The 144179-nt window shown below is 40.2% G+C and overlaps 3 protein-coding genes across 11 annotated transcripts in view; all 3 read right to left on the reverse strand.

Annotated features, from left to right (window-relative positions):
• Positions 1 to 37435: 37435 nt before the first annotated feature.
• Positions 37436 to 54652, reverse strand: GAS2L3 (growth arrest specific 2 like 3). Of its 5 annotated transcripts, none has more exons than XM_014963262.1 (12): positions 54607 to 54652; positions 51978 to 52014; positions 51721 to 51884; positions 50838 to 50966; positions 49470 to 49517; positions 48334 to 48502; positions 47822 to 47934; positions 46759 to 46900; positions 43179 to 43242; positions 42356 to 42494; positions 40983 to 41090; positions 37436 to 40373 (listed from the first exon to the last, which is right to left on the reverse strand). In XM_014963262.1, exons 5-12 carry the CDS (start codon positions 49497 to 49499, stop codon positions 38982 to 38984), a joined length of 2157 nt encoding a protein of 718 aa, XP_014818748.1. In that variant the 5' UTR covers positions 49500 to 49517; positions 50838 to 50966; positions 51721 to 51884; positions 51978 to 52014; positions 54607 to 54652; the 3' UTR covers positions 37436 to 38981. The 5 variants fall into 5 exon arrangements, with proteins under 5 accessions (XP_014818748.1, XP_014818744.1, XP_014818745.1 ...); XM_014963258.1 differs by having other exon boundaries at positions 47822 to 47940; XM_014963259.1 differs by lacking the exon at positions 54607 to 54652 and adding an exon at positions 52480 to 52577 and having other exon boundaries at positions 47822 to 47940.
• A 5856-nt stretch (positions 54653 to 60508) lies between these two features.
• NR1H4 (nuclear receptor subfamily 1 group H member 4) lies at positions 60509 to 103071 on the reverse strand. 4 transcript variants are annotated; one of them, XM_014963193.1, is made up of 11 exons: positions 102935 to 103070; positions 99369 to 99463; positions 95914 to 96053; positions 85005 to 85367; positions 79454 to 79594; positions 75203 to 75336; positions 74593 to 74691; positions 73437 to 73536; positions 71795 to 71941; positions 62541 to 62654; positions 60509 to 61180 (listed from the first exon to the last, which is right to left on the reverse strand). In XM_014963193.1, the coding sequence occupies exons 3-11, from the start codon at positions 95996 to 95998 to the stop codon at positions 60942 to 60944; spliced, it is 1422 nt and encodes a 473-aa protein (XP_014818679.1). In that variant the 5' UTR covers positions 95999 to 96053; positions 99369 to 99463; positions 102935 to 103070; the 3' UTR covers positions 60509 to 60941. The 4 variants fall into 4 exon arrangements, with proteins under 4 accessions (XP_014818679.1, XP_014818677.1, XP_014818680.1 ...); XM_014963191.1 differs by having other exon boundaries at positions 79442 to 79594; XM_014963194.1 differs by lacking the exon at positions 99369 to 99463 and having other exon boundaries at positions 102935 to 103071.
• A 19108-nt stretch (positions 103072 to 122179) lies between these two features.
• The window catches only part of SLC17A8 (solute carrier family 17 (vesicular glutamate transporter), member 8), a 28001-nt gene continuing 6001 nt past the window's right edge, over positions 122180 to 144179 (reverse strand). Inside the window, exons 2-12 of one of the 2 annotated variants that reach the window (XM_014963488.1) lie at positions 142650 to 142902; positions 140335 to 140453; positions 134993 to 135107; positions 134425 to 134512; positions 131559 to 131645; positions 130553 to 130692; positions 129007 to 129156; positions 126421 to 126553; positions 125000 to 125110; positions 123399 to 123526; positions 122180 to 122782 (exon numbers count right to left, since the gene is read on the reverse strand). In XM_014963488.1, coding sequence (XP_014818974.1) covers positions 122444 to 122782; positions 123399 to 123526; positions 125000 to 125110; positions 126421 to 126553; positions 129007 to 129156; positions 130553 to 130692; positions 131559 to 131645; positions 134425 to 134512; positions 134993 to 135107; positions 140335 to 140453; positions 142650 to 142902 — 1663 coding nt within the window. In that variant the 3' untranslated portion in view covers positions 122180 to 122443. The remainder of the gene's footprint in view (positions 122783 to 123398; positions 123527 to 124999; positions 125111 to 126420; positions 126554 to 129006; positions 129157 to 130552; positions 130693 to 131558; positions 131646 to 134424; positions 134513 to 134992; positions 135108 to 140334; positions 140454 to 142649; positions 142903 to 144179) is intronic. The other variant, XM_014963489.1, reaches the window with a different exon arrangement.

The following is a 144179-nucleotide window of genomic DNA, read 5'->3' on the forward strand; positions in this document are numbered from 1 at the left end:
CTGTGATGCTGCGCTCCTGAGAGGAGTCAGGACAAGGATGCCACCTAGAAAGCATAGGGCCAGATGCCAGGAACAGACAGGCCCCCAGACACTCATGAGGGTTTTCCAGTCCACTGTTAAAGCAGGTGGCTTAGAGCCGTGCCAGACCATTAGTCAAATCAGAGGTGATTATACTCTAATCATTCATCTTCATGAAAGCAGAAAAATGAACTAATGTTAATGCTGAAGCAGAAAGGAAGGACCCAGCATGGGTAGATACATCAGAATGGCCCCAACAGAGCATCAGCCAGTAAATTGTTCCCCATATCCAGTGCACTGCCGTTTCCATGATACAGTTTCATAGCTACATCCAGCCCTACTCCTACTGCAATTTGCAAAATAGATGGTGAGAGGGGGTGCAAACAAAACATTAAGAACATAGCACAGGGATATAGGAGTTAAAGCATTAGGTGTCACACACAGGCCACTGAGATTTGGAGAGCAAGTCCACTGGGGTCAGACACCCCAACATGATGAAGCAAATGCAAAAACGTTACCAATTAGGAGATGTACGTACACAAGTGTGACAAACATCTGAGAGTTTACATAGAGAGTGTTCCTGAGCAAGTAAACAATTGGTACCTTCACTGCTAACTTTTAAGAGGTTTAGGTAAAGAACAATTTAAAACAAAACAATCACTAAGAATGCATGATCTCTGTGCAGAGACAAAGTGTTAACTCTTGATTTCAGGTTTACTATTCCTTTATTAAAGGATACAAGTCTAATTTGAACTAACCAAAGTCTAAACTGATCTAAGCTGTCCCTCTTTTCAGTGGGGGGCTGGACAAGATTTGCAGTGCCTTTTAGCCTAAATCACTCGACAACTCAAAGAAACCCCAAGCAAACAAAACAAACCCCACAATGAAAAAACAACCAACCAAAGAAACTCTGAAATAGGAACAAAACAACAGCAAAATTGGTAATGGTAACCACTAATGATAACCATAATCATAACCTGATGAACAAATACACACATCATAATCAAAGCACCTGAATATCTCTAACTGGTATTTCAGGCAGAAACAAGAAAAGAAGGTAATTTTGTCCTGGGTTCTTCCTCCCAACAAGGACATTCAAAGAAGGGCTCATACCAAGAAGTTCCAAAACCTGGCTATCGGGCTCTAGAAAGCGACCTCATCTAATGATAACCTTTTAAATACCACCATGCCTACTCAGGCCACGATCAGTTGCCCATGTCCTAATCCTTTATCAAAGTTTAAAGGAGTTTTTCTTTTCTAGAAATATTTCAAGTGCATATTAGAAAAAGTAATAGAATTATTTTTAAGTGTTCTCCCAGAAGGGGAAGCTATTTTTAGAATTAACTTACTACCTATTTAGCTGGTCCATTATTTCAGCTCATTCAGAAGCACAGACCATTTAAACTGGCTCAATTTTTTGACATTCAACCTTTGAAATGTTAGAAATGGAACAGACATAAGTTAACCACAAAGACCCATGATTTACTCCAGTTTTCTGACTTTTAATGAATCTTTAATGTGAGAAAAAGAAATTGTAGAAATGCCACCGTTAATGATCCTGTTCGATCTCTGTGATACCAAAAGCAAGAGAAAATGAGAAAAGAAATCCTGAAGCAGTTGATATGGTTGGAACTATACTTATAAATGCATCACTCCAGGCCACATTTATAAATACTGCCAGCGACTGACAACAGTATTTCAAAACAACCTTTTAATAGCAGCTCACATCCCCTTGTAAAAGATCTTTTGAAAAGGGCTCAAAAGAGCTGGCTCCCCACCAAGAAATAAATGGTATAACATGGTACTTAAGACCTAATATAATAGAGAAAATGTAATAAAATGAGTATCTGTTTGTGACAAACTCAGTATTTTGTGTGTATTTACTGAGGACTATCCCTGCCTGTACTACAGTGACACCAAAAAAAAAAATAATGTGTGAACTAAAATACATAATTTAATTTTTTTAGACCATTGTTGATTCTCCAGTGTAGAAAGTCACAAAAAGGCAAAAGCCTAAAGATGTCAACACAAATCTTACTTCAGCTTGGCAGCTGAAGAGTTATAGTGAGAAAAAAAGAAAAAGAAAGAAAGGTTTTCTACAATACTTTTACAGGTTCTTCTGGCTTAGTTAAGTAAAAAAATCTTTATGGAACAGTGTAAGCAGACAGAAGGGCTCTATTTAGTTCTTGGTTTATGAAACCCTTTTATCGATTACCTCCCCTCTCCCACCTTAATTGAGATGTTGGGTTTTCTTAAATGTGGAAGAAAATAATTATGGAAAAAAGCAATTGGCAACTGTTTTTCAAATTTTCAAAATATATTTTTGGAGAAGAGACTTTGAAAAAGAATGTTTGTAGTGTTGCCTATCTAACTTTAGTACTTATCCTGGGAGCCTGGTGGGAAATGAATAACCTCAGGGCACTAGGAAGCCAAATGCGCAACGCAATAGGTCCTGCACCTAATCATAGAGCTGCTGCTCAGACACACAGGACCAGTCGAGTAAGCCTGGGGAGATCTGGCACACGCCTAAAGTTTTAATCTAAGGAAAAATGGCAGCCAAAATATAAAAAATTTGGGAAATACTCAATATTTCACAAGTGCTGTCTGAAAACAACATCAAAAGCAAAAAGGCACTGATGTTGCAACAGTCCTGCTTGAGTAAGATGATTCATTAAGTCTCACCTGTATTCACTGGATTAGTTCCCATTCCCCCCTTCCCCACAAATCCCTTCTGGTGGTGAACCTATAATTTATTATTTTCTTATTATTTTCATTGTAACTGCTGTTATATTTAATTTTAAAATATTTCACCCAGCCTAGAGCACCTTTCTCAGGAAAGCAAAGCAGTTCAGTCTCAGACTCTTGCTGGCAACATGGAAGACAGCTACACATTGTGATGGAAGATGGTAAAAATACCAAGACCTAAACAGTTCAACAGAAAGAGCCAGGAAGGAAATCCAGATGTAGAGCAACTGACCTTCTCCTGTAGCTAGCTACAAAGAATTGACATTGACATCTGGAATTAATGTTGTTTTATGTCTTGAGCAAGTTGCCTGAGAGACCAATAAATCATATGCAAGGAAAGAAGATTCAAGGGGCACGAATATCCCTAGTGGAAAAAGCTGTTGTGTTACTTAAAGATTTGATAGCTGCTGCTGTTACATGAAACCAAGACTGGGTGGAAAGATTGCTGACTTAGGTGCTGATTACTCTGCAGCTAAAGCATCATGCAGCAGCAGTGTCCAGCTGGCACTAATGATACACCTCAGTGCTCCATCTGCGGCTCCCCATGCACACACAGTGGGGGAAATGTCCTCTGCAAAACACAGGAGATAATTGGGCAAAAGAGGCTAGAACTACAAAACAAACTTAAACACTTTTTGCTTATCATGATGCACCCTCAGCTTCCCCAGTACCACCAAAGACTCAATTCATGACCAGTGCATACTAGGAAGTATTAGCTGCCGTTTGCACATATATTTTTTCAACTTAAATACTATTATCATCTGAAGTAAAAATACTATTTGAAGACAGTCCTGAAAGCAGGGAGAGGTTTTGTATCCAGACATGCTCTGGTTCTCTTTTTTTATCTTAGCCTGAGAAAGGGTCCTTAAAACTAACAGATTCCCCAGGCCAACTTTTCAACACACTCCATGCTTCCTAAAGCCACAGATTCATGTTCTAATGTTGCTGTTTTGCCTCATTTTTATACTTAGCAGTTGTGGATTCAAAGCGCTTGTGTGGTATTGGAAGAAGTAATTGTTTTGTTATTCAGATTAATGGCCATCTCCACACTTAATAAAGACCGTCAAGAAGTAAGTGACAAAAAAAAAAATATTACCACCATAAGTAGCTGTAGAGCAAGAAGTAATGATAAACCAGAAAAAAGATAATTTTTCACCCACACATATGGAAAACCAAACAAGACTCTGAACTATTGGCTAAATATGACATGCAGAAAATAAATGAAACAAATGATTAATATCAACTCTTACTATAAAACCTTTTTTTTCCTTTCACCTTCTTCCCTCACATTTCAGTCGTTTCATTTCCTGGGGCTCGGAAAGGAAGATTTTGTTAGATTTCCATAAAGCAGCAGAACAGCTAGACTCATAGCCCATAAACTCAGAAAAACACATTGCTAATTTTAAAGGTAGTCAGGCTCGGCGTACAGTTAAAGTCAGGAGAGCAGCTTACATTCACACTTCTATGTGTCCCCAAGACAACGCAGGGTCATGCTGTCCTGATCGCTGCCGCTGCAGAAAAGCGAGATGGGTTTTGCTCTCCTGTATGGTATCTTCCAATTTATCACTGGTTTCCCTTTCAGAGATTCTAGTTCAGGTGATAAATTCCTGACTAGATGAAACACATCTGTTTTCTGATCCCAGCCTGAATTTGACCAAAACAATTACAAAACCACCCTTGGGCATCAATTCAGGTCAGCGAGGAGGGTGACTGGGAGACCACCACCATGAGTCTTACAGGGAGGCCAAGGGTGGGCCAGGCCATCAGGCTGTGGATGGCCCTCAGAGGGCCTGATCCTGTCCTCACCCACAGTACAACATCCCCTTCCTTGCCCCCAGAGGTCCTCCCTGTCCCTGCTTTATGACCAGGGCTATCCTGGCACCCCTCAGCTGCACTGTTTCAGAATATTTATTCAATAACCTGCATGCAGACCTTAAGCACAGAAGGACGTACTGAGCAGCACAACCCTATGCCCATAGGCATGGCCACCCACCTGGGATGGTCAGGCTGAACCCAGCGTCCACCTTCTCTCCTTTGGTTGAGCTGAGCTGTTCTGCCCCTTCCACTTGCTCATGTGGAACGGTGTGTTTTTGCTATCTCTGTCTAGGCAGATGTGGGAGTCAGCTAAAGTAGGTTGCCATGGATCTACCTGCAGCTTCATCGCTGCAGGGCCAGGGTGCAGGTCTTCTGCCCCCACGGCTGCCCTGCCTCTGCTGAGGCAGCAGCACTTTCTCTGGGAGAAAGGGGCTGCAGGGCACGAATCCCGCTGAAGAGACCACAATGCCAGTGCCAGGACAGCACAAGTGTCTCCTCAGTGCAAAAATCAAAGCCTCTCGACAGACCAGCATGGAAGTGAAGCCATTTCAGCAGCTGCAACACCTTTTTCCAAACACAACATGAGGTAGCCAACGAAGGATTGAGCTGTTTTTCCATCACCTCTGCTTGTGAGGACACACTAATCCATGCCAGACAGGAAAGTTTCTCCCTGTAACTTGGCCTCTCGTGATACCAGACCTCAAACTGCCCTTGCAGCTTGGCAGAAGGTATCCATCCCCTCCTCTTTACACCTTCCAAGTGGCTGCCTATACATACTCACTGTAATTGGAGGAGTAATGTACGTTAAGTTTGCCAGCTTCATTGGGATTCATTTTTAATAACAAGATTGAGAAGGTGAAAGCAGTACAAATTTAGTCTGTCAGAGCCAAGAGCTTCTTCCTGATGACAAAGTTGCAGAGAAGAACAAAAGAATCAAAGCCTGTTTTATAAGATGACAGATCCTTCCCTGAGCTGTCACTTGAAACTCCTGAAGCACCTCTTTTTCTGTGTGTGGGGAGGTGGGGGGAGTTGGGGAAGGTGGTTACAGTGCCCTCAGGACCATCCTGCTTTTTCATAAATAACAAACCATTAGGAATATTTGTCATACGCTTACCTTATAAAGCTTTCAATTTTCAGTTTGCTTTCAGCCCTCCACAGGGACCAACCACACTGCAGAATAAAAATGTAGGGAACAGTTCTGGCATGCAAAAGGAGCCTTCCAGGTGTCCCACTGAATCACAATTCAGAGAATTTTGTTTTTCTTGTATAGAATAACTTCCTCACCCCACCTTGCTCCACACACAGTCAAGTACAGAGTTTCTCTGCTGCAACTTGTTATTGAACAACATTAAGAGGGAAAAGCCTTCTGAAGTTTGAAAGTATAAGTCAAGCATCAGAAGACACCAAGATTTTTTAATACCTGCATGTATTCCTGCTGGTACTCAACATTACAGAATGTCAAAGTTTCCCAAGAATAAGTGCATTTTGAGACCGTTGACTCCAAACTTCTGGCAAAAAGTTGTAGCATCAGTAAAGGACTTTGTTTCTATTTCAATGCAGACCAAATTCTTTTATTACTTAAGCTGCCAAAACAGTTTTCATAAGTAAAACCTCCCAAAAGTCTCCTACTGACAATTTTCCCCAAGACTAACAACGAAGCAATCGCAGGTCATGTGCGCAGAGAATCAAATGCGCTCACTGGAGAGGCACCAACCAAGATACTGAGCATTCAAGGCCAAAAGCCCACAAAAGCACCTCTGAAGTGAAAAGGTTACTCACATGCTTAGAACTACACATTAGCTAAAGTATTTTGCTAGAACATCCATGATGGTCTCAGCAGTATGTATGATTAATTGGTTTATTTAGCTAAGAAAATTAAGGCCCTCTTCAGAGGGCTAAATAAAGTCTAGACCTCAAATGTGTTTATGTTTTCATTTGGTTAGAAAAGAAAAAACAACTGTTCTAATAACTTTAAATAACTTAAACAGGAATAATCCGATATTAGTATTTTCAGAGTCTTTTACTAATACATTTACACTGATTAACTATTTACTTTTCCCAAAAGTGCTCTGCATAAAGATATATTGATTTAGAAAAATCAGCCCAGCTAACTAAATTAATACATTTGTCATCATCGCAGAAAATTCTACATTTATTAAGCAATTGCACTGTAAAAAGCCAGAATATCTTTACTTTACATAAGGAAGGAACAGATTGAAAGAAAGGGAGGAATTCAACACAAAAAAATAAGTGTCTTAAATGCAATAAAACAAATAGATTTGTAAAGGTGACTATTGCTTACAGACCTGGAGGGGTTTTGTTATTGTGTTTTTTTTATTTTGGGGTTTGCTTTTTTTTTTTTTTGACAGCCACGCACAGGATCTGCAGAGTCAAATGAATGTTTATCACAGAGTTGTTGAAACAAGTATAAACAGATTTTTAAATGAAATATCAAAATTTGCAAGTAATCCTGCATGCAAGCAATTTCTAGACAACTGGTGTGCTGGAAGTGTAATGCATCTTTAAATGCTTCAGAATGAAACCTAAATCAGTGTAAAACAACGTTAAGAATAAAATACATCTATTAAGTCTTGCAGTATTCTGTGTCAGATCTCCTCAGTTGCCAAAGAGAATTTTAAACAGCACGCCAGAAAACAAACAAACAAAAAAATTAAGATTTTTCCTGTGAGCTAAACCCTCTTCTGTATATGCCCGAGACAAATAGATGTTTTGAAGAACTACAAAACCAGGCTATATATTCTTCTCCTAATAAAGGATTCTATCAGTAAGAATGAAAACCATGTTTGATTACTTTGAATACACACAGGAAGTAGTGAAATAGGATGGTATCTTTGTCAGATACTGTATTATCATCATCTGATCAGGAAATACCATACTAAAAAATATTGTATTAAAATTATACTAAGATATAAATTTGATAAACATCAATAAAGAATTTATTGGTAATAACTGATAGTAAACATTCCTTATTTAAAGAAAAACATGTATATCACCAGTCAAGTTTATGCGCATCAAAATTTGCATTTACATTTTTTCAGACTTGGATTTACTATTAGTTTAATGTTCCACTAGTAAGTTGCTCTAAGTAAGAGTGAACAGTGTGCTCGTGATCCAAGAACAATATCACTGAGCTCATGAAACGGCAGACAGTGGAAAGATTGCATCCTAAAACACGCACTGAAACTACCTCAGTCCTATATTAGTTCTCCTATATACACAAGCCCATTAAATGAGAATTTCAAGGCCCTATTTTTGTGAAGATAACCTTATCTGATGTTATTCTGAAGTGCCGCAGAAGCTGTTTCACTGAAGCTTACAACAGTCAATCCCCAGATTTTTATGTAAAGCCATCTTTATTCAGCCATTGATGGTTCTTCTGGCTCAGCTTTCAAATATTTACTGCCCGGTTCATATACCTGAGCTCAGCAAAGCCTTGACAGACAGAGTTTCCATAATATTTTTAATAAAAACTTCTAACATGCCCGAAACTTCTAAAATGCTTGCAGTGTGTGGACATGCATGAATAACTTCCCCAAGATCATGAGACTCTGTGCTGTATGTCTGGAGGTTTACAAATGCAGAGGCATTATTTCTACAAGTTGTCAATTTTAGTCACTGCTTTATTGACACAATTTTCCACATATTCTTTGAGTTAATTGGCCTTTAAACTCGATACACATCCAAAGAGTTGTTAAACACTGAATTCCTTTGCTATAGCTTCCATTTGCATGTTCTAGCCTAATATAAAGACCTTGTTTCAGCAAAATGGGTTACTATTTTGCTGAAATAAGTATTTTTCTGAAATGTAAAGACAAATCTCCATATTTTGCATTTTCCTCCTTTCTATCATCTAAAAAGTAAACTATAGAGCAGAAGAGAAAAGGATTTGAAAAAAATAACATGGATCATTATTGTAATCAGAACTCTGTATAAAGTATTACCAGATATACAACCACTTCATCAAAAGCCTGGTTTCCATGGTGACCAGCACATCCTCTGGTTTTTTTGTGTTGTTGTTGTTTCATTTTTTAAAAACCTTGCTGTTTAGTGTCACCCATCCCCACAACTGGGATGCAAAATAAGCTCAGAGAAATGTGATTTTTTTTTTCCTCCAAAATTTAATTAAAGTGGAGGACCTGGATGCCCACACTAAGGCAATGTGATCTGATTATGACACCTCACCCATCCAACAGAGTTACTAGTGGCTACTGTACTTTGATGAACATGTTCATCAAAAAATTCTTTAAAGCCATCTGGATGACAGTGACAAGCAAGTGAACCACTGCTCAAGCTCATCATGGTCCAGCTTTAAATTGTGTAGGAACATAACCTAAAATTTGATGTGCTAGGTCAGACTAAGAGCCTTCTAGTCCACTCACTAAAGCATTCTGTCCCCAGTAATAGCCAGAGGACATCATTTCCTGCCAACATTATCATTATTAAAATAATGATACTTCATTAAAATAATGAAACTTCTTCCTTTACCCTATAAGCTGAACCATTGCAGTCTCCTAGCCATAGAGAAACCTCTATAGCTTCCAAGCAGCTATAGCTTTAAAGTCAAGTTGAGCTCATGATATAAGCTCTTGACTTTTGCTATTTCCACTTGGCTCATATAGTCATCTCCCCACTCGCCACTCATGACATACAATATAAAGAAAGGTTAAGAAGTTTTGTACCTCATCTCCTTGCATAGGAGGAAACACCTGTCACTGGACTGGTCAGATGCTTTTCTTGCTTCTTCAGTACTAGTTATAACAATACACACAATTACCAGATTATTTCAGTTTTCAAGCAGTTTTTACAACAACTAACTAAAATTACCAGTAATCTCTAATCACTGAGTTTAGTAGCATTCAAAATTTATATAGTATGGACACAGCCTATTCCTCACAGCAAATTGCATCCTCTATTCAGTTGCCCAGCACACTCAACATATAATTCAGAACCACATCCTATTTTTAACAATGACTCATTTAATTTCATCCTCACCCTCTTGTGGTCTCAGTTCAAGACTATTACATAACTCAACCCAGCAAAAGATATAGCTAAAATTTTTTACTGTTACAGCTTCAATGCTTGCTCATAATTTATGGCAAAGATGCCTTTTACTCCAGTGTAACAGAGGATGTTTACTAATACATGTTCTAAACTATCAACTCTACCAATAACAGATAATATTTTGTTTACTCTGCTACAGTGAAGATCACCTAGAGGGGTCTGATTTCTCCTCTGACTATCAAACACTACCCTTGTGACCTTGCAGAATAGTTGGATAATGGCTCCACTTCTCCATTTCTTCCTACCTCACCTATCATCCACAGAATGGCATAGTGTAATATCAGCCTAAGGAAAAAAAACAAAACAACCATAATAAACACTTGTTTTCAACAATCTTTAGATGCAGCATGTTCTTACCTTTAGGTATGGAGCTGCACTGATGCTCTCCCTTCCCCCACAAACTTAGTCTCCAGTAATTTATTTCCACTCTGCAGTATTTTCACCTTAAAGACTGAAGTTTTTCAAGGATGTGAATGACTATTTTTGACAAAGGGGAAAGAAGCGCCCAGGGGAATTTTTTAAAAGAAATAGTAAAGAAGCATGTAGGTATCTGTGCATGAGGTATGTTTGCAGTTTTTAGTCCTGATGTGCAAAAGATGACTGGGCTTTGATAACTTGTCACTTGCAAAGCAGCAATTACTTCTGTAACTCCAGACTGGTTTCTAATATGTGTGTTTATTTATTTTTTTATTCCTATGCAGACAACAGGCAGTAAGTGCTCATTTCAGGACAGTTCTGCATCTTTATTTCCAGGATAGAAGGGAAACAAGGGGGTAGGAGACAACAGACAAAAGGAAGCATAGACATCACAGAGAGCGCGCAGTTGTGTGACAGCAAAACAGGGCTTGTTTTATGTTTATGGTAATGCCAAAGCCAAATACATGAACTGACAGGAGGCAACAGGAGGTGGTTCCAAAATGTGTGTAAACAAATTATGCTATATTTGAATAACAATGTTGTTCATCCTGAGTTAGATTACCTTGTACTGCAGCGCAAGCGGGTCTTTCCATTGATTCCAACGGAGTTTAAACGAAGTCCTGAATTTCAAACTAAAACTTAAAGTAAGGGGGCTGCTGCACTCTAGTACTTAGGATTCAACTACAAGCATGTCAGTAGACTTAGGAATTCTGTCTGAGGTTTTTTTTGCCCCCCATGAGTAAATGCTTCTCAGTTTTCTCCACCAAAATATTTCCATGGCATTTATGTCTAAGCAGGGTCTTAAAACGGATGAGGCACAAGCACAAAGCAGCAGATAATCTACTAGACACTAGATCAGCAAGACTGCCAAATAAGCCCCCTGCTTACCTATTATAGAAACAGGGGCTTACAGTTGGAAGCTGGTGACAGGCCAGCTCTCTGAAGCGTGGTGACCCACTCTCCCCTTGGCCCTCATCAGCCAGTTCAGCAGCCTGCCACCTCCACAGGCCCACGGGCAACCATCCCGTGGTTTGTTCTCCTTATGGTTCCCAGTTTTCACCTTTTAGTTTCCTGAAGTCACAAGGTGAGTAAAGCAACATGCCTGTGAGCCAGAGGGTGGGAAACCACTGCTCTTGCAGCAGCCAGCATGAGAGGAAAAGCTACCTGGAGCTTCTTCCAGCTATCTCCTCCTCAGAGCTGAGCAGAAGCAGGCTGAGGGCAATCAGAGATACATAGCTGGACGTGCCACTGTCCTGGAAACTTTATCAATGAGGAAAGCAAAACAATAGGTAGAAAAGGGAAGACAAATTCATAATATGTGAACAGAAGAAAGAGTCAGACAGGAAAGAATGACAATAGGAAGAATTTTTCAGACGTATGCAGTGAATTTTACAGGAATGACTAAAGAGGAAGAAATATAAAAACGCAAGAAAGGAATGAGCAAAGAGAAGGAAATACAGGAGGTGGAATAGTGGACAGCATTGTATTTTCCAAATTGGCATCTCCAGGGTTTTTTCTGGAAATTGATAATCCTTATTTAACAGGAGGAGTGACGGGAAACAAACCGAGTTACCTCAAACCAAACTTTAAAGATGGAGGAAGAAAATAAATAAGGTCTTTATTGCAGCTATTGTGCATAGTTCATTCAATTTTAATTATACGGCTCTCGCTCTCTGTCTCAGTCTTGTACTGCAGTGCTACACATGAACACGTTCTATTTGACACCTGAAACTCTGACACAGGTCCTTTCTCATTCAAAGAACCAAGAAAAGCTCATTAAAAAATTGTGTTTTCATTATGGTTTTCCAACATTAGCCTTTTTTTTTTAATCCTGGTTCACTCTCTTTAACATGGATATCAGAAGGAGATTTATTATAAGGTTCTTTTTGTTAAATAGGTTTTTTCAGCACAAAGATATACCACTTACTTACAGATACAACACTTCAAGATTTAACTGTGTAATATTCTCTAATGAGCAACAAAATAAAAAGCACTTCATTTGCAGACACTTAATTTGTCTAGAGATGAAGTTGGAAAATGTCCTATTTTGCTTCTGTAAAGTTAAGAAGATATTAAATAATAATTTTACCCTTGTCTTTTACTATACACTAGTATTTTGGTTATAAAATATGCAAGATAGGTAGACTGTTCACAGAGAAAGGCATGTCATTGACAGAAGAGTGAAACAGATTGCTGTTTTAAACAGCACCAGTAAACCCCTATTAGATTTAAAGAGCTAATTAAACATTTTTCTTCTTTCAGTAAGCCTTAAATATTCTCTAGCACTAGAAGCCTGAAGTTGGAAGAGCGAAACAGAGACACATCCTTATATAAAAAACAGTTCATCTGTTACTGATCAGAACTCCATCCTAACCCTTTTCTGCATTAACTGACTAGCATAGAAAACCAGAATATTTCCCAGAGAAAAGGAGTCTCCATGAAATCTGACATTCAAATCAATTCTTGTCGAACCATCTGTGGTCAGCGGACATTGCAGAAATGCATTCAAGAAGGAATGAGGCAACCAGAAAGAATGAAAACCTATAAATCCAAGTCAGTGTTAGCTAAGTATCAATTTGAGAAGGAGACTATTATAGACCTGTACGAGTTTAAATTCACATGAAGCACCAGCAAATGGCGACAGCATCAGATTCTAGTTTAAATTTGTGCAATAATGTGCCAACTTCAGATCAGCAAAAAGAGCAAATATCTGTATTCTAGATAAAAGAAAGGCCAGGCCTTGTAGTTAATTTCAAAAGAAATGTTAGCAGAAAGAGAGGGCGGGAGAGTAAATGAACTCCTAGCTCTAAAGATGCTCTCTAAAGATAAGATTGAAGCACACTGACACGGAACTTCAGGAGGCACATGTTAGCATTGCCAGTGTTAAATGCCTTCAACCAATAACAGGAACTACCAACTCATAGTGCTTAGGCAAATTTGGTTTCTCATTGGTAAGAACCATTAGGCAATCAGATAAATTGATTTTAATGGCACAATTCTCAAGTCCAAAATTAAACATACACTTAATTGCTTTGCTGGATCAGAACCAGGCAGCTCAGCAGCTTCTAGGCTTGATCCTACAATAAGGTCATAAGGCTACAGAAGTTTCACAATTTTTATTTCCTTCCTTTTAAACATAAGTTTTTTAGAATGACCTGTGCAATTAATGTAAGCCAGACTTTTGAGTAAACAATATTACACATCCTTGAATCATAAAAGCAATCATATTGGTAGCCAGAGCCTATGAAATTGGTTAAGTGCACATATTTAGATCTTTGGAAGTATAGATTTAATGGCACTCTCTGTCCCAAGAGTCAACAAGGACAATAATGTTACCGAAACACTTAATGTTCTTTTTAAGACCCTAATTCATCATACTTATTGAATGCAGTATGCTTTTTAGCCATTTTGGGTTTAGACTTAAACACATTTAGTCTCATTTTATTCAGGAGAAAAATGCATACACTGCATTTCAGGAGCAAAAGATGACAACACAGCACTGCAGGATAGGCATTCCATAACAAATTGCACTCCCCCCTAATTTTGACAAAAATAGTTAGCAGTTGCTGGGAGGTTCTGCTAGTGGCTAAATGAGAGAACAGAGAAAGATAAACCTCTCTTCTTCATGGCCACACTGATTAATGAATAGAGACACGATGCCTGTGTTAGACAGGACAGGGCAGGGCAGGACAGTGGCAAAGACAGGCTGTCGGCAGTCGGGGCACCGAGATCAGCCTGTGCAGTTATCCACTGGGCTGCATCATTTCTCAGCTTCAGCTGACTTCAGAGTTCCCAAGTAACATTTTTGCAAATAAAATTTTTCCTCTTTATAAGCCTCACTAGGAGCTCTCTATTAGGCAGTCATAAGCTATAGAAACCTATCCCTAGTCCACTCCCTTTTAAGACACTGTACAGAGAATGTCAAACAAACTTTCCAAAAAGGTCCATACCTCAATACAAGCATAAAAAGAAAGTAGGCAGGGCAGAGAAGCACAAGCAGTCAGCACTGCTCTAAGTACAGCAGATTTTGCCCTTGGCAGTTAAAAGGCATGGAAATTCAAGCGAGGATTCTAATCGGAGATAATGCAGAGGTGTTTTCTTTCTACTTCTCAATTTTGCAATTTCATCTATCCCTTTGTAGCTGAAAGCCAAGCAGAAAGAGGGTCCAACCTCAGAAACAGCCATCACGTTTCCAATTCCCTTCTTTCTTTTTTCTCATCCCTCTTTCCCTCCAATATACAGAGCAGCTATTAGGACCCCTTAACAAAAAAAATCATTGCATAACTACAGACTCTTGACTGAACCAAGCCATTGAATTTATTCTTGTTTACAGGTTAATACGCACCTCGCTCCATGGAAATTTTGTCTAGTGACACCCAGGCTACTGTACGTTGCTCTGCATCTTTAATAATGCTTTCAACCATGGTAAGGAGTGTCAGCACCATCTTGTGGCTTTCACTTTTGCATGCAGCCCCCGGTTAGGCAGTTTATGACCCTTCAAATTAAGATTTGCAACTGGAACTCATTAACTCTAAGTGCTAGCACCCACAATTGCATCTCTGGGCTTGCTTAGCAGTTTCTTCAGACTCTGAAGGCTGCTGGTCAGGATAAGTGAACAGATCAGACGCCTGCTCTTCAGAAATGGCTATTTCTGAACCTTTATGAACATTAAAGTATTAAATAATCAGAAACTGAAACCTACTGTCTTGATTTTTCTTTTTTTTTTTTTTAAATAGCTTTTGTTTTGCTAGTGTAAACAGACCAGCCTTTTTTACTGTCTTCTTAGGAGTTCTCCTCTCCCCCATTGTTCTGGTAGTTCTTCTCTGCTTAAGCTCCAGCACATCTCTATCCTTTTTGAAAATAGGCAGTCAATTTGGGTAAACAACTTTAATCTCTCCCCCTGAGGCAATTATTTCACCTAAGACATCCCAGGCTTCCATTTACTTTTTCACAGCTGCAGCAAGCACACTTCTTTATTGTCTTCTACCATTTCCAGCTGAGAACTTCCAGCTCACAGGAGGAAAAAAAAAAAAAAAAAAAGTAAAATCCTGTTATGCACAGTCTTGAAAGATGCGCTATTTTCCCTTCTTCTGTTCCCAAAAGCCATCCGTTTCTTCCTACCTGACACTCAGATTCTCCTCTGTAGCAATGATGTCTCCCAGCTTGGACTCATCAGCGCATCTCATCAATGCGCTCCTCCTTTCCAGGCAGAAGTCATCCATAAAAATATTAACCTTGTTTCCAAACCAGTACTGGAAAAACTCCACTATTAATCTTCCTCTCATTTTGTACTCTCCCTCCCAAGACTGTTATGTCCCCCTCAATCATCTCCTTATTCACATTATAATTCTTCTAAGTCTCATTTTTCTCCAGCTGAATTTTCTAGGCAGGCCAATGCTATTCCTTTTACAAAATTCAACTAACATTAGATCTATGGCACTCACTTCCATTGCATCTAGCTTATCAAAGAAATTTAACTGGAGTCCTACACCATATTAAAAAGTAGTCAGTGTCACAAATTCTTTCTTTATATAACTTTCTACTGTTACTGTGTGATTTAAAACAGGCCTTAAAAGCTGCATGAGACGACACCTCTGTCTATATAAATATATATATGAGCTGCAGCATCAAAGAATACATTTAAGTATGCACTTACATACAAATAAAGAAATACATAACAAATTAATTTGATTTTTATCTATGTCAAATATAGCATTCACAGCAGTGGAAATATCCTGCAGTGTAGAAACAAAGGGAAAATGTTTGATGCTATGGTTGCACCACCAAAATAAAATGGAGAAGTTACAGGAATTTATGTAAACAAAACAGGGGACTCAAGCTGCAGCCAGATTTCCAACAGATTTGAGCAATGGACCTGGAACACTCAGATTTTCTTATGTTTGCAGAAAGTTGTGTACCACAATCATAAGAATACCATTTTTTCCAGAAGTGCGTGTTTCTGATCAACTACAAGACAGGAACCAGGTGAATCCCTGAAGAGGGTCCAGCTGACTCAAGTCCTCTGCATTTTTCCATGTCTCTGCTGAGAGTACAAGGTCTCCTGAAATAGCTTTGTTCCATACATTCACACACCAGGGATCAGGCACAGACCCAGAAAAGACACGTAGGTGACCACTTCACATTTCAGTTGCCTTGCTGGGATTTAGGAACCTAAATGCATTTTAAGGAAGACTCCATCCAAGTAAGGATGGAGTAAGGTCCCATCACAGCAAAGAAGGGCAAATGAAGTACTTCAGGTAATTACAGCCCAGTCAGCCTAACATCGATATTTGAAAAGAGATGGTGACAAATTAGTAAGCAAGCAATAAATCAAGCGGTCTGTAAACACCTTGAAGAAAACAAAAGGATAGCAAAAAGCCAACAGATTTGTCAGGAACAATCCGTGGCAAATCAATATAATTGCTTTCAAAACAGCTGATCTAACATACAAGGGGAGAGGCCTCTGTAATGAACAAACAATGGAAATATAGTCTAGATGAAGGTGCACTAATTTCAGGTCAGAAGAAGTTGAAAGAAAAGATTCAGATTATTATTGGTAAAAATGGGAATTCATTTCAAGAAGACAGAGGTCTTTTTATATTCAAAAATTTCATGAATTATGATATTTTGTGTTTCTTTAAAAGTTGCAGATGACACAAACTTTACAGGTGTTATTCAGCTCCTGATTAATTTCTGTGCAGTCCAAATCTATTACTCTCAATCCAGCTGGTGTTGTCTAGCAAAGTCTTCTGGATACTCTGGAATACATTGTTCAGTGGAATGAAGCATTGGCTAATGATCATAAGAAGAGACGAAGTTAATCAACAGGAACTTCTCCGGAATCAGTTCAAAAACTGATATGTAGCTATGAAACGGTTATCAAAACTACGTTCCTCTCTGGTACTCCCTCACAAGATGTCCAGGATAGGAAATCAGTACAGAATAATTCCTCATGTTTTGTCCCTTTCTCAACTAGTTTTTATTAACCAGTGCAATTCTCTCAAAAAACATTATTTCAAGTCACAAGTAATATTAAAAGTCCAAGCATTCTCTTCTGGAATACATGAAATTGATTGATTCTGATGTTAGTTATACTTCTATATCCAAGGACAAAATTTGACACTACTCTCTAAATTACCTAGCATTGCAGAATGCTGCGACGCAACAAAAGCACTAAATTGAGACTAATGTTTCAAGTAGGATGCAAAACACCCACTAAGACCTGCTCTCCAGATACTATTAGCCGCAGTTCTATCTCTTTCATACTGTATATTCTAATACACGGAGTTGTATTGTGTCGATACCTTATTTTCCACATCACTGTCTTGTTGCTCTGAACATTGAAATTCAGCTCAGACATTCCCAAGCACAGCCTACATGCTCTGCTCAGGAGGAAGCAGCCAGAATTTTCCCACCATCAGTAGTTAAAAAAAGAATTCTTTTGAAACCGCAATGTGTGTATTGTTTGCATTATATACTGGTGGTTTACCATAGTTTGTTTTTTAAAATATTGTTATTAAAATGCTATAGAGATTTTGATGCAAATTCACAAGAGAGAAGCAGCATGGCAAGCCTGTGGCACGGTATTCTTTTGCATATCAAGTTCCTGTAAATGAGCTGATCAAGTCGTCTTAGACATAAATGAGCCTGGATATAATTTTAAGATATAGCCTACCTCATTAATCAATCTCCGAGTTACCCTCTGTCTTTTCAAAAATTCCCCCAGTTTCAGCTGATGCAGTACTCTTGCCTGAGCTGCCACAGATGCGCTGTGCGCTGCTGAACAGCTGTTATCTTTGCTGCAAACAGGCTTTTCAATCATGGCAAGTTGGTCCCTGAAAACTGATAAAGTTTAAAAAACTTGAGGAATCTTTGCATTAGAAGCATTATAATAAAACCCAGTGATATGGATTGTCATCGGTGTTGCAGACACAACCAGTCATACAGAGAAGCTGCTGACACAACACCCTTCTACCTCTATGCAATAGGGTAAAGCACTTCTAATAAGTATATATGAAAGACTTTCCCCTGCTTACACACAGTACCCTCTTTTCTGCTGCAGGAGACATTTAGATTTAAAATAATCCCATGGATTATTTATTGGATATAGAAATTAGGACATTAACTCCTCAGGATGGAGATTTTATCTTCTTGTGCTTTGAGTCACACTTTACTCCAGGACTTCCCAGTGCTGCTGGAAATGGACATCACTTCTGTCCTGACCTGTCACCACGCTGCTCTTCACTGCAATACTTTCATAAAATCTCACTGTGAACTCTATTTAAAGACCCTGTAGCTTCTTAAATGAAGATCAAAATTAGGGTGTTTATATTTTATTTGCTAATATAACATCATATTGGCACCTTTGGCTATATGTATCCATACTTTAGAACTGGGAAATTGTTCTGCAGTGCCAGCAGCTCCTTATCAAGTTTTATTTACTTTTATTACTAGTACTTTATTTTAACTAACATTTCTCCCCTTTTGCACAACATGGCCTCTAGGTGGCAGGTGGCTATGAACCTTAGAGTGAGGCTCACTTGCCAACCTACTGTCCCAAAACAACTTCACAATTAAAACCAGAGTTGTTACTCCTCATATGGGGAAAATATTAAGTATCTCACAGCAGATACAGTATTTCTATCACTGAAATAGGTGGTAAAATAAACCATGATACAAACTAAGCTTCCAGAATATAGTCACAGAGCTCTTACAAAGAACACTGGATTGTGAGCAGGAGGCGCAGATTCACACTGCTCTTAACTGGAAGCAGAAAAAAAAAAAAAATAAATGGAAGTCACAACATTAAACACTGCATGAATTGCTTAGCATTTACCCTAACACTCCCTCTTTGTAAGTGTCACCGTCAGAGCAGGCATTAGGAATGGTACTTGAAGTGCTGGAGCCTGGGATTTTCGGCTGCCACAAGCATCCAGCCAGCTCCACAGGATGAGCCACTACATTGGGAAGGGAGTAATCTATTTTGTTTTGATTTCATTATCACCACAGAGTTTCAGGCCCATTATTTTTTGGCAATATCAGTTACGCAAAATTACATTAATGTACTACAATACTTGCAATGAAAAAAGCAGTAATACAAACAACAGTAATACACATATTTGATAATAATTTTTACTACAGATTACATTCAGCCAGTATTGTCAGCAAGTATTACAGACATTTTAAGAACTAGGTCAGCCCTAGGTATTAAACAAGTCTTTTCCAGCATTACCGCTTTCAATACAGGATCCACTAAGACCTAATTCTCCAGATATACCTTTGTGCTACCTGGCATCTAGGCAGAAACTTCCTGATTTCTCCCACTTAGCAACACAAGAGAGGCAGCATGAGTTAAAATTCTTTTACAGGGGTTCAGTTAGGAAGCTTGTAGATCAGGACCTTATTTGCCAGCCAGAAAAATTCGCCGAGCCCATGACCTACATCCTATCATCACTGCGGCGAAAAACTCTCAAATACAAGTGGGAGCAGACTATGGGTCAAGTGATTTCTCCTAACACCACAATCCTTTATCAGCCGTCATCTTTCCTGTAGACCTCAAGAGACCTCCAAATCCCAGTCTAGAAGCACCTCATCACCAACCAGCATGCTGGTGTCTCTGATATAAGGTGTATGTCTATCAGAAGCTAACAGGGGGAGCACAAATGCGCTCCCATGGATGTAATTGGGTGTTCCTTGTACATCCAATTTTGTGATTGACGGGATGCTCGTAGCATTGTGGATAGATGATGGACATATCAGGTTATCCTCTGTCATGCAAAGTTTTAAGACAGGCACAGAAGAGAGGATACTGTCCTCAAATGCCTCCATATGCTACCATGGATCCACCCTCATCAAACAGTTGGTGTACCAGTTTTAAAGCAAATGTACTAATTATATTATTGTGGCTGAGAACATGACGATCTTTGTTTTCTTAAACCATGAGGCAAATTGTTTGGATAAAGATTTCTTTGGCATAAGCGTAAATTCCTTTGTGAAGTTTCTGTGGTCTGATCTTTTCTTAGGAGCAGTCAAAGCAGTCTGGCAGCAGAAACAGCTTTTTAACCTGAGCACTAAAAATGCTGATTAAACTAAGCTCTGGCATGTAAAAAGGAAATAGTCACTTACCTGTAGAGTCTTGACTCAAAGTTTCTTGGCTACTACTGCTGTAAGAAGGCACTGGGGTGATAGAGAGTGAAGCTGGGCAGGATAATGGATATGACAAGTCATTTTGTGTAGCAAAACATTGAAATACAGGAACGTAGCCATCTTCAGAGAAGGTCACAGGGAGGTGAGAGTTCCCATACACGTATGGATTTTTCCAATGAAGCACTCCTATCACAAGAGGGCCAACAGCATCAGAACCTGACAACAAACATCAGGAGTTAAAACCTGTGCCTTTTTACTGTAGCAGGTTACCATTTTCAAGAATGAAGCTACAATAAAGTAATATAAATTCCAGTTTTGGTCATTGTTAGCCTGCGCTTTGAAAAGGAATGCCATATTTTATTCTGGTCCACCATCCGTAATGCTATTAAATGCTGGTGTAACTCTGAAGGTATACTTTCAGTAAATGTTCTCCTTGTTCTCCCAGCAGCATATAACATGAAATACCATGAAACATCACAATTCCAACGTGAATCTACAGTTTGTTGTGGTCTTGCTTATACTTGGATGTCTGTGGGGCCTCACTCTCACATTACAACCTGGAGGTTTCTCAGGGAGACTGGAAAGCCAATGTTGGCGATTTTTTTTTAAATGAACATGTTGCTGCCACCAGCCTAATCCCTGCAACATTCAGAGCTCAGTGTAAACCAGGAACTGGTAGGCAGAGCCAATCCACCGTCTCCTTAGATCCAGCTCTGCTGTTAGATGTGCAGGCTCTGGTTGGATGAAACCCTCTGCTGTTGTGCTGTAGCCCTCAACAATTTTCTTATCCAACAACCACCAGCTTGGATTTTTTTCAATAATCTACTGCAGTTTTTCTTAAGATTACTCTTGATTTTGTATTCTTTAAATATTTTTGCACTTTCTGAAGGCTTGTGTTCCATCTTACTAACAGCTCAACTGTATATGACATGTGACAAAAAACCAATAGGGCTTATAACTGTATGACACCAGACTCTGGAGGAGAGCTGCCCTGTTGAGGTCATTCTGCTGCAAGTGATATCACTTATCTTACCTTTGATGGATTCTTTTAAAGGAAAACACATACCATGTTATTGTCTTTTTGACTCTCAGCTTTGTGATATCTGCAAGACTGGCAGTGTCTGATTACATGATGTCCCATCCACAAAACTGGACTCTCAAATGCAGACAAATGCTTCAGATCTGTGGTGGGTCTACAAGCATCCTCAGGCAATTATGGTAACACTCACCTGAGACTACAAGTGCTGCTGTGTGAAGCACTGAAATATGATGCAACAACTCAGACTTCAGACATGATCATTTAATGAATTCTTCTAGAGAAAACAAAGTATTTAACAGCGGAGCATGCCTGAACAGAACTGGTCAGCCCAGTTCATACTGAATCATAACTTCTGCAAGAGCAATATGAGAGTAACTAATGTAATATTGCATTTTAGTCTCTCTAAACACAATTCGGTCAGGTGTGAAGCATCAAAAAAAAATAAAAATCACAGAATTATATGGGGTTAGAAGGGACCTCTGGAGATCATCTAGTCCAAACCCCCTGCCAAAGCAGGTCCACCTAGAGCAGGTTGCATAGGAATGTGTCTAGGTGGGTTTTGAATGTCTCCAGAGATGGAGACCCCACCACCTCTCTGGGAAGCCTGTTCCAGTACTCTGCCACCCTTAAGTGAAGAAGTTCCTCCTCACGTTTAGATGGAACTGCTTATGTTCAAGTTTGTGCCCGTTACTTCTTGTCCTGTCACTGGGCATCACTGAAAAAAGACTGGCCCCTTCCTCTTGACACCCACAATGACACACAAATACACATGAAGAAATGACACACAAATGCACATGAAGATTGGCAGTTGTCTAAATGTACATCCCTTAAAAGAAAATAGAAATTGTTCACCAGATCTTTCAGAAGAGGAGCCTCTAGGACTTAGGAAATAAACCTCTTTAAATAACTGTGTGTTCACCAAGAGTTAGTTGAGCTACCCACTAGACAGATAGATACATACATCAAGGACTGTCAAATGTTTCCACTCCAGAGAAAAAGAGCTGGGTGGCACTGCAGAAAGTTCAGTGAACTGTAGTGAAATATGGTTCATGACTAGCCTGTATTGCAGGAAATACCATGTTTAACAACAAGCCCCATCCTCCCTGCATTCACCCTTTTCTTTATACAAAACCAGTTCATGCATTTTGGAAACATAAAACTGATGGATTTTCTAGGGAGTTAGCTGACAATATATTATTATATTTCTGTTGCAAATGCCCGACACATTTGAGCCTATTGATAATACTGACTGCTGAGCTAGCTACATGTGGCTTTGCCTGGCTATACCTAAAGGGTCACAGCTTTTTACTCTGCTTTCCTAGTTGTAATTTGGATTTCTTTGTATTCAGATACCCACTAACTAAAGACTACGCTTATCTCACACTGCCTGACTGCTTTTTCCTGAATGCTCAGGAAAATGAGAGCATCAATATGTACCCATGTATATAGGGTATGATACTTATATCTGGTTTTAACTGTTGATATAATAATGAAAAATCCATAAGCACTTCTATCCTCCTATTTTATGTTCAGATTTTTTAAATACGTGTGCAGTCATTCCTTTCTCCAGTATCATTTCCAGTAGACATTGATTTTCACGTTTATCAATAAAGAGTCATTCCATAAACTCATCTGAACGTACATAGAATTGATCATTTCTGAGAAAAAAACCCAACAGTACAGATACATCACATCAAAAAGTTATTTATCTGTTCACCAGTGCAAGGCCATTTTGCCTATACGAAAACCTCCAGCTTCACTTGTAGTTTTATCTGCAAGGGAGCATGGGATGCAACTGTAAGCATATAACATACAAACTATGAGACTGTAAAACTAAGCTAGACTATTAAAAGTTTATAAATAAAACTACTCAGGATTCTTGAGTGAAGGCAAGCTCTCCAAGTTTTTTACTTTGTTTAACCTCATTAGTCCCAGTGGTAAACAACAGCTTGCACCATAACCACTCCTTGTAGCCACATTAAAATGATTGCCTAATAAAAGTAATAGATACTTATATGTATCATCAATATATATTCATTTCTGTATGTCTAGGTATGAATATATATACACACACATATCCATGAAAGCACAAGAATGTGTGCGTATAAGAAGCTGGGACGCTCAAAGTGAATGTAATAGTTTTAAATTATTAAATTGCTTAACAGTAGTTTCTATTGCACTTGGTAAAGTTGCAGAAAGCTTTTTTTTTTTAAAATAGGGAAAAAAGAGGCCCTGAAGATGTTTAGCTTAAAAAAGAATCAAAAGCCACTTAAAAAAGTTGTCAGAATTAAAAAAATCTGTGTTTCAAGGTAAATGCAACACCACAGATCATTGCAAAAGGCAAAGAATACTGGCTAACCCTGCAGCAATACAGACAGGTGTGCTTGGCTGCACAAACGATGCACGGGCTGTTGCTGCCCGCTTTGCTTTACCAGCTGACAGCAAACCAACAGCTGAAACGGGAGAAAGTATCTGAAGAAGAAACTTCTGCACCGATAACAAATTTTTTAAGTTGCGCCAAGAGTTTCACAATCACAACAGTGAAGGAAAGCAATATCTAGCTCTCAACATGGCTTCTCAACAACAAGGCAGGGAAAGGATTGCTGAGAAGTGCTGGAGGAGACTGATTAACAGAGGAATAGAATTTGTGGATAGAAACACAGGGACACTTATGAATCTGCAGACAATGTTCCTGCTGCAAGCATAGTGCTGTTCCCAGGTGTTTAGATACAACTATGCTTTGTGGAAAAACAAGCACATATACTCTTTATTAGCAATATAGAAATAAAATTTAATTGCATAGCCTGAAACTGTTTCTTCTGTTGAAGAGAACTGTAAGGGGCTTTATAGTCCCTCAGAGCTTTGTAGATGCAATTCCCCAAGGAGTAAATCTGAAAGCTTGAAAATGGATACAAGCCTGGCTACCCCAGTTCCTCTGGTTTTCCTATCAGACAACCACTTTTTATGCGCTCCCTTCACTGTTACAGATGTTTCCCTTTCTCTCTGCAGCTTTCTGTGAAGTATTTGATTTGCATCTCCAAGTTTTCTCTCTGCTATGCCTATATTGTCCCCAGGCTTGTTCTCTCACAGACGCCACCATGCCCAAAACTCTCCCTGAAAACCTAAGATTTTGTGTATCCTCCTGAAGCAGTAATCCTCAAAAACTATCTCTGATATCCCTCCTCCCCCATGAATGCAGTAATGCCATACAACAACTATGTAACTCAGTAAACTCCTGCTTCTGCCCCATAATATCATTTTCCAAAATTTGAGAGATTAAAAAATAATATATACATTGTCCATGCCTTTTCCTTACCTGGGCTCCCAGCTGAGTTTGCTGCAGGGTGGTGGGGGACTGTCAGTTGTGCCCTGTGCACCTGCAGTCCCCTCGTGTCTGCTGGTGTCTGGGAATCCTCCATCCTGCAATGTCTCTTCTCCTCTCTGCTGCTGCTGCCGCCCAGCCAGAGCCTCTTGTGTGTGCTCCTGCTGCCTCCTGAAGCCCGAATGGCACATGCTGGCCACATGCTAGAAGCTCAGTCTTGCCATTTAAAGCTTTTTTTTTCCTTCTTCTTTTTTTCCCCCTCCCTCCTCCCCTCTCTCACTTCTCCAGGCCCAACTGATCCTAGCAATCCGGCACACCTTTGCTCTTCTGCAGCCAAAGATAGAGCGGGAACTGCTGTTTCTTCACGTGGTGCATGTGGTTCAGCCACGCTGCTCCGCAGGGAACCAAATTCCCTCGGCACAGGCAGAAAAAGGCACCAACACAGGTGGGAGGATTTGCAGACACAGGTGTTTTTATTCACCTAATACCTTCTCAATGCAAAACCCTCCCTTGAGCCATGGTGGTACAGGATAAGCAGATACAGCTGTCTTGCATGGGGACATGAGGGTTCTGCAGAAGGGGCCAAATGCATCTGCACAAAAGATTGTACATTAAAAAGAAGTGCATATATTGGGAGAAAGCCTCCACAGAGTATAAACTTAAACAAGACAAAGCTGAGTCCAAGAGACTTGGGTGACAAGCTTCACTGCTACTTTACCACCTGAGATGCTCTCCCACCTCACCTGCCCCCTGTGCAGAGCAGGAGGCAGAAGCCCAACAGATCAGCTGAGCCTGATGTTTAGTCAGGGTCAGGACCCAGCAAGCTCCTCTCCTCCACCAAGGCCACAGGAGGGAGACTGTGGCCACTTGAGTTGCACACCTTGCCTCTTTCCTCCCAAAGCTTAATACTGGCTGTGGGTGCCCAGCTTGCTGGAAGCTCCTAAAGCCCCTTCCCAGACCATTCCACTGAACCCCTCTAGCAGAGTAACCTTCTGAAAGGCCTCAACGTGCTGGGGAGGACCTGCCACTGTTGGTGACAGCTGGATCAAGCAAGGCGGGACACTCCTTGCCTCCTGGGATAAAACTCCCCCAGTAGCAGCGCTGGGTCTGTTCCAGGGGCTAATTAAAAGCTCTGCAATGTAGGGAGGGAGGGCAGAACCAGAGGATGACCATGCCTGGGATCGGAGCTTGCCTTGCTGCCTGCTCAGCCTGCTTACAAAGTTGACCTGAAACACTTTCTAGGGGTACCTATTCCAGAAAATGTTCTCTGACCCTTGTAGTTTTAGATGCCTCATTTCCAAATTTAATTTCCTTCTTCAAAATATTTTTTTCTGAATAAACCTTTGCATTTATTTTCACTGGAAAGATACATTTTGGGTATAGGTGACATATAGGTAACATGGTAACAAAAATCACAATAACAGACCAACAGTACCAGGCTTTAAATAAAATAAAAAAACCACCTCATATCAGCATTTTTTAGTCTTGCATATTTCTGGTATATATAGATATATTTAGCCAAATGGGATGACAATAATTGCCTTCAAGAAATTCTCTTCCAGCTAAGCATATTTGATATTTGCACACAGCATAAAACTGAAAGTGCATACGTGGGACTTTTTTCCAAGTTTGGGTTTGGCAGAAAAGCAGCTTTTAGCCTTAAACTATCCTTATATACCCCAGTTCAAGCTTTTAAGCATAACATCTCCTTGCTCAGCTTTCAAATACTGGTGTTAACTGGTAGACTGTCTAACCAGACACAAAGAGCAAATGGACCATGTTATGTTAACAAGGGTATGAAGTGGCTAATTTCTTTTCCATGTTGGCAATCACTCTCTCTTTTCCCCTTTAAGGAAAGGGAATTATTGTTTAGGTGCCTCTCATTTGAAAACATACTCAACGGAAAGACAGATTTCCCATGGTTGTTATTAATTTCTTCACATCTAGACTGGACAAAACCTGAAATTTATGCAAACTTTTGGTAAAAAATAAACACAGCAATTTGCATTTTATCTATTAAAGATCTAAGTGCCATTTATGCATACATTTAAGAAACAAATAGAAAAGTATATCCTGGCCACACTGTACCTGCTGACATGTGAGTAAGTTCCTATGGTTCATGTCAAGACTACACATTCACATCCAAGGACAGAGTTTTGGGTTCAGTCACAGAAGAGGCACACACCAGACTGTATGGCCTACAGCAGAAGGGCATATTCTCACTGCCTAACTTCAGTTGGCTGGTCTCCATAAGTTTTTCCAATAAATGGAGAGAGCAAGGATCAACTCAAGAGTAATTCATAGTAAGATCATAACTGTGGTCTGTGAATCATTCTCGATAAGAGCTTTTCTCTGTCTCCATTAAGTACAGATACAGCACAAAGGAACTAGCTGCCTAATTTAGCTAGATAAATTAGTTTCCTAAAGATGGGAGAAGTAAACAATGACCTGTGGGAGGATAGAGCGTAAACAGCAGTTTTGGAAACATCTAGGAAAAAAACCACAACAACCAGCCAACCAACAACAACAACAAAACCAAGAAAAACTTTTGCTCTGCTTACAGACAGGAGGATCAGTGTCAGTAACAAATACCTTGGTCTTCAGCTGGTCAGCTCAGATTGTTTATCTGTCAGATGACTTTAACTGGATTGAGAGCCCTCGGTGAGTCTTTTCAAGTTAGTGCAATAATGGATGTCCACTTTATCAGTGGTGGGGTTGACAGGATGGAATTTTTTTGATAGTCTGTTTAGCTACACAAGATGCAGTAGGAGCACAGAAATCACTGCTGTAGACATGCCATGGAAGAGTGACAGGGGAGAGTTTGAGCATACTGCATGGGGAAAAGATTTAATTTACAACAATAATTTATATCTACCCTAGGGACTTCATCTTCATTAAAAATCCCTGCTGCAGAAAAGCCCAGGAGAACAATCATTACAAACGTCTTCCCTGAAAATGCTTAATGTACAGCCTAATGGAGTTCTTACTCACATCCTTCATATCTCACTGAGATAGCAAATTCACTGCCTAAGAGAGTCTCTAAAAGCCATTTACCCCTTCCCGATGCCAGAGCTAAAATCCACTTAAGTCTCCAGCCCTGCAGGCAGTATGAAATATTCTCTGACTCCTGCTTTCTCCCAAGTAGTTTTCCCCTTACTGACCTATAGTCCCAAGCACAAACCCAGCCATTTCACTACAGCCCAGGCAGGAACAGAGCTCTTTAATTCTTTGTCTGGTCATCATTCCAGCTATGGTTCAATGGCTTTTTCAAGCATTTAACAGGAAAAACCATTCTGCTAATTCTACTATAATTCTCTCTTGTTCATGTTTTTACATGTGGCATGTGTTTTCTAGGCACATTCAAGTAAGGCCAAGGCATTAGCTCTAAGACAGGCTCTAGCAGGAAGTATTTAGAGTGTCTGGAACATAGATGACTCAAGATGAGGAGTTACTGGTTGTCCTCTTTCCCAGTAGCAGGTTATAAAGGTTTAAGTAATTTGTATTAATGTTAAAAAATATTTTATTGGTAATACATGTTAGCATTTTAATGAAAAGACAAGTTGTTGAAGAAGAGAGTGACCTACTCTGTTCTGTAGCCTAGACAGGAAGAAACTTTTAAATGCTTTGACCTCTAACAGTACCAAAACACAGAAGCCTAACAGCTTTCTTCCCATCAATAACTGTGATATTCTATCTGAATAGAAGTCAAATAAATCCTAGAAGCTTAACTTTTTACTATGGAAGTGGAGAATAAAAGATTAGACTTCACAGCAGCATTAAATTTATGCAGGCCTCTCTATTTAACTGTTTTCATAACTAGAAAAAGGAGAAATGTGTTCAGAAAACAGCCTTGTTGCAAGTGCTGACAAATGGATAACACGGGCTTTGCTCTAGACCTTGACAAAAAATAAATGAGAACATCAATCACAATCTATTTGGGAAATCTCACTCTGGATTAGATGCAAGTTATGAATGCACCTCCTTATTTCAAGCAGTCAGTCAACAGGAATGAAGAGTTAAATCCAGAGTGCCAGCTGCCTGAAATATATAACCTAACATCATTGTACATTATTTAAATATAAATTTAAAGTTAACTTTTTACTTAAAGAGAAGAAAAACAAATTCTACCTTGGCATAAGCGGTAGCACCTTTGCGATAACATATTGAAGAATGGCAAAAAAACTGCTCTGGAACAGCAGCTGGAGAGAGGAGTGAAAAATATATGAGGGAAACAACTCTGCAGACACCAAGGTCAGTGAAGAAGGAGGGGGAGGAGGTGCTCCAGGTGCCGGAGCAAAGATTCCTCTGCAGCCCATGGTGAGGCAGGCTGTCCCCTTGCAGCCCGTGGAGGATCCCACACCAAAGCAAGTGTATGTGCCTGAAGGAGGCTGTGACCTGTGAGAAACTCATGCAGCAGCAGGCTCTTAGCAGGACCTGTGGACCCCTAAAGAGAGGAGCCCATGCTGAAGCAGGTTTTCTGGCAGGACTTGTGACCCTGGGGACCCATGCTGCAGCAGTCTGTTCCTGAAGGATTGCACGCTGCAGAAGGGACCCACACCAGAGCAGTTAATGAAAAATTGCAGCCTGTGGGAAAGATCCACGTGGGAGAAGTTAATGGAAAACTGTCTCCATGGGAGGGACCCCATGCTGGAGCAGGGAAAGAGTGTGAGGAGTCCTCTCCTGTGGAGGAGGGAATGGCAGAGACAAAGCGTGATGAACTGACCACAATCCCCATTCCCTATCCCTCTGCACTGCTTGGCAAAAAGAGGTAGAGAAACCAGGAGTGAAGAGAGATCCCTGTAAGAAGGGAGGGGTGGAGTAATGTATTTTGAGTGAGGTATTTTAAAGTTTAGTTTTTATTTCTCATTAGCTTCCTCTGATTTGATTGGTAATAAATTAAATTAGTTTTCCCCAAGTCAAGTCTATTTTGCCCATAATGGTAAATGCTGAATGATCTCTCTCTCTCCTTGTCTCAACCTATGAGCTTTTCATTATATTTTCTCTCCGAGGTCCAGCTGAGGAGGGGGAGTGATAGAGCAGCTTTGGGCACCTGGCATCCAGCCACGGTCAGCCCCCCACAAGAAGTTTGTTGACTAAACTGGTGATCTACTAAGAAGATAAGTAATAAAAGTAATAAAAGATAAGTAATAAAACATGCAGTTACTTCTTAATTATTTTCTTTCTTTCACCTTTGGCACAGGGACTGTATTGTCCTCTTTTAGCCCAAACCCATCACAGTAGCTCGAACCCTGCCTGAATCTAGCTTAATCTTTCACAAACACAAGTGCCTACTTTTGCTTGATTTGAACAGGAACACTTGTGGTAGTGACATAAGGAGCAGAAAAGCTCAGGTGGAAGGGACCTAGAGCAATCACCTAGTCCAGCAGTATTTACACTATGATCCAGAGCTTGTGGAACAGAGATACTTCAGATTTCATTCTACAGAGCAGCATCCAAAACCATATTAAAAAATATGAATAATGTTGAGGAGTCAGACACCATAAGTTTGGGAGATAACTAAATTGGTCAGAATTGCTTGCAGCTCCTGAACTCAGATCTCTTACATATATTTAAGATGAGATGAGCTGTAACTTCCTGAAGTCCGGTTCTCCTTCCATGGGATTGATGACAGAGATGAACACACTTAGGTAGTACAGAAAAGCTGGACAATTCTCTCATCTCTTGCTTCAGGCAACTAATTTCAACCTCTAGGAACAAAATTTAAATGTTCTTTCCTTTCTGTCTGCCTCCCTCCATGATAGCAGACAAATAAATTAAGCTTACCCTTTCACAGGGAGCCACTACTCTTTCTCATTATAGGTGTGTCTGACTTAAGCCCATTAGTGAAATTTCCAACACTGCTAAACACTCACAGTTGTAAGTAAAGTCACCTGAAGTTTTTCAGTTATTCAGTGCTGTCTCACACTAACTACTTTGAATGGTGAAGTGCAAGACAACTCAAGTTAATTAACTCAGCTGAGTGGCTTTAATCTCAATGACTTTCAGCCTTGATTTTCCTTCTATTTAAGGAGATAAGCCTGTTCGACTTTATGGCTCAAGAAACACTCAGGTGCTGGTGCTGAGATCCTGGAAGGACTCATGTGACAATGAATCACTATCTTCAGCACAGGGTAGAGAATTTAGCAAGGGACCACACACTGAAATACAGAGAGACCCCCCCATTACTGAACAACTGCTTATGCAGTCAGAGCTGTCTCTTCTATGGGCTGAGTGAAACAGCACCCCAATGAAATTATAGCTTATAATGAAAGTGTGTGTCAAAATGCGTGCTTGCATGCATGCAAATGAAACAGTTGCACTTACCGTCTAAATTTTACCATTTTCTGAACTCTGAATGTTTGACTTTACAGTCCCAATATGTTACTTTTACATTGCAATGTAAATGGTCCCTGATTTAAAGACCCAAATGTTGGAGGAAACTAGTCAGTTTTTAAGCAGGAAATCACAAAAAAATGTTCCAACATTTTTCTTTACACAATCAAAACCACCCATAATCTAGCATAGATGTTCCTATGACCATTTTCATATCGATCACGGCATACCAAAAATGCTTCTTCATGTATATATTTGTAAAGAATTTCACATAGCTGAATATCCTATTACAGCTCAGGATGTATTTAAAACCCAGACCATACAGCTGTCTATTCACAAAAATCTCCCAAATCTAATGTATTATACAGGAGCCTAATTCCAGGACTATATATCCAAAGCATGTATATTTAGTCTGATTTTGAAATTAAACTCATTCTTCTGCTCTTTTCTTTGGATGCAGCAATAAATAAGGTCAAGGCACCGCAAGGGTCAATGCTGCAGTGTGTATGCAATAAATGTAATTTATTATGTTCTTGCTTCACAGGTGTCCATAGAATAGTATATTCAGCAAAAAAAAAAAAAAAAGAAAAAAAAAGGCTGTGAAGAAGCATACCGTTCATCAGAATGACACACCGTGGTAATTATTTATGTTCTTTTGGGAATATAGGTTCCAGTACAAGGAACTCTCTGTTACAGCAGCCTTGCTTCAGGAAAGTAGAAAAACAATAATTCTTATATGAAAGATCAGCAAATTACAAGATTCTAAACCTGAATTTCAGCAACTGCTTTTCTTTTCAAATGCAAGAGAGGTAAAGCATATACTTTCACACTGTAAATATGCATGTAACTGATCTTAATATGGTTTTTTGAGATGCCATGTTTGAGTACTTTGACAAGCACTAATACATGCTCATCATTTTCCTGTGTGAATATCCAAACATGGCCTTTTTTTGAGGAAACATGCAAGTTTGCCTTTGTTTTGTAGGACTTTGCACAGTGCTTTCTGACTCAGCATTAAAGGCCAATATGATATCTAAATTCCGTGCTGCAATCCTACCTCCTAAAAACTCTTAGCACAACTAATCTGTCAATATTTTCTGCCTAGCTACATTCCTCAGAGATACGGCCAGCTGCTCCCGTCCTGTAAGGTTTTTCTTCCATCTGGAATGCAATACTTTGCACAAAGTGCCGTAACAGTGCTGATTTAAACATCAGTTCCCCTCCCCAACGAGAAAGCCATCCCCTGCTGGCATTCCCACCGGGTGACACATCTGAAAGTTCATTTCTGAGTTAATGGGTATTTCTGGCTAGCTAGATCTGTGCTGTGAGTAGATCTCACCTCTCAAATATTTTAATGTTTTACTTTTTCTTAAGATGTCTGAAACGTATACAAGTCTTGAGCTTATTTACATTTCACATAATTTCTTTTTCAAAACTTTCAGCAAGGAAGTGATCTTCAATCTTGGCTCTTAAAAAAAAGAAAATAATGAAAAGGAGGTTTTCAAAAATGTATTTGCATGAAATGAAAGGGTCTTACAAAATGAAATGTCTCTTGCATTATTTATTGCATGCCACGTCTGGATTTTGCTAGCTAAAAGGTTTAATTTGAATCAAAGAGAAAGGTTTTGCCTGTGGATTTTAAGAGAAGTTAAAGGTCTGACATTGCCGGAGTAGCCTCTATTAAATTTATAGACGCCAGATGGCCCCATAGCACTCACTCATCTAACAAAAAGATTTCAGTTTCCCTGTAGGGAAATAGAGAAGGAGCTGTATATGTGTGTGTATATATATCTATATATGAAATTGCTAAGCCATAACTGAAGTTCTGTAATCCATGTACATATTTTACTGTGCATTCATGTATATGTACTTCACAAATCCACACTCAGGAGTTTTCTATATATTACCAAGTATACAGTACTCACGTTTTGGGGTTTGTTTTATGTCAGATACTGGCATGGAAAAGATAATGAAGTTTTGAGGTGTCACAGAGCAGCCCAGTTCTGCAAGGCCCTTGCAGCAGCAGCAGCAGCAGCAACAAAGTCTTAGAAGGCTACTGGTACCAGTGACTTTCCTATTTCTTGAGCTTTTTGCTGTCAGTCCTAAGTGAGGTGCATTTTAGCCGTCTCAAGGCATCTTCCTATGGGGCCCAAAATCCATTTGGATGGTCTTTGTCTTTTGCTCATTTCGTTTTGAACAGGATTTGCCTACAGGATGGTCCAGCTGGCTTTGTCTATTATAAGTAAAACACCTGTTAGTAGCACAGCCAGATTTCACTATGTGAAACATGTAGGGCTTTATGGAAGAAAAAAAAAAAACAACAGAAAGATTGATGGGTAGCTTCACATGAATGCTTTTGCACACTCCAGTAAGGCTTTGGAATATGGCCTCAGGGTGCTTGATCCATTTCAGGTATTTGTAATGGGTCATAGACCATGGGCTACCAAAGGACTTTGATAGCAAAGGCATCAACAAAAGCAATTCTTCTGGTTCAAATGAGGGTCTAAACTGAGGTAACTAGATGGAAACCTTTAGCATGAGTATGCTCAGACTCCCTCAAGTTTTAGTGCAGTAAAAATTACTGCTAGCTACACTTTGATCAACATGAAGAACAGAATCTAAATCAGCTTGTCATTCCAGAAGCAAATATTAACAGAGTATCGCAAGGATTTCTCCTTGTACCAAAGGGAATCTGGTCTAACTAAAGCGTATCATAAAGTTTATTTACCTAATTTACACTATCATGTAGTACTGACAAGCAGGATCACTCTGGGCATCATTTCCCCAGCTTAAATGCTAGCCCTTCCTTCTCTTCAGAATAGCAGATCCAAAAAGATTTAAGGTCTGCAGTTAGATGTACAAAACCCATAGGGCATAAGGGATCCAGACTTATTTTGGACACAGAAGGATCATGGTGAGAACAAGGACAAAAAGGCATTCTGTTGATGAAGAGCTGAACTTTTGTTGAGTACATGCGGCAGATTGTCACAATACAAAAAATTGTGGTTTTCTGACAGCCAGACTTACAGTATCTTAACAAGGAATACAGCATTTTTGGTGACTAATGTAGGGAACCAGTTAAGTACAAGATAATGTAACAGCCACACAATTACTAGAAAAGCATGGATAACTTTGTGAAGAGCACAACAGTTGCACTGAGCAAAGAAAAGGGAAATGTGGTTTCAGGACATTTTGTTGGGGAGCTCCACACTGTCAGCACAAGGTAGAGTGCCTGGCTTCCCCAGATTAGGAACTCCATGCAGGACAAGTAGCTGGAGTCCTAAATTAAGCACTGAGAACATGCCAGCAAGGTTATTCTGATTGTGATGCACTTACAGGTTTAGTGAGGAAGTAACCTTTCCCATTGCCTTATTCTGAGCAGGGCCACAACTTGAAGTTACACTCTTCAATGGAGTTTGAGAAGGAAGAGCTTAAGACTTCAGGAATGCCTCTCCACTGAGATAGAATGGCTTTGGACTGTGGATACTAGAAGCAAGTCCTTTTTTTTAATGTAAAAAAGAATAAAAATAAGTACCAGTCCTATATACCTACCTGTAAAAAAGTGTGAATGATCCCATCTTTTCTATTAAGATCAAAGGCTAGAAAAGCTAAGTCAGGAAGGAGGAGACCTCACTTTATCCTCATTCAGAATCAACCATGCAATTTCGCCATAATGTGTAATACCTACCAGCAATGAAGGCTGTTTTGCAGCTGGAGGGAAAACCATCTTCCCTATCTCCTTTTTAAAGCTTTACTGGTAGACAGTAAGTGATTTAAGATTCATTGGGACAAGGAGACATGACAGTTTAGTTGGGTAGTTAGGATACTTATCCGAGAGTCTTGGGCTGTCTGTGTTTCATTGGCCAGCTGTAATGCCACTATTCTTAAAAGAAAGCTGTAACCAACATCTCTGCAGAGCTGGGTCCTATAGGAACAGGTGCGGTAGATGCCAAAAGAATGCACCTACTAGAGAAAGCTGGAGGGGAAGGATAAGCATATCTATATGATTAGGCACGAGCATCAGACTGGCAGGAACTGAAACCACATTGGAACAGACAGAGAACTGCAGGTATTAAAACATTGTTTAAAAATCAAATTGGGAGGAAAATAAAAATTCAATTATGTGACTCCAGTGAGAATACCTAATTTTCCTCTCAGTAGAAGCAATTAAGTTTCTGTTATTGTTGGCAACAGACACAGAGATGGGTCTAAAGTTTCTTGACAAGATGTAAGCACAGAAAATATTGGCATATGAGTGCTTTATACTCCAAGTAGAGCTGCAAAAATAAAACTCTGAGGTATATCTGAAACTACTCAGGTACATTGTCAGCGAGGAAAGAGGAGAAAGCTCCTTCTACTCAATTAGCCATACTGAAACCAGGATCAGAGTAAAGAGGTCTTGAACTCCAAACAAAGCATTGGATTAGAAGTAGCTATTTATGTCTTCCTAATAGCCTGAGACGGAAGCTACTATTTATGTGGTGGTAGAGGGAAAACATAGCCTTCTGAAACACATTCTCTTTCCCTCTCTTCAAAAAGATGACAGTAGAAAAAAAATGTGTGCATGTGAAAAAAGTGCAGTATATGTTTATTTAAAATAAGTACTCATACAGAAGGACATTCCTAACACATGAAGAATTCAGTCAGATTCTTGCTACAAGTTATGTTTCCCTCACAAAAAGTAATACAAGCTGAAGATTAGACTTGCTATTTGGCAATGTAAAGGTTGCGAAACCACTATGCGTCTCCATTAGGAGGTACTTTGTTACATCTTATTCTTGGCTTACCTCATGTTACATGGCACCTGTAGTTAGAATATCACTATAAAGTTGGAGACTGCCATATTCACAGAAGTTGCACCATGCTCATATATACTATTTTCGTAATAAAACCAACCCAAGCCTACCCACACATAACAGGTGAATCATCTTTAGATTAGCTGATTAAGGTTTCATCTGTAAAAGCTTACACTTTTTAGTCTATTACATGAGATAATGGATCACAAAGATGAAGCCAACTGCTTCATTTTCCTCTCAAGTTATAGTTTAAAAAGGTTGTTCAACCCGGAGAAGAGAAGGCTCCAGGGAGATCTTATAGTGGCCTTCCAGTACCTGAGGGGGGCCTACAGGAGAGTTGGGGAGGGAATTTATCAGGGAATGTAGTGATAGGACGATGGGTAACAGTTTTAAACTGAAAGAAGGGAGATTTAGATTAGATATTAGGAAGAAATTCTTTCCTGTGAGGGTGGTGAGACACTGGAACAGGTTGCCCAGAGAAGCTGTGGATGCCCCATCCCTGGAAGTGTTCAAGGCCAGGCTGGAGGGGGCTTTGAGCAACCTGGTCTGGTGGGAGGTGTCCCTGCCCATGGCAGGGGGGTTGGAACTAGATGACCTTTAAGGTCCCTTCCAACCCAAACCATTCTAAGATTATGTATTTGGATAGCTTTACACTGAGATCCAAGAGTCTCAGCATTTAAATTACTACTAAAAACCTTGTAAACAGTTCAAAAGGTGGTGTGGGTTGACCCCAGCTAGCAGCCAAACACCTACACAGCTGCTCGCTCGTTCTCTCTGCCCTCCATCCCCAGCAAGATGAAGGAGAGAAAAAGAACAGCAAAAGGAAGTAAACTTGCAGATTGAGATAAAAACAGTTTAATAAGTTAAGCGGAAAATACCAAACCCCCAAATGATGCAAAGGCAATCACTCACTACCTCCCGCAGGCAGACTGATGCCCAGCCAGTCTGCAAACAGCCACCTTGGAAGCCCCTCACCCCCCTCCTTCTTCCTCTGCCCCATTTTTATTGCTGAGGGTGACAATACATGATATAGAAGAGCCCTTTGGCCAGTTCAGGTTGGCTGTCCCAGCTGTGTTCCTTCTCATCTCATGCTTACTTGCCATGGGGGCAGACCAGGAACAAGAGAAAGACTTGTCCCTGTGCAAGGACTGTTCAGCAACACTCAAAACGCTGGTGTGTTATCAACATTGGTTGAGGCACAAATCTGAAACACGGCACCATATGGGATACTATGAAGAAAGTTAATTCCATCTCAGCCCGACCCAGTACTGAAAGAAACCCCAAATATTCAGCTACTAATCTGCATGAGATACATCACATCGTAGCTCACTATTTGGAAGCCCAAAATCAAAAGCAAGTCATCTACTGTAAAATGCTTTCAGCATATTAAACTGTGTGTCAAATTTCTAAAACACGAAAGCAGCCCACCACAGTCAATACTATTTTTAACATTTGCAGTAGTGGCTTTGATCACTGTATTTATAAAACAAGTAAGCCTAATACCTTCCCTAAACATACAACTTTGTATGTGGGCTTGTGGGACTTGTGTCCATGGCACTAAAACTGATCTGTTTTCCTCCTACAGTTTGGATATTGGTATTTACTGTTTACTCCCAGCAGGTTGTAAGCAGTATTGTACAGTAGATATGCATAGATAGAATCATAAATAAAAAAGCTAACAAGGTGCTCAGAAAGGCAGCTCAATGACTTTGCCACTGTGCATGAGAACTCATCATTAGTTTATGATGCTTGCTTACTCTAGTTCCAGGGGAAAAAAAATAATAAATTAAATACACAAATCGGAAGCTGCAGTTTCCATGCATCTCTTCTCCTGCCCATAAGTAAATATTCCAGGAGTGGAGAGCAGAAGCGATGGTCTGTGGAAGTCAGCACTGTCTCTTCACAGAGTTCCTTGGTGTTTGTAGGAATGACTGTTCATTAGAACCAAAATAACTCAAACAAATCCACCCCCAAAGACAGTAGTTTTTATTCATCTACCATGAAATCACTCCTGTTAAGGGTAAAGGTCTTGAGCACCACAGGTGTTTAACCCACTGAAAGCCTTCAGGAGTTAAGAGTGTAAACAGTGCATAGCTTTCTGGCACTTCCAGATGTTTAAAGGCAAATATAGTCCCTCATTACCCCTCGGGGAAACTATTCCACACCTCCAGAAAGTAATAGCAGGAGAGCCAGTAGGAAGGTCTCCATAAACAAAATGAAAAAAAGGCCACTGCAGACTAAGACTGCCCACAAAAATCAACCTGTAGTATTTAGCAATTCAGTTTTACCTGTAAAGGCCACTCCTGCAGAGCAGACCACTGTGCAGGTCAGTACTTGCAGCTCTGCATCCCAGGAGCAGGAGCCACTCTGGGGCTCCATCCCAGGGGAAAGTGCCACACCAGCAATTCAAGAGCTTCTCTCCATGCAGCAAGAGCTTTCTAGGAAAGATTGGGTTCACTTATAGTCAGATTTGAACACAAGCTAAACAAGATTATCTGTCCAGGGTTTTAAAAGCAGCATTGCTCACTGAAGAGATCTGTCATGAATTTGAGAGGCTAAGGCACAAGTGAGAGTGATCAAGGCCATGATCTTCCAATGTCCAACTTAACACAAATCAGGAAGGCTCCACTTCCAAGTGAGCTGAAGCCACTTTAAGGCATATGAAGGGCACAGTGAACACTGATAACGGCAGCTGTCAGAGCTGTCAAAGAGACTTCTTTCTTGTTAATACATGCAGGAGACCCAAATTTGTGTTCTGAGACACTGGTGAACTGAAAAAAACAAACCACCAACATAGCTTTGTTTGAGGCATCAGAACTTTTACAGCTTGTGCACAGCTCTATCGCTTGCCACGGGCCTCGATGCAGATGTGCCAGAACCACCAGAATCGCTCAGGCTCTGCCCTGGGTAGATGTTTCTCAGGCAGGCTTCACTCCCTTGGAAACGAGCAGCAGCAAAAGCAGCAGCCCCAGCTCCCCTTCCCTCTCTCTGCCTTCCCTGCAGCAGGTCAGGCTAGCAGCAAACAGGAAAACTCTCTGTTCCACGGTGCTACACAGCAAGCAAGCTCTCTTCTAAATATAGCCCCATGGAAATTTCTAAACTGCAAAATAAATACAGTTCTTCCTGGAAGTTATGCAGGAAAATGTAGGTTATACCTAATATTTCATGGTAAATGTAGTGTTATTTGACTTCCTTTGTCCTCAGTGTAGCAGATACTAGAGGCCCATTTGAATGAAATTAAAACTTCCACAGAAAGTAACAAGTTAATTTACTTTCTGGGTTTTTTACTCCCTGTCATAACAAAATAGTGATCATCTTGCCTGCCCTTCATCAGAGGACCTTTTGACACACCAGGCGTTCCTTTGTTACACGCTGTTGCTGATTTTCCCTTAGGGAGAGGCTTCTTGGCTGCTGGGGCCAAGCTTTCATTTGCTTGCAAGGTTTTGGTTGAAGGCTGACTTCTTGTGGAAGGCTGCGCTGGCTTTTTGGTCACTGCTGCTTTGGCTGAAGTTTGAGGAAGCCGTACAACAGATAAGGGAGTGCGTTCGAGAGGTTTGGATGAAGTGGGTCCAGTCTGAGGGGGTTTACTGACATTTGGCTGCTTATTGACAGCTGAAGATACGTTTTTGCTTGTAGATACCAGAGTAGGTGGTGACCTTGATGCTTTGCTAACTGCAAGGGAAGGTGCAGAAGCCGAGTGTTTCAGGACTGAAGCCGCTTTCAGGTTCCTTGCCAGGTCAGAAGCTGTCTGTGGAGCTTTCTGAGGATGCTGAGACCCAGTTCCTAAGGTCTGGATAGCATTTTCAGAAGGAGCTTTTGCAAGGAGCTGCTGAGAATGTGCAAACTTGGCAACAGCACGCAGATTTGTAACAGGCGGCCGGGCAGCCCTCGGAGCAACTGAATTTGCTTTGGTTTTAGTGGCAGAGACGGGTTTGCATTTAGTGGCAACACGCTTCTGCTTTGAAGCCGTGGTTTCAGCTGTCCCAGACGAGCGAGATGGCTGTTCTTTAGAGGACGAGAGGGCAGGATGTGGTGCTGCTGCTGCTGAGGAGCTCTGAGCCAGGGAAAACTTCACCTTGGGAGCATCAGGGGACCGAATACGTTTGCGCAATGTTTCAGCGTGAACAAGACCCATCCTCGTTCCTGCAGATGAAGAGCTTTTGCTTACAGGCTGCGAAGGAGCAGAAGCTGCTGAGTTGTGTGCAGGAGACTCCAGTTTCTTTGAGGTGCCAGCTAATGGTCTGAAAGGAGACCGCACACCTGTCCCTGAGGACGCTTGTAATTTGGACCTGACTGTCAATGGCTTGGCTGTGGAGGATGGGGGCACTGGCACTTTTGGTGATGCCAGGGCAGGGGACTGAGGACGTTTAGATAAAGCCTTCTTGGCACTGACCCCAAGAGCTGAAACAGGAGTAGAGGGTTTCGATGACTGCTTTTGGAACATATTGACGGCTGACATTGGATTCATGACAGGAGGCTCCTGAATTCTAGCTGATGAGTTGGGGACATTGTCACCTGTGACCCCTTTCTGAAACGCCAGGATTTTTTGTTCCAGAGTTGCAAATTGAAGCACTCGGCACGGGTCATATTTAAGCAGAAAACCTTGAAGAGTGTCCCAGCCTCCACCAACACGTACCATCACATGTTTGCCATGTAGCATCTGAGGGTGAGGGAAGAGGGGATGGGAACAAGAGAAAAACAAGAGAAACTTCTATCTTGTTTTATGCATTATGTCTTCATCTTACATTAAAATCTGTTGAAATCGACTAAAAACAGGACCTCCTTTCTTACAGAGAAACATTTTGACCATTCTGTCAGCATCTTTATTTAGTATACAGAGTTTTGGATACAGGTTTGATTCAAATTATGGATGGCCTTGTAAGAGTTTTTGGGATTAAAATGTTATGACTGCTGAAGATGAGCAGTACTCAACTATCCTAAAAATTATAAACAGCAAGCATCCAGATTTTGAACGAGCAGTGTTCTCAGGATATTCTATTGCATTACCTTAATTTATATTGCAAGTTGCTATTGCAAATTTAGAAACACCACAGAAAAACATTAACATGCTTAGTTTAGTGTGGCTGTAAAATCAATAGTTGTAAGATCTAATTAGCTACACCTACTTTGAATAGGAGATTGGATGATGCTGTGTCCCAACCTAAATAATTCTGAAATTCTAAAACAATACCATAAAATTAGGTATTCCACTTAAAAGCATTTCTCTCTCCATTATAAATATACATTGGAATTCTGAGCAACTACTTACTCGTATGAAGAGTATTTTATCTCCCAATCTATAACGTCCCTCCGATAAGTATTCAATTGAAAAACGATGGGAACAACTGCAGGGAGGATCTTCTGCTATATGTTTAACCTAGTTATTAAAATTCAAAACATTTGTTAGTATTTTGACAGAATCGTGTTTAACAGTTTATTGAGATATTTAATACAAGAAAAGATACTGATATCTTCCTCTCACACTCTTAGACACTAGATTTTTATTCCCTCACAAGAAAATCCCCGCTACATAGAGCTTCAAAACGTAGAAGACTCGAAGAAAGAACAAACTGTATGTACAGACAAATATTTCAAGTCGTTCTAATCCAATTTTATGTATTTCTGCTTTTTTAAGATTTGTATGTACCACTGTCTGTAACACTGCATAGTAGCGTGGAATTCCAACCATGACCTTGTAAGAAACTGTTACAGTCTCTAGAAATTGAAACAAGTGCCTGGGTCTCTCCTGTGACCGAATCCATCTCAACATTCTCCTCAACTTTTTGTAAGGCTTTTCTAAGTCAACTTTCCATGTGACACCTGAGAAGGAAACCACCGGAAAAAAAAAGAAAGGTAGTCCCCAAATAAATCCAGGGTTAGAGAAGATGTATCTCTTACAGCCACTTAGAAACTGAACAAATTGAAAGGTCAAGGCTATTGCCAAGCAGGAGAAATTGTAAGACTTTTCAGACAGTGCAAAAGTCTGGTGGCTGACATTCCCAGAATGTCAGACGAAGAAACAGTTTTATATTGCAACACAGAGGACCTTTAAAATAAATGAATTTTAAAGTCTCGACACACATTTTTAAGTAAAATAGTAAAGTTGTTAATCATTCCTTTTGGACCAATTCACAAGATGTACAAATCATTTCCTTTTCTGCATACATATTAATTTCCAATTGATACAGCTAGAGAAATTTTATTTAAAGTCTTTTCCAAAAGAGTTTCATCAAAGTCTACTTTAATATTCGACAAAGTTTTATGAAAAGATCAAACTGAAGAGAAGTATATGCTACAGTCATAGATTATTGACACACCTGAAAAATTGAATGAGATTATTTCTTATACTCACAGAAGCAATGAAAGGTGGAGGGTGGATGGAAATCAAGGCAAGTTATATGCACTGATGCATTAACTCATATACATATATATATACACATATAACAGCATTTTGCTTACATTTTCCAAACAAACAAACAAAAAAAACTTGTTCAAGAGGTGCATACCCTTCTGTTTTCTATTTAAGGAGGCTCACAAATTTTAGATGAAAAACAGCCTTTGTTTACTGAGCCAGATCATGCAAGTACAAAACTTTTTGAGTTTGATTTAAAGCCCATGAGCCAATAAATAAGTAGTACTTACTGCCTCATGTAGCTCCCCGTGGTGACAACATGACTTTTCTGTACTAATAGGCGATGGTGGTCCAGAGGTCATCAGCAGTGTTTCTTCTAGCTCAATTTCCTTCTCTAGTTTTACTAGTACAGGAGGTTCAACTCCATACCTCAACACAAAGACAAAAGTAGAGAGTTTAATTGCTAAAGAAAACAAAAAGATATTGATGATAACAAACACACAAAATTCTGAATAGTTTGACTGACAGAGAACAGCACTACATCAGTCAGAGGAATAACAGCCTTGATAATGCAAAAAGAAGGAGCAAGTCTTGAGTTTCTAGCAGAAGTCCTCTCCAAAGGTGGTCTTGAAGCTACCAGAGAAAGGAGTAAAAATACTGCCAAAACTACACAATTTAGGTCACATCCAATTCAGACCAGCTATCTTAAAGCTTCCAGATATGCACTAGAAATAAATTAGAAATCTAAATTTAGAGAATAATAAAGAGTTATCTGCCAAAAAGCTTAGAAAATGAAGACCTTAAAACTGTATTTAATGTTGAGCGAGTTCTCTCAAGATGTACTCTTATCTATTAGGTGAATACAGTGTTTAAACATAGAAGTATAAAAACCAGCGTGGATCTGATCACTTCTCCATGAAAAGAGTCTGATAAATATTTGAAAATACTCATTTTGTACAGTGGTCCTAGAAAAGCTACTCATTATTCTCTGCATGGAATTAAGCGCAATGCAGTAGATGTTAATTACTGCACATTATCTTAGCTTTACATTAGCTTTTACTTAATAGAGTATGTTCTTCAATTTCTTGTTAAGAGTGTTTATGGATCAAATACCTGGATACAATGCGTCCAATTTCCAACAAACAAAGATACACTTGTCTTGGATCCTTGTGCAAAACTAAAAGGGAAGAGAATAAAAGGGAGTTACAGCTCATGTTTACTGTGGGGAGGCCTGTGCAACTAGGTACAGAGAAGAGAAGATAAGGAGTAGGTGACTATAACTTTGCCATTATTCTATCCAGAGGCAAGCTACATTATCATGGATAAAGCACTGTATGTTTTCCAACTCTAATTTTCTATTCCATAAGGTGTTTAAATCCATCCTGGGACTCCTGAAGTCACTTTTCTCCACCACTTTATTCGATTTTATGCTGTTCGTTCTTGATGTGATCTGCAAAGACAGAGATCTGAGAGCTTTCCCCTCCCTACCCCCAGATATATTATAGTAGTTTTAAAGATGAAAAGCATTCCACAACTGCAAATAGGAAAACATACTCCATCTGTTTGTGCTTGCGCATACAGATAGTCACACACTCTATAGGTGAACAACCGTAGGAGAATAAACTGCAAAGAATCTAGCTGACGACTGGATGGCTATGCAGCCAGCCAGCCTAGGTGGTTTAAACACCTGGCTGTGAAACAACAATCTGGGTGATTTGTTACCACTGCAGTAAGCAACGGATCCTTTTCCTTATCACTTTAAAAGTTCTGGGCACCAGCTGGGTCCATCCATATAGCAGATTCACCCAGTTGCACTAGAAGATACCACTTTGCCAGTGGCAGCTCCCCTACCCTACGCTATATCTTCATTTCAACCTTTGTTATCAGCCCCCACCTCATGCCCCATTCACCCAAAGATTTTCTTCAGAATTTGGTATCTTTGTGAGCGTCTCAGGAAGAGGGTCAAAATCCCCATACGCAAGGAGGAGGTAAGAATGACATTTGTTTAAGAGGCAAACTCTCAGCTGCAAACATCAGATACTGCCTGTGATCACAGAAAAGATGCAACAGTATTTCAGACATGTTAGTAGCACTAGAGCTTTGCAGTAAGCTTTGCTGTACCACTGTACTTTGCTGTAAACTGTACCCACATTTTCCCAGCTAGTGCCCAACGCAGAGGCTGCTTTGCACCCCTCAGTTCAGAGCAGCTTTAACAGCTGCATGCACTTGACTCCACAGACACACTAAATCATGATCTGGAGAGCTGAAGAATGAGATGGAAGAGTGGAGGGATAGCCAAACGGTGTGTAAGCAGTTGTTCTGGGTTTTCTTGACAACCTTGAAATGAAAACATTCAATTATGTTTACTGCTGTACTGTAGAATAGAAGAGGCAGGAGGAAAGCAATCTCTGTTTTGGATTCTTGTAACTTCCATCTTTAGGTATGAAAGAAAAAGAAGAAAGAAACAAGGCCAACTACGTACACTGCCTAATAATTCAGAAACCAAAGGCTGGGAGAAAGGTCACTCAACTCCCCTCCGCACATACACAAACACATGGTGCCATTCTTTCCCTCACCACCATCAAGTATAAGAAATGTGAAAAGCTGTAGATACAATTTTCATATGGTGTAACATTTATATAAACAAATCTGACTATCTTCATACTGCGCAGTAACAATATTTAGCAGAAACTGGAAATTCACTCCAAAGAGAAGCCTAATGAGCCACCTCTATATTTACAGATGAAATCTTTCTGATGTCAAATTTGATATTTAAAATGGCTTTGCTTTGAATAAGACTGAAGTGTTTCCTAAAGTATAAACTGAGCATGAAGCCAGATGTTCTTGTTTACACCATCTACTGCAGTTTCAAAGTGTACTTTTTAAGAGATCTGATTATGAAAGGTAAATCTGGAAAAGAAAGTTGGCACAGCTATAATCTAAAAAGTACCAGTGGTCATTTAATCTTTTTTTTTAAGTGAGTTTTTTTGTCAGCTGTAACAGAAGAGGCATAATTTGCCTGAATCTAGAAGAGAAAAATCCCTAGCAGAGATCAAGATATTTGGCTTGATGTCAAAGGGCATGATAGCTACTCTCCCTTTCTGCTGTCTCAGGACACAATTTATTTCCATCACAGCCGTCAACACTTTTCAGGAGGTGTTGCTACATGTATCTAATCAGAAAAGAATAATTATCAAGTTGTCTTTCCCCCATTTTATTCATAAAGAATAGCTTGAAAGTTTGATGGAAAACATCAGTGGAAAGAATGTTTCATCAAGGAGGCTGCAAGTCGGCTCATTCCAGCTGCCAAAAAGGCTCACAGAAGACATTTATGCCACAAAGGGAGCTTGTGTCAAGAGTTACAATCAGACTTCAAAACAGTTCTTGTCTATGAGAGAAAGCCACAGCATTAGGAAATCTTGTCTGCTTATCTCAGGGAGGCTAAACAGGTTCTAGCTACCCATCCACTTACAGGAACTAAGATATTTAAGCAACGCAATTCATACCAGTTGAACTGAAAAAATATATTAAAATTAATTTTCTTATAGCTCAGTTCTCCCACTCATCTGTATTTCATGACACTGAAGAAAAGATACACTCCCTAATTAAATCAGAATGAGACATGCAAATTTTCTCGACTATTTTAAAAGATGACTTATCCAGTAGAGAAGGCACGGCCAGTCCAACAGGCAGGGAGGAGATCTTAACAGAAAAGCAGTTAATGAAAATAGTGCCTCACATTTAAATAGCATTAAATGGCACAAAGACTTCAAGAAAATTTAGTAAATATTGTGACAAATTCATTTGATTACTGAAAACAAAAGAACTTTGCAATTTTTTTGCTATTCTGCTTAACAGACAGATACTGTGCCTTTTTTAAGGAAAAAAGAAAAGCAAAACAACAAAAGAACCCAACAGTATTTGGCTTGCCACAGAAAGTTTTGGATTAATTAATTTTTACTGACATAATAGCAGGTAGAAGAGCATTTCATTATTTACCACGCGATGAAAGCAGAGTTTCTCTTAATTAACAGTGAAAAAAAATTTATTCCATCTGGAAGTATCCTTCTAGAAGCTGTTTGTTATAAGGGACAGACTGTGCATTGCAGCAGGAATACACACAGTTGGCAATATTTATTTTTATAACTATCTTATTTAATCGGAAAATAAAAATGGTTTAGAGTCATGTCAAGTAGGTCCTGCAGTAAATGTTAATTACCAACAGACTGTTGCCACTTCAGGCACAGTGCCCTGATGTAGCTACCAAATTTAGCTGTCATGAATGCATTATTCTGAAGGCTTTCTGCAACAAGAATAAGCTCCAATACCAAATAAAGGATCTTATTGTGAGTTGACTCCGTGGCCCTGTGGTCTTCCTGCATAGGGAAAAGGAAACCACACGTTTCTCCGCTGTTTCTCAGTGGGCCTTTTTACTGAAGGAAAACATGGGAGTTTGCTGCAGTTCTCACTCCTCCCTTCCTCCCACACGGCAACTTTTAGAAGTTTGGAAAAGCATCATGCAAGTTAGAGCAGTCACCGAACTGATTTTTCAAGGCTTTTATGTGAACACTGCCTTAAAATAAATAAAAGCATTAATAGCTTGCAGAAGACAGGTACAGTTGTGACAAAGGCTTCACAAAAGGTAGTTATCCACATACAGATCAAAGCAAGTCTTACAAAAAGATAGATTTACCTAAACCTTCAGATTCAAAGAGATAAGTCTCATCAACTCCAATGGCCCTACACCAGTTAAGAAAGTTGGCCGTGTTATCTCTGGCAAAAAAAGATCCTGATGGAGCATCCTTCTTACATGGAACTTTTCTCATAGGAAAATTCTGGTGAGGGAAGAAAACAAAAAGTACATTGTGCACATCAACATTGCCAACAGATTTCAAAGCATATTTTCACAGGAAGATAAACCCTAAACTCAGAATACAGAAACAGGGGTTAGTAACTATTTTGTGTTCAACCCACCACATATTCTACTAAAAAAACTAGGCTACTGTAGAGGGTATTCCATCTTAACACTTTTACTAGATAAAACCAAAAAAAAAAATGGTCTGTATATGGTGAAACAGCTCCTCCTACCCCCAAGGGAAATACTACCAGAGTACAGCAGCTGGTGATCTACTATTTGACAAATCCAAGCATTTCTTTAGCTATTCAGGGTTCAATGTAGGTTCAATTCTACATTGAACATATTAGACTTGCACCAGTGTTACATGGTTTTGTACTCCAAAGGGACAGATCAGCGTTTTTCATTGTACAAACACAGACTGGAAGTTGCTTGAAATTCATGCTTCAACTCAGCCTTGGTTCCTAACAAAAACACTAAGGCCCACCTTCAGGCACATCTCAACAGGGATATTTTCATGGCTAACCTATATGCTAAAGTTTAGCCACCAGTTTCTGGAATAAAATATTCTACCAAGTGCCAATGGATAATCTTATTACCAACCCACACTGATGTTATTAGGGAACAAACTCCAGACTGGGACTAGATCTTCCTCTGGCAAGACTTCTACTGATATCGAACCAAAAAAACTAGTAAGGACCTTAGGATTTGACTAAGAAAGTGAGCCATTTGTTGCATAAGGAGAGTTTATCTATGTGTAACACCCCACTGTTGTTAATCAGTCTCTAGATACACAGCACACAGAATGCCACTTTGGGAAGCCTCACTCACCTACTTTCCTTTTACCACCACTTACAATTAAAGAGTTTATATATGTATTAAAAATCACAATATGACTCACCCGTAAGCTATTTGAACTACAACATTTTTTAATTGTGTTTTGAAGAACACCAACCAATTGGCAGAGTAGAACCCCATTATCAAGTTCTTCAAGCAGCTGTTCTGCTTTGACTTCTATTCCTAAAAAAACAGAACGTCAATATTAGATTTACTCTGCAGAAGGTAAAGAAGTTTCTTATCAGCTTAGAGGCAACTCAAACAGCATTACAGTGTTAAAGACTGAAAATTAGTAGAAATACATAAGTAAACTAAAATAAAATATCCACTTAATTTGATTTTAATTAGACTAACCAGATTCAGAAATATAAATTAGAACGATTAATCATCCTACCTCTAAGAGGTGGTAGCTAATAAAATCCAAAACCAAAGCATGCATTTTAATGTAATACTCCTAGCCATTCAGGCTCAAATACACCAGATCTTAATAGTAAATAGACATTAAGCGTCAACATTGACTGGAATATTGGAAAGCGCTTCGAAATTTATTAGACGGGGATTTATTTTCAACCTCACCCAGCAAGCCAGACAGCCAGATGGACAGATCTTCTTGCATAGGCACCAAAGTTGCTTCGTGCCGCACAGATATCCACTGGTCATACAGGCACACATCTGCCAAACCTGGCCCATGTCTGGGAGTCAGAGGACATCGGGGACTTAAGGGAAGGTCATCTCCAAACCACACCTGCAAAAGGTTTCAGTAAGCTGAAGACAACAAGCTCTAACATTTGCAGTCAGATGATGAAAACTTGCACTTCTGAATTACGCTAAAGGTCTATTATTTAAAGAGTAAGTGTTCATTCCCCTTCAGACAGATCACCCAACCAACACAACAGTAGTCACCAATAGTGCGGCTCTCATTAGTAACCGCTGCATCAAAAGTACTACTACATTCATTCTCATGACTTCTTTGGATTTATATTACATAGTTTCCTGAATATTGAATAAAGAAAACATGCATTAAATTTGTGTTTGGGTGTTTTTTTCCCCTAGGGCATATTAAGTAATAAAATCTGCAGTTTATCATGTAATTTACTACAAACTGATTTCTCTGATCAAACATTTCAGGGACATTTTGTGTTTAAATCATTAAGAGGATGATGTTAAAAGAGGAAACATATTCCCGTATAAGAACATAACACACTTCTTGAACATAAATCCTTAGCATTTCTCTTAAAGATTTGCATATTTTCAAACTGAGAAGCAGTTTCAAGAAAAGGACCACACTGAAATTTCATGTACAAGATTCCCAAAGACAAAGACTCCTGGTATTCTTAACTACTTTCCTTCAGTTCAGTGTGTGTATAAAATCTATTTCTTTATTTGCACTTAAGTGATTAACTAGAATATAGGAGTTTTAAAAACACCTCTTAATCATCAAGAAAGTTTTTAAATAACCTCAGCCTTTGACTTCAAAACCTTCTTAGGTAGCAGCACCTTGGAAGAGAAAGGATCACCTATCTGATATAACATTGGATTATCTATCTTATCACCCTGCTCCTTTTGTAAAATAAGAAAACTATTAATCTTTTTTAAAAAAAACAAAAAAAACCCTAGAGATAACTCTGGGGATTTTAGCATTTTATCTGCTTCAGGGTAGACCTTTGAATAAAAGTCTTATACAGAATTCAAACATTACAAAAGACATTTACCTGAATTGCATTCTGCATGGTCATCTGCATTTACATTAGTTTCTCCCCCTGGGGAAAGAGAAGAGATTTTTTTAATACAGTCCCTCTTTCATGAAAATCCCAAGAAAAAAACACCAGTGCTTTTAGCAAAATATGAGCAAGTCTAATTAGGAATGGAAGGGGAAAAGAGGGAAGTTTCTAAGCAGCTAAGGTTTTGATACAGTATTCAGTTCTCTTCGGTTCTCTGCCCTTAAATAAATCAGCACTTATTGCAGCACAAAGTAGCAACTAACTTCATATGCATAAATAATACTCAAAGGTTTGCATGACTTTGAAGAGCTGTAAGGCATTTACTTTGCCAACGAAAAATATAAATACTATAAATACTTCAAACCATTCTTGGATTTAGCAATGTTGGTATTCACTCCTTCCTGCTCAGCTATCCCAAGTCTATCTTGTACATGCTTGCATACACTTATGAGCATCCTGAGTTTACATTAAATACTTTGAAGACTATGAAAATCTTAAAGCAAGAAAATAATTTTGAAGAATAAGATTCTTCCTGTATAAATACATAAGAGAAATCAATGGTTTTATTAATTTCTATTGGGATTTTCACTTAGGTTTCCAGGCAGCTAGCACATGCCCAAGTTTCCAACAGAACGCTGCAAACTATTGCAGCAATATGTTTATCAGGACAATTCCCTGGCAAAACAATCCTTAAGGAAAGTTTTAAAGGCAATCTGGTCAACAACTTCTCTCCTGAAGCCAACATAATATTTTCCAGCAATGCTTTCAATCATGGGAAAACCCAGCACAAAGTCTACACTGGGCTGGGGCTCAGTAAGTCTCTCCACAGGCTCCAGGTCAAGAGATGTCCATTATTACCCGGTTAGCTGCACGCACACACCCACCAGAGGGAATTTCCTCAGTATAATTCTCCACAGTGGTAGTGGAAAGCATTACAAACTCAAAATGTACCTGAGTCTTGAAAGCAGTTAAAAAACAACTTTCTTGCTCCGTTACTTAATAGCTGCAATAAAACTTCATCTTACTAGTTAGGCTGGAAACCAGATTGCAGACCATAGCCAGACAATTTTAACTCATCTGTTTTCCTTTAAAAAACGAATAACTCCTCTCCCCTGTCCCAGATGCTTAAACTTTATGCATAGACAGTATTCCTGTCTTCTCCATCTGTTGCACAACCTGGCCTTACTACAGCAAAAGGCCAAATAGTCCATCACTGAGGACTTCATTCTCATAAAAATTCTCACCCTTCCTTTTACCCAGAAAGCAGAACGATGCCGTTTCCTCCCCATTTTTCCCTCCCACTGCCTTGAACCTCCCACGCTACATAGGACCAAACATCAGGCACTTCAAACAACTTACCTCCACAACCAGCAAATAAGGAACCAACTTGTTTTCAGACTGAAGCCATTTCCTTGTATCAAGACTGCTAGCACTTCTCAAACTTTATCAGAGATACTTCAAGTGATATCTTTCCTCCTCCTTTTATTTCTAGGGAAGAAAAAAAAAAAATAAAATGCATCCTCTCCTTGATGTCATTCTTTCTTCTATGAATGAACAAGAGAAGGGCAGTGTATATACCAAGCATTACTAATGAGCATATTATGCTTCCCACAGCTTTGTCCAGGGGAATACATTTTCCTTTAGCATAAGAAAGCTATTGTCCCAAGAGAGCTGCAGTAAGAGGCTTCATTGATTAAAAAAATAAATAAAACAACAGCAGAACAGCCAGTAGAGAAGTTGGTCTCATTAAAATAAGGAGCTCCATATAGGCTAACAAGAGCTCTAGCATACTAACTGCCAAGGGAAAACAAAAGGCAGCCTAATTCACAGGGAGCACTCAAAACACGAACAAAGCAAAATATTCACACAGCAGCTATCACAAGAATGCTCAGCATCTGCAGTTTTGTGGCATGTGTAACAAAAACTAGTCTAGAAAAAAAAAAAAAACAGAAAAAAAAAAATTGTGGCACTTGAACTTCAAGGACCTGCTCTTATAAAACACGTTATTTTGTAAGCCCATATGCTAAAGGGCTCTCTAGGAAGTCAAACGGCTTCACTTAATATCAGGCCATCTGAATAACAACAAAAAAAAACCCCTCTGATGATATAGGCTACCTTGCACAAATGAAAAATGAATGCACAAATGAAAAATTAATATAATAACAATTACCCATTTTCAAATCCCAAATAGTCCAGCTCTGAGATTGCAGGGAATACAGATTAACGCAGCCTTATCACTTACAGGGAGAGGCATGGGATGAGAAGACCCAGGAGTCTGCCACCTTCAAGGAGTCAGCCTCCAAAGGCGCAGAAGGTGCTGCGGTGAGGTGAATACTGCAGTACCAGGTAAAGCCATAACCAAATCTGACTTCTTCTAAAACCAGTTGGGTTCCCTGCATCAAAAAGCTGTACATAATGAATCAAAAAAGTATTTGATTTGATTCAGGCAGCTCCAGCTAGAACTGTATGGGTTTCTATGTATCAAGTTTATTGACTCACCTTCATTCAACAAGTATCTGGTGCTCAGGGATCACAGCTGTGAGAGAAAAGACCCCAGAATGAAAATGCACTGTATCATGTCCCACCCATATCCTTAGACCATGCCATTCCCTTTTCCAGGCCAGCTGATATCCCCAAGGAGGGCTCTCTACCTGCTTCACCTCTTAAAACAGGGGAAGCACCAGAAACCTGCAAGTTTTTCCCAACCAGAGGGGCAACCAGCCCAGTTCCAAGCTCAACAAACGTACAGATCCCCCACCTCCATCAGCGCTCCCAGAAAATACCTGATTTATGCTGGTGCTTCTACTGCCAGAAACGCCGCCTAGTAACATCTTACGGCTGGATCAATACAGCAACACTGATTTACTGTGAGATGGGCGGGTGGCCCCAAATGATATATTGGGGAAGGCAGGAGCTGTCTTTGGCTGGCTGACTGCCAAACCTCCAATAAAGGACTAGAGCTATGGATCAGCATTAGGAAATAGAAGTGAGAAAAGCATACCTATCTACTGACACGTGGTATGGAGACAGGAATTCCTCAGGAAAGGGGACGCCATACACACCCCAGATATGACCGACACAGGACAGCCTCGCAAGACCATAGTCTGCTTCTGCTTTCCAAAGATGCCCACCACTTTGCCCCCAGGCAATCTGAGAAACAGCAGAGTCAGCAAATACTAAAGCACTTTACGCAAATATTTCAGGGTGCTGAACACATGTTCTTAGATGCTACACAAGATAGTCTGCTTACTATCAGTTGTATCAGGTTTTATAGATCATTCACTGGGGCCCAACCAGCAAGACATGCTACACTAATTACAAGCCATCTATAGCACAAGATGAACTGAGTCCAAACCCTGTTTTACTCGACTGCACAGTTTACAAAGAAACAAAACAAAAATCCATAACTCCACAGATACCCAAAACATCGATGAAGCTGCCATTGACCTAGCTTAACTGGAACCCCTAAAGGGATTCACAGACTCATTAAAAAGCCTCGAGTTCACAGACTTATTAAAAATACCTTGGGTAGAAACATTTTTACATCTTCACCCTGTGTTTAAGATATATAACACATCATCTTCTATTCCATCAACACCCAAAGCCAGTTGCAACAAACTAACCCAGAGCAGCTGGAAACTGTAGATTAGTGTTGACAGTACCTACCAAATCCCACATTTTTAAACACTCTGAAATGAAAGAAGCTGTCAAGTCAGTATCTGTTGAAACCGACTACAAGACAGCCAAGATTTTTTTTTTCGGGTACACATATCCTAACATGCAGAAGAAAAGAGGTAGGCACAAGAAGAGACATCCAAGGAGCGGAGCCCTACTCTCTCCCATCACTACAGCAATTACAGAGACTTTTGGTTGCAATACTGACTCAGCAGGAGCTCTGCTTCCCTGGGGAGGCCTCAGAGGCATGAAAGAGAGAGAACCAGACTAGTCGGTCCAAGGTGAAGGCCTTTAAGGTGGCAACCAACTCCTTACATTAAGGCACACTCACTGCTCTCCTCGGGGACTGCCTTTCTGCACCGCTCCATGACAGCGCACACAGCACATGGCCGTGAGCCCGCTCTCCCCCTCCAAAGGGCAGCGAAGGCCCTGGATTCACCTGCCAGGGCAGAGAAACCCACTTGAAATCAGGGAGGAGCGCTTCATCTCAATAGCCGGCATCTCCACTGGAGACGGGCAGACGGCTCCCTTACCACAGGAACATCCAGTTTGGGGAGAGGCCGGATAACAGGGGACACGCTACCCCTGCCACTCACTCTCAGTCACAAACTCTTCTCTGCCTCCCGTTTCCACCCCACACTTCTTCCAGCAAAGCAACACTGAGGGGAGCATCACTTGAATGCCAAGAAGCAGGGTGCCGGCTGGCCGCAGTCAGGAGGCATTCATTATGACTTAAATATAAAATCCTGTCTTATTATGAAAGATCCACCCAGTACGTTTAGAATTACAAATGCAATAGGCCAGCTATGCCTTGTAGGTCCTGAAGGCACACATGCACTTTTTCCCCATGTCTTGATCTGATATTACGCCAAAGGTGACACACAGCATCCCTGGCACAGGGCCAGCTTTTGGGGCAAAGAGAGGAGCCAGACGGTTTTCGGCTTACTAAGCAATACCAATGAGCGTTTTAGCCGAGAGCGCTAGGGCAAATTTCCTATAAAAACAGCGCCGCATCCTCAAACGCTTTCGCGAGGCACAGGAGAGACTGGTTTGAAGGGTGTTATGCAAAAACTCTCCCCTCTCCCTTCCCCTGGGTAAGTTTCGCGGCACTTCACTGCCAGCACCGACGCCGGTGTGGCTAACGCGCCCCTGGAAGAGCGACCGAGCCCAGCCCGGTAACCGGCTGAGCCCAGCACCGGGGTCCGTCCCCGCTGCAGGAGGCTCCCTGCGATGCTCAGCACCTCCCTATGAGACAGGCGTAACTGACCCAGCGCCACCGCTCCGGAGCGCCGCGCCCCATCCACCGCCCCAAGCGGGACCCTCGCGGCGGCGCCGGACCGGCTCCGCGGTACCGCCACGCCCCGGTGCGAGAGTCCACCGCCGTGCTGCCGCTACGACCGCCCTACGACCCCCCCGCCACCGCCCGTGCCCGGGCCGGACCCCCGGCACTCACCGGCAGCCGCCGCCGCGCCGCTCTCCCCCCGCCCCGCGCACCAGAGCGCCCCCGCCCGCCTCGCGCCGGCCGCTCCGTTCGAAAGGGCCAATCAGCGCCCGAGGGGCGGGGCCGGGACCGGGGCGGGCGGGGCCGTTCCCGCCGCACCTGGTGCGGGGCCCTCAGCCGCCGCCGCCCTGCCGGCTTCACTCACTCTCAGCAGGGGCTCTCCGCCGCAGCCCCCGCTGGTTTGGGTGAGGGGACTGCGGAGCCGCCCCGCCCGCCTCCCGCTTTGTAGGTGGTGCAAGGGGGTGACGGCCCCACTGGCAGCCTGGGCGTCCCCACGGAGGCCGGGTCAGGCCTCAGCATCCCCCCCCCCGCGCTGCGGCCATACGGCCGGAGGCCTGCTCGGGGGCTGCGGCAGATGGACAGGCGGGTGGGCTGTCATGAAAGCAAGGGCCTCGACGTCCCCTCCTCCCGGTGTCACCGGCTGCCGGGGGAAGCAGCTCCGCTTCCCTGGGGCGGTGGGCGGGAATTCCTCCTCCTTTTATTTCTAGGGAAGAAAAAAAAAAAATAAAATGCATCCTCTCCTTGATGTCATTCTTTCTTCTATGAATGAACAAGAGAAGGGCAGTGTATATACCAAGCATTACTAATGAGCATATTATGCTTCCCACAGCTTTGTCCAGGGGAATACATTTTCCTTTAGCATAAGAAAGCTATTGTCCCAAGAGAGCTGCAGTAAGAGGCTTCATTGATTAAAAAAATAAATAAAACAACAGCAGAACAGCCAGTAGAGAAGTTGGTCTCATTAAAATAAGGAGCTCCATATAGGCTAACAAGAGCTCTAGCATACTAACTGCCAAGGGAAAACAAAAGGCAGCCTAATTCACAGGGAGCACTCAAAACACGAACAAAGCAAAATATTCACACAGCAGCTATCACAAGAATGCTCAGCATCTGCAGTTTTGTGGCATGTGTAACAAAAACTAGTCTAGAAAAAAAAAAAAAACAGAAAAAATAAAATTGTGGCACTTGAACTTCAAGGACCTGCTCTTATAAAACACGTTATTTTGTAAGCCCATATGCTAAAGGGCTCTCTAGGAAGTCAAACGGCTTCACTTAATATCAGGCCATCTGAATAACAACAAAAAAAACCCCCTCTGATGATATAGGCTACCTTGCACAAATGAAAAATGAATGCACAAATGAAAAATTAATATAATAACAATTACCCATTTTCAAATCCCAAATAGTCCAGCTCTGAGATTGCAGGGAATACAGATTAACGCAGCCTTATCACTTACAGGGAGAGGCATGGGATGAGAAGACCCAGGAGTCTGCCACCTTCAAGGAGTCAGCCTCCAAAGGCGCAGAAGGTGCTGCGGTGAGGTGAATACTGCAGTACCAGGTAAAGCCATAACCAAATCTGACTTCTTCTAAAACCAGTTGGGTTCCCTGCATCAAAAAGCTGTACATAATGAATCAAAAAAGTATTTGATTTGATTCAGGCAGCTCCAGCTAGAACTGTATGGGTTTCTATGTATCAAGTTTATTGACTCACCTTCATTCAACAAGTATCTGGTGCTCAGGGATCACAGCTGTGAGAGAAAAGACCCCAGAATGAAAATGCACTGTATCATGTCCCACCCATATCCTTAGACCATGCCATTCCCTTTTCCAGGCCAGCTGATATCCCCAAGGAGGGCTCTCTACCTGCTTCACCTCTTAAAACAGGGGAAGCACCAGAAACCTGCAAGTTTTTCCCAACCAGAGGGGCAACCAGCCCAGTTCCAAGCTCAACAAACGTACAGATCCCCCACCTCCATCAGCGCTCCCAGAAAATACCTGATTTATGCTGGTGCTTCTACTGCCAGAAACGCCGCCTAGTAACATCTTACGGCTGGATCAATACAGCAACACTGATTTACTGTGAGATGGGCGGGTGGCCCCAAATGATATATTGGGGAAGGCAGGAGCTGTCTTTGGCTGGCTGACTGCCAAACCTCCAATAAAGGACTAGAGCTATGGATCAGCATTAGGAAATAGAAGTGAGAAAAGCATACCTATCTACTGACACGTGGTATGGAGACAGGAATTCCTCAGGAAAGGGGACGCCATACACACCCCAGATATGACCGACACAGGACAGCCTCGCAAGACCATAGTCTGCTTCTGCTTTCCAAAGATGCCCACCACTTTGCCCCCAGGCAATCTGAGAAACAGCAGAGTCAGCAAATACTAAAGCACTTTACGCAAATATTTCAGGGTGCTGAACACATGTTCTTAGATGCTACACAAGATAGTCTGCTTACTATCAGTTGTATCAGGTTTTATAGATCATTCACTGGGGCCCAACCAGCAAGACATGCTACACTAATTACAAGCCATCTATAGCACAAGATGAACTGAGTCCAAACCCTGTTTTACTCGACTGCACAGTTTACAAAGAAACAAAACAAAAATCCATAACTCCACAGATACCCAAAACATCGATGAAGCTGCCATTGACCTAGCTTAACTGGAACCCCTAAAGGGATTCACAGACTCATTAAAAAGCCTCGAGTTCACAGACTTATTAAAAATACCTTGGGTAGAAACATTTTTACATCTTCACCCTGTGTTTAAGATATATAACACATCATCTTCTATTCCATCAACACCCAAAGCCAGTTGCAACAAACTAACCCAGAGCAGCTGGAAACTGTAGATTAGTGTTGACAGTACCTACCAAATCCCACATTTTTAAACACTCTGAAATGAAAGAAGCTGTCAAGTCAGTATCTGTTGAAACCGACTACAAGACAGCCAAGATTTTTTTTTTCGGGTACACATATCCTAACATGCAGAAGAAAAGAGGTAGGCACAAGAAGAGACATCCAAGGAGCGGAGCCCTACTCTCTCCCATCACTACAGCAATTACAGAGACTTTTGGTTGCAATACTGACTCAGCAGGAGCTCTGCTTCCCTGGGGAGGCCTCAGAGGCATGAAAGAGAGAGAACCAGACTAGTCGGTCCAAGGTGAAGGCCTTTAAGGTGGCAACCAACTCCTTACATTAAGGCACACTCACTGCTCTCCTCGGGGACTGCCTTTCTGCACCGCTCCATGACAGCGCACACAGCACATGGCCGTGAGCCCGCTCTCCCCCTCCAAAGGGCAGCAAAGGCCCTGGATTCACCTGCCAGGGCAGAGAAACCCACTTGAAATCAGGGAGGAGCGCTTCATCTCAATAGCCGGCATCTCCACTGGAGACGGGCAGACGGCTCCCTTACCACAGGAACATCCAGTTTGGGGAGAGGCCGGATAACAGGGGACACGCTACCCCTGCCACTCACTCTCAGTCACAAACTCTTCTCTGCCTCCCGTTTCCACCCCACACTTCTTCCAGCAAAGCAACACTGAGGGGAGCATCACTTGAATGCCAAGAAGCAGGGTGCCGGCTGGCCGCAGTCAGGAGGCATTCATTATGACTTAAATATAAAATCCTGTCTTATTATGAAAGATCCACCCAGTACGTTTAGAATTACAAATGCAATAGGCCAGCTATGCCTTGTAGGTCCTGAAGGCACACATGCACTTTTTCCCCATGTCTTGATCTGATATTACGCCAAAGGTGACACACAGCATCCCTGGCACAGGGCCAGCTTTTGGGGCAAAGAGAGGAGCCAGACGGTTTTCGGCTTACTAAGCAATACCAATGAGCGTTTTAGCCGAGAGCGCTAGGGCAAATTTCCTATAAAAACAGCGCCGCATCCTCAAACGCTTTCGCGAGGCACAGGAGAGACTGGTTTGAAGGGTGTTATGCAAAAACTCTCCCCTCTCCCTTCCCCTGGGTAAGTTTCGCGGCACTTCACTGCCAGCACCGACGCCGGTGTGGCTAACGCGCCCCTGGAAGAGCGACCGAGCCCAGCCCGGTAACCGGCTGAGCCCAGCACCGGGGTCCGTCCCCGCTGCAGGAGGCTCCCTGCGATGCTCAGCACCTCCCTATGAGACAGGCGTAACTGACCCAGCGCCACCGCTCCGGAGCGCCGCGCCCCATCCACCGCCCCAAGCGGGACCCTCGCGGCGGCGCCGGACCGGCTCCGCGGTACCGCCACGCCCCGGTGCGAGAGTCCACCGCCGTGCTGCCGCTACGACCGCCCTACGACCCCCCCGCCACCGCCCGTGCCCGGGCCGGACCCCCGGCACTCACCGGCAGCCGCCGCCGCGCCGCTCTCCCCCCGCCCCGCGCACCAGAGCGCCCCCGCCCGCCTCGCGCCGGCCGCTCCGTTCGAAAGGGCCAATCAGCGCCCGAGGGGCGGGGCCGGGACCGGGGCGGGCGGGGCCGTTCCCGCCGCACCTGGTGCGGGGCCCTCAGCCGCCGCCGCCCTGCCGGCTTCACTCACTCTCAGCAGGGGCTCTCCGCCGCAGCCCCCGCTGGTTTGGGTGAGGGGACTGCGCAGCGGAGCCGCCCCGCCCGCCTCCCGCTTTGTAGGTGGTGCAAGGGGGTGACGGCCCCACTGGCAGCCTGGGCGTCCCCACGGAGGCCGGGTCAGGCCTCAGCATCCCCCCCCCCGCGCTGCGGCCATACGGCCGGAGGCCTGCTCGGGGGCTGCGGCAGATGGACAGGCGGTTGGGCTGTCATGAAAGCAAGGGCCTCGACGTCCCCTCCTCCCGGTGTCACCGGCTGCCGGGGGAAGCAGCTCCGCTTCCCTGGGGCGGTGGTCGGGAATTCGGTCACGGCCGGTGGGAGCCAGGGTGGCGGGTTGTCCGGGTTTGAGTGACACGGGGATAATTCCTCTTTTCTGCAATTTTACTTTTCAGTAAGGCCTCTTCTAATGCTTGGGGAAACTGCATTCTTAGAAGACTCTGAATTTGTGAAAATAGTCGCTTTATAGCCCACTTTATATATGTGGGTTTCCGGGTCTCGGTGTTTTGGAGCCTTACCAGGTGCGGGGGTGAGGAGGAGCGAGATCCCAGCACTTGACCCAAGCTGGCCAACAGAATTATTTCATACCATGAAATAAACGTTCAATTTAAATGAGGAAGCTTGCTGAGGAGTCTCTCCCATGATGGCTGTGGTCCGGAGAACTTCCTGCCCCAGTGCTGGACCCCGAGCCCTTCCTCCCTGAGCTATAGCGCTGGCAGTGTCCGACACGCGCTGTCCGCTGCTGGGGATGCACAGGTTCCTGCTGGTAGAACGGGCTGAGTATAACCCTTGGGTGTTTTATGTTGGTATCAAGATCAATATTGGTTCTTTAGTATTATTCATGTTAATCATTTTTACATTTCAACCTTTGGGTTTCCTTATTTTTCCAGATTCCCCTTCCTGGGTGGGGATGGGTCATCAGGTGAAAGAACAATTGTCTAAACAACAATAAATTGTTGTGGGTTCTTCAAACCACAGCAGGGGTGCATGCCTACCCATGGAGGAGCGGACACCCAAAGCGACCTTTCTGCGGCAGGGCACAGAGCCGTTTCTGTGCCCAATGCCTTTCTCACACTGCCAGCAGTGCAGAGTCTGTCTGCAGGACAGCGTGGTCACATGTGGGTGTCCCAGCCACCTGGTTTCATGTCGCTGGGAGCACATCCCAGCACAAGGAAACCGCCACCCTGCCTACAGCCCCTGTTAGCATCAGGGACCCCGCACCGCCTTGCACAGCGGTCAAACACGCTTACACTATTTTTCAGAGCCACTAAGCACCAACAGTCAAAATTCATAAAACAAAGTAACCTGCGATGCCCTTTCACAAAGTATAGATACTGTATTATTTTCACTTTGAAATAATAATGCAAATGAAGCTACATGTTTATATCATGAGAAGGGTTGGGGGTTTTGTGTGTGTGTGTGGCTTTTCTCCATTAGATAATTTTTCATCTTCTGAAGAAATACCATCTTGCACATCTTACGTGAACACATTTCACAGCTCAACAGCAAATGGCTGTGGGATTAACCATTTCAGCTGGTTTATTACCGTAAATATTTGGAATATATTCTTTAATGGAGGCCAAGCACAAAAACACTGCAATGAAAAAATATGAATGGAAACCTGCATTTCCCCATTTGTCAAGAGGAGCCATAACTACAATCAGTTTAATTGCAGCAGGAATTAATAGGGTTCCTCTGAGGAGTTGGTGGACTCTTTCTGATCAAGAGAATATAAATACAGAGAAAGTTATACTCACATGTGACAATCTGATAGTTATACAATATTCTGTGTATAGTGAACAAAAAGACTTTTTTGCATCCATGGCATGTTTCTATAAAAATGCAGTAAAGAAAATTGAATGTAGTGTGGGATATTTTTCTATTAAAATAAATGCTATGTGGTCCTTTAAAAAGATATTTCTCCTAAAATAATATAAAAGGTATCCGTCACTGCACATCCCAGATCTCACAGAGAAGAGGTGTGAATTTGTGATCATTCACTCTCCATGACATCAGCATCTCTGCGTGGTGATGGTTAAATGTCCGTAATTCTGTAAGACGGCCCAGAAGACATGCAAAGTGTTGAGGGTTATCTGGGTGGTGAAGTTTGCAGACTTTTTGTAGAATATCCAGCAGGGGTTCTTGAAGCCTTTCCACGGACTCTCTGTCCTTTATGTATTGTCGATCTGGTTATGGTTTTAAAAGAAAAGAAGCAATTAGCAAATATGTGCTCTGATATAATGTAAATATTTACACTGATAAAAGAATATAAAATATTCAAATATTTACACTGGGCACTGATGCTCACACCTACCAAGAATATTTATTTTCAAATTAAGAGGCAATAAAAAGTTTAACACAGTATTTTTGGTTTGGGGTTTTAATGTAAGCTTCCCACTCCCAACTAAGGAAAACTTTCAAATTTTTCAAAAACTGAAGAGTTTTAACTTGGAAATGTTTCTCTGGGGCTGTATCATCATCTCCCAGTGCAGTTCTGCACATGATTACGTCCTGCTATACATTGCAACAGCTGAGCAGCATGGCATGAGTTCTTGGAGGTGTAGTACAAGTGAGGAATTTGGCCAGTAGAGAAGAGTGGACACATAGGTCACCAGAGAGAAGTCAAATGTCCTCATCCTCAGAGGAAACTTCTTTGTTAGAAAATACTTGCCTCTTTTTTTTTTTTTATTGTTCATATGGAAGTATGTGTTTGGGTACTGGGAGAGGGAGGAAAAGAGGAGGATGGGGAGCTTTTGTCACTGAAATTTTTGGTGTAAAAAAATTTCCTAAGCCACCCTGAGACAAAGAGCAATGGAATTGCTTCACCTTCCCATCTTCCATGAAACCTGATTTGGAAACCTCAGTATCTGTCTTTCGTCCTGAAGCATCAGGCTCCTGTTCTAGGAATGCTATGACAGTTTGTTTGAGGCAATACAATTTCTCCTTATGTTGTAAGCAGAGCTAGTTAGTTCTGTGTTGTTAAAGAATTAGTTTTTACAGCAAAGCCCGTCATCAGGGCTGAGACACTATTATCTTGATACTTCTGAAAGGTTGAGTTTCCAACACTTCACAGTCGAGAGGGCAACTTCCCACCATCCTTCTGCTCTTGCCAGCTGGTTTTCATTCAGTAAAGGCTGAAGACCTTCATCACCATTCTCTATTCTAAGTTATACGGTTTCCCAGTTTCCCCTCTAAAAAATGTGACATTCCGCAGTGGTCTGTAGTGATGTACACATAACCACATCTAGTAATTTCTGAAGAAAGAAGTCTGTCCTGCTTAGCAGTGGATAGAAACCAGTAATTTTTTTTTTTTTTTAAGCAGGGTACTTAGGCACTTTTTTTCCTTGTACACAAAACCAGATGGTGTAGCAGGACATTTGGAGTTTGGATTTGTGCGCTTGTTTTCTGATTTAACAACTGGATATACTGAATAAGCATGTATGGTCTCTTAGTCTATGTAGAATATAAGTTTTTACAAGTCTCAGGTCCCACTCCTCATACTTTCTTTCCAAAACCACTGATATTTAATTCAGGATTAGAAGTTACCTGGAGACAGGATAACTATGGCTGTGAGCAGTGCATATTCTTCCTGTGTCATCTTCAGCTCTCCAATGCTTTTATAAAAATTAAACATGGGAGTTATGAATTCATCTGAGATACCTGTGTAAGAAAAACAGTTACAATATTTTTTAATTACTGAAATAATCTAGTTTATTGACACAGAGAAATTATTTAGTGTCTGAAGCCTCGACTGTCTAGGTGGGAGAAATTTACTACACAAATCAGGCCTGATGCAAGACAATTAGTTTCAAAAGTGCAAGCACATCCTTGTTTTCCAGATGAGCGTAGAAACAGACAAGCTCTGGGAATTTCTTTTCACGTGGTTTCAAAGTCTTTCTTTCAAGCAAGTCCTTTTCCTCTACAGGTTTGTCTGTCTAGCTCTTCAGGACAAGTCTCATATGTGTTTCTCTCACTGTCTGCTGGTATTCTAGCAGTCTTCTGCTTCCAGTATGCTCAGTTTGTGAAACAGTCCCTGTGTTCCCTATCTTCACATATGTAAACCTCTCAGGGTGTATGGTTTAATTCTAGCCCAACTTTACTCTACAACTAACTGCTTTGGGCATTTGCTTCAGTTGTCTCCATAAAGAGTTTTAATTGTTCCTTTTATGTAGCCTGAAACTTTAGCTAAGTCTAGGATTACCTGTAGTCCAAGATCAACTTGCTTGCAACTACTACTGCCCTCCAGCATAAACTAGCGTATTATGAAGTACAGAGCCATAAATAATTAAAATCCAGCCCAGTTTAAGGATGGGATCACGCGATTCTCTTGCTATCAGCGAAACCCTTTGGGGTTACCAAACTAGGGCATGCCGGCTGAGCTTCCTCTTACTGACTTTGTCATCAGGTCACAACATTCTTACTTAGCCTTAAATTACAGATGTACTTCATTCTGCTTTCTGGTTTAAAAGAGAAGTAGGTCCTGTGACAAAAAATATTTTTATTTTTTTAAACTGACGTGTGAGTCACTCGGAGCAGCCACTAGACTGTTGATAATGGCTGCTTGCAACTCTGAAGCAGTGACATAGACGAGATACAGAGATCTGAACCAGTGGTTCCACAACAAGAAGCCTTTTGGTCTTCCGTAGCTGAAACAATGGAAACCTTGGAAACCTCCTCAGTTCCTACAGACAAGGGCCATAGGATTTCTTGTCATTTTACTTTTAACTTTGAGCCTTTATGGGAGAAGACTTTATAACTTGGTGTGGAAACTGCATGAAATAATGTGATTTTATGTTGTAGACAACACAAAGCTGAAATCCAGGACTGGTAAGGTTTGGAGTGCATCCAATAGGGGAAATTCAAAATGAAACTCAGCAGGTGGAACTCAGGGAAAGGAAACATGAAGTCACTTGACTTAACTACGAAAAGTCACATTTTGCTGTGACAGTGAGAACTTACTTCAATCAATGGAATAGTTATGTGTCCCAACAGTGAAAGTATGGTCTTGCCGGGTGTGGTTTTTTTTGTGGCTGGGTGATGCGTTAAAGCATGTGATACGAGCAACCTATGTTCACTTCAGATTACAAGCCACAAATCTTGTTTTTATAACAAGTTCAACACTATTAAGAAGAGTCTAAGTGAATTAAGCAGATACATATGATGTGGGTCAGCTCATCCTGTGGCAGTTAGTAACACAGCTGGAGCTTCTACAGAGGAAACAATAGTCATAGCATCCAATGTTCTGCGAGGTTTATGTCATTAGTCATCAACGTTAACTATTTAAAAGTTTGAACACTTGTTATTGCTAACTTTGGGGAACCGCCTGTCTCTCTGCTGGGCAGTTTTAAATGCCAAAGTTCCTTGCAATGTGACATGTAAAGAACACACACGTATGACATGCCAAAGTCTTAAAGTTCACATGAATCTAGAAACAGGAGAAAAAGTAAGTCTAGCAGAGCCCTAAAGCAGGGCAAACGAACTCCTTTTGTGGCAATAAATAGCTTAGTAATGACAGGAGAAAAGTCCAAGACCAACTGGATATTTTTAGAAGTCTGTGTGCAAGGTATCGTGCCGCTGGGCATGATCGTCTTGGCAGCAGACAGGAAATGGGAGGAAGTGGGCTGTGACTAAGACTCCCACCATTTGTTTCTCATATTCATCTGATTATTTTTTTTTCTCTTTCTTTTTTTGGGTCAGGTTAGTTTTCAGCTGGATGAATCCATTGTTTTGCTGACCACAAAGCTCCTCAAGTCCTACTGTCAATATTGCAGAAGTGAGATGAAAACGATGCTGGTGAACAGGGTACAGAGTAACTAATTCAGGTCCTCACTGGCCCAGGCACTGTATAGGCATAAACAATCCGTGCCCCAGAAAGCTTATAATCCAACATTAAGAGACTAAAGTAAAAAATGAGTACAGGCGTGGAAGCAAATGAAATGATGGCAGAGAGCTTCTCTGCACTACTGTACCTGAAACAGAGAAATAAAACAAAATAGAAGAGGTGAAAGGGAGTGAAAAGGGATGTTTCAGCAATGCAACTGATTTACTACTTTTACTAAAGAGAACAGAACCTTGAAATCTTTAAATGGATATACATCACAAGACAATTATGAATGAAACCATGCAAAATGACCAATTTTGAGACAGGATAATGGAATTTTTTCTTGATTACTACTTTTGCCTTCATCCCGTCTGTGCTGGAGTTTCCCTGGTATATCATCCTGTATGCACGTTACACAAACCGCTCTCCCATCACAAGAGGGGGCTGTTTTCTAATGTGATTGAAACCGCTTCAGTTTGGATTTAATAAGCTCCACCGGAAAGCAAAAAAGCAGGAAGCAGATGTTTATAGTTCTTTCCTTTTTTTTTTTTTTTTCCTCCTTATCTACTGTACAAGATGTTGTCACTTCAGGTTATCAGAAAAAGAATTAAAAACGATTTTGTGCTCATAACTGAAAAAGCTAGGAGAAGTGAATTATATGACTTTTCAAATGTCATTGTTACAAATCATACTCCAAAATTGAAAAGAAATCAAATAGATTAAGTTATATTTCTGGCATCAGTGAGAATGGAAAAGTTAGCTCTGTCTAACCCTCTTTATTTAGATCAGACAAGAACCCTGCACACAGTACAGGGTCAGATAGGCAGAGCTTCCAGGGCAGCGTTACTGGTGCCTCCTTCTTAATGTTTTTTCAAAAAGGTTTCAAAATCTATGTTTCATGCAGCATTATGGCAAGAAGAACAAGCCCATTGTGCATTATTCTGAATTACACAGATTTCTGCCTAATCACCAGCCCAACCTTATCATCTGTGGAAGATGCTGCAATTCATTTGATTGATTTTGCTATGTTAATGCATGATGGGCTTTAAACCCCCCGGAATTCAATGGGAAATACTACCTTTACTGAGCACAGACTTGCAGAGCTAGACTGGAGCAGATTTAAACACCTGAGCATTATTCATGCAGCACCCCTTACTTCTTGCACAATTTCACTCCTATCTGTAGCTTAAGACTCAGCATTGTTTTAGACCTTGCCTATTTTAGGGATTTTTCCTACAATTTCTGTTTCAAGGCAAAAGGACTGTTGCTTTTTAAGGTTTGCAGTTTCAGGCCATGAATAATTGGTTAGCATGATCCTGGAATAGATGTTTTTACTGTGATATTGAGTCAGTATCGCCAGCTTTTTGAGACCAGTATTCTCACTTCTATTATGTCTGTTGATTAAAACTGAATAGATTAATCTATTGCAAGAGGAAAGCTTGAGAGTAAGTACTAATTAACAGTAACTAACACTGTGTGATTAATATGGATGAAGAGATCTTTTTTTCTTGATAAACGTGAAGGTGCCAGTGGATATTAGACCAAAAGTATATTAGTGGCTGCTTAATGAAAATAAAATATATTAATTACTTGCAAAATTACATCTTATCTTTCATGGTGTTTCATCTACCAGACCTGCTTTCCATGCTACTTCCGAGCTCTGCCTTCTAACCTGTTCAAATGCACCAGTGGCCCTTTAAACACTGACTGAATTCACTGTGTTGATGCTAAGAGCCGAAAAGGGGAAAATCCAACCAGCAGAGAAAACACACCAGTGCATGTTCATGTTCTCCTCTATCATCATCTTGTGGAGGTTAAATGGCCAACTTAAGTGAGAGGTTAGCATGCGCCAAGGAGAACTCACAATCCAGATAGCAAAATCCCATCTTCTCAAAAGCAATCAACAGGACCACTGCAAAGCCACCATTGCAAGTAAAGAAATCTTAGTTTTAAAAAAACAACACAAAACAACAAACAAACCAAACCTGCAAGGAGGATGCAAATCAAATTGCCACACACTATCTTTTGGCAGTGGCCTGAGTTCTTGCAGGCAGGAGGGAAGTGGGTTCTGGCATACAGCAGCAGCATCTGCACTGCCTTGAGCTAGTCTTCATACATTGAGTCTATTTAAATAAGTTTTTGGCCTGGAGAAGCACACTTACGCAGAAGAAAAGAGATTGGGTCCTCTGACATCTGTCCTTGTTTTCATGGGTATAGATTAACTCTGTAGACATGACTTAAACGCTTTTATCAATTTTATTTGACATTCAGGAACATGGCACTGGCTTACTCAGTGTGGTAGATTGTGCAGTACCGTGTACAAACAGAAAAGCTCTTTCCTACACTCTGTAAATTTAAAGTGGTCCAAATTTCTAAATATTTTGGGCAGCATGCCAGTTTCAGATGGAGTCATAGAACCCATCATTTGCAGGTATGTTTAGAAACAATGTGCTAGATCTCTCTTAGATTAGGTTATTTGGACTCAGCAGTAAAGATCATCTCATTCTGTTTCCCTGCACAAACTCCAGCACAATGGGGTTTTGAAGTGCTACCGCTACTCAGTACTAATAATCAAATAATAAAAGCCAAAGGTAGTAGAAGTGATTAGGTATCCATTGTTCCAGTGCCAAATTTTGGCCTTGGTTGCAGGAGTCTCTTGTCCAAATCAACAGGAACTTTGTATCCCACATTCAAGGGCAGATGGTGGCCTCTTGCCAATGCTTTGAAATTGTGGCTATTTCTTTTTTTCCTTGGATCTCCCTGTACTTCAGCACCTGTAACCCATCCAGGAAGGCAACAGTATATTTCACAATGTCAGATGTCCTGCTGCCAACCAAAAATTTGGGTCCAGATTCCTCTGCTTGTGTCCATATCAGATAGCATCTTATTCCCCAATACCGAAATTAGTAGAAATGCTCTGTAAAGTAAAATGATGAAATGAAGATCTATGCCTCTTCATGGCTGCTGAAAGCAGGTGTCCTTGGGAAAACAAGCTATAAACGCTCACTGAGAAAACATTCAGTATTTCAGCATGGTTTTTAAAAATATTGTACTGCCAGAAAACGGGGAGACTTTGCTTTCAAAATAACACAAACTAAGCATTAAATTGCTAGGAAGTCAGCCTTTCACAGAATGAATCAATCAGTCCCAACTTGGTGTATGCATAGTGAAGCATCGAGTAAGATGAGTAAGTGGCACAAGCTCTCATTAACATCAAATAAAATCTCTGTATTTCTCATTAAGTCTCAGTATTGGAGTGAATAGGAAAGGATTTCAGTCTCAGGAGCAGCTAATGAAAGAATTTCCATAACACCTTATGGCGAAAGACCATAAGGGCACAAACAAAGGCAGTCACTGAGATGTGCTAGGACTTGAGCAATATGCCTAAGCAAAGAAATAAAAATACACCTCATCAGCATGAGAATAAAAATGAAGGCTGCTGATGCTCAAAGGTCATCGCCACCAGATCTCTGGCTTTTTTATCAGAAAAAAAAAAAAAATCCATTCCATACAATCAGACTGGAAAGGCATAAATATTAATGGATAAGAGCAGCTTCCAAGTGGACATGGTGGCAGGTGACAGAAGTCTGGACATCTTGTGACTTTTAGACAGGATGCCCACCCCCGATTTTATGGATACAGAAAATCAAGGCTTGACAATAGGACTTATGTGACATTCAGACAATTGTGGGCAGAAGTTCTGACTAACAGCAATAATTTATGGCTGATGGCCTGACAGTGTTTAGTACCTCACTAGGAGCCATGAATAATCCTGATTCTGCTTCTTCATTAAATACCTATAAGTTTAATTTCTAAACTCTCACTCAGCTATTACTGCATTCCCTCTACTGCTCGCTATTGTCTTTGCAGAGTGTTTCAGCTTGCTGCATTTAGTCTTTTTTTTTCAGTGAGGTGTATGCAAAAATAAAAAAAAAAAAGTCCCTATTTCCAAGTTCATGTGTAATTCTCCTGTGTTGTTTTTTATTTATTTATTTGACTTGAATTTAATCTCTTCTGGCTATTTTATCTCTTGGACCAATCCATAACACGATAGTGGCCAGTTGCAGTTTCTAGTAGCATGTGTTCTTACCAGTTAAGGCTGGAAGAGGCTGCTTAAGTTTCTATCCTAATGCCACATTTAGCACAGGGTATTAGTTGGCCTAGGGCCCTGGAGTCCTAAGACAAGCAGGGGTGTGAAATGCTCTGCATGTATATATATAATATACATGAAAGCTGTATGTGTAAACAATGATAACAGAAGAATTTGGATGCCTTTCTTTCACTTTGTTTAAACTCAGGACACCTGAAAATGGCCATGATTTAAACCACAAAAATAAGATGTTTCACTAGCAGATATTTTCCAGCAATTACTCAATTTGCCTAAACACTTCATTCTGGAATTTATCATAAAATAAGACAACACGCACAGAAAAACTGCAGATCTTAAAATCAAAACAAAAAACCCTGGTAGCTTGTGTGACAAACAGGATTCCTGTGAAAGTTCAGTGAAGACTGAGAAATACAATTGGGAAGCATGAAAGCACTAAATCTACCTAGTAAAAAATCCTTCCTCTTGTAAATCAATCTACTTGCATTTTTGGTGCAAAGGAGTGATGCCATTAACTGACAGGCAGTTACCAGTACTGAAAGCATGGGCAGAGAGGCAATTAAAAAAACGCATTTCAGCCTTTTTGTAGAGGGGACATTGCCAAGTTGGCAGATAGATACGCTCCAGTATGCAGCAATGTGAGTCCAAAAAGAAAGACTGGAAATTTTGAGTGACTTCTGGGTCTGTGCAGTAGCACTTACAGTTAAATAGCATCGGTAGCAGCACTTCAGTTAACGCTGCTACAAATGCAAAGAGTTACAAGCTGCTTTTGTTATTCATTGTCACAGCCCCATTAAGTGCAGCCAAGGAAAAAATTTTTAAGTAGGCTTGAATTTGCACAGAGTGGAGAAATAAAATACATGTAAAAGGGTATTCTCTCCTGTTTTCTGGCTGTTAATGGGAGGAAAGAATGCAGGCAGCAGCGAGTAAGCTGGTTAATATATTATCCTCCTGTAATACAGGAGGGAGAAATTTCCCTTTATGTGCCCAGCTTGTTCCTGGGGACCTCGAGGGAAGGCGTTTCAGAGATCCTTCTCCAAGAGCAGTAAGATATATGTGTATATATACACAGTAAAAAAAAAGTTACTGTGTTTCATTTCTCAGGAGCTATTCACTCCAGGTTTTCTTCTGATACAGAATTTTGAATTTACCTTGGAGGGTTTTTTCCCCACAGAAAAAGGTATTATGGGAAATCTTCCTTTGAAATAAATAATGCCACATTTGAAATCATTACTTGTCTTGACATTTTCTTCTACACAAAATCCTATTTTTTAAATCTGTTTCATGACAGGTAAATAACATTAATGCAGGATATGATGTCATATTCCAGCTATTCATGTTATTTTATGAAGTGCTATGTTTAAGTCTAGAACAAATTTGCAAAAAATAATATTGCATCTCCTCTGGACTCAATAGTAGCAAAGAATTAACACGCTATTTTAAAATTATGAGTAAGGAAAAGTTATTGGTATTATATAATGGCTTATGTAATGTCCTGGATCAAAGCATTTCCTCCTTCTATTTTTTATGAACAGTTGACACCTTGAACATGAAGGTTGATACTCACTTTACAGACTAGAGGAGAGAATCTTTTCAGTAATCCTATATTCATATGGAATCATTTCTCTAAGACCTACTTTTATCAAAAATATAGGTTATAATCCAATAAAAAAGTCTCTTAATGAAGACATTTGGATCCATGATAACTCAATTATTCCAGGAGCTATCTCCGGCCTTCTCAGCATACTACTCTGCTTACGGAACCTGGATCAGAAGCCGTTCATATCATTCTAGGAGTCACCATTTCCAGTCCATCAAACCATAGCCTCTTATAATAAATCAAAATGACAGAAATATAAAAAACTACAAAATATAAATCTAGAAATGAGCATGCTAAGTCAAACTAAATAAATACCTTCAGCAAGTGAACTATTTTGAAGTCTCCTAACTCCTTTTCAGAGTTTCAAAGATATAAGTGTTGGCCTAATTTTTGCATACATTAGTAGCACCTTCACATTACTGATTTTAAAAGAGTTTTAGAACTGAGTTCAAGCCCATTTCTATGAGTAGTATTGAGGTTAAACATTCTCCTGTCTCTTCTCCTTCTGACTATTAAAAAGGAAGGCCAGAAGCCAGAATCTATAGACGGACTCTCTGATTTGGAACTGGTTTTACATTTTAATTTTGCATGATAGGTAGCTGAGGGTTGGATAAAGTTTCCTGCTCTATATGGAAAAAGGCAAAACATTCAGTATTGCATCAGTGGAGCACAAAGAATACATAACAATGCAAAATATGTCTTTGCCTGCTTTAAGGAACAAACAATATTCAGTCCTGTCTGGCTTTTCATATTTATTAAGATTTATGTCTAGAAACAGTAGAATTTATCACAGCCACTGAGTGGTCCTTAAGAAGCAGAAAGTACACTGAGAACATGCCATGTTTATGATTCTTCTATGCACCTTGTGACTCAGTTTTACCAAACTGACCCTAAGAATAGGTGGTTCCCCCTCAGTCATCTTTCTTTTTTTTTTTCCTATATTATAATGATTGCCTTTGAAAGCATAAATATTGATATTTTATGTGAATAATTTGAATGGTGGTGTTTCTTCTTCATCACTATTTCATGCTTATCATTGGAGACTTGCACTGGGTTTATTTGATGTAGTGTTATTCATACTACTTGCAATGTATTTATAAATAAACCTTTACTTTATGACCTTTCAACTCAAGGCTGAGTTAGACTTATTCTGGGTAATACAATTCAGATAACCTGTTTCAGTGCTAATAAACAATTTTACTAGCTTTCCAAGGGCAAAATACTGACACAGAAGTGGTGTTTGTTTTTCCCTTGTTAAACAAGATACTTACCGCTATTGCGAATTCTTTCTTCTAAAAGGACAGTGTGTCCCGTAGGAAGTTTCCTACTGAAGATCTCAGCTGAGCGTAGGAACATGGCTTCTACTGCTGAGCCCTTCAGCAAAGCAATCTGATCTTCATGATCAAGGGTTTGGAAGCCTGGGGAGATATTAGCGATAAGTAAGGCACCAACAGAAAAGTCCCTGCTACTTTCTGTCCTGAAGTTCTTGCAAGTGAGGTGCTGCACATCTGAGTAGCCTTGATGTTAATGTCAGTAGGGTTGCCAGGTGCTGTGGAAATTGAAACCCAGATTCCAGAACATGACACAGATTTGGACCTCACCAAAGTTTACAAGAATTATATTTGTCTTTCATTGTTCATGGTACTTTAAGAGAAACACGATAAGCAAAATCTAGTGGCATAGCATTACTAATAGCCTGGTACTGCTCCCTAACATCTGCCATTTTTCCACTAGAGCTCCCACAGCCATGCTGCTTTCAGCCCTTTCTGTGCTGTGATGGCAAAACCAGCATTTGAAGCATGTAATTTTAAATATTTCACCTTGCCTTTGGACTAATATACTATTTTACATAGAGGCTTCCTGTTGTGTTTTAAATATGCATTTCTCTTTTTGGAGGGGAAAGACTCCAAAACCCACTGAAGAAATCAGGACAAATTTGGTAACTTGTGTGAATACACAGCCGCTCCTCCAAAGAGGAATGGGGAACTGAAAATCATGGAAACTCTCCTCATACTTGCCATTCCAGGTACCCACCTTATACATACCCTCTGATTCTGTGAGGAAGCACAGAAAAAGATAGAGTAGAGAATGAAACAAAGGTGATAAATACTGCCAAATGTACCCTAAGTCAACACTGAAAATAGTAGATTATTCAATTACAAAGCTCCTCCCTTCTTCATTTGCTGCCAGCCAGTATCCCAGTTAGCATTAAAAAAATATAGTTACAGCTGCAGTACTAGGCTTTGAAGCAAGCCTGTAACACACAGAGGAAGGGTCAATATGATGGGAGTGCCAGGAAAATAATCTTTTCGTACAGCTAAGTGTTACAATGCATCTTCCTTAATTACAAGGAACCTGTACCATGCCCAGTGTTAACTCTTAAGGTAACATTAATTTGGGAGTTAAAAAAACAGTAATGATAAACTCAGGTTTTCAGTGCTTGTCCATAACACACCATGCAATGACCATAAATATTGGTGTCACACACAAGGGGAAGTTCTTGTTTAGGACTCACAATTCAGTGGATTTCATGACCTAGAGGCTTTGCTAGAAAGGCAGCAAAGCTAGTGAAGCGGAGTCTGGCAAATGTTAGCGGTAATATAGAGGCAGACTATTTGGCATTGCAGTGATATATGAAAATAAAATCTCTCTAGAGATACCACCTCTTCCCTGAGCATTTTGTTTGTTACTAAGTAAAAAGTGCCACATCTCAGAGTGGCAGAGTTTGAATTATTCAATGTATTATTCCTCTGAGCACAAAGCTCCTTTTCATAGGCAGTCTCTGAAGAATGCCTGTGTCAGAGGGGGAGGCATTTTTATAGTCTTCAAAATATACACAAAAATCACCAAATGGCAACTGAAAGACATGTAAACTTTGCAATAACAAAATTTGCCCCAACACACTGGATATACCTGGTAGTTTTTTTGTGAATTCCACAAGAACCTGCACGTGACTGGTTGCCATTTCTGTTAAAATCAGAAAATTTCCTTCAGCACTGAATTCCTCGTGTAACTGTTAAAAATCAAACCAAACAAAATCTGTTAATATTTATTGTCACTTCACATTTAAGAACATAAAATGCAGGAATTATTAGGCTGGATCAGGCAAGAGGTCCATGTAATACTGTAAATTGTCTCCAATAGTTGCCAAAACCAGGTATTTTGGAAGGCAACATAAAAAGTATAAGAAGTTGACAGTGTCCTTTCCTCTGGAGTATCTGTTGTACTTTCAGTGTCTAGCAATCAATTTATTTAGGCACTTCCTGAGCAAGAAGTTCTATGCGTACCGTAATATTTAATCAAAAGCCTTGTTCGCTATGAATTTGTCTGTTTCTTTTTTAAAGATATTTTGGTTTTAACCTTCTGAGCTTCCCATGGAAATAAGTTACACAAGTTAGTTATGGGTTATTCAGCCTTCCTCCTGCAAGTATCTTCCTTTTAGTTTTCAAAGCTGCTGACACAGGAATTAATTTTCCACAGTCACTTTGATTTTGGAGGTTTTTTTAAGTTCAAACATGGTAGTTTTGTAAAAAAATATACTTCTTTTAAACCCTTTTCCCCTCTTCCCTGTTTCCTAATCTTTTTCCATCCTATCATGAAAACTGGGAGTTCTTAAAGGTAATATAGAATTTCTAGAAGGTAGAAAGGAAAAGGAAGGAAGAGGGGATTAAACAAAAATACAAACTTGGAAAATACTGGGAATTTGTGTTCAAAAAAATGAAATATTTTCAAGCTTCTAGGTGTCTTTATAGAAAGGAAGCTTGGCTGCAAGTTGAACTCAAATCAGTGACAATGCAAAAAACAAAGCTCCAATCAGCAATGGTTAGATCTGAGCATAAAAATGTATTTCCAGAGTTGAAAGCTTTTTCTTAGCATTTAAGTTTGATAAACAAATACGTGATCTAACTGTTGACTGAATGGGAGAATGAATTTTGAAGCTTTGAAGCTTTTATCCATAGTTTGCTCTACTACTTACTACACCTACTTATACTAAACACAAATATTTTCTGCCATGTAATTCTCAGCTTCCATATCCACATCTCAAAAATTAATTAATCAATGTACTTACTAGCTTTTTTGACACCTCCTGTGGTATTTGTTGTTTACTGTATGAATCCATGATGTAATCAAGAAGGTTCTGCTGTTCTGGGGTAAATTCTACTTTCTCCTATACTGGCAAAAAAAAAGCCCATCATGAAATGCAGTCATAGAAATGATCTAGTATCTCTTGCCTTAGGCAAAAGCTATACATCTATTTCTCACACTTGGAAACCAAGCAGAACAAGAGGTTTGCTTGTCGCTGAGATTTCTATTGAAGTGTACAGAAGAGAAGCATATAATACTTCTAAACTGCATGAGTTTATGTGGTTTATTATTAGAAATAAATAAATGTTTAGCAGATAACTAGGTATGCTCACACTTTATTATCACACCTCACCATATGCTTGAATATGTATCACAGAAAAAAATACTCATTTTATAGATGCTTTACTGAGTTTTGACTAAAATGATCAGAAATACTTCAATACACAAGGTATTTCCTTGGCTTGGTGGGAGATGGAGTTTTAATTAATACAGACAGCTCCAGAGAGTTTGCAACTACTCCATACTCACTGTACTAGCCACACTTAGCTCAAGCATCACCACTACTGTACAAACTATTACAAGAATTTTCTTACCCTATAAATTTTAGTTGTAGATGTCACTTGTTTCGTGTCATGGCCTTCGTGATCTTCATTGGCAGTCTGATCTGGAGGCTGTTTCACATTTTTCCGTAGCCTTTTTGACTTGCATTGTATTTCTGTTAACAGACCTTGAACACATAATACAACAGATAGCAATTGGATTTATATATGCTTCAGGCACTGAATAGGCACATAAATATGCCCATGAATGCCCTTTATACTAACAAATCCGCTTACCTGTGCAGATCATTTCCTCAATGTGTCATTATCTTTGGATGTGTGTCTAATGCGACATACTAGGCACACACTAATGAGTAGTCTGGCCCAGCAGGAGCCCATCTGCAGAGCAAAACAGTTGGTTCTGGTGACCCAGAATCCACAGGGTGTGCATGTCAGGGATCTTGCTTTGGACCAGCTCTAATCTGGTTTTACAGACAAAAAACCCATTAGAGATGGGAGTGTGCTGGGGTGTGCCTTTGGTTTAGTTTCATCGAAAGAAAACCCTTGCATATGCTCCAACAAAGCGCAGCAAATAGGAACAATTGGAAGACCATCATCAAAAGTGTGCTCCTTATTGGATCCAAAACAGTAATTGAGGTGCAGCTGTTCTTACACAAAGGGCACTGGACATTTTCCATAATCTGTAAGTCATGTAGTGCATCAAGCTGTAGTGCAGAATCTTTGCACAGAAAGCCCACTCAGAAGAGAGGACTCCAGGACTTTAGCCTTTACAATGTCACTATGCAGCTAGACTAACAGTGGAAAATGTAGACTCAGATGTAACTCAGGCTGGCAAATGTAGCTTTAAAATGTATTTATTTAAAATGTTATCCAGTTGGTCTTGCTATTTTGAATTTCATTGTATTAGAGGACTGAATAAAGCCCTGGTTATACTATAGAGTTTTACTTGCCTAACAAAAGGATTTTTGCATTTGTGGATCGTGTCTAGAATACATTTCAGTACCTTGAACCACTGAGCATCCTTGTGTGGATGTTATAAAAACTAGCAATTTGCTTGTGCTAACAAAAGAAAGGGACAATAGATACCCTACATAACCTGTGGAAGACAGCCAGAAAGCACAAATGAAAAAGTAAACAGCTAAGTATTCATCTAAAAATAAACCTATCAGCACAGGGCTGGTTTTTGGGGTTTTTTTGAGCTTCTTTCAAGTATCCTTCCCATTCTTCACCTTTGAAAATGCAGAGCTGGAAAGGAGTCACATTCAGTGAATATATGATGGTGGAGGAAGATACCATGAAAACAGTGAATTTCGTTGTGAATGTTTTTAATTTCCTGTTTAAGCACTATATAAAATAACCTACCTGAACCGCTGAGAAAAGAGGAAATTTACATGATTAAAATAAGACCTGCAAATAATACCTTGAAAGGGGGGAATAGAAATGATGGAGATAATAATTGGTACCAAGCCATGTAATTTGTGCTGCCGCACAGCATCATAGATTTCTTTTTCAAAATTATTCAGTGCATCCTTTAGTGGTGTTAATGGGCTTGTACTGTTTTCCACCAGCTTAGGATCTGGTCTACTACCTTCCAAGGGAAAATTTGGTTTACATTTGCCTTAAGCAATAAGACAGATTTTTCTCATGCTTCCTGCTACTGACTGGTACCTTGACATCTTATTCTGAATCCATTTAAGTTAGCTGGGAAACTCATGTAAGATACAGGAGTTTACTGTTTACCTGAGAGATAGTTAGGTTTCAATGGCTATTACCTTCCAGGAAGTGTGGCAGAACCTGGGTCTTCCCTAGGCAGATATTTCACCCAAGAAACTTGCAGTTTATATCAAAATGAGAGCAAATGACTGGAATTGATGGTTAGTAATTTTGATCTGTCTGTGGCTTTTGTATAAAGTGCAGAAGTAGGATTGTTGAGTAGCCGTGCCATAAACATTTATAAGACTTTACCTCCTTGTTCAGAGGAAAAAAAGAATCCACAGAGCTTGCAATTACGATCCTACAAAATGAGTAAGTGAAACAAAGTTCAAGGTAACCTTTTAGTTCCCAGACATTTTTTTTTTATATAGCACACTCCAACTTAAAAGCCATTAAATAGTACCTTGCCAAACATCCTCATTGCAGTGCATTAGAGCAGGCTTATGGTTAAGTCATGAGCAACACAAGATACCCAGTGTTTCCATTGCAGAGAGAGAGTCAGATGGCAGCAGCACTCGCTGGCTTTTATTTCACATATGCCAGTTTGTGAAAATGATAGGCCAGTTTAAAAATTTCATGTGGGCCCAGTCAGTATTATTTACGCTGACCTATTTTTTTCAGTGATGGGTTGTTTTTTCGTTGTCCTGAGTCACTCAGGCTATTTTGAACCCTCAAAATTTTGGAACAATGGATCTGGGATTAGGGCCACAGGGGAGTTATTTTCCTCTGACACTTAGGAACACATTGAGTGCTGTCATCACAGTGGTGGTGTCTGCTCATATATTTACAAATTACACGAGAATATGTCGTATCTCCAAGGTAACCTTTTATTTCCCAGACATTTTTTTTTTTTCAAATAAATGCTCTATACTATTAGAAGCTTCATGTTTTACTGTCCTGGACTGCCTTGAACTAAAAGCAATTATATAGCACACTCCAACTTAAAAGCCATTGTTCCCAGACATTTTTTTTTTATATAGCACACTCCAACTTAAAAGCCATTAAATAGTACCTTGCCAAACATCCTCATTGCAGTGCATTAGAGCAGGCTTATGGTTAAGTCATGAGCAACACAAGATACCCAGTGTTTCCATTGCAGAGAGAGAGTCAGATGGCAGCAGCACTCGCTGGCTTTTATTTCACATATGCCAGTTTGTGAAAATGATAGGCCAGTTTAAAAATTTCATGTGGGCCCAGTCAGTATTATTTACGCTGACCTATTTTTTTCAGTGATGGGTTGTTTTTTCGTTGTCCTGAGTCACTCAGGCTATTTTGAACCCTCAAAATTTTGGAACAATGGATCTGGGATTAGGGCCACAGGGGAGTTATTTTCCTCTGACACTTAGGAACACATTGAGTGCTGTCATCACAGTGGTGGTGTCTGCTCATATATTTACAAATTACACGAGAATATGTCGTATCTCGGAATCTTTGTAGCCTGTTCAATTTGCAGAATGAAAGATTAATTACATTATGCTCACATTGCATTCCAAGTATTGATGGAGCTTATTGTTTCTCACAAAACCAACAGTTAATATAGCATCTTCTGATCAGATTGAGGGATAGAAGTATATTAAAAATTCCAACTAGATTAATTTCCTGTATGAACCTAAATTGGTTTCACACATACGTGTATGCTAAAATGATTGGAGACATCAAGAAAAATAAATTGTAGCCCTGATCATGGAAGGCAGAAGAGCAGATGTTTACATACTGTTTTCAGGAACAAGCTTGCAAAAAAAATGGATTGGCCAATATTTTACTCAAAATGGAGTTTTAAACATGTTTAAAGTTGCACTCCAGTATCCCTGTTGTTCTAAGTTAGCCACTGTGAAGTTCAGTTAAGTTTCTAAGCTGTCAGTCGGAATAGAATATTAACTTTAATATGAAACATTTTTAAAGTCCATCAGCTTCATTTCTGGAGATGATTCTACCTACGTGCCTATATACAAGGCAGGACAATCTGTAGTGCCATGAGAAGAGCTAATGAGACTATAAAAAAGGGCTAGCCCTTAGCAGGCTTTGCCTGATTGCTGGGTGAGGTCTGGGAACATACACTTGGCAAGTCCACAGAAACTTCCTGCTAGCAGCAGTCCTCCACTTTTCTTGAATATGGCATTGTTTGAAAGCCAAAATTTGGACTTGGCCAGTAAGAACTTGACAGGGAGAGCCCCAGAAAGAGTGGTAAAGGGAAGCACCAGGACTTTCCTGCTCTGGCTTCTACACCACTACAAAATCCTTGCTCCTGGGGAGCCTCCTGTAGACTCACTTCCCCTGACTGCTTTTCTTTCCCACTCAAGCAGACTAATGGCTGTCATCTAGTGCAGGACAGCCCTTCCTTCCCCATTTGCTTGGCTCTTACATCCTTGTATCCCTGACCACCAACTAAATCCCATTGCTTATAAGTGCATTTGTCTTTTTCTACAGGATTTGATGCACAGGCATCTTTAATGCACCTTCCACCTGCTAGACGAAATCTTTTATAGCTTTATTATTAAACCCAGCCTAATTAAACAAATACAGTATTTGATGCACACTCTGACTATACGATGCAAATACCTGTATACATACATTCAGCCAACATGCCCATTTGCTTGCATTTCCTTAGACGGCACTCCTGGCATTTTCTCCTCATGTACATGTCCATCTCACAGTTGCCTCCATTTTTACACTTGTATACTGCATTTTTTGTGATGCTTCTTCTGAAGAACCCTGCAAAAACAGCAATGACATAGATAAAACACTCAAAGAAGAAAGTAATCACGTTGAAGAGTACCTCCATCTCTATTGGGTTTTCTGAATGACACATGTTCTGCTGCACTGTGAGTTTCTTTCAGTGCCTGAATGACTATGTTCTTGATATCTATATTGGCAACAGTATCAAAGTCATATAATTTAATAAATCAACGTGATAAATCATGGGCCCAAACATGAGACTCAAAGATCCTGGAACTGTGAATGCTGGGAAAATTCAGACCTAAATCTGAAACCTGCCAGCTGAGCACCAGCAGTAGAGCTGTAGGTTGATATCATACAAATAGCCAGTGAAAAAAAGTGAGTCTGTTAAGTCTTTTGAGATACAAGATGCACAGAGAGTTGGGTAACTCATCACTGTTCCCTCAGCTTCTGGGATCTGCGGAAGCTCCATATACTGATCTGCTTGCCCACCCCCAAGTTTAATAAGGAAGCTGCATCATATATGCCTATTGTACATGTGGCATCCTCCCCTATTTACAAGATACTCCAGCCTCATTCACTAAATATTTTCTACCTGGTGAGTTAAGCAGTCACTTAATTTCCCCTGCACAGGAAGTTCTACTGGTATCGTCACTGAATTCATTCCAAAATTGCACAGTGGCAACTGCAAAAAGGAACTGATTGAAGAAATTGAGAGGCTTAGCACACTTCCGAGAGTGGTGCTGTGGGTAAAATGTGGAGTGCTAAAGATACTAAATGTAATTGAATAAAAAAGTCGTTAAAGATACTAAATGTAATTGAATAAAAAAGTCATCACAAAATAACGGAGTCTTTGCTGCCAGTGACGATTTGAATGTTTTCTGAATTTTTAGTGTGACTCAGCGTGCCATTACAATCTTTTTACATTGCCCTTCGTATGGCAGAGACTATTTAGCATCAACTTCAGAGGAAATCAGTTCTTCTCCTCATCTGAGGGTAGGTTTCTGAAACAGGCTCCTGAGAGTTTCTGCTGGCACATCACTGATTTATAGTGCACTTCAAACTAGAGCTCTGTGTAAATTTACATTAACCTGAGCTATTAACAAACCTTTTGCTTTCATATTGCCACTGACTGGCACAATAAAAATCACCACCTTTTTCCAACCTGGCACTTTGATGTACTACGACAGGCACCAGAGAAGACCCAGTCTCTCATACTCAAATCGTAAGGCAAATTCAGACAGGGATCTGAATTTTTGTCCATTGTAGGATTTGTCGGTGTGTTTTCAGAATGCATTCAGCTAAGGTACTGTCCGGCTGAATCCAGGAGAGATAACAGATGACCTGATGATTTTGCCATTGGCACATGACAATTTCCCAATTTTGGTCCATGTTTTTATAGTTGCATAATCTCTTCCAAGCACCAATGTGTAGCTACCAGTAAAGCAATTCCACTATTTGGTCACAAAAGCCCCCCTGACATTTCTCTGAATCTGCTCTAACTCCTGCTTGAAATCTCTTCCATGCTGTCTGTTTTATTGGCTGCTTTTCAGATAAATACAGCTGACTGGCAGCAGTTGCTTTTGAAATGCAGATTGCTTAGAACCTCCAGCAGCCCCAGGCATTATTTTTATTCATCATTCACGTGGTGTTTAATACATTACCATTTGCTGGTCAGGGAAGAGAGAAAAAGAGCTGGATTTAAGCTGTAGGTTCTTAGTGTCAGCTAAAGGCAACTGCATCTGCTTTACATCATTTATGAATTTTATTTGTTAAATTTAAATCCTGTAATTTATGACACATTAATTAGTAGTAAATGTTGAAAAGCCCTGTACAAATATTTATGACATTCTAAGTCTGACTGAAGACTATATCATCCATCCTACCCACAAGGTGTGCATTTGCTTATTCATGGCCAAGCAAAGAGAAAGAGCTTTAGTAAATTAATGTTTTTAAGTATGTAAGAATGTGAAAGAAGAATGCAAAAATATGCATGCAAAAGCTAGGAACCAACAAGATCCAAGCAGTCAAATATTTTCTCTTGAAAACAAAGTTTTTGAAAAAGTGAAATGATGTGAAATGAAAAGTGAAATAATTTCTTCGGCAAAAAAGTAGTTTTAAACCTACTCCTGGTTCATTTTTATCATGAAATGACTCTTGAATCATTGTCTTCTTGAACAGACTTCTTCATAATTAATTTTTAAATTAGCTTTTTGGTATGAATGGAATTTCTATATATTTATTATTCACTAATAATTCAAAATGAACTTAAACTGCCTGAAATATTTTATATGTGAACTTCTACACCAAGATAAGTTATACAAAAATTCAGAGGCAAGTCAGAAATGACATCTGTTAATTTAATGAAGGAGTAGCCCTAAAAGCTAAAGGTTTTTCTGGCACAGTCTAACTTTTATCTGATCTTGCCAAATTACAAAAATCTCATGTTGGCTAGAAATGTTGACTTTGCTTTCTTCTCTTAGCTAGTCATGAATATGATTAATTATGGCTAGAGCTGCTCCAATGTTACTATTGCGGATTTTTTTTATGGAAATTATGAAAGTTGATGGAGGGCACCTGTTAAATGTGTAGACGAAAGATTTGTAAATATCTCCATTTGCCATCCTAATGGTCAACTGGTTTGCTTTTTCAATGTAAAAGTTTCTGAAGTTCACAATTGCTAACAAAGCACCTGCTCGGCTCTATCAGACTACCAAGACATGCTGCAGCTTTCCTTCCCCCCATGCCCACTTGGTCGGCGTTAGTGCGAGGAAAAGATAAAAGCAGGACCTTCTTGGCAAGAAGTAGTCTCAGTCTGGTGTGAGAGACATCAAGCATTATTGATCAGGAGTGGTATGAAGACTGCAAAAACTCGTACCGCTAGCCTTTGCAGGGGGAATTCACAACTAGCTTTTCTCTCAGCAGAACTTAGTCTGTGGCTTTGTTGAACAATCACAATACTATGTCACACTTGTTCTGTAACACCTGAAAATCATAGTTTGGGTTGGAAGGGATCTTTAAAAGTCACCTAGTCCAACCACCCTGCCAGGGCCAGGGACACCTTCTGCTAGATCAGGTTGCTCAGAGCCGTGTCCAGCCTGACCTTGAATGTGTCCAGGGATGGGGCATCTACCACCTCTCTGGGCAACCTGTTCTAGTGTTTAACCATCCTTATTGTAAAAACCTTCTTCCTTATGTTTAGTCTAAATCTACCTTCTTTTAGTTTAACACTGTTACCCCTTGTGCTGCCACAGCAGGCCCTGCTAAAATATTTGTCCCCATCTTTCCTGTGGGTCCCCTTTAAATATTGGAAGGCTGCAATTAGGTCTCCCTGGAACCTTCTCTTCTCCAGGCTGAACAGCCCCCGCTCTCAGCCTGTCCTCACAGGAGAGGTGCTCCAGCCCTCTGATCATTTTTGGCCCTTTAACACCCAGTATCACTATACAGGTTGAGGCTATTCCAAAAAGTCTTTGATGTCTGTTTGCAAAGGTTGTCTCAGAAATGCCCTCTGTGGCAGCAGGCTTTAAAGCACAGTATATTGCTCTTTATACTGTAACAATTCCTGAGCTGCCTCATTCTTTACAAACCACAACTGTGCTATTATTGTTAGTCAAGGCAGCATTTTCTAAAGTGATATATTAGAGGTGAGAGAAAAATCAAGGAAGCCTTTTTTTTATAGTACCACAGGCAAATGTTGCATGAGAGCAAATGTCCATTTTAATCTGCTTTTGCATAATATGTAAAATATTAACAAACTAATTTGTTAATGAATGGTAATGTATTAAAAAAATATACAGAAGTATATACTCCTGCCCATATCTTTAGATAAATATTCTCATGAGGGATGATAAATAAGATCTTAATATTGTTCCTTCTGCCCAAGAAAGAAAAACAAAAAGAACAGAGGGTATTGCTGAATGCATTACCAAAGAAAGAAATTTTAAAATATTTAACATATTCATAACAGAAGATTGAATCCCATAAAAATATGTGCAAACTCTCCCCCTTTGAATAAGAATATCCACAACATCAATGAAGTGAGAGTGCTGCAAGGTGAGCACTAGTTCTGCAGAAAGAGATTTGCATATTATTTTGGACACATGTTGAACATGAACAGTCTTATTGCCAAAAAGAAGGGCTAGTCTCAAATTTGGACGTAAGGTGGTTCTTCTACTGCACTGGTAAGAGCACAACTGAAGTACCAAGCCTGATTTTGGTCATAATGCTTTGAGGGTAATGTATACTCACGTGAAAAATTCCACAGACACAAGGGAATGATCAGAGATCTAGAAAACATAGTATCCCTTCCACCTTGTCAAACAGAATTACTGTCCTCAGCACATCTTTTTACTGAATCAGCTGGTACTTTAATCACCTCTAAAGTTTATTGTCGAAACAGAATGCATTATCTTTAAATAATTCAACTGTTACTATGTTCAATCAAGGTTACTATTCTTTGTAATTGATGTTGCAGTCATGAAACAGAGCAAAAACATAAAAACATAAAATAAATTATCCCAATAAAGCAGTAAAATTATTGTTACATAGAGTCATTCAAACTGAATCAGTAGAGAGATGAACACATATTTCTTTTCATTGTGGGTTTCAGTCTGGGTATTTACCTGATGATTTCAATTTTGACCTCTCTTCTAGGAAGAATCTTACACATTCCATAGTTTGTAATTGTAAGTCTTTGAAAACTTACTAAGACATCTAATAATGAAGTTAATAAACAGTAGGAATAGTTTACTAAGAATAAATGTAATATTACTTGGAATCTTCACATTAAAAATTATTTATAATGACAGCATTCATATGAGTTAATTCATATTTTTTGACTTTAAGACTATTCACATGGACAGCAGAAAGAAACAAATCTCTTATTTATTGGAATTCTTGAGATAAACTATATGACCCTTGACTGTATTCCTGTTTAGGGTGGTTGAACAGCGTGGTCTGTTGTACACTCAGAAATGAATTCATAATAGATAAAGCAAACCTCTCAAATTAATTCTAAGTCCACTCTCAGTGACAGTGAGCTCCACATTAAGACATTTTAGTGTTTCAAGAATGTCCATGGCTATAGCCTTTATCCATACATTATAAATAATATTGAAATATTTATTCTCGAAATAGAATGAAGAACTGAGGCATTGTTTTTCTTTCTATGATGTACCTCAACTGTGTCACAAAGTAACCATCTTTAGATAGTCTTAGGTTGGCCAACCATCTTTAGGAGCCATAGATTGGCCAACTGTAAGCACAGGACAGCGGTGGAAGTCGCTGCCAATCTGTCTTGGGGAAAATACATAATAGCGTACACCAGATGCAAACATAAATCTCTAAAATGCTTATTGACTCAGATAAAATTAACAAGAAAGAAAATATATTCAGAAACTGCTGTACATATTAGCTCAATTGAATTCTGTAATTTATTTCATCCTACCTTTGCATCCTTCACAAGTAAGAGCATTGTAGTGGTACCCAGAGGCTTTGTCACCGCAGACGACACAGAGCTCTTCTCCTTTCACTCTTCCCATGGAGTGACCCAGTCTAGGCTTTTTGGCTGCAGGGATATCCATTATCTCTGTCTCCCTTGTGAAAAAGGTCTCTGAGGGCATTCTCCTGAGCTCGTACATCCCAGGGGAATACCATTCCTCATGCTGCAGAGGGTAGAAGCCTAGGTTGGAGTAATATGGGGGTGATGAAATCTGAGGCTGAACTTGGGGAAATGGCACACTGTTGTACTGTGTGTAAGGTGACACATCTGTCTCTTGCACTGGAGAATTCATTGGCTCTGAAAGGATACCTAGAAAATAATAATGCAAAACCAATTTCTATTACTATCATGAAGCTGCAGTTATCAGAGAGTTTCCACTTCCAGACATCCATCTCAAATCATAATCATAAAGATTGCATTATCTGAGCTCAGATTTGCTTTGGTCCTGGTTCCATGCAAATACATTGCAAGATATTTTAAAAGTAACTTAGCCATTCTCAGCCACTCTATTATTGGTGGAATTGTTCGGTGGTGGAACTTACATTAAAAAAATCGTGAAAGATACCAAGCAGCTAATCGTATAGATGTTCGGTTTACAAGAGCGAGCAATCCATGCCATAAAGAAGCTAGCAACCCAAATTATGTTTCACAGAAGAATAAGAGAAATACAAGCAAAAGCCAAAAATCTTGTGGCATTGGTGAAAGTTAGATCAAGGCTCAAACATCATGTTAATTTCTATTTAACTCTGAATGAATAAGCCATGACAGAAAAAACTGTGCTGGGGAAAGATGGTAAGATCGAGGCTTAATTAGAAGACTAAGAACATGAAATAAACCTTCAAGAAGAGCCTGAAAGTGGAAAGTGAGGTTACCATGAAGGAACAGGGAAGATATTCTTAATATAAGTTGTGAGATGTGACCTTCTTGCCACCCAGCCTCTGCAGCCTAGTCCCCAGCCCGTACGAGCCTATGCCCTTCAGTCCAGTTGTGTGGTTGGTTCTCGTAGGAAGCACCTCTGTAAGCCAGCGCTATTCACCTCTTAGCCAACAACAAACCTGGCAGCAATACCAGGAATGGCAACCTTTCCTCTCGGGATCAATACAGCATCTGGAGGTTACCTTAACTTTGGCCAGTAAATAGCAAGTTTAAATATGCAAACAATGCAAACATCTTAAGTCTTTTTTTTTTTTTTTATCTACTACAACAACATCTAGCAGTCCCTAGGTGGTGTACTTAAAATCAAGCCATGTCAAACAGCTAGAAAGAGTAATTTAAGAGTTATTTGCAAACTACTTCATATTTTCTGTTGGAGAAAGCCACATCTTGCTGGTTCATGAAAACACTGACACAATTCCTTCATTAGTTCCAAGAAGAGAATCTGAGAAAAATAGTGCATATTTCCAGGAAGATGCTGAGTCCCACTTTTATTGGAATCAACAGAAATATTTACAAGGAAATCATAGATTAATGTTCATTGATGACCATTACTTAACAGTGCTTCAGAAGCACTCCAAAAGCATTTTTGCTGACAGAAAATTGGTTCCCTGGCAAGTTTCCTTTGCTTCTGAGGAATCAGAAACATTGAAGAAATGCTAACAGTTAAGAAGAGGGAACATCTGTAATGACAACAATAATTAAAATGTATAGCAGGGGATTCTTCCCTCCCCTTTGTCTCACTTCAATTAGTGCCAGAAACTAACCTTTTCATTTCATATGCTTTTCACTTTCAAGGTCTAATGCTCTTGCTCTGCACCCTTCTGCCTTCCCTACTTTACCATGCTGCAGAAGCCATACAAGCATTTTGGATTTGTGTGGTTGCTGTATTGTCCACAGCACAACTTTGCCAAGAGCAAATGTTGAGGTTCCAGTTTAAGAATAAGCAGACTGTATTGTTCACAGCACTTCTTTGCCAAGAGCAAATGTTGAGGTTCCAGTTTAAGAATAAGCAGAAAGATGCACCTCTGGAAAAACATGATGCAAAACCAAATGAGAATAATGGTGCCATTTCTTATTAACAATTAGTTTAATTATGGTTCCATTTAGTGTCTCCAGAAGAGGCCAGGGCCCCGACCACTACACTAGCAGAAGCAGAAGGCACTCTACAAACCCGCGTTTATGCCCTTTAAATAAACAGCGGAGACATACAGAGACCCGAGACAAAATACAGGGAACTTTATGGAAGAGCCTGGAAGTGCCTTTACATCTTCATGCATCAAATACAAGCTGTTACTGATACCTGCCAGCTGCAGTGGTGACACATAAATCAAGTAAAAGGTGAGAACAGCAATGGTTTGATGCTGACCTTTATTGTTCAGTAGAGGCTTAATGAGTGGGTGGTCTTTCTTTAATTGTATTTACTGTTTGTTGAGACTGCTGCTCATTAAGACTGGTCAACGTAGTCCAGGTTCAAAAACTGGTGTTAATTGTGAGAATCATTCAGTGTCTCTTTGTAAAGGAATCTGTTCACCATGGAGACCTGAATTGTCGTTTTCCAGTTAGTATTTACTTAGTTGATTCAGTTTGCTAAAGGAAAGTGGGACAATCCCAAAATGATAAGGAAGATATTGTTGATTTTTAACTTTATGCCATCCACAGGAAATTCCACAAAAGCTCTATATCACCTGAAGTGCTTGGGCCTCTGAAAGAGCAAGAGGAGAAAGCAACACTCCTTCCACAGCAAAAAACGACTCTCAGGGCTTGCTAAAAAACTCAGGACTGCTAAAGAACTGCAGCACATGCTGAGACAATACTGGATGTTTATTTAAACCACTGTAGATCCTTTTGGATTACAGAAAAAAAAATCTGTAATGATCATGTAAAAATCTGTAATGATTGTGAAAAATCTTCACAATCATTAATTCTACTCTGCTTATGGAGGAAACAGAAAGTGTTATAATGTAAAGTGGGGAAAAAACCCCAGCCAGCCTCCTCCTCCTTCCTTCTGTGTCAGGCACATAGTTTAACAATTCAGCTGATTTGAGTCCATGTTCAGAGCAATGAACGGGAAAAGGAAGAACAGGCGGGATTGAGAGAGAATGAGAATACACAATCTTGCTTGATGTAAAACAGGTTTACAGCAAAAACTCTGGGAAGTGCTTGAATACTACAGTTATGGAGACCAGACTGATTTTTAAAGATAATTAGGTTGTGACTATGTAGGATTTCCCGCTTAAAGGTATTTTTGTGTTTTGTTTTTTTTTAAATAGACCTGCTTGAAGGGCTTAGGGGGTGTCTGTATTTCATCTTTAGAAATCAGCCAACTGTGGCTGACTCAGTGATACACCATTCTCTACCCAGAGCAGACCAAAACCAGTTGTCAAATTCCATCTTTTTCCCCCTACAGAATTGTCAATGAACCTAGAATTAAATATTGCAAGACATTGTATGCTCCAAAGCATTAGTGATCTAAAATCATTCCTAAAAATAACTGTTTAAAACTGCGGGTTTTTTTTTTTTTTAGTTTAAACTAAATCATCAATAAAGACGATTTCAAAATGGTACTGTTTCATTTTTTCAGTTGAAACCTCCTTTTACTCTGAAATATTATCTTTAAAAATTGAAAGAAATGATCAGGTTGATATAGGAACTAGATACCTTGACATTACTGTGACAAACTATTTCTATGACCTGATCCAAAAAGGGTGGTCTAAGCTGTGTTCCGCAGCCCTCTGTGTGCACGGGGCTTCCAACAAAAGCTGAAGGGATTCTGCTTTCAGAGACATACCGTGCTCTGCTCTGTCCTGCCTGATATTTGAAAACCACACTGATTTTTTTTGAATTCTGCTTTGCAAAGTACACGCTAGTCTGGAACAAATAGTGTCTTATTGCAAGCGATAACTAATCTTATCTTGCCAACCAGAATGTACATATGCTTTTATCCAGATATTTGTAGAAGTCTGAAATGGGCTGGTCTCCTGCCACTGTAAGGTGCGAGCCAGCCCACTGAAATTGCTGGAGTTGCAGTAGGATAAAGCAGTGAAAGTGAAATCAGAAATAAGCTCACTGGAATACAGATATCTTTTATATTTGTGTGGCCTTAACTATTTTGAAACTTTTGTCTGTTTTTCCTTTTGGAAGCACACCTTTTACATCTTTAAAGAAAGAATACTTAAGCACACAAAAAGGTGTTGTAACTTATAGCTGTAGATCTTTTAAATTATGTTTTACAAATACATGTTTTTCAATGAAAGACATTTCACAGAAATCTGGAGAGCTTACCAGTATCAAAGTGAAACCTTCACATAGATATGGTCCACATATGGATATTATACAAGTATTTTTCCACACCACCACTTGCAACTGAAACTCATTGGAGAGTTTTCCTTTTGTTATTTTAAATTTTACACAGGATATTTTACATAAGACTTGAAAAAATATTTGACCTAGACTTAACCATTCGTAGAAGTAGAAAGGAATTTTCTTTGAGGAACTAAAGAAAGTGTTTTCAATTTGCGGAAGTACACTGAGGTTACATGTAGATTGAAGAATAACATTTCTTTCGGAATATTACAGAAATTACAAAGAGAACACATTTTAATGTAAGTGGCATTGTTCCATTAGTATAAAGATAATTAGAGGCAAAAGAATTCAAAGCATGTGTAAAGTATTAACCTCTAGTTCTCAGTAGGATATTCATGAATGAACTTAAAGATATAAGAACAAGATTCAGGATAAACTAATTCAGAAATCATAATGTAACCATTAATAAAATTCTGATTTAACTCTGAAAAAGTTATTTGTGGATCTTTAAAGATCATTTGGTTTAAACAACTCTCTACCATCCTACAGTTTCAAGGAAGAATACAAGATCAGGTGACAAATATATCCAAGCAAGAACACAACAATATCCTACCTTAGTCTGTCTTCAGTCTGACCATTTATTGAAGAAAAATACTCTCCTTAAGGTATTCAGCCCTTTTTTCCCCTCTCTTTCTTTTTGCTCCCCCTAAAGACTACATATAAATAAAACTTCCTGTTTCCACTTTGTCCGTATCCTTTAGACTTCTTTACTGTGAGAACTTTCTTTAAGACTAGCAAAGGAGTGACACAGGCCAGAGGTTATATAGTTTACTGATTAACTTCATTACAGAGAAACTTGTTTCTGAATGTCTGAAACAATAGCAATGTCCTTTCCCAGTGTGGATTTACCTGGGTAAAATAGGGTTACAATTCAAGGGGATGCCTCCAAGTAGCCTAGCCATTGTAATTTTGTACCTACTGTGATTTATTTACACCAAAATTTTTATCAATAAACATATAGTAATGTCAGGTGATTCTGTGCAGTAAATTAACTACTTCAATATCACACGCCGCAGGTTTTAGCTGAGTGGATTAACAGGTGTTTTTTAAGCACAGATATGTTGTATTTTCAAAAAAAGGCCAAAGTGCTCAGGACACATCTGTATGACAAGATAAAAGAGTGCCAGAGAGATGTCCCAGCCCCACAGCCAAATGTCAAAGATTGATTCTCACCTGTGTAGCTTAGGGGTAACCCTAACTCTCTCTAGAGGGGACAGGACTATGTAGCCTTTGTTGCTGACCTTACCCTTCCAGGCCCATGTAGCTTCCCTGTGGCACTCAGATTTTATTGTTTAGTACATATAAATTCAGTTCAAAGCATCTGTAACATTGTGAGGGCTGTACTGGATGCCACCACAGCTGTACTGGAACAGCATGAAGTCAGAAGATTGCGTGGCATGCCTCGGTTTGATGGCAGCTAAGGCACGAAGGTACAAACCCCACTGAGACAGTGTTAGAAGACAGTGCAGCATAAAAGAAGACAAACTTATTGCAGTCTTGTCTATGCTGCCTATTTGGGGACAGTCCCTGGAGCAAACACATGACTTAAAGACACCTACTAAAACAATCTGAAACAGAGGTCCAGAGCAAGGTAAGAGCTGAGTAGTGTCAAGATGGACAGTCAAGGGTGTCGTGCCTCTTTCCTAGCACCAAGATGAGCCTGTTAAGACTTTTTGACCAGAGGTATGTCTGAGGATCACACCTGGAAGTAAATAGGCAGAGAATCAAGCCCCAGACTGCAAGATTCCCCTTATTTAATCAAAGTCTTTTTTCCAGGCTAAGATCCATGAATGACTCACATGCACAAAAGAAAGCATCATACAAATGCTATTTTTTTGTTTTTCCTTACTCAGTGGTAGAGCCTTCACCCTCAGAGCCCTGTTCATCTGCATTCCTTCTCATTAATTTTTTCCTCAGATTGCCACTCTGGTTTGGCTCTCTTCATAATTATTATACATAAACAATTTTGTGTTTTAATTTGTGTTGGCTTGTTTCCTTTTGATTTGGGGGTCTGTTACAGGGCTAATTATCTTCTCTGCAGGGATGAAGCCAGATGTTGCATCATCTGCCAGGTGGTGCTAAAGACAAGTAGTTATTAAACATATCTTATGATCTTGAAGCTGTTTAATCAGTTTGGACACTTTATCCTACTATCTTTTTTTTTTTAAAAAAAAAAAGGTATAACCACAACAAATACAAATTTATCTAAAAGAAGTCAGCCTTTCAAGTTCATCTTATGGACTGTTCTATGCCTACAACAATTTTCAATGGCATTTTGTTGTTCTTACATTGTCAAATATTTAAGACAAGTTTAGATGTGTCGCTTTCTTTTCCTCTTTGTTAGGTTTCACTTTTTGTTCATTCTTCCTTGTCCATTTCAATACATTTTAAGAGTGCTCATTCACCTCAAGAAAAGCTTCTTTCTCCACTAGGGACATGTTCAATGAGGGTGTCATTTCTTGTCTGGTTATATTTTGACATCACATTACAAGAAAATATTGTCAGGCCATCAAAAAAAAATTACTTAAAATAGGCCTTTATACAAAGTAAACATATTATAGTACTGAATTATCTTTCAAAGTTCTTAGAAATAATTCCATCTCTGATAGATGAAGTTTGACATCTAATATCTTGCATATTAATAAGTCCTATATAAGGTGCTTTCACAGAAAATAGAACAGGGCTGTTACTTTAGAGGCCCACTACTTACTTATCATATAAACAACAGTTTGAGTCAAATGCTGTCTATATATCAGATACCATACATATATAAAAGCTTACCCTCCACACATAAAATACGAATGAGACACTTTTGGTATCTGAAAATTAGTTCAGTCCCTTGTAAAAAAGGGCAAGTGATAACCACTGGAAGAAATAAGATTACAGAATCACGGAATTACCTAGGTTGGAAGGGACCTTTAAGATCATCTAGTCCAACCATTAAAAAAAACCAACACAAAAAAACCAAAAAACCACCACACACACACACCCCAACACTAAACCATATTTCCAAGAACCATGTCAATTTTTCTTTTGAATATCTCCAGGGATGGTGCCTCAACCAATTCCCTGGGCAGCCCATTCTAATGCCTGATAACCCTTTCAGTGAAGAAATTTTTCCTAATATCCAACCTGAACCTCCCATGATGTAACTTGAGGCCACTTCCTCTTGTCCTATCGCCTGTAACTCGGGAGAAGAGACCTACCCCCACCTCTCTACAACCTCCTTTCAGGTAGTTGCAGAGAGCGATAAGGTCTCCCCTCAGGCTCCTCTTCTCTAGACTGAAGAAGATAATGGAGCTATGGGTATTTAACACAGGTGTTGGCCCTAATATGAAAAACCTTCAAAGGCAATTGAAAGATGTTATCAAATACATTTTCGCAACAGTCTTGGTGTCACAGTTGAGTTGCCTTATTGTCTTAGAACAAGGCTTGTCAGCTTCAGCACAGTACTCTGCTAATGTACCTCAGTGTCTTCTAGGTCACAGCTTGCGTCCAGCCAATTTGGAGCAAAGCAGGGGAGCTCAGCTCAGCCTGTGTCTACCATGGTAGAAATTTCCACAGGAAAAATTCATGACTGTAAAGTGAACTGTGAAGTTCCCAAAGGTTTTTAAGGCGATCTGGAATTCAGTCCTAAATTACAGGGGTTCAAAAATGCAGATTTCTTTTAGTTCAGGATATGAAATTGGACCAGTCTTCACATAGCTGGCCCTGTTCACTTCAATGGGGCTTGTGAAACAAAAACAAGGTTTGACTGAGGAAGAAAAGTGTCTTAATAGGACAATTCCTATGGAAACCCATGCACCTCTGGGATTTCTTGTCATTGGGAGTCTCTTTCTCTCACTAGGAAAACCACAGCTGCAAGGAAGAAAAAAGTTGATTTGCATGCAAATGCTATAGAGGATGTATCATTTTATGTAACTGTTTTTAGCCATTTCTTCAAAAACATTTTCTGCAAATAGATCTAGGATGTTTCTAAATCACCTGAGTCATGAGGTAGAAAAATAAAACCATTTTTCCAGGAAGACAGTGTGGGAAGGAAGGACCCTCACTTCTCCTGGATTAAAGATCCTTCCTCATTTGCATTTTAAGCCCCTTTTACCAGGGACTCAAAACAACAGAAATGAAAAACAACAGTTAAAACTCACTAACTCCAAAGGCATAAAGAGATACTTTACAGTAGATACATACTGTTAAAACAGCAATGTACAATTTCCGCATACTGAAAGGTAGAAAACCTTTTTTTCCTTTAAGCTGTTTTGAAACCTGCTGCAACTAGAAATCTTGAGGGTAAGAAGTGCCCTGGAATTACCATGGTGATGATGCTCACAGCACAAGCAACTCACAATTGACAACATTTCTTTTGAGAGACCTGGACCTGCTGCTAATCTTTGGAGATGCACTTCGATTTGTTTTTGAAGGTCTAAGAACGCTTTCTCCATAGACTGAGAGAAGCATAATGAAAAGATAATATATTTCCAGGGCTTTTTACAGAATGTGAGTATGCATCTTTGAAAAAAGGAGACTGTTTTGTATAAAGGGTGGTGTTTGTAAGCCAGCAATTTCTCACTTATACTACAGCAGAGCTGTAATGCATGAGGAGTCCTGGGAGAAATGTATATACTATGGGTCATTTAAAAGTAAAGCTCTCTTCCTGTTTCCTTGGGTTCACACTTCTCTACCTGCCAAAAGCGAATGTCAAAAAATGCAAGTAGTTTACAAAAATAAAATTAAGAGGCAAAACCATTTCCTACAAGCATTCTGAAGAGATGGAGTCATATTTTCACAATGAGTAACTTTCTCTGTGAACTCAGTTGCATATTATTTCTGATTTTTTTTCCAGCTATAAAAGCAAAAGACACCAAATTTGTAAAGAATTCCCTTCTGAGACTTGAGTGACATCTCGCAAAACAGGACCAAGTGACCATACAAAACAGAAATCAGCTTAAGTGAAACACAGCAGGAGTGCTAAGTCTCCTTCCTAATGGAACCTCCGATTCAACCCCTTAATACATTATTTCTTTCTGTTACAGAAACGTCAGTATGGATTAAATCTCCATTGTGCTAAGCTCTGAATACCTATAATAGGAGACAATCCCTCTTCTGAAGACCTCACAATTTCTGACTAAGATTTTAATGTAGAAAGAAAGTATTTTACATTAACATGCTTTCTTGTGTTTTGAAGCTACCTGATTATAACTCTTTAAAAATAAATAATTAGCAAAAAAGGAGACATCAGGGGAGAAACTGTGGTTGACAAAAATCTGAAGTAGTTCATTTATGTAGGACTTTTAAAGGGATAACTGGATGTAAAATTTGGCACCCTATATTTGAACATCATTCTCCCCTTTTATATCATGGCCTGACATTGGAATTAACAGGTAGCAGGGAAGTGGTTTAGCTATTTACATATGCTTTTTTAACAACTGCACAAACATGTCTCCCTCCAAAACCCAACACATTTAGGGAAAACAAAAATCCACACAGTAATTCAGTTTTTTTTTCTTATCATTAGTGATAGTAATTTAGTTTAGCTCTATGAAGCCAGGACACTGGGAGCTACACAGTAATTCAGGTTTTTTTTTTCTTATCATTAGTGATAGTAATTTAGTTTAGCTCTATGAAGCCAGGACACTGGAAGGGATCTGAGTTGGAGAGATGCTCCCGACATCTGAGAGCTCTGCATGGCAAGAGTCCTCCATGCCCAAGCCACTATTCTTGTTTCAAAAAAATGAAACCGAACTGTTTCCAATTTTCCAGCACTCAAAAAGACAGAATTCTGGTCTTATTTGGGCTGGAAATTTTAGAAGTGTTGCAGCTTTCTGTGGGAGTCTGTATTGTGTGTGTGTGAGGCTCTGAATGTGTCATGTTACTCAATGAAGGTCCCCCTCTGCTGCCAAAAGAAAGGCTAAAATATGTATTATTTTTTTTCCTTAGCAGTACCTATAACAGAAGATAGCTTCCCCATACTTATAAAATACTGAGCAAGAGTTCTTCATTCATTAACAAACGCATGATTAGCCTTGAAAAATTCAGTGGAACTGAAGAAAGGAGAATTTTCCAGTCTGCATTATAAATTTTCTTGTGCATTGATGTTAATAGCATAAGTTTTTAATGGTTTCAGTAAGACAACGGTTTTAATTTAGGTGAAATTACTTTCATAAAATTGCATAATATGACAATGCAAATACATAGCAGTATAATTTTATGGCAAACTAACTGAAAATATATCTGCTTAGTTTGATTTAAATGACTCACATGAAGATAGCATCCAGCCTACATGCAAAGGTCTGTCCTTGCTGAATAGTTTCAGGTATTAGAATAGTGTTATGAAAACAACCTACAAGATCTGCTATGAGCAGCGATGAGAGCAATAAGGTGCAGGATTACATTAACACCACAGACCCATTATATGTTATTCCTTCTGTAGGTATTGAAGATTCAAGAAGGTTGGTACATGTCAACCACATGTCTTTGACTCGAGATTTCAGTGCATTTTCTTCTAGATTTTTGAGTCAAGGGTAGCTTTCTATTTTAACCTAATTTGGTGACTTACCAAACAAATGAGGACCTTCAGCAAGAGAAAATCCATCAGCAGTGGCTAGCTGGTGATGTCCTATTAAATTCATTTCAGATCCCATTTATTCTTCAGTTCAGGAGGAATATGCAAATTAAGAAATAACTTGAAAGAAGACCCTGAAAGATATAAGGCAAAAAGAATATTTAAACCAAGAAAATTAATTTTTGTGTACCTATTGTAAAGCAGGATTCAGAGGTTATTTCAATATTTGCTGTAACAAACACTGGCTTGAAGTTACAATACCTAATTCAGCCTTTAAATAAAATGCTGCATCTAGTTTGTTTGGTTTTTTCCTTGCTGTGGTATGTTTTATTTGCCATCCTTCTGCTGCTCATTTAAAACTAATGCAGTTTATGCTCAACCTTATTCAAATGTTCACAGACTGAAGTACTGGCCTGACCTGATGAGGGCATGCTGCCCAGCCCCCCTTCCAGGGAACACCAGTTGTTTGCATTATTTTTTCATCACCCTTTCATCATTTCATTGTTTTCACTTACTGGTGAGGTCAGAAGAATCAAACCGGAAAACTCAAGTTTAATTTCCAGCAACTGGCTCTTTATCTTCCCTTCAGTAATTACCATCTGAACAAGACAATGGTGGCAAAAACAGAAAACAAGGCCTTGGTTTAATAATCAGGCTTGCCCACCCATTCCCTTTGTGGTCTCAAGCAGCCATACAACTCTCACTTGGGTAGGTTGGAAGATACTTGTGCCCACTCAATAGTGTGCTTTCCTAGCAGGTCAGGTGGAGCAGCTTTCATCTCCTAAGCTCGACCATAGCACTGTACCCAGACTTTCTCCTTCTCAGTTCAACCGCTAGGTTATTAAGGCAAGAGGCCCTCCATTGCCTCCTCCTTGAGCAGAGGCTATCGCTAGAGCAGAACCTCATCCAGGAGGAAGGCCTGTAAGAGGCTCCCTTGCCCAGGTCCAGATTATGTGGGTGGGATGAAGCAACTCAAGATTGCATTTCAGGCAGGGCCATCAGCAAGAGGAGAACATAGGGCTCCAACAAGGAGATGTCTCAAGCACTGATGCAGACACCAAGAGAATTCTGTATGAAGTTGACAGAAGTCTATTTTGCTTTGGTTTATAGTCTTAATTTTTTTATTCAGTTTTATTCCCATTGGACTGTCCCTGGGCCTGTGTTTCCACTCACTGGTGGCATTTGAGAGTTATAGCCCAATCTGCTTCCCAGTGAGGGCTCAGCATAGTTCTTGAGCAGAAATGAAGTCATCTGACAAAAACGTGAATGCAGGAGGAGCCCCAGTGCTGAGCAGACTAGCAAGTAGCTTGTGAGAATGGCAAGCACACTGTGTAATTATATTCAGATTTGTCCATAAGGATTCATTAAGTTCTTTCTTAACATAAACAAAGGCCCTCTAATTAGAGGGATGCATTTTAAATGTCTGCCCCCAGATAATTTAAACAGTTTACTCAGAAATGTCAAAAGCTACTTGTATCACAGCCCAGAAAGGGTTTTTGTAGCAAATAACATGTAAACACAGAGTCTCAAATCTAGCACAGAAACACAGTTTTGCAACAACAAGAAACTCCATGTATCTTGGGAGAGGAGTTGGCAACCAGCCCAGCCACCCCAGTAGGCCCACATCTACTCCCAACCATTTTACTGTCTTGCCAGCACGTGTGCTGGAGAAGTTATCTGCTGGACTCAAGAGGTGTGGCTGTCCGATGGCTGCAAAGGTCTTACATTTCCTCACAGTCAGTTTTCTCATGAACTGCCCATGACAGAGCCTTGGGAGGGGATTTCTCTTCCAGCCTGTTACAAGGGGTCAGCAACAGAAGACAGCAGCACAGTCTGGACCCTTAAAATGATCAGTAAGGGAGTAAGAGAACTGCCAAAATGAGGCATCAGAGGGCTCCTGAATATTTATCTGGGTTTTCTTGCTGAAGATGAGAGGAGAGAGGCTATCTCCAACCTCTTCTCATGTTCAAACCCTTCAGTATCTTTCTTATAGCCCACAGGTATACAACCCTTGCAGTTCCTTGCAGGATTAGCTCTCCCTGCAGCCAGACTTGAAGATTATGTTCCATCACTACTACTACTACTCATGTCTCCTCCTCAGACCCTATATGAGGAGCTAACACATAAGAGTTGGGATTGTGAATTTCTATATGTTTGTACAGAGCCTAGAACTTATCTTCTTAGGGAATGCTGGATGTTATATCAAAATACTTTAAAAACCATCCCCAAATGCCATTCATTTTGAAACATTTTGTTAGACTGTCAGTATATGGTAGGACTTCGAATGCATACCTTCTTAGTTTGTAAGGTATATACCCTGCATCTGTCTACTCAGTGCTGCAAATAAAGGACAAAGCAAGCAACCTATATTTTTAAATACTAATGTAGTGTCTGTGTTTTTAGTCTCTTTGAAATGTCTATACACTTCTTTCTTGTTTCTTTGAGGCCATTCCATTTTTAAACATGTCATTAGATAATTTTACTCTTTAAACCTCAAGACAGATTTCTTAAAATCTATTATTCTTCATATATGCACAAAAAAACCCCACCCCAAAATGAGGCATCAGAGGGCTCCTGAATATTTATCTGGGATCAAAATGAGGCATCATCAGAGGGCTCCTGAATATTTATCTGGGTTTTCTTGCTGAAGATGAGAGGAGAGAGGCTATCTCCAACCTCTTCTCATGTTCAAACCCTTCAGTATCTTTCTTATAGCCCACAGGTATACAACCCTTGCAGTTCCTTGCAGGATTAGCTCTCCCTGCAGCCAGACTTGAAGATTATGTTCCATCACTACTACTACTACTCATGTTTCCTCCTCAGACCCTATATGAGGAGCTAACACATAAGAGTTGGGATTGTGAATTTCTATATGTTTGTACAGAGCCTAGAACTTATCTTCTTAGGGAATGCTGGATGTTATATCAAAATACTTTAAAAACCATCCCCAAATGCCATTCATTTTGAAACATTTTGTTAGACTCTTTGAATGCATACCTTCTTAGTTTGTAGGGTATATACCCTGCATCTGTCTAGTCAGTGCTGCAAATAAAGGACAAAGCAAGCAACCTATATTTTTAAATACTAATGTAGTGTCTGTGTTTTTAGTCTCTTTGAAATGTCTATACACTTCTTTCTTGTTTCTTTGAGGCCATTCCATTTTTAAACATGTCATTAGATAATTTTACTCTTTAAACCTCAAGACAGATTTCTTAAAATCTATTATTCTTCATATATGCACAAAAAAACCCCACCCAAACCAAAAAAAAAAAATATGGTGGTATTAATGCTACCTTGTTTATAGTAAGAAACTCAAGGATCTATTTGTCATAACCTCCCAATACTATAGGATATTACAGGTTTGTAACTCTACCCCTCCTGCCACATTAATTTTGATCTGGATGGATTCAGTTCAAGACAAACGTTCATAATGGTTTTACAGTTCCCACCTTTTTTTAATACTTCATTTTCTTTTATATATTCAGCTCATGTAGATAATTTACTGCATTTCATGGAAGAAATTAATCCTATCTTCTGGGGATTTCTGCAAGGTACAAGACATGATCACCATTAAAAAGACTGGAAATATATTTTCCATTACATGTAGCTTTGCTACTGTAAATTTGCCTGAACACCAAGATCTTCATTAAGTACTGATTGACATTTTGCTTTGATTTGCCTCTGAATCCAGCCTGCTGTGAGCTATCTAGCCTATATTAGATTTATCCTATTAATTTCACCAGTATTTAAAAGCAGCAGGTACTGATTTCCAGCTTTCAGACCTGCACCAGGTACACAATGTAGAGCATTTTAAGCATCACTTATTCCACACATCATTCAGTTCTGGGAAATAGTATAGGTCAGTGTCACAAGGCATCACACACCCGGGGTGGACTCCACTTTCAAAGAGCCACGACACACATCCCACCATTAGCCTCATCTCAGCCTGATCCTCCCAGGCTGTTGCTGCAGTTAAACTACTGTGGTCCCAGCTGGCTGCAATTCCCATGGAGCAACTCCAGAAGCATTGCTCTGGCAGTGGGATAATCACACCCAGAAGACATATAGAGGCACCCAAATTGCTAGCAACATGGCCAGGTGACAAAGGGTGCCATGTGTAGCACCTATGCACAGGTGAATGTCTTGGCAGAAATATTCCTTCTGAAGATAAGGGGTCCAAGATGGGTTTTTTGGCTGGTGACATAAAGCTAAGTTACCTCAGCCTCCAGAATAAGTTTGCCTACAGGAACTGGGATCAGTAACCACTCTCTTAATTTAGAATTCTTTATCCACCAAACCACATAAGTGGAATGCTTTTTGATTTTCGCAGGCATCTTTGGTATGACTGAACTTACACAGCTATTTCTGCCTTATGCCTGCTTCCTTATATGTAAGTGGAATGCTTTTTGATTTTTGCAGGCATCTTTGGTATGACTGAACTTACACAGCTATTTCTGCCTTATGCCTGCTTCCTTATATGAAGTGTATCTTTTAGCTACTGCTATCAAGACGAATCTAGACTACCTTAGCCAACTGACTGGTACTCCTTAGTGAAGCAAAAAAAATGTGTCAGATAGATAGGTAAAAGCTGAAATAAAAGCAATAGGTACAGAGGAAATCAATATTGCTCTGCAAAATAAGAGCCCTTCAAGAGAAATTAAGAGGCATAGGATAAGTTACAAAGCTTTCTGTTTTCCAAATAATGATTTTAGTTAAATTGTTAATACAATTGCTTCACCCCCTTAAGATTATTTTCATATGCTAAAAAATATAGATCAAAGAAAACCAGAAATCAACCACCCCCTTTTGAGATTATTTTCATATGCTATAAAATATAGATCAAAGAAAACCAGAAATCAATATGTATTAAGTAAAATATGTGCCCAGTCACTTGAGATAATTTTCATCAATTGCATATTAAAAGCTCTGAATTATATAAAATTATTACATGTATCCTTTAGTATACTTCAGAACAGTCAATCAATACATATTTATGTATTCTGTGTTCAACTGAGAAAATTAAGATGTATATTGTTATGTATGTGGCTTGTTCTTTCACCATACTCATGTGTTCCATGTTTATGCAGCTTTCTTGTGGGATATATATTCATAGGAGTATACAAATATTTGTATATACACATATTCATGTGGGTGTAAGTTTCAGATTTATTGTGGACTCTCATCAGTGGACTACCTCTGACCCCATCATGGTCAATAGTAAAGCTTCCCCTGGCTTCTGGGTAAGCAAAGCCAAGCCTCTTAATGAAATAATTGAAGTTTAAATCAACTTGGTTCACTGAAAGACAAAAGCATCATAGGCCCATACTTTCAGGTAAGGTAAAAATACGTTTGATCATCAGGAAAGCTCCATGATAGTCTAATTGGGTTTTACCTTCAGAAGAAGAATGATTGAATCTATTTAAATTACCAGTAAAGGAAGATATATCAAAGCATGGGCAACATTTTTCACAAACATTTCCCTCCTTCTGTCCCGTAACATTGTCCTATTTTTTACACATCTGGCTGCCAATTGCTCAAAGAGAAATTTCAGTAACATCATTAATCTATGGCCCAATCCAAACAATGTTAACATCAATGGGAAGACTCCCATCTAGTTCACAGGCTTTTGATCTGGCCTCATAGCTTTTTTTGTAGAATATTTAATGCAGTACCTCACTTATTTGAGAGGCTTTTTTATTTGCTTGCTTGCTTGTTTTAAAGTGTATCAAAGAGACATGAAAGCATTAGGAAGATTTGTGCTCCTTGTTTCTAGCCTTTTGCTGCCAGATTGTTTTGGCACGATGCGTGGCACCACAGGCAGCTACACAGCAGTGGGTGTAAAATACAAGCAACTGCATGAGCAAGTTTGAGAACCAGAGACAGGACTGTGTGTTACTGTGTGTGATTGAAATTTACATGTTAGATTCTTTGAAACAGCATTTTAAATGAGAGCAGCAAATAGATGCATGACAGAAAAAATACAGGATATTCTTACAGGTTAATTATGAAGCAAAAATAAATGTCTTTAAACCAGTCACAAGGAGAACTGAAAACTCTACAGGAAGTCTCAATGGCATTTCTGCAGGTAGGCAAGTAACTTCCAAGAGTGGGGCCAGCTTCTGACTGCCCCTTGGATGACCTGCTGAACCTCATTTCTCTCTCTTTCTTCCTTTCTCCAGCATCCTGTCTCACCTGATAAAACTGCAAAATCTCCTTTCTTAACCTGTTTTTGGACTCCCTTCTAGCCTAGTGGGATCTCAATCTAGTATGGGTTCTCTAGATTCTCTGTTACACAAGCAATAGCAATAAAAGTAACAAAAGCCAAATGTGACCCACCACTATTACAGTTTTCTGAAGATAAATGGCTAGCAGGAAAACTGGGAATAAACTGACACTTTCTTAAAAACTGGCAATGGATTCAAAGAGTAATCACTTGAAATGTGAAAATCCCTTTTGATTGTGCTAGTTGTGTGAAATAACATGGACTGGACTTCGCAAGCTGCACCTGGAATCTGTACACAAAACTGTCAAACAAAGAAATTACCTAAAGCAAATATAACTATTCCCTTTCTGGATTGTTCTCTGTTCTCCCATTAATCACATTTAAAATATTTTTTGTTCCTAAAAGGATAAAAAAATTAAACCGGTACAATTTTAAAGCTGATGCACATAATTAGATAATGTTATTGCATGAAAGACTCAGTATCAAAGTTATGCTTTCTTTTCCAGTGACACGGGGATACATAAACCAGCTTTCTAAAGACAAACTCCAACACTGTCATTATTTTTCATGACCTTAACATTTTTCCCAAGGGGAATTTCTTCTGTTGCACCAGTTTTATAGATGAAATTACTTCTCCTTATGTTATTTTTCAACAAATTACTAGCTTTAGAAAAATCTTTTTTTTTTCCCCTGGTCAAAAATCCATTAACATCCACTAAATAATTCAGGTGAGAAAATTGCTTTTATACTACACAACAGCAAGAGCTATCACTCTAAGGAATTATTACTTACTGTTCTTTTCTGGAAGACTGCGGATGGCAGGATGTAAGACAGTTCTGCGCTCAGTTCAGTATCCTAACAATTCTCACACAGGAACATTTTTGTTTTGCCTTTTTTTTGGGGGGGTTTAGCAGAAGCCTGTAGTGATAACACAATGAATCAAAGCTTGGGCTCATTGGCTCAGTGCCCTAATGGACAAGGATTACTCATTAACAATTCTTTCTTTGCGAAACTCTCCAAACACAGGCTGTATTAAAACATTGTGAATCCCAGCTTGTCTATCAGCACAGATATTTGAGATGCTCATTAACACTCTAGCTGGGTGCAGGGGGTAAGTTGGCTTAAAAAGTGAGGGGATAGTACCTTGCTGCTGATTGTATACGTGCAAGAAAGGTGTTATTTTGTTATGATACACTCAGCCTCCTTTTCTTTCCCACTCAAGGAGCCCAGATGTCATTCCAAGACATATACTTGACTTTTAAGTATTTCTGTTACTCTTCACACTTCTTTGGGGGACTGAGCATTACGCTGAGTATTCAAGCAGGAGAATGGGCTATAAATTACAGAGATCTGGGGACATTAGTTTTATTCCTGCATCTACCACGCTCTCTGAGAAATGGCTTCATTTTGATGTGGGCTTATCTCATAAGGCATTAAATTAAGGCCTTTAACTTTAAACCTAGTAGATTCATGCACCTTTTGTGCACAAGTGGAAGAAATTGGTACCTGTAGAGGAAGAACTACATCCTGTGTGGGCTGCACTGCATTTGCAAATGCTGATCTCTTGCTACTGACAGAAGGGTAGCCTTGAACCACTACATCCCCAATTACCCAGCAGAGGAATTTAAAGTAAATTGGAATGAATCCAGACTTCTGTTTCAACATCCCACCTACACAGCTAGGATAATAACTCCCTGTTTTCCATTGCTAAACATATCCAGTGAGGACGGGTTGATCTGGCAGTGGTATTGAGGCAAATTTCAGCCAGAGGGGACAGCTGGCAGCATCACTCATGGTAAGTAAGTTCAAATCTGCCACAGGGGTATATGCTCTCTGTCCTTCTCTACATATTTGCACTGTCTGATCAAGAGTGAATACACAGAAACAAAAGCTGTACTTCCTATTCCAGAAGAGAGGCATCGGGCAGCAAACACAGTCCTCTCTAGGAGAAAGGTGACAGCTGCTGGCCCTGAAATTACAAAGAGTACAATTCCCTCTCTTTTCACCAGTTTAAGAAAAAAATATCATTTAAAAGGGTATATTGATCCCCAACTTTATATCAAGGAAACTGAAGTTATCTAGTCTTCTCTTTAAAATGTAATTAATAAAGGGTCTTTTTCACATGTTCTGTCTTTTGCAAATTCACCTGGTAGCCAGCCAAACACATGTGATATGACAGGTTTCTGAAGAGATCAATGGGAGAATGATGCCAAAAGGCTATCACTAGATACTAGCACTCCCAAGGGGGTACTGTTTTGGGCGATTTATACATACAGTTCATTCCAGCAGGCACTGAATATGATAAGTACATTTAAGACTAAGGTTCACTCAGTTCTCCTTTCTGACTCTCTGAAAGCCATCACTACCATAAACAATGGGATTTCTGTTTTACAAATTCATGTTTAGCAACATTGACAAAGTACTTTCAAATAAGAGAATTCTTCCAAAGCAACCCTATCCATAGGAGACAGGTGGTCTCCACAACTCTAAACATGCCAAGATCCCATCTGATACTTTCCAGTAAATGCCCACTCCAGTGATGCCAAGGAAACATGTCAAAAAAAAACAACCCTCTCTGGTCATCCTGAGGCCAGTGATGAGATTTGTCCTTTACCAGCTGAAGAAGTGGAAGCTAAGCCAAGAATTCCAACAAATGATGTATTATGTCTCATGGAGTTTTCCATCTCTTGGCTAGTTCTGAGGACCTTAAATCCCTTTTTCAGCTTTCGGCCTCCTGCATCATTGGTCCTAGATAGCTGGTGGCACAGAGCATTTACTGTTCAGAGTCCCTAGAGACCAACTCTCAATAAAGGTTCTTCCTCAAAAAACATTTCCCTCTATGTGGATGCTGTTTGTTAGATAGTGAAGAGCTCACCACAAAGAAAGCAGAATTTAATACCTCTATTTACTAACGAATTTGTTGCATTAAAACATTTTTCTTTTCCATACAATAATAAAGAGGCAAGTGGCAAAGTGGGGCTCTGTCTACTAATCAATACTTTCAAGACATTGGAAAAAGTGAAGAAAAAATCCACATGATCAAAAGAGGAGTTGTTGCCTGTAGCAACAACATGTGGCATTACTAGTTCAAGCCAGGTGTTCATATTTTATTGTGACTGATGTGGAAATGAAAATTGAACTGAAAGGAATTAGAGCAAATCAAATATGTCTTCTGTAGTATTACATGAGACTACCTACACAGAATCAAGGGAGAAGAGAGGAAAAGATGCAAATCCAGTTACCTATAGAGTATCTTTTCTGAAATGGCATTACATGCTATAATTTTTAAAATTTCAGAAAACTGATATACAAAAACTTCTCTAGACAATACTAGTTACTTCTGTAACTGACAAAGAGCACATGTTCTAAAATCTATCCATGCTATTATCAGTGCAAATACATGTTCAGCTACAAAAAATAGGGATATAAAGAAAATTCAGGGCTCGAAATCTGTCGGCCTAGACAATACTGCTTCAGAAAATCCACACTCCATGAAAGACTTGGAAGTTTTGTCATAAGTCCTGCTTGATCCTCCTACTGCTACTCTGCCTTTTCTTCACTGAAATAATTGCCATCCCACACTTGCACCGTCAAGGTAGCTCCATGGCCTCAGCCACTGAAAGGCAAGACAAATCCTGGCAACAAAGTAGTTTGTCGTCAAAAGTGTGAATGGGAAAATCTAGCACAGAAAGAAACAGGGGGAAAGGAAGAGAAGGTAGGCTGGGCATTCATCCTCAATGCTTCCTTCTCTTCACACACCTATGAATGCGTCACCACACTTTAAAAAAAATATGAAAATAATACACCCACAAATTACCAGTACCTCCTCCTTTCTGCATAGAAAATCTTGTCAACAACTGTACAACTTTCTGCCAACTCACAGCCAGTTGTTTGGAACTCCAGCAGCAGACAGATGACAATCAGTCACAACTAGTGAGAGACCTCAGGTCTGTGTTTGTTTGATAGGCCAAGGGACATGTGCCTTGGATGAGATCTGCTTGTGCTCAAGAACCTCTTTCCCCTGTGCTGACAGCTCCCAGCATGAATGGTTCTGCAGACACCTGAGGGCTCATCCAAAATAAACTGTGCCTCAGCACAAGTCACCAATTGCAGCTTGAAAAGTGTTCCTGCCTTGATTATAAACAGTTGACGCTAAACAGGAGAGTCACCTGCACCTTTTCTTTTGTCCTTGCAGTAACCCTTATTTATGATTGCTACACAGAGGACACACAGCATCTACCCAAATTGGGGTCACGGTCTGTCTCCTCAGACTGGACATTCCTTACTTTCAGGCATTCTCAAAAATAGCACCATTCACCACTACAATGAATAAAGGAAGCTTTTCATTTCTTGAAGGATGGCCAAAATTACCACAAGCTAACCATAAACTTTATCATATGAAGATAATTAAGTGATATTAATAGATAAGGCTGCTTCTGTACAGGCTAAAAAATAGGAAAGGGACAGGGTGCAAAGTTTCAGCAAGCTAACTTCAGCAGCTGTTCACCTTTTTCCTCCTGCATTTTAGAAGTGAGGAATATCCCCACTTTTAAGATTATTTTAACTTATTTAATAAGTCTTTTATAATGAAGTGGCTCTGATTAATATGTTGCTCTCTGATCACTCAGTTTCTTAACAGGATAAAATTTGATCAACAATCCTATGTTGTCCCCTGATGAAATCCAATATGCTGTCTTTATCACTCACATATTTAAAGTGAAGCATCATGAAAGGGTAAAATGACCATGGGACAATCTGTCCTAAGGGGGGAAATTCCTCCCTGATGGCAGGCAGTTAATAGTTAGCCAAGATGCTCTAGCAAAAGCATATATGTTATTAACAAGATAGAAACTTACAGCTGTCTGGGTGCACAAGGAGAGCTGAGCATATGTGGAATCAGCTACAATATCAGATACCGGGAACTTGGTCTACTTCCCTCTAGCTGACTTCAACTGAAATTAAAAAAGTATTTTTCTATAAATAAATTCTGGTTATTCCACATTAGATTCTCTCTCGTTATTTTAAATTTTAATTAAGGCACTGATATTATGTGCTCTTTTTTCTCCCCTCCTGCTAGGGGTTACAAGTTTAAAAGTTCTTAGAGGAATCACAGCTTTAAATTAAATATGTTAGTACAGTATTAGCTGATAAGAAGTTCTCCTAGAGGCCTCAGAGTAAATAGATACTTTATTCTTTCCATTTTTTCCTCTTGACATTTTGATGTTATACAGTATGATAGTGATTGAGTTAATAAGAGTTAGCTTTCGTTTATATAAATATTTGGAGAGATAAAAATATTATGAAATGTTGATCTATTCCAGTAAATGAATGCACTGTCCTTTCATTAATATGCAGTTCTTTTAAACTAGATGTCAAAGGTGATTAGTGAAGTATTATTAATAAATAAATATTGGGATATTTTTATATGGGCTTTTGAATTGCTAAAATATCCACAGTAAGTAAATTAATTCTTCAAACATTTAAATCTCTGCTTGTTTTTCATACGGTGTCTGGTGTCAAACAAAAAGAAAGATATTTAAAAGGTCTCATTCAATCACTTACAAGAAACCATTTCTTTCAGGATTGGAGAGGAAATGTAGTCTAGGCATCACATGACTAGGCAGTGTAAGCTATTGGAGGTGCAGAAGGAGCTTCTGCTAATACTATTTGGCAAGCAAAAGTCACTGTTAGGCTTTTAAACCCTCAGTTCTGTACTTTCTTGTTCTAGAGGAGAACCTACTGTGCTCTGAAGCACTGCAGGCAAATGACTGCTCTCACTGTTTATTGAGAGGGAGCTACAGAGCATGCACAGGACCCCAGACAAGTACCCAGAGCAAAGTGAAGGTGAACTGCACCATCCTGCCCCAGACTGCCCAGGGAACAGGGGGACATCAAACACTTAGCAGCTGATGGAAAGCTCATTACACCTGCCTATACAATCCAAGAGTAGAGAGAAATCAGATTTGACCATGAGGAATCGCTCAGAACTCAGTTTGGAAGAAGCTGCCTTCTTCCTTCTGCAAGAAGGACACTTGTACATCAGGGTGAAGCCAGACTGCTCCATGAGGAAGATGAGCTGGGAGCTGAGGGTAGCCTCACTGACAGGATGTATCAGTCCCACAGTACCTGAATGGGGCCAGGGTGCTGATAGCAACAGGCCCAGAGGAGGCAATGTGCTCAATCAGGACCAGGGGACATTGAGGGATAAGCCAAGAGGAGCAGGAAGAGATAGGGCCAGATAGAAGACTGAAGACACACTACCTGCAGCATCAGCCTGAGGTCCACTCAGGAGGCAGAGCAGAAGCAGGACTGAAGATAATGCAGGCTACAGCAGTCCACCTGGGAAAAATCCACCAGTGAGCCAGGACATGGGAAAACAGCACCAAGCACACCTCCAAGCACAGGCCAGGACTAGGGGCCCCAGCTTGATCTTAAATAGCATCCTGAGCCCATGGGCAGGGTGTGTGGGAGGCCCCATGTGAGGCTGATCAGGGCTGTTAAAGCTTATTAGTGTCCTGACATAGAGCTGCTCTCAAAACATTTTTTGGCTCTTCCTTGTTCCTTACTGGGGAATTTGGACACATGATGAACACAGTTATGGTCATTTGTGACAGGCAAGAGGAGCAGCAGCAGAACTAGCCTCCTAATGTCTAACTTGCACTGAAAAAACTGAGATATTAAAAAGTTGATGTCACAAGTTCAGCTGAAGAATACTCACCACAGAGGGGTTGGAAGGGACTTTTGGTGATCATATAGTCCAACCCCCCTGCCAAAGCAAGTTCACCTGGAGCAGGCTGAACAGGAATGCATCCAGGCAGGTTTTTAATATCCCCAGAGAAGGAGACTCCACAACCTCTCTGGGCAGTCTGTTCCAGTGCTCTGTTACCCTCAAAGTAAAAAAGTTTTTCCTTACGTTCAGACCTCTTAGCCATGGATGCGCAAAAAAAGCACAACATATTAACTGCCATAATTAGCAGTAACAAGCAAGTAAGCAGGCAGTGCCCATGTAGTTGGGGCTAAGATACACAGGGGTGAAACAGAGGAGAGTGAGGGAGACCACAGACAACTGGGCAGAGGATCCTTATTTCATGTACTAGGGCTGAGGTCAGACAGATCTTGACTTCCACCTAGAAAACAGTTGGAGAGGAGAGAAAAAGAAAACAGGAGAGAAAGAGATCTGAAGGCCTGAAAGAGAAGTGAGGTGGTTACAGAGGAAGTTGAGGGCATGTTAAACAATAGATCTTGGGAGAATTAGAGGATTTAGTATATTTTCCTTTCTTTCCTAAACTTCAGATTACATCATTGCATTCTGAAAACAGATTACTTCCCTTTTTGGAAGAAAAAAATAAATGCAATATAAAGTTTATTAAATTTAAATAACACAAATCACGAAATGCAAAGGTTACTTATCTTCTAGAAGTATTGTTCGGCTCACTCTGAAGAAGAGCTTCATTTATCAAAGCCTATTCTGAATACCCTTTGGGTCATATCCCAAAATAAGAATAATTTGCATTGGCAGATCCCTCATTTATCTCAAATCTCACTTGGCAGATACATTTCATGTTCCCAGCTCATCCCACAACAGAAAAGGTATAAACAAAAACACCTTATCTAGAGAATAGTGATAGAGTGATAGTGATGCATGGGAAATTTGTTTAGTTCTGTTTCTTGTCTATGGTGACATCTCCTACCAAACCTTCACAAGGAAGGGAATCTTACAAATTTTAGGCTTTAATTGTTCCTCTAAATAGGTGTAGGATGAAATAATTTATGTGGAAAAGGGCAAAAATCAGTTCAAAGCATGGCCGTTCACCTACTCAGCAGGATAAACCATTGTTCCTCCCTCTGTCGTAGCTCCTCACAATTATGGAGCCTAATTAGAGGTTTCTATCCTTTCCATCAAGGTTTCCTCAAAATTGCATCAGGTCACTGGGGGATGGTGGCTATAACTCTCTGAATTTACAAGCCTTCCCCTAAAACTTATTTCCCCTGAGCCATGGAGTTGCCCACCACAAGGATGAGCCATGCTCATACAGGAGACAGCCATTTTTCAGCTGCTGACCCATGGTGGAATAAGCTTCACTAGCCCATTTTAGCCATATTTGCATTTCTTGGACATAGAAACAGATTGCCACAGTGGAAAATGGGGAAAGGAAGGTGTTACTATTACAGAAATACTGTCTAGGAAGTTCTTCAGAGCAAAGGCTGGACTGAGCAGCCAGCCATGGTGTTAACTCTTTTGACTGGCAGGAACTAGCAGAGAAATGGGCTCCAGAAGGAACCAGGAACCCTCCTACCAACCACTTTGATATAGAGAACTACTTAGCAATAACATCCCCAGCCCATGAGAACCATCCACACTGTGGCATGGAGAATGAAGTTCCAGTTTCCGATCTATTAAATTTAAGTAAAAAGTTAGAACTAGACAGCACAAATGGTCGATAACCAGGAAGCTGCTGTCCTGGTTATCATGTCGACTACAGCTGAGTCTTAGTTGCAGCAAACTTAGACATGAATTTTTTTCTAGCTGAAGCAAATGTGTGTGCCTATGTGCAAGTGTTGCTACTTCTACTCAAAGGAAACAGAATCTGTACATGGGATTAGCAAAGAAATTAGTGTCACTCGCAACTGAGAGGTAAAATCTGTGCCCTATTCTTTTTCCAGTAGTCTTCCCCCCTTAATATCTGCTGATGATAAACACAGAAGTAGAATTTGATGGCAACATCAAAGGCACCAAATACTGAAGTAATAGTATGATTAGTAAGTACAACTGATGCTGTTCTAACATTATTAAACTGATGACTTCCAATGTGTAATGCATGCTGTCAGAAAGTCATACTCATGTAAACACAACAAAAGGGATTCCTTCCTGGATGCATGAAAATTACCCAGAAAGTAGCGAATGATTCTGTATTTCAGATTGTTTCTTATTAATGTGCAGCCAATAAATGTACATCCTGCCAAATAAAAGATTCATAGAAAGGAAAAAAAAAAAAAACGAGTAGCAACATCAGATTTTAAAAAAAGAAAATCTATATTTCCTGGATATGTGACATCAACCTGGAAATGTACAGAGACCCTGGAACTGCATTCTTTTTTCTGCACATCCAATTCATTCCAGAGAGGGCCAAGCAAGGGTATGCTTAGCTCTTACTTGGAATTTAGTCCAAGAAAGATAACTCAAAATTAGAAAATGTGAGGGAACTGCTATTTTCCCAGTGATGGAATTGCTATTCAATTAGGTGATGAACTGTAACCTTGAACTATGCAAGACCTCAATGTCACTGCTATAGCATGATTCTCTCTATATTAAAAAATGTTTACTTGAAGAAACATCAATTTTTTAATCTTTTAGAAAAATTTGACATAGCATAACTTAGTCGTGTTGTAAAGTTGATCTAAAAGTGAAATTTACCAAACATATGCCTCTCATCTGACATTAAAGATTATACAAAAATAAATTGCCTGAGAAAAAAGATAAGTAATAAATATCAGAGACTGTAAATAAGCAGCAGAACAGAAAAATATAACTGAAGCTGAAAATGTTAGTATTTCAACTTACAACTCAAAGAACTATATTTTTTATGCTTCATACTTTCTAAATCTCTTTTAAAACTAGCATAGTTGATACTCATTTTATCAGTTTAATCATTAACTTGTTGCTTAACCTGTCTTGTTTCTTGTTACTTAGGTCTTTAAAAGTCAACAGATAATAATATGAAATAAATAAAACCTTTGTCACTCATTCCTACATCAAGTTTTACGTAACTCTCCTAAGTATGAGTTGCAACAGAAACCTTTGAACAGCATGCCAGTAAAATGGACTGTATTGCAAAGAAGCTGATAAAGTCTTGTTTGGAATATTGTCAGTTTATTCCAGGAATTTAAACTGTAATTAACCAGATACTTTAGGCTTCTTGATTATAATAAATCTCTGTTCTGTAAATATACTGCTCCTCATTTCTTCAACTGGAATCTATAGTGTACCGGATACAGCCCTTTCTCCTTCTCGAGATTGCCAGTAAAAGTGGGCAGAAACATGATGTTTTCTGTAACAGGATTGTCAGCCAGCAGGTGCTAAAATGAAATGAGACCTTGAGTGCCTTTACACCCGACCTTGGATTACTTCAAGGCAACAACTGAGGTGTGAAACAGCACTGTTTTCCTGTACCCACCCTTGATTGCTCCACTTGATAATCACAATTGAACAGTATTTTAGCACTCTACTTCCTAGTCCAGAGTTTTAGAAATTAATTAAAAATTTGGGGTGCCTCCATTTTGTGCCTTCAGATGGATATTCATGCACTTCCTGCCAAAAAATTAGCTGTTCCTTAATGCAGTAGGGGGGAGGAAGGCAGGGGGAAGATAAAAGTCATTAAAAGTAGGTGTGTAATTGCAGGGCTCTGCTCTCATTGGGATCATGGAGACATAGCTCATATTACTGGAGTGCTGCCTTGGATGGACATAGGCTCTTTAGGAAGGACAGACCAGGTCAGCAAGGAGGTGGAATTGCCCTGTACATGACAGCAGCAAGCATGCATAAAGCAATGCCTTGGGATGGAGGTTGAGCCAGCTGAGAATTTACAGGTCAGAATTAGGGGCAGACCAATGAGGGCAATTTTGAGGTGGGTGTCTTTTACAGACTGTCTGAAGAGGAAGAAGTAGATGGGACCTTCTTTGGAAAACTTGAAGAAGTCTCGTGTGCAGTGCATGGTTCTCATGAGGGTCTTTAACCACCCCAATATCCTTCGGAGGGACAACACAGCAGGGACAAGCAATCCAGGTAGTTTCTGGAGATAACTGGTAACTGATTATAACTGATAAGTGATTGAGTTAAAGAGAGGTCATGCTCTTCTGGACCTGATTCTTTAGAAAAAGGAAGAACTGCTTGGGAGCATTATGGTCATCGGCAGCTTTGGTTGCAGTGACAATGGATAGTGAAGTTTAAGATTTGAAGAGGCAGAAACAAGGCAAAACTCAAGATCAGGACCCTGCAGTAGGAAAGCATACGTTGATCTGTTGAGGACTTGCTTGGGAGAATCTCATGAAATATGGCCCTGGAGAGAAGAGAGGCCCAGAAGAGCTAACTAGCATTCAGAAATCATCTCAAAGCTGAAGAACAGTCCATCCTGGACAGCAGGAAATCAAGCAAAGGCATCAAGAGGCCCACATGGATGAACTGGGCAATGAAGGACATAGAGAAAGCCAAGGTGTTCAATGCCTTCTTTGCCTCAGTCTTCACTAGTAAGAACAGACTCCAGTAATCCCAAGTTCCTGAGACCGATGTGAAAGACCAGAGCAAGAAAGACTTACCCTCCATGGAGGAGAATTGACTTAGGCAACATCTAAACAGATTGGATGTGTGCAGGTCTATGGGCCCTGATGGGATGTACCACGAGTGCTGAAGGAGTTGCAAATGTCACTGTGAGGCCACTTTCAATTGTCTTTGAAGGGTAATACTGACTCGGAGAGGTTCTGATGATTAGAAAAAAAAAAAAGCAAATGTCACTCTATCTTTAAGAAGTAGACAATGAACCTGATAGCCTTCTACAATAAGAAGGCTGGCTCAGTTAACAAGGGGAGAGCTTGACTTTAGCAAGGCTTTCAGCACTGTCTACCGTAACAACTTCATTGACAAAACAATGAACTACATATTAGATAAGCACACAGTGATCTGGATTTAAAACTGGCTAAACTGCTGGTCTTAAAGGTTTGGGATCAGCAGCATGAAGCCCAGCTAGAGGCAGTAATCTGTGGTATACCCTCAGGATCAATACTGCGACCAATATACTTTCATTAATAACCTGCATGATGTGACAGAGCACATCTTCAACAGCTTTGCAGATGATACAGAACTGGGAGGAGTGATTGCTGATACACCAGCTCATTGTCCTGCCCTTCAGAGTGCCTTGACAGGTTGGAGAAACAGCCCAACAGGAGTCTCATGAACTTCAACAAAGGGAAATTCAAGTCCTGCACCTGGGAAGGAATAACATCACACACCAGTAGACACTGATGGGCTGGAAAGCAGCTTAGCAGAGAAAGCCCTGGACAACAAGCTATCTGCCTTCATGGCTAAAAAAGGCCAATGGCTTCTTTGGCTGTATTAGGAAGAATATTGCTAAAAGGTCAAGGGAGGTGATCCTTCCCCCTTGTGCAGCCCTGGTGAGGTGCATCTGGGCTTCTGAGTTCAGTTCTGGGCTCCCCAGTGCAAGTAGGACGTAGACTTACTGGAGTGAGTCCAGCAAAAAGCCACAAAGATGTTTAAGGAGTGGAAGCATCTGTCGTGAGGAGATGCTGAGAGAGCTGGAACTGTTCGATCTGGAGAAAGCTCAAAGGGGATCTTATCAATGCACATGAATAGCTTATGAGGGGAAGTAAAAAAAAAAATTGAGCTAGACTCTTCTCAGTGATATCCAGTGACAGGACAAGATGCAGAAGGTATCAACTGAAATATAGGAAAAAGTATTTAAACATATGTAAAAACTTTTTCCACTGTGAGAGTGGTTGAACACTGGACTAGGTTGCCCAGAGAGACTGTGGAGTTTTCCCATTTGGACATAATCAAAACTCAGCTGTACATAGTCCTGGACAACTGGCTCTAGCTGACCTTACTTTAAGCAGTGAACTACATGATCTCCAAAGGTCCCTTTCAACGTCAACTATTCTGTGATGATCTAAGAAGTGATGTGTTGTGGAATAACCAAATTAACCTGGGCACCTTTCACTAAAACACTAGCTGAAGAAATCTAGCCAAAAGAAAATGTAGCATCACTAAATAAATTAAAATATTAAGCCTACTCACACTTTGGGGAACATACCAGCTGTGGAAACAAGCTCTGCACAAGTCTGGCAGATTTTAGTTACTCATCCTTAGCTATTTCATAGTTTCTTTGGGGGTGAAGCACTAATGAAAATATTACTGAAGGAAACACTGTGTTCCGTAGAAGGATTTGTATCAACTGTTCTTGATGAAGAAATTTGCATGTGTGGTGTGTTGGTTAGAGGGTTTGCTGACCTTCAGCTGTTGCAGTTATTTGACGGCTCAAGGAAACATACTGTGATTGTTTTTCAAACTAACATATGTCTGTGTCCTCTAAAACCAATCCCAAACATTGTAACAAACCAGAGAACAACCTGTCAGCCAACTTCTCCTACGTGAGTTTTTTTTGAAGAGGCAGATCCTTTTTTTAAACTTTGGGGAAGTCTTTCCCAATAATTGGCATGAGTCAGAGCCGTATCTTCTCTGAAAGACATAAAATTGCCCAAGAACAACTACTAGCTAATCCTCCTGCCTGAGCCATGGCATGAGAGAGCCAGCAGGCTGGTGGGTTTTGGGCCTGCCCTTATCCTTGCCTTATGCATGCTGCAATTTGTAGGGACCCTGCAGTGTTAAGTAGGAGAAGAGCCACCAGAACCAGCTGAAGTCATTCAAGTCAGCCAGATAAAAAATATGTCCTCTGGCTCCATGTGTGGAGAGGGGCTAGGTGCAGAGGGGTTAATGGGCCAAAGGTACAACTCAAGAGCACTGAAGGATGGAACCACGGGGAGCACTGCAGAGAATGGGTGCTCGGCTCCGCATGCAGCTTCAGAGACAGAAGGAGTTATCTGTGGGCTGCTCCTTGTCATAAGCAGATATAACAGCAGAGACTGTTTTTTAGCAGCTCACAGCTTTTAATGAAACTGGGGTAGAGGTGCTTGCTTGGAGGAGGGAGATCTTATAATAGCCTTCCAGTACCTGAAGGAGGCCTACAGAAGAGATGGGGAGGGACTCTGTATCAGGGAGTGTAGTGATAGGACAAGGAGTAATGGTTTTAAACTGGAAGAGCGTAGATTTAGATTAGATATCAGGAAGAAATTCTTTACTGTGAGGGTGGTGAGGCACTGGAACAGGTTGCCCAGGGAAGTTATGGATGCCCCATCCCTGAAAGTGTTCAAGGTCAGACTGGATGGGGGCAACCTGGTCTTGTGGGAGGTGTCCCTGCCCACGGCAGGGGGTTTGGAACAAGATGATCTTATAGTCCCTTCCAACCCAAACCATTCTATGAGTCTATGAAGTACTAAAAGTGTGGATGAGGGATGCAGAAAAAGACTTGGAAACCAGCTGCTTCTCATGCTCTGACAGTTCCTGTAACCAATGCAGCCAGCAAGGGCAGGGGACAGAGATCCCTGCAGTTTCTGCAGTTTCCCTCCCAGCTTCATCAGCGACTTTGCCCTCCAGCTCTCTCCAAGTGTGACGTTTCCCTTTGTGCCCTGGCAGGGCAGAAGGTGCAGAGCCAGCCAGCATGGCCTTGACCTTTGGCCAGCCAGGGAAGTTCCTCAGCTACCCGCCATGGCCTAGCCACTCCATCTACTGGTGTGAGCAGGGACCTCGGCACAAAATGTCCCTATTTCTAGAAAAAAAACAAAACAAGAACCCCAAAACTCCCAAACCAATTAGAAAATAGGGAATTTACTAAAAAGCAAACCCTTTCTATTATTGACTCTATGTTGCCCTGGGGCCTTGCATACCATTCCATGAGTCCAGAGAAGCCATACATGAAAAGAAAAAAATACAGAGTAAAGATAAGGGTCCACTGCAACAGTAGCTCTTTTCTGTACTGTGCCCAAAGCATTGTAACAGGTAAACCTGCAGCCAGTACAGAGCAATGGGAAACTGTAGGACAGAGGATAATCCCTTGCTGAGGAAAACCTACCTGGGTTATGCCCAGCTGCCTCTGCCTGTCCCATGCAGCAGCATTATTTTACAGGAGAAACATTACACCCATGCATGCTGTCTGTCCTTCACTTGTTTCTGTCCTTACCATTAACATCTTTCATGTCTAAATTCGAGTTTCACGTTATTATTATGATTTTCCCTATGCCCACCATGAATCAGCAGGGACTTCCATCCTCTTCCATCCAACTGCAGATTTCTACCAGTGCAAACTACAGAACTGATCACTGTCAGGAAATAAGTTGGGTCTCTCAGGACGTGCAGGTGTCTTTCTTTTGATTATGCATGGGAGGGGACAGGGAACAAGCAGATGGGCTCAAAGTCCCCTCCTTAAAACAAGAGAAAGTCCCATTCAACTTATCTTGATCATGACATCAGCAAGTTTCTCTGACTAATTCCCTTGCTATTTGTTACGGCTATGCCCAGCAGAGAAAAAGCACCTGGCGTGGTGCTCCTGATGATGACTGGCAGCTCCTGAGAGCGGAGCTATCTTTGTCGGGTACCTTAAATATTTCCTGGTTTACAAAAGTTGTCTGCCTGAGGTTAGTTTGTGAAACACCCCTGGCCAACAACAACTCTGAGCCAACGGAGATTTATTTTTCATGAGTTCCAGTGTTCTCATAACACCTATTTAACAAAACAGCCATGACCTGCTCAAAGGAACTCTGAATTTGTCATGCAGGTAGAACTAAGCCTAAAAAAAGGAGCAAAGGAGTTGCCAAAAGTTTGTACACCGAAAGTCTGAACACTGACTTTATTGAGCAGATAAATATGGCTATACATAAACAAATGTAGTCTGATTACTGCTGCAGATATCCAATACACTAATTAAATGAGGGGGAGAAACAGCTTAAACGACTCAAGCTTTTTTTTGTGATAGAGACTTAAAATATCCAAATGGTATGCTTTTGCAGAAAAATGTGTGGGCTTTCATTATGTTATTTTTAAAGATAGGTCAGCACAAAGAAGTACAATCTTACTACATTTCTTACATAAATTTCTTTCTTTACTTATGTAATTTTGCATATAGAAGAGCTGTAAAAATGATAAGCAGTATAAACACTAAAACTGAAAAAGGTTGAGATAAAAAAAGGGACATTTTTTCCTGTCACAGCTAAACATTGTTATCAAATGGGAGTTAAGAAATAACTGATATCAGTATGTGAGCAATTAAAAGCATTTTTACAAAGAAGCATGCCAGACTATCTTCTGCATATACATACAGAGCTGCAGTAGTGTCCGTAGTGTGATCTCACTAGTAGAGTTATCTAATCCAACATAAGGATTTGGATGGCATAAGAACGAGGAGTTTTTAATCTCTGCATTTATTTATTCCTGATTTCATGAGAATTAAGGTTTGAAATGAGACATGAGTGAACTCCCTGAACCTCGGGATGGTGCAGAATATCAAGAATATCTTGAACCATCTGATAGGCTTTTAACTCAAAAATCTAGAGAACTCCAAGTTCTGTTTCCAAGATTTGGAAGCCGATATTTTGTCCATCCTCAGCCCTCTGTCTGCATTGGCTCTTAGCTGCAACTTGCTTTCTCTTTTTCTCCTTTCTGTTCTTTTAACTACAATAAATACTCACCTGTCTCTCTTAAAATATGAATAATTCAATAGCATTCTCAAATTAAGGTCTTTAACGAAAGATGGAAAAAAAAAAAAAAGAAATCTGCTTTTTTCCACAAAATTTTCCATTAAAAAAGCCCTTAAAATAATCATAAAACTTAAAGATCTCTGTAACTATCTAACAACAGGAGTCAGTTTAAAACATTCATGTGAAACCACAACACATTTTGCGTGACCTTGAATTAATTTTTGCCTTGCTACTTTCAAATTAATTATGTTACACACATGAGACTCCTCCTGGCACTTGGTTAACATCTGGATGCCCTTGTTATGTTTTTTACCCAAAAATCTGTATACTCTTTTGGACCAAGTGATTATTTCTCTGGATGAGTTTCTACTGAGGTGCATTTTCATCATTTTCGTTATCATTTTTCCTCTTCTCACTACACAGAACATTTTGTTTAACTCTTACATAAATATAAGAGGAGTATTAATTACCATTAAACTTCTGCTAGTAGTCCCTAGAAAATATCAAGTGTCAAGGAAATAAAAGCTGCAGCTTTCTTTTTTAAGAAAGATCAGTGGATAACACCACTGAAGAGCATATAGCTAGGACTCACTATCCTACTTTTTCTCTCCTCAGACTAAAATTTTTTTTTTGTGGCCTATCTATTCTAACATTTCACATTATGGAGAGCTGACTGTCTGTCTAGCTTCCTTAAGATCTCTTTTCCAATATAAACCAAACTTTGCCTCCTTCTGCCATCAGAAAGCCATTTTCAAATCAAACTCTGAAAGTGTGAGCACTGTCTTATATTTGAAAATAAGCAAAAGTTATTTTGGACGTGGGAACAGAAAAATATGCACATAATGCAATCAATTAACTTTAATCAAGTTAATATTTCTCCTTAGAAAATATCATTTGAGTTATGCACATCCATTAGCATTAGTCGTGACTTTTTTGGAGTCAGGTTGAGATATGCCAGCTGTTTATTGTTTATATGTTCCAAATTCTCACATCTTTTAAGAAGAGAGTTTTAGCAGAAACACCCTTGGTGTTTGCACTTTCTCAGATCCCACAAGGAAAGGCTGTTGGAGCAGACTGCGGATACAAACATCCAGCAAAACAGTAGTTATAAATCCTGTTTGATCCAAGTTGGCTTTATTCTTGGTCATGCAGTATTATGGAAGCCACTGTGTAGATCAAAGAGTTGATTAAGTAACAGATTTCCAGGAAAGAAAACTAACTTCCATCCAGTGCTGATGTTTACACTTCATGCAATGCACCCGAACAATTCAAACAGATGAAAATGAAAGGGAAAAAGGCAGCCCAAACATCTGAATGCGATTGCCTCGAAAAGCATTGTGGTCTGTGCATGACTTGAACTGGTCAGAGATGATACTTTGCCTCTGGGAGCAGTTAAATTTAGAAAGAAAGTGCTTATTTAAATGAAAAAACTTGTCGAAATGTTTTTAAACCATTTTGTTCAGGGCATTAACTAATGGTCCTATGTCCATTGAAGTCAAACTTCCACTAAACTAAATCAGTGCAGTCTATTTGCAGATACAAAATTATCTTGCTAAACTGAACTCCTCACTGTATCACGTGTCACTTGTGCCAGCTGTGGCACAAAGCTGTAGCAGTAAGAAATAGCCGCTACATTCAACACAGAGGCAACAGAGCTCTCATGTGCCAGCTGGCCATTTCCCAGACTTTCAGGATGTTTGTAATTCTTTGTCATAACAATGACATTCACTCCCTTTGTGTTCCTCTTAGTGAGACAGGAAAGTTACCGTTTTGTCATTGCTGGAAAAATTATGCTTCTTCTCAGAAAATATTACTCTTTCTAGAATAGTCCATTGTCTGGTCTTCTTGTTACTAAGGCCAGCTGATTGTCTTACTCTTTTGCCTTTTCCAGTTTATACTCACACAGATTATTAATTGAAATCCTTTCATAATATTATTTTCCCTATTAAGAGTTCCTGTAGTAACTACATGCATGGCTGTGTGGTTGGAGTTGCAGCAGAAGCTGCTTGGTTTGTGCATGTGCAAAGTGGCCCTCTCTCTTTCCTAAGATGTGGTGGGTGTTACAAAATAGTTTGACAGCTGGTCCAGCTTTTCTGATAGACTGGTGAGAACATTTGACTCCAGCTCCTGCCACTTAAATCCCCAAATGCTGACTATAACCTGCACAAAAGGAGATTTTTTCTGATGCCTGTTCTAAACATCAGTAGTGAAATAAGCAACTCTAGTCTAAACTGAATGTTAGAATTTTGAAAAAATATTATTTTCTGTCTTAACAGAATAAAGTTATAATTTCTTTTTGAGTGACTTATTAATAAGCTGCATTGTATCAAGGTAGGATTGAGCTGTAACATAACAATACCCATATCATTAAATTATCTGCTGATATCAATTAAAAAATTCTCACGGGAGTCAAATTAGGTATGCATCTATTCACCTTATTTTATTTCTCATGCGTATATAGTTGTAGATTGGATTTTGCTGGGTAGAAAAGGAACCAGAGGCATGAAAAGAGAATCTGCTAACTTCCTGGTCTCCCTGTTTAATTACATTTGTAGGGAAGATGAATCATCCATGTATTCAAATGAACGTACAAGTGTAATTCTACTCATGTTATTCAATTGCACTTCAGCAAAATAGCAAAATGCGTGTTAGAAATGTTCAAATCTTGAATGCATCACAGTGGCTATATATGGTACATGAGAACAATAATACTGAAACATCACAAAGCACATCGTAGGCTAGACAGGATAGCTTTCACTTGAATTTAATGAGGCAGTAAACATAATGAAAGACAAATTAAATCACAGCTTGCTGAAATTCTCCATTCTGAAGAGTATTAATGCCACATTGAGTCTCTGAGTTGCTGCTAACTGCTTGAGATGATACAGCATGCTCCACTGGTTGATTCTAAAAATGGTAGAAAAAGGCTAAAGCCACTTTATACTTTCCGACATGTACACTCTGTTAACTCTCAAATGGTACAGTACTTCATTTGTAGAAACAGCAAGACTGAGGCATTGAAAAATTACAGACAGAGAACTGAAGACTTTACTTGTGTAAATAAGTTCATTCACATAAATGAGGACTGTTGGGGTTGAGGCCAGGAACTCTATCAGTATAATACTAGAAAAATATATTTAAATCACTTCACAATAATGAATTGAGTGAGAAACCTAATCCCAGTAGGACTAAGATTTCCTTTCATAAGGATTAATAATATTGCATCACTAACGATGATTTTGTATTCAAAATTATTTCATGCCAGCACAAAATCTTCGGAGGGGGGAGAAATCTCACAAGTATCCATTTTATTGCCTTATCCAGGCTCTGTGGGCTATGCATGTAAAGCAAACGGTCAATCAATTTGAAGGAACTATTGAAGCATCTTTGTGCCATCTCTGCTACATGTTCCTCTTTCTGTTGATGAGTGACGATTAGTAATTAATTACAGCCTATTGCCATAAAACTGCTTTTCTTTCGGCAGGAGTTGGCAGTTTGACATGGTTTAAGCAGCTCAAATGCCAACCTACAGGAATCCTAAAATGGCAAAGCAGGGCCACTCAAGGCAGACTTCCATGCTGTTGAAGCCCCAGCAATCACAAATATCCCTTTGGATCCACCACCTGATACAACCTTGTCCTTTCTCTCTTCAGCCAAGAAGATGAGGGCACTCCTTGCTCGCACAGTCATAGGCTTGCACCAGGCAGGAGCCCTGCCAGACCTGGTCATCTCCTAATGGGTGCAGGAGCTCCTCCCGGGGGGATCCGATGCCTGAGCAAGGACTTAGTATCACTTCTCCCAGTCCCATTGTTGTTAGCCCTCTTCCACACTATTAGAAGGGAACTACCACTGCTTGTATCTAGCCACATGGCTAGATGTTACACAATTGAATAGGAAAATAAATATGGATACCAGATGATTTCGGGCAGCTAGGCAGAAGGGGGGATGGGAGTAGCTGCTATACAAACCTTACAATTTCAAGTATTATGACAAATCTTGAAAATTTCCATTTTCATAATGGTAAGAAGTCTGTTCTTCCATGTCTTGAGTTACTTGCTTTTGCTTTCTCCATTCCCTTCTCTGTACTTCACTGTTTTGACTGGTAGCACCATATGTTTTCTTTGGACTTACAAAAGTTTCATTGTTCATCTCTGTTTCTTCAGCAAGTTCATCCTGATCAATTATGCCACATTTCTCTTCATTGAGGTTTTCAGGGTCAGCCCATTCCTGCTTCTCCCCAGAAGCAAAGATAGCGTAGAATATGACTCCACTGTAATGCACCAGGGCTGCGATCAGAAAGACATTTTGCCATTCTTCCCGGGTCTGAAAGAATAGTGCAGGTCTGACTAAGTTTGCAGTAAAAAGAAATATTATTCTCTGAATTAGATCATTAATTAGCACATATTGAACAATGACCATGACTGCTGTTTGATTCCTGATGTTACAGATAGAACAATTTATGAGTCATTGTGAAGTTGGTTTTTTTTTTTCATAACAGCAGTTAATAAAATAAAACATGGGAATTTTTTTTTTCTCACAGTGAAGTTTCTCTCTTGCATGTGAAATATTTGTGTAGTTGCAAATGCAGGGATTTCTCTGACAACTAACTTAATCTTATTGTAGATCAGTGGTTGCTTAGGAACCCTGCCAGGGATGTGTTGGAGAGGAGTTTCCTAAGTCCTATAAGCACTACCCAGTAGTACAAAGACAGTGCAAAGACCCAGCGTCAGGTGGTATAAAATAATATCTCTCTACACAGATAATTAGTTTGTAACAGCTAAGAGTCTGTCCCCCTGTGATATTATAGAACTGAATGTTTGAAACAAACAACAGAAAACAGCTGCAGAGATCAATGATGAAATGGAGTTCCCAGGAAGCTTCAAAATATCTTTTCTTGCATTACCTTATCCTTTTCCTAGAAAACATGGAGAAATGTTACCTTATGTTTTGTCATTGCACCAACAATAAGTGGGCAAACCATGCCCGACAGCGTCCCCACACCGTTGGAGATCCCCATCAGAATGCTGGCATAACGTGGGGCTATGTCCAAGTGATTCACGTTGAATCCTGCAACGTGCGAGAGAGAATGGTCAAGTATACAGCTTTGTGCTACCAGACTGTCCTGCTTTGAGATAAAATAGAATCAATTTTCTGTTCGGTAATTTCACTTTGTAGCTAACCCTCTTCTAACTAACGGGCCAACAGGGCTTTCTACGGCCATTCTGGCTGAAGAAGCCTGAAAAAGCTGGGAAACCCCATTACTCTACATATGAGAAAGAAAGGTAGTATTTTCTTGGTGCTAAAGATGGAAGATATATTGCAATTCTTTATTCCTTTTCAAAACCCCTTTTTTCACCGCCTATGGGGGATCATATTGTATGGAAAATATAGTTTTGTTTTGGCCTCGCTTAAAGTATCTGTGCTTCCCATCTTCTCATATCGAAACAATGCACTCAGGAAACACTTTTAATAAAGGAATGAATGTCTCATGTTTGTCAAGTGTCTGATCTCCTTTGATTTAGATAGTTTTTAATAGACGTTTTCCGGTACTTTAAGTAATACTTTAACAACATAATAAAAAAACCCAGAATGTAAACCAGTAGGAAAAATCATTACCCTTACTGTAGCATATCTTCTGGATACATATTTTATCAAGAAATAAAAAAAAAAAAAAGTAAAAATCAGCTCAGATAATTATCCTGCTTTAGCTAACGAAAATTAGTCATATGAGCTATGGATGATCACAAGAAAGGATGATGAATCTCACATCCATGGGATTAAACACAGTAAAAAGTCGAGTACTGGGAAAATCCTGCAATAAAAATTGATGGATTGAAATGGCCTGCTGTGCAGGCACCTCATAACTGAGGAGCAAAACTACTTCCCATCTGCATAATCCTGAAACAACCGAAGACCAGCAGTTACCTTGCTAGTCAATTTTGCTCAATAGATCCATCTTCGTGGCAGTCTGCTAGTTGTTGGCCTTCCATCATTATAACAGAAGGGGGCTTTTTGATAGCGATTGTACTGGTGGAGCTATAAAAGTCAGTTTGAGACTGGTGGGACCCATGAAAGTGTTAGAAACAGCTGTTCTGGAGAAGGGTTGGTTACAGAACACAACAGAGAGAGGACTGACCTAGAAAGCAGAAACTGGCAGGTAGGGCTGGGAGGGGGGCTGCGACTGATAACCTTCAAGCAACTGTTCATTCCAGAGTAATTGCCTCTCTCTACTTTTAGGGATATTGTTTATTCAAGAAGAAAAAGCGGCTGACGCTGTAAAAGTATATTAGAAAATAACAGCACAAAGCTGATGTAAACTGGAACCAACAAAGTGCAGGTTCTTTCAAAGTTTCATATCCTAAGTCCAACATTTCATAGATACTGAAGTAAATTATTTCTGATATATGAAGGAATAGGGAATACCCCACAAGCAGCCACATTAAGAGCAGACAGAGTAATAGAAATTATGACAGTAACAATGAAGATAATGACATCACTTTTATCACTAATAGTAAAATCAATAATAAGATTAATTCTTACCTGAAATTGCAAAGCCACTGAAGCCTACTGCTAACACCAGAAAGGAAATAGCCACACCTTTTGTATGAGAATAACCAACCACCAAAAGCAAGGTTGCTTCCATCCCAAAGCCTTCAAATGAAACACATGGGAATAAATTACATTTGAATTACTATTGGTAGCAGAGATACCAATAAGTTCGAGCCAGAATAACAACTTAAAATGAGACAAAATTCTTTCATATCTCACAGCTATTCTTGAACATACCTGGCAACTTTTTAGATTCACAGAAATATTTGAATATTTATTGTTTGAGAATTTACTTTTTTCTCCTCATTGCTGTACAAATGACCCAAACAATTGCTGACATTAACTCACTGAGCAGTACAGGAAAACAATGAGAAAGTGACTCTGTGCAAAGCACTGAAAAATTCACAAACTCACAAACATGGAAAGGAGAAAAATACTTCTTGTCTTCAATTTCTCATTATTTGAGACATTCATGGCAAATGGAGCAAAAGGGCATTTTTCAGACACATGTGCCACCAACACAGGAGAACAGCCCTGAGTATCACAGGGAGTTTCCAGTCTCTGCCATTACTGCAAATTAACATTTTCTAGTAAGTAACATTACAATCCTTTGTTTTGGGTTGGGTTTGGGGTTTTTTGGGTTTTTTGTTTGTTTTGTTTTTTTTTTTTTTTTTTGAATGGCACTGAAAATACACTCTGAAAACACAATAACTCTGAGGATCCTTTGTGATTATGTGTAGCCAAGCTGCATGGCATCTCTGACTGCAGGCATCTCTATTTCAGGCAGCCTGTGCCATCCATAAATAATGTAAGCAAGGAACTGGCAAAGAGCAACTCCACAGGCTATCTGGCTTGAAATTTTTGCTCTAATTTAGTATCTTCCTTACATGTAGATGTCATTGATCTTTCAGCTCAGTGACTGAACTGGAAATAAATTATTTTGTGCTGAGTGAAAACGAGTCTGTTCATTGCCCATCTTTTTTTTTACCCCAATCCTTCCAGTCTAAACTTGCAGTGGGCTCTGCTGGAGCAGCACATGGGAACATGTTATTGCAGGCCAGTTATTGCAGGCTTGTATCCACTGGGAAAGAATCTCTCTAGCACCACAGTACGTGGTTAACTTTGTCTGTACAAGCTTGTGGGGTGAGTCCTATTTGATCATAGTCATCTTCTAGGCCAGTCCCTGTTGACTTTTTAATTGCTAACCAGGCTTCTTGCCTCCTCTCTTTTAAAAGGTGTGCTCCATGAGGACATCTAACATCAGCTCTGCATTAAATGCTTCAGATTAACCAGCTGCAGATGCAATCTAGAGTAATTTGTCTCCTGTTAAAATTAAACATGGCCCAAAGGACGATATTTGCATCAGTTGCATCACTCAATTGAAATATCGTATTTTCAGAATCCAATAGTACCTCCACAGTTCATGACCTTCCTTACAGCGGTAGTGGTTAAAATCTTCCTGCTCCGTAAGAAGTCAGCCAGCTGCCCTCCAATGGGTACAATGATTGTCATGACCATGTGAGGAACTGCCGACAAAAGGCCAACCTGCAATTAGACAAAGGAGTGCTTACAGCTTATGTCCTTCCTCGGGATTTAGGGGCAGGAGAATAGGAACCATATCTCTTCTTCACTCCTCCCTGCCCCCCCCCTCCCCACTGGACACATTTTTATCCTGAATCCTTGTGTGCGATGATTGCAGACTTTTCTTCCAATAGAACCTGCAACCAAGACCTGAGTGACCTTAAGATGGAGTGACCTTAGGATGGAGACTCTACAACCTCTCTTGACAACCTGTGGAAGTGCTCAGCCACCCTCAGAGTAAAAAAGTGTTTCCTGATGTTCAGATGGGACCTCCTGTCTTTCAGAATGTGCCCATTGCCCCTGGTCCTGTCACTGGGCCCTGCTGAGAAGAGCCTGTCTCTGTCTTCTCTGCACCCTCCCATCAGGCATCTGCATACATTGATGAGATCCCTGAGCCTTCTCCTCTCCAGGCTAAACAGTCCCAGCTCTCTCAGGACCTCCTGTCTTTCAGAATGTGCCCATTGCCCCTGGTCCTGTCACTGGGCCCTGCTGAGAAGAGCCTGTCTCTGTCTTCTCTGCACCCTCCCATCAGGCATCTGCATACATTGATGAGATCCCTGAGCCTTCTCCTCTCCAGGCTAAACAGTCCCAGCTCTCTCAGCCTTTCCTCATAGGAACTGGAGAGACTCCACTTCCTTAATCATCTTTGAGGACCTTCATTGGACTCTCTCCAGTATGTCCATGTCTCTCTTGTACTAGGGACCCCAGAACTGGATGCAATACTCCAGGTATGGCCTCGTCAGTGCTGTGCAGAGGGGAAAGATCACCTTCCTCTGCTGGCTGGCAATACTTTGTCTAATGCAGCACAGGGTACCATTTGCCGCCTTTACTGCAAGGGCACATCACTGGCTCATGTTCAACCTGGTGTCCACCAAGAACCCCAGGCTCTTTTCTGCAAAGCTGCTTTCTAGCTGGGTGGTCCTCCAGGAAGTACTGGTGCATGGACTTGTTCCTCCTCAGGTGCAGGACTTTGCACTTCCCTTTGTTGAACTTCACAAGGTTCCTGTCAGCACATTTCTCCAGCTTGTTGAGGTCCCTGTGAATGGCAGTACATCCCTCTGGTGTATCAGCCTCTCCTCCCAGTTTAGTGTCCTCTGCAAACTTGCTGAGGGTACACTCTGGCCCATCATCCAAATCATTAAAGAAGATGTCAAAAGGATCAGACCCAGTATTGACCCCTTGGGTACTACACTGCTAGTTATTGGCCTCCAGCTGAGGCCTCCACTGATCACTACCCTCTGGACCCAGCCATTTGGCCAGTTTTCTGTCCACCTTAGTGTCTGCTCAACCAGCCCATACATCAACAGCTTGTCTATGAGGATCTTTATGGGAGATGACATCAAACACCCTACTGAAGTCTAGGTAGATGATATCCACTGCTCTTCCCTTCTCTGCCAGGCCAGTCATTTCATCATAGAAGTTCATCAAGTTGGCTTATCGAGTGTGACTTCCCCTGGCTTAATTTTCTGCCAAAGGGTTATTACTGCTAGCTCTGGAACCTATCCCAGATATGGGAAAAAACTATTTTGTGGAGTTTTAGTGATCATCATTCTAGAAGCTCTTCTTTGAATAAGTAACTAGTAAGAAGTTTGAGTTTATTTTTTAGGCTATGCAACTGCCTTACATAGCCACTGAGCCAGTTTTACATCAGTTTTTAGTTAGTGAGGTACACAGAGGTGCAACTCTACCATTTATAAAAGGCAATTCAGAATAAACAAACCTATTTTGTCTAAATACTCCTGTTCTTCATTTCCATGCTGTGCTTGGCCATTCAAAGTGTAATTGCAACCATGACAGCACTGCAGAACCTGGACACGCTGGGGCTCCCAGAACACACAGAATAATTATGGGTTTTCTTATGACTTTGCAGGATTACACTTGTTTGAAAATAATTTACAATATAGCAAGTAGGTTTTTTAAAGGAATGTTGGGAGAATTTTTCTGGAACAAATATTCTGAAGTCCTCCTTCATGCTCTGAAGAGAGAGCGTAATCATAATGGCTTTAATGAAGTGGCAGGGAATATCAATCCATACAGAATTTGACCCTTCATTGACAATGAAAAGTAATGAAATAAAAAAAAAAAAAAAAAAAAAAGAAGATTATAAAAATTGCCTGGCAAGTAATGCTAAACTACCAGCACTAAAAAACTAAAAAAAAAAAAGTGCATTTCTATTTACTTACCTTGTGGTTTTCATGATATATGCTTTTCTTAACCAACTCTTTCCCAAAACCAACTTTTCAATTCTTTCCTTTTGTTAATAATCTGATGCTAGCAAGCTTTTATTTCTATCAGATGACCAAAAGTATATCATCCCAGCTACTGTGAATAACCTCCAGAGAGATCTGGGGATCTTCAAGAACTCTGCATCTTCTAGGGTGAGGTCTGAAGGTCACTGCTTCATCTCAGACATTTACCTTGCTTATTGCAAACCCAAAGACTTCTTCAAAGTAAGCAGGCTGACTTATAAGGAGCAAATAGAAGGTCCAGCTTCTGCAGAAGTTTGCCACAATGATTGCATAAACTGGCATTGAAGTGAAAAATCTCTTCCAGGGAGTACTAAATTTCTAGGAAAAAAAATAAGAAAAAAATGAATGCATTTTTGAGTAGTCAGGAGGGAGAATAAAGAGCTCAGTATCTTTTAGTATCAGGACTATCCAGTACATTGCATCCAATTTACACTGCAAATCACTCACAATGCAAGTGATAGACATCTCCTCGAACAGTAGCAAAAGACAAGCAGAGAAACTTTCTTAGAATAGTTAGAATTTTTAAGGTGACTACTGTACTATTATTGCTCTACTTAATGAAATTACACAAGGTCTTCTGGAATCCTGCTATTGGGATAACAGGATCAATAACAGAATCAAAGAAAACTAGAGAAAACCTTGTGCTGTTCTCCACTTTTTGGCATGATGCAGTTTGAGACATTCCACTGAAACGATTGTGGAAAAAGGGGATTATCCAGGCTAAGAAGTATGTGGTATCACAGCAACAGGCAGGCACCTGCTTTAACCCAATTCATTACACTTGCAAAAAAAAAAAAAAAAAAAAAAAAAAAAAAAAGACTATAGTAGAGGATTTAATCTCTATAACTTGCTTTTGGCATTTTCAGTTTCTATTTATGCCTCAATACTCCATACAGCAGGAACAAAAACCACTTCAGAGCCCTCTTCACTTATAATATGATTCAAATCAAAAGGTGAAATATATAACTATGGCAATATACATTGACATTCTCCCATATTTTTTTTTTTAATAGTAGTTGTGTTCTACAGGCAATCATATGTCTGTGATTATGTGTGAACACATGGCAGTGGTACGAGGGTCTTCTGCAGTAAGGAAGGAACAGTTTATCAAGAAACAGCTTTTTTTTTTTCACCACTACCAAAAATGAGTTACCTAAGGAAATGCAGAGAAGTTTGATGGGAAAAACAGTTTTAGTTTTAAGTTCCCAGAATCTTCCAGGATCCCCTCAGAGAGAGAAGTCTTAAAACAATGAGTTGAGCTACTCTTTAGAGCTTATTCTTACCCTATCCTCAAGTTTTCAGAATTTCAATCATCCTTAATAAGTGCTCAAAAGGCAGATGGATAATTTAACATCTGCAGCCAGTTTCTGATTTAGCTATTTCCATTAATATTTTTTAGAACAAACACGATAGTTACTCAAGAGCAGGACATCAGCGTGGGGTTCCCCCTCTGTCCCCAAAGCCCTCCCCTCCCTAGATTAGGGAGGTCCCATAAATTGGGAGCTGAAACAGCACTATGTGTTTTGCCTGTTGCTGAACTTCTCTCCTCCAGCTGCATGAGCCTTATCCTGTTATTTTCATGAAAGGAAAAGCCCCTAAATATCAACAGCAAATATTCTGCTGCTCTTACGCAGCTAATAGTATCCATAGAGCCATACATACATCTTGTGTAAAGTGCTTGCAAATTATAACCAGAAAAGCCTTTTTTACTTACACTTGTACTAGCTAGGCTGGCTCCTTCTCCAATACTTGTTTCTATATATATCCTTTCTTCGTTGGTTATTGTTGGATGTGCAGCAGGGCTCTCATAGGCATGAAGCAACCAGAACATATACCAAACAATCCCAAACATTCCTGGAGAGACAGGAAAAGCAAAGCTTGGTTTTAAAAACCAATGAAGCCACACTTCAGTATCTGCAGGCCCTGAACTTTTTTTCACGAGTCAGTTAAACCAAATCTGTGTAGAAAATATGTCCAGGGAAGGAAGAAACTATGATAAGTAACTCTGTGTGTATTGTGTGCCTGCTTGCAAAGTGCTTGAGCATTTTGTCACGTCTATTACGTGATATGTGTGTGGCAGAGAACGGGCAGAAGCACAGCTTTATATGGGATCTGGGGAAGGAAAAAAAACGGACTGGTCATAATATAGTCGCAATCTGCATAGAAGAACTTCACAATCAGATTGTGACAGCAAATTTTACAATGCATTCTGTGTCTCCAGAGAAAACCCTTCCTAACTGGGCTGCCAATGTTCAAGCACAAGGCACCACAGATCAGTTGTGAGGCTGTACCTTGTGTAAAGGTGGCACTGCTTTACCCAGGGTGGGCAGCATGGGGCAGATGCCTCAGGGCAGAAGGTTTCAGAGGCATTCAGCTCCCCATCAGCAGCATATACTGCAGTGTTTGCTGTTAGTGTGTGCTCCAGGACACCTGTCATGTGAGTGCTTGTGCTACAGAACAACCTTTGCAACTGCACGCAACCCTGTCACTGGGTGACCATGGGCTGTAGCCTGGTCATTACAATTTTAAAACATTTTACAACGTATGATTTCAAAATAAAAGCTTTCAGAAGCTGCAATAAGTAGGGAATAAATTGGAATATTCATTTGCAGCATCTTCATTCCCAAAAAAACCTTTGATCCATACTTGTTATACAGGTTTAACAAAACTTCTGGCAATACCAGTCTAGTCACAGAGATCCTTTATGTTAAGCAACTTACCATAAATATAAAAGACTGATGACCATCCTATATACTGTACCAGCACACCTGCCAGTGGCATGGCCACCACCGCACCAGCATAAGACCCTGAGGAGAAAAAAGGATTAAGAAAACATGTCAGCTATAATAGGTGAGCCCAGCCTCCAGTGCAGATGCTCACGGAGGTAGAACTGGAGGGGCACCTCTGGCTGATTGGCACCATGCTTTCTTGTGAACATGGGGAATGGGATGACAACCATAAAATTTAGCTTGGGGTGGTGGGAAGGACTGGCCCTCACTGGTGTGGGGTCACCAATCTCATTTTGCAGCTAAAAGTACTGTGCCCTGTAGGTAAATGGGATTTACAAAGTAGAAACTAATGGTAAACCATTATAAACCGTATGCACTGAAGTGGGGAATCCCCCCTAATCCTGTTGCATTTGAGGTGAGCTCCAGAGAAGCTAATGGCCCAAACTTCAGAAACCTTAGTGTCCAGAAATCCTGGTGGTTGCAGATATGCTGGAAGGCTCTTGTCATCCCTCTAACCTGGTGCTACTGGTGGAAGGAGTGTTCAGTCGAACCCTGAGTCTGTTTAACCATGTTTAGTTCATGTCAGCAGCATGAACAAACACCTGGAATAAATAGGTAAAAGTTGACAGGGAAAAAAGGGATTAAAAAGTGGTCTGTGCCAAGGTTTCTGATTGAGAAATAGATAATACTGGTGAAATATATTTCCAAGTGACTTGTAGAAAGAGATTAATATTTAAATGCCTGGAAAGGAATTTCCATGAAGACCCTAGGGAGAATTTATGCAATATGGACATTTGGGTTTAGTACAATATGGGGCCAATAGCTTCACATGTGAGAAGTGTTGCTTTGCATTAGCCTGGGAAATGAGATACTTGCAGTTTTGAGAGTATAACATACTTTATTAATGAACATTTGTTACTACTCTACTCATTAGCAAATACTTCTTTTCAATGTTTTACAGTAACCCTTCTCTCTCCTCTCTGTGTAATTTATTTTTCCTACAGCAATAGCAAAACCCCAGACAAGAATAGTCACAGAAGCCAGGAACCTGGTTAACATGGGGTTTCCTAATTTTTCCACTGTTCCTGTGCACCTTTTGAGTGCAAGAATCAGTCATCTGTAGCCACTAAAATGGGTGCTGGACTGCAGGATGGATCTTTCTCTACCCAGTGCTAGGATTTCAAGGAGAGAGCATTGAGGGTAGAGGGGCTTCTCTTTTGGTCGGTTCTGAAAATGGAAACACCTAAATAATCATTAAATCCCAGAGTCATCTGTAGTAAAAATAAAATTCCCATAATATGAAAAGCTGGGGTTTTTTTTCTCTTGCTTCATTCTTCCTTTTACCCTTTCTCCTGTATTTTAGTGCTGTATTTTCCCTAGTCTTTCAGTTCCACTGCCAATGGACAGACTGTTTTTTTCCTTTTACATTTTCTATTGAATATTCCCTCTCACAAACACCAGTCTTCAACTGGCTTTACCCCACCACCTGCATTTATTGTCATTGTTTTCTCGTCCACCTTTCCCAACTTCTTACTCTTTGAAGTCCTACCATTTCTGGTTTTTCTCCAGTATTATTAGACATCCACTCACCATTCCAATTCCCCTGTTATAAACAGGAAGGGACACACCAAATACAGATGATGAGGATATCTTAGAGGGAAATGACAGAGTGAAGTAACTAGCAGTGCCTTTTCCTTCACTGGCAACACAGTGCATTTGAAATTACAGCAGAACCATTCCTGCCCTGTATTCTGCATAACTGGATTTTTTAGGGTAAAAAAGCTAAGGGAGTACATTTGGATTATGCCTTACCTTCCTTACATTTAGCCATCTATTCAACCCCAGCCTGGAGCTGGTAAGGAGATAATAACATTCACTGTTTTCCCTGGAATTAGCAGCTAATTGAAGATTGCAAGGTTACCAAAACAATGTGAAGACATGAGTGTATGAGGAGGGGACAGCTTAGACTAGACCTGGAAAGGTCCAGACAGGTCTGATGCTCACAGTACTCTTTTCTGGCAAGTAACTGGGGTAGCACAGAGTGACCTGTGGCAAAAACTGCTACCTGAAGAATAGAATTAATAGTAGAAAACCTTTTATATATATGTACATTATTATTTTTAATTAGTGTGGATGTAAACAAAAAGAAGGTATCTTCCTTGAAGAAAAAGGTGTAAAACCTCAGGATTTTTCCTACTCCCTGCTTCATAACAAGGTTTGACACTCTTTCCAGAGGCTAGAAACATTCCAAGAGGAATGAGAGAGTTTAATTTCTCCCATCTTTCCACTGAGTTTCTCTCCCCAAAGTCTTCTGAAATTTCCCATAAACCATCTTCCAGAAGACTGGCTGTCAGCATTGGAGAGAGACCCAGAGAAGAGAGCAAAGTACAAGCCTGGTCATAATTCGAAACAAAGCAAAGCAGAACAGCCAGTTGGCAACAAGTTACATCACCTCCACTGCAGTATATTGAGCAGTCAACCTAAAGTATTCAAGTCCTTTTAATAAATCTTTTAAGTACATGCTTGTTTAGGAGGGTCAGTTCAATATGTATAATAAATTGAATCCCAAATGACGGAGCAAATGGGGGGGGAGGGGGGGGAAGTTATTTCTCCTGTGGCACCTCTAGACCCCTTTTAGTTTACTGTGAGAGTAATTCTAAAAGCTGGATTTAAATGATAAAACGGTGATGTACTAAACAACTAAACAAAAAGGCTTTCAGGTTCCTGAGCTCACAGTTACAAGCCAAATGCAACAAAGGGCAGAGGGTTTGCATTTCTCTTCAAAATAGTGAAATTAATAAAAATCCATGTAATAGGAAAATGTACTTACCTAAACCATATAAGCCTATCAACTTACCACAGAATGACGTGGTGGCCAACCTGCTTCTCTCCAGCGGAGGAGCCCACTTACTCCACATCCCGTGGCAAGCTGGGTAGGTGACCCCCTGGGAAACATTTCACGCATCATATAATTTGCTTTCCCTACATTCCTACTTCAAGCAGATGCTGATACTGTCCAACGTGTCTAGCTGTTTGTCATCGTGGAATGATGTGGGAAGGGTTAGGTAAGCCTGGAAGAGCTCTGTTGCTTGGGTATGAAGATGTCAAACTATCCAAATAGCTTGGATAACCACTAAAATGGCAATGTGTTCTAGGGTAACAATGCTGTTTGGTACACGCACTGGACTGCAAAAGTAAACTACAATAGATCGAACTACAGCACCAAAACCTAAACTTTTCCTTTCTTTTTAAGTAAACTTGAGAAATATAAATTGGTATGATTAAAAGAATTGTCATCCTATATGAGTAACAAGTAAAAATGTAGATTTATCAGAAAACCTGACAAAAAGATCTTATGATTTTTTAAAATCAAATCTGCAAAACCAAATGATGTATGAAAGGACCAAAATAGTGAGTGCTCCTACCTCCACCAGACCTTGCAGAATCCTTACAAACATCACACAGCCATAATGAACTCTTGCTGCAGAAGGGATGAACATGTTCAGTGTAGATGTTAGAAAGATAGCTGCTCCAAATACCCTATAGAAAAAAAAGCAACACGAACAGGAATATAGTTATCATCTACTTTTCAGAAGCAATGGTATTCTTGGGTACAGTCACAGAGTCGTGGATCTCACATACCACGATCTCACCAACCCAAATACTTGTAAAGTCCCATTATTGGCAAAAGGGGATAAATCCCCATACGGTCAATACATTTTCTTCTCTGAACGGAACAGAGGTTTTATACATACTTAAAGCTGCTGGGTTTTGCTTTGTATCGGGGAATAGATACGGGTGCTGGTACTGGAAACTCAGCTGTTTATATGAGTCCTGAACTGAGAGAATCATTCAAATCATGGGAAATAATTAAATTCTGTTATATCAATAGCATTTAACTTAAATCAGGTAAAGTTTAGTTGAAATGTCTCTCTGAACAAGGGTGTATGCTGGTTAGTTCCACTTGCTGGTGCTATATTATAACAGGGCTGCTTGAGATCAACAACTTTCCAATGTAATTTCTCTAAATAACAGCTACAAGTGTCCTTTTTGACTATGACATGGAAGGAGCATTTCTACAAGACAACTTCTGTGAAAAACATGGTATAAACATCATGTTACCCTGCTTGGGAAGAGCACTTGCTGCAGCTGGGAACAAATCAATTGAGGCTCTAAATGCATCTGGAGCCCAGTGCCTTTGGGAAATCATTTGCAGCCTCCCAAGTGTTAGCACCCATTAGAGAAACAGGCAGCAGAAACCTCTTTGTAGTGAAAATGGATTCAAGCAGCATCCCTGAAAGACCGGGCCACTCAGAGGCCCTGGGGTAGCACTCAAAGCCATGTCTGCCTCATTCTCCACAGTCTGTGGGAGCTTTTTGCAGCATGGACATGGGCTTTCCTATGTTTAACTGAAAAGTGGTGCACGCTGTCTGCTCCATGTCAATAATAAACAACAGTGACACCAGACATCAAAGAGAGCTGGGCTACAGGGGCAGTCATTTCAGTGTGCCATGGGCTGCAGGTTTGCCAGGCACTGATGCTGCAGTGCAAGAGAAAAGCATCTCTGTGTGCACAGCTCGTGAAAGGATATCTGGGGAGCTCGTTTGAACACTGAGGCTGCTGCACCACAAAACACACTACTGGAAACCAAGAAAGAGACTGGGAATAACCAGATGGAACAATCACTTAAATTACTACCATTCCTAGGAATGAGCTGTACTTGATTGATTAGATTTCAAATATCTTCACATCTGGCTGACTGAAGCCTCAGGTTTCCTTTCTGTGCAATGGGGGTTCAATAGCTGTGTCATGTGCTCTCTGAATATCAATGGTTCATTACTCCAGCATCTGTGGAAGCTGATATTCACGAGGATCCCCTCTAAGATCCTGTTACAGCACTGAAAAAATATCAGAACTGGCAGTAAGAGTTCTCCACGATGGCCAAGCACCATTAAATTGAATGGATTACTGCTAATCCTCAGTAGTTTACTGTCTTCTTTGTGTTGTCTGCAATTCAAAGCAGCCATGTCTGGCTCCCCGTGGACTGCCTTTGTGCAGCAGATGTTTCATTCTGCAGATAGAAAGTTGCAGCAGTTGGTGGCCCTCCGGACCACAGCACTTAGGATATGGGAGGTCAGCCCAAAGCTGCCCTCTCTTGCTCCAGGACTCAAGGTGACAACCTGAGAATAAAGCAGCCTCTTTTGTTCAAGGTCCTCAACTCCCAGCTACACTGGTGTTAGCTAGCAGCATGCTGCTGCTTGTGGAACGTAATTTATATTCCTTTTTCAAACTACCCAAATTCAGTGACATTTAACAAGCTTTGAATTGTCTTGTTATGTGAGCGGCATTTCAGAAAAATACATTACGTTTCCTTCTGATAAATATATGGTATTAGACAAATATTTGATCAGAAATCACATGATTTGGACAACAGCAGATTTCTCTCCCTTCTTATTTTTCTGCCAGAGACATACACAGATCTTATTATACATAGCTGTTTATCATGCTCCACTTCAAAATATTTATAAACTTTTAAAATATTTGTTGCCATTCTTTTCTTCTTCTTCAATTTTTTTTTAAAAGGATTTCAATTGTTTACATTTCAGTTTCTTTTTGAAAACTTATTCATAGGGAATAATGTCACTTCATTTTTTGAATCTGGTCGTATTATTCACAAGTAGGATTAATAGCAGCATCACAGAGCAAAGAATCTACAGTCAGAGATGAAGACCCTTTTATCTGAATTCTCTGCACCTATTGACAAAAACAACAGCCCATGCCTAGACAGCTCATAATCTGAATGACAAGAAAACTCTCAACAGACGCACACAAAAACAAAGAGGGTGGGTAGACTGGTGGAGAGAGGTGACAAAGGAACAGATTTATGTAGAAAGCAGTCTGAAAACCTGAGCTAGAATACAAAGCCTATGATCATATCTTGACATTTAAGAGACTGCTTTCAAAGCCAAGTAAACATTTAACTGAGAAATAAGTATTGCTTAGCTCTCTATTATGATCAGTGAAGAAAAGAGTTTTGCACCTTGCCTCCTTGCTACTAATAGAAATATCAGGTCTGTTATCTTCAGTCTCAGGGAACTACCAAAAATTCTGTAAATTAATATTAATAGGCATGTGAAAGAATAAGCTGCAAGAAAGAGAACATGTTTAATTAGCCAAACAGCTAGCTCTAAAGACTAAGTTTCCAATCTCTGCTTCTTCGTTTAGCACCAACTCTAAATATGCCTAGGCTGTAAATGCATCATTTATACTGAATCAGAACCAGTCACTCTTCTGCTACTATTTAAGAGATTGAGTAGTGTTTCCACAAAGAGGCAGTGCCTTTCCAGCAGTTTACTGCCATTTATCCCAAAGAAGTTGGTCTCTACCATAACTAAAAATATCCCAGTTCTTTTCAATTCATTCACGGGTTTTTCTCTTCTCACTGCCACTATCCCCAGCCAGCTGCCACTTTGGGATCAAACCAGACTTCTTCAGCGACAGACTCCTCTGCCCAGCAGGGTGCTGTTACTGAACACCCGTGTCAGGAGGTGACTTATGTTTCATGTATCCCTGTCACCACCAAACAATGATGAAATTATGTTTAGATGCATGTTTGAGCATAAGCAGCAAGTTAAAAAGATAATACCACTAAATGGCTCATGAACTTTTTGGTGGAATGCAGAGCTACAAAACTTTGAACAAAAGGATAAAGAAAATGACATGGTGTTAGATGGCTTTGGTGCAAAACCATAAAGCACTCAATATTTCCAGCTGTTCTGAGATTCATTTGAATCCCACATTATTACAGATACTTATTTGCATTAAAGAAGTGCCAGGGTGAAGGCATCCATGTATATGCGAGTTTGCACAGTGTTCAGTAGGATTTAAGCAGGTGACAAAAGAGCCTGTATGTAAATCTGTAATGTCAGTAAAAGGATAGAATAATAGATCTCACTGCCAGAGTGCAGCTGGGACAAAAGAAATCACTTGTTTATCTAGGGGTGGTGCGTTCAGACTGGCCCCAGATCTCCTGGTTTCCTGCCCTGTGTCTTAGCAAGTAACCCCTCTCAAACAGAACTCAGCACCACTGGTGAATCCACCCAAGCTGAAATTGGTTGAGTAAACAGGGAATAAAAGAAAAACATGGAGTTAGCCAGACCTGTGAATCCTGTTACTGCAACAGAAATTCTCTTTGGGGTCGGCTTTTGGGATATTGTTGTTCCTCAGCAAATTCTGCTCCTAAACCCAGTTACGATAGTCAAATCCATAACGTGATTTTGTAGTATAGCATTAGATTGAGTCTGAAACTCTCACAGGGACAGAAACACAGCTTTCTGTGCATATGCACAACACGTGCCTAAGGAAGTAGTCTGCTGACAGAAAACACTGAATTACTGTGTAAATATGGTTGATTTTACTGTTTGCAAGAAAATTAAGGAAACAAAAGCCAAACTAATAATATGCTGAATTATTCAGCCAACAGTGTGCACATCTGTGTTTTGCGTCCCTTCTGCTGCAAAAGCTGGTGGCAAGACTAGAAATGCAGGGAAAATGATTAAGCTTAGCTAATTTGTTTGGCTTATTCGGCAGATGGAAAAATACTCAGGCACTTTTGTATGGTAGAGAAATGAATAATTGAGGATGTTAGCGGCATTGAAGAAGCAGTGCAAACTGAACTCTGCGTAACTTTTGTTTATGGACAGAGGGGAGTTGGGACCGAAGTTCTGGGCAATTCTCTGTCCTGGAGTCATTTCCATAGGGGCATATGGGTGGGAAGAACACCCAGGCAAGCCTTGTAACCCATATAGGTCTTTGCAGAATGCAGAGAGGAAAGTATTTTAATCTGGGGCAAAACAATATATAACCGGTCTTAAAGACCTTTTCAAATTCTGAAAGCATTTGTAGATGTCATGTCTTGTTTGCAGAGAATGGCATGAGTACCAACCATCTCTTTTATCTGAAGATCCCAAGTGCTCTTAACATGCGCATCTCATGACCTCATTCACAACCAGCTGTCTTCAGAAAATCTCCCTCTCTCTAGTGATCGTGTTCCAAATTCTGAAGATTTTTTGAAGTAAAGCCCAAAACCAAAGCTAGCTTTGGCAAAATTAGCTACTTTTCTTACTCTCATTTTCAAAAACAGTTTAATTACAAAAAAAATCAGCCCAAAAACACAATGAGCACAGAAGAATTCTGTCTAGATGCTCAGAGTCCACCAAACAGAAAGGCTCTATTAGAAGTTCTAGGCAATCCTGCTTACAGCCAGTACTGTATCAGCCATGGTAAAGGTATTTGTGTGCACAAGGATGGATTTGTGTCTTCAGAACATAAATAATTCTATAATTCCCACATGCCCAGCTTCAGTACACAGGGAATTTTTAAAGGAGAAAGGTCAAATTTTGTTTGCAAATTCTTGTTTGGTGTTAAATTGAGCTAAAAAGCACTAAGGCAACTTCTGAAAGACAAATGCTACAAGCATTGTCTGAAGCATTACGTGTGATTTTCCTAACTCTCTTCAGAAAGCATTATTGTTTAGAGAAGAAATGTGTAAATATTTGAGATGAACAAAGAAAATTGGGAGAGTCAGGAATAGATCCATAGTGGAAATCTAGTTCCATTTTTGGTTATAAACATAAATACTGCACGCTCAGTTTCAGATGTGTATTTCTGAAACACATTAATTCACTATTTTGGTAATCATCATTTAAACAGTGTAAAACAGTCGTGAGGATGCAAAGCTTAATTCTTTTGAGTATTGCTTTCTTACCTGTTAGCAGCCAACTTGTTTGAGATGAAGCCCCCTGGAATTTGTGTCACAATGTAACCCCAGAAAAAAGAGCCATGAATGAGTCCCACCGTCTCTGGATCCCAGTTGAACTGAGCTTTCTGAAAAGGAGACAGAAAAAAAGCTGTAAGATGAAGCATACTCATTATAAGATAACTACTGTTTGGGGGTCACACAGAAGTCGTCCCATCCTCCAAAACAAGGCAGCCTCTTTACGCAGGCTGGTGTTGTTGAGCTTGAAACCCACCAGTTAAGGCCAAAGGATGTCAGACTCCCATGTGAGATTACTGCCTTACTCTTAGCTTTCAACAGGGTAGATAGGAGGGGGAAAGGTTTCAGACAGAAGGCAGCTAACACTGGACCTTCATCTTTGCTGCTTGTCGCTGGTTCCCCCTGGGCTGCTTAGTCCTGAAACCTTTTTTTCCAAGCCTGCTCCATGTTATAAGAAGGAACTGATGCCATTCAATAGACATACCCATGTCCCCAAGATTATCAAGCTTGCTTATGTCCTTTGGATTGATCAGCTTCCTCCTCAGGCTTATCTATGGTTCTCCTTGTCAGGGTTTCTTCTCTATGGTCTCCTTGTCAGGCTGTGTCTGACCATTCACCATCTGCATTAGGTGGCATGGGAGCAGAAAAAGGCAGGGGGAGGGTGTCGGGGAGGGGTAATATCTAGAAACAAGTCAATCTGGAGATAAAACTAGGTAACACTAGCTATCTGACCCATTTATTTTTATTAAAATACAGTTGTAGGTCTGGATTTGGGTACAGAAGGCCACCCACAGGCTGGTCATAGATGGTTCCTGGCCAAAAATATCTGCAGTGAAGAGAAATGCTTTCACCAATATGCCTCATCCTTGGATACCAAGCAGTTTCAGATCCAAGGTCCCCTCCTACCCTCTATTCTGGGAGGTCAGACAGGGCCTGGCTGAGTATAATTACACTAATGTAAGGTCAGTGCCAACTTTTCCTCCTTGAACCCTCAGCTCAGGAGAACTGTTTAGGAGCAAAGAGAAGCTATGATGGTTTGCTTCATGATCATTTTAATGCTAATCATACCATAGGGAAAAGTGGCTAAGCATCATGTGAGGAAGCATCACAGATGCCTCTCAGATTCTGAATTAAAATTGTCACTAAAACACTACAGAAAAATGAAAACTAGAATGATAAACCTGAAGATCTCTTTTTTCTGTATTTACTTTGTATGTGGAAAAATAAGAAGTTTTCCCCAGCAGGCTGATTTTTTCTCCCAAACAAGCAAACTAAAAAGAGCTCCTCATTTGACCTGCAGGGAAAAAGATGGCATTCATTAACCAGGTATATTTACAGAGAGCTAAAGGAGTTCCCTCACCATCAATATGCATTCTGACAAGAGACCCACTTTCCTGTGCTGAGTTGCATTTCTGTTTAAATACCTAATTTTCTACTAGTGACTTCCAGCTTAGTTTCTAGGTAGCGTTAATTTCTGAAGGCAGAAACACCATAGGACATGGAAAAACTTCCTGTACCAGGAGGTGCTCATGCCCAAACAGAATAATTTGAGATTTGTGAGATGAGTTTGTCTGAATTTCTTCAAAATGCCTCTTCTGAGCTTTCCAGCCTATGCAGGCCTTTCTTTTGCTCCAGGGTGAAATACAGAACCAGAAAGTCACAGCAGGACCCCAGGGACCAAGAATTAGACTGAACACTAATTCAGCAGCAAGTCTAAACAGCAGAAGCTGGTCAGAGGGGACTGCAGATGATGAAGAACTGGGAAACTCTTCATTAACTTCGGTAAATATTTCTAGGGTTTACTGAGTCTGATTAGAAATACTCTTAACTTTGGAAATTTACTATAGACACATTCTACAATTTTCTTGTACCAAAAGTTAATATATTTGGGACAAAAGATAATGAATAATTTTACAGCCTTTCATTCACCTCTAGCAACACAAGAGAAGGTACCTGCCTCTCTGGGAGATGTGTTTTGTTTTAGAGAATGTACTGACAAACAAAGGGTACCCATGGGTTGGAGGAAGCCTCGGTTCCCTAAGAGGGTCTGATTATGCTTTGTCCTTCTGTAGTGGCTTTCTTCCTAGACCTCAGCCCATGAAGAATCCTCAGGTAGGAGTCAATATTCCTGTGAATAATTTGTTATGACAGAATTAAATAAGAATGAAGCCCCTACACATCTATGTGAATCCAAACTCATATGTGTCTGGTTTTGATCTATGTATACACATTACTTTGACATGTGGCACTCGGAAGATTTTGCAGTGGGGTCTGCTCAGAACAGTGAAAGGAAGATGTTTTCTCACCTGTAGCTCTGGTTTCCCATTAACATAGACAGTGTTATTGTTCACCATTTCCACGATGGCAACGCCCAGGTTGCACCTAATCCCGAAGGAGATGCAAAAGCCCAGGCCGCTCATTATGGCGATGATGTAGCGCTTGGGCAGTCCACAGCAGTAGCAGTCGCAGGGTGCCGGCCTGCGGGGGCTTGCCTGCACAGGCCGCCCCTCTTCTGTCAGCTCAATGTGGTCCTCATCTACGTTGGTGCCATCGATTTTCCTAAACAGGGAAAAAAAAAAAAAAAAAAAAAAAAGAACATGCCATAGTGTCTCAGTAAAATTAGCCGAAATGTAGATGGGCAGTTCTCTCCAGCCAGCTGCTATGTCATCTCCTTGCGAGGCGTTTGTCTCTTGGTGTTGGGATGAATTAGTGCTGGGCAGGCTGTGAAAGGGCAGCATAGACTACACTTTTTTATGAACAACCTCTGAAGTTTGTAAATCCGAGCAACCCAGCTGGACAGCTAGCTGGAAAAATGCTCACGGGGTATTCATGAGCATAATTATGGGTGCTAAATGGAGCTCTGTTATGATAAATTCTGCTTGTTGTTAGGAAAATATACATATGAAAAAATAAATCATAATTTCTAACCAGATCCACTTACCAGAGCTGGCAGTTGGTTTCAAGAAAAGGGCAAATACAGCACAAAGCATGGGTGTGCTCAGCCCAAAACTCCCTGTCAATTTGTTTTCACCTCTAGGACAAAAATCAGGACTATACTGAAGAGGAGAAAAGGCTCTGGCATCAGAGCCCCTGACTAAGATGTAAAAGAGCCAGGACCAAACTTTCTCTGCCTGAGGGATTTGAAACCACATGTTCCCCCCTTCTCTGAAGCATCCTCTTGCTACAAGAACTTAGGTCACTGCAAGGTGAACCCCTGCAACTCCTATTGTTGAACTTGCTGCCTTTTGTGTAAAATACTTAATATTAAATGAGACCTGAAGGAGAACAGCAACTTTCTGGGCTGTTGATTCACCACTCCTCAGTAGTGGAGGCGTAAGAGGGCTTTGCCTGGGATCAAATTTGTTGTGGCAACTGCAGTGCAGTTGGGAGGGAAGATCGGAGATAGGAGCAAAAAATACCCAGCTATTTCAGCCTGCAAGAGGTTGCCCACAGGCTAGCAACTAACATGGAGAGTGCAGCTCCTCCGGCTTTATGTATCCAGACTTTCCTTTTCCTATAAGCAGCCCAGCTGAGAGATTCATATTAAATGAAATAGCACTTCCATGTAATCTGAAATTGCATAATAGTGCAATTAAAAATTAATTTGCTATCCCAATCTGATCGGAGCTATTAACATCCCATGCTGCAGGACCAGGAAATGTCTCTGGTAGAAAAGGTGAGGAGAGAAAGAACCAAATACACACCCATGGACGGGAGGTAAATGCTTCCTTCCCTAACATTAACTTCCCATGCATTTGTTTTAAATGCAGAATATGGGTTTTCTGACATGCTGAAGCACACGATTAGCTGTGAATACATGACTACGCCACTGAACA

Source organism: Calidris pugnax, unplaced genomic scaffold, assembly GCF_001431845.1.
Source record: "Calidris pugnax isolate Ruff unplaced genomic scaffold, ASM143184v1 scaffold44, whole genome shotgun sequence".
NCBI classification, from domain to species: domain Eukaryota; kingdom Metazoa; phylum Chordata; class Aves; order Charadriiformes; family Scolopacidae; genus Calidris; species Calidris pugnax.

Bases quoted from the DNA above. Each gene is read 5' to 3' on its own strand.
- GAS2L3 (XM_014963258.1), bottom strand. From the start codon at position 49,499: ATGCAGATGACCATGCAGAATGCAATTCAG. The intron at 48,503-49,469 runs GTAAATGTCTTT...AACCTTTTGCAG, and splicing joins CCATGCAGAATGCAATTCAG to GTGTGGTTTGGAGATGACCT. The intron at 43,243-46,758 runs GTAAATCTATCT...CTTCCCTTTTAG, and splicing joins CTTTGAATCTGAAGGTTTAG to TTTTGCACAAGGATCCAAGA.
- NR1H4 (XM_014963192.1), bottom strand. From the start codon at position 95,998: ATGGGATCTGAAATGAATTTAATAGGACATCACCAGCTAGCCACTGCT. The intron at 74,692-75,202 runs GTAAGAAAATTC...TTGCCAGTATAG, and splicing joins CTACAACTAAAATTTATAGG to GAGAAAGTAGAATTTACCCC. The intron at 73,537-74,592 runs GTAAGTACATTG...GATTTTTAACAG, and splicing joins AGGAGGTGTCAAAAAAGCTA to TTACACGAGGAATTCAGTGC.